The sequence below is a fragment of the Cyclopterus lumpus genome, chromosome 20 (assembly GCF_009769545.1).
Source record: "Cyclopterus lumpus isolate fCycLum1 chromosome 20, fCycLum1.pri, whole genome shotgun sequence".
Classification (NCBI taxonomy): domain Eukaryota; kingdom Metazoa; phylum Chordata; class Actinopteri; order Perciformes; family Cyclopteridae; genus Cyclopterus; species Cyclopterus lumpus.
The window spans coordinates 5,727,498-5,849,393 of NC_046985.1; the positions used below are offsets into that span (position 1 = coordinate 5,727,498).

Genomic DNA, 121,896 nt, shown 5'->3' on the forward strand with positions numbered 1-121,896 from the left:
AACAAATCCGCTAAAAAGACCAAAACGAACAAGGAATTGATCCAACTAACAAGTATAGTCTTATCCAAAGCCTTTTCCTCTGTGCCGTAGAACTCCATTTGTGTCCAACAACTACTACAAACACGCCACTGAGACACGCGGGGTCCCCGTTACCACGCGGGTCCTCGTTACCACGCGGGGTCCCAGTTACCACGCGGGTCCCCGTTACCACGCGGGGTCCCTGGTCCCACGTGGGTCCTCGTTACCACGCGGGTCCCCGTTACCACGCGGGTCCCCGTTACCACGCACCCCCCGTTACCACGTGGGTCCTCGTTACCACGCGGGGTCCCCGTTACCACGCGGGGTCCCCGTTACCATGCGGGGTCCCCGTTACCACGTGGGTCCTCGTTACCACGCGGGTCCCCGTTACCACGCGGGGTCCCCGTTACCACGTGGGTCCTCGTTACCACGCGGGGTCCCCGTTACCATGCGGGGTCCCCGTTACCACGCGGGGTCCTGTGGGCCTGACGGCTACAGAGAGGCTGGGGAAGTCGGGCCGTAATGAGAGACAGACTGACGCTTTGGTCTTGTACATGGAATTTGTAGACAGCAAGAAACATAAAGCTGTCCCTCTCCTTTAAAAAGGTCCTGCTGTGGTCCACTTACTTGGAAGGATGTCACAGCTAAGCTGCCGATGAAGTTTGTCATCCATCTTCAGAAACAAAGAGAGCTGGGGAGAGATCAAAAAGTCGAATTTAAAAAAATCGAGCTGGATTCAAGTTTAACCGCCGTAACCGACTGGACTTCTACAATAAATGTTGGTACAGAGATGGAAGATTGTTACCAACAAAAGAGTTTATGCTCAAATATACCTGTAATACTATGTGACTCACATGAGTTTTGGTCCCTTCTTCATTAGTCTCCAGGTTACAGTGCATCTGAACAACCTACGACAAAACAGAGAAAAAAGGGTCAGCACACCAAAAATATCACAAGTATTTTATTTTTTTTTGACGATAATAAATAGGCATACTAATAATATTGATAAACCCGTTACATATTTCATGTAACCAAAAGTGAGATCTTTTCACATGTAAACAACGTCAGTGGTACGTTCTCTCCCCAATGTTCTTTCTAATTCTTACATTTATTGCAGAAAGTGAACTGTAAACACATTACATACATATATATATATAAATCTTGGACATGTTTTCACTGGAAGCAGCCAGTATTTCAATGACGTCTGAAAGTCTAACCTTCCTCGATTCCGTCTCCTGGGGTTCAGGAGTCGGCGTCTTGACCGTCTCGACCTGCTCCTGAGACAAGGACAGGGCTCGGGGGACGGGGTGAGGCCGGGACGAGGCGAAGTTCATCAAGGGGTAGATCCCATTCCTGAAGAGGGGGACACAACAGCGTGTTGAGTTCACGTCACTGAAACACAACGACGAGTCCTACACTCGGGGTTACACTCACTTGACATCCTCCAGAAACTTGTCAAGCTCCAGAGGGGACACGTGGGAATACCTACAGGACACGAGGAAAATAGCACAGGGGAGCAGAGTGAGTGTTGTGCTTCACGACATCAGGATATTCAAGACGAGTAGCCAGAGATGTGAGGTGCTTGTGGGATTTTACTTGAGCTGAACTCCCTGTCGGTCATCATGTTTAATCTCCGCCATGACAGCGTTGGGGTCAAAGGACTTGGTTTTCTCCTCCACGCAATTTTCTGGGAGCAAGTCTGTAGATGCAAGACAAGTCTGGGCATTAGCGGATTTGATACAAATACTTTTTTTTTTTTTTTTTGTCTTTTACGAATCCTTTTTTTGTACACTAAAGATAGCAAATATACTGCATGATATGACCGCTGCAAAATGACACAGGATAAACAAACATGTCGTAATTGTAAATGAAGCAGAAAAAGACTCTACGCTTGGCAAACACTTAGAAATTGATCAGCTGCATGCAGGAACAAGTAAATATCGAGATGTGCGTTGAAAGAGGAGGCCGTCGTTCGGAGAGCTCGGCTTGTGGTGGTGAGAAACTCACACTGGTTGTTGATGAGGCAGTGGGCGGCGAGCAGTTTGAGGGAGTGGACCTCGAACAAGACTCGGTGGAACAGAAGGTCGTGAGCCGTAGGACGGAGCTTGGCTTCGTGACGCAAACAGGACTGGGTGAACTCCTGCAGAAAGCGAGCAGTCCGACACATAACTACAAGACGGCCCAGTATGACCCCCGTTTCCCGAGCATCAGTCACTCTAAAACTGAGCAAAGTCGCTGCATGTGGTAAGAAATAAAACCTAGAAGCAAGGCGGTAAGTGGGCGAGCGTTAACAGTGGAGCGTGGGACAGTTTGTCTCTATGTTTCCATGGTTGCACTGGTGTATATTTAGGACATGGAGTATTTTATTTTTTTTAAGTCTTACTCTCATGAGAGGGTCTTCCAGAGATTGACCTGCATTGACGACGGCCTCCTTGGACACCGCAGTATCTCCGTTGGCCTGGATCTCCAGTACTGCCATCTAGCGGGGCAGATAATCGGTTAACACAATCTCTCTCACACACACACACACACACACACACACACACACACACACACACACACACACACACACACACACACACACACACACACACACACACACACACACACACACACACACACACACACACACACACACACACACACACACACACACACACACACACACACACACACACACACACACACACACACACACACACACACACACTTCTCTCACCTCTAGAGCACAGATGCCGAAGGAAAAAATGTCGATGGCGTAATCATCTTCGCCAGCTAGGAACAGAAAACAGAAGCAAAGATGAAGGTGGTGAGTCGCAGAGATTAACTTTCAGGAAGAGCTGCCCCAAGATGAAAATGTAGTCAGATTGAGCCTTCTTGCAAACAAATAATGAACCATATCTATGTTTGTACAGCTCTTGAAGCAGCACAAAACATGTCTAAATGGGATCAAATTAATGTTTTGTGGCTTCAGCTCCAATAATCAGACACTCATTATCTCACCATCTATCTTTATATGCTAAACTTACAGTTATCACGTCACAGACTTCCCATAATTCTCTGAAGGTGGGAATGCACACTACACGTGCTAAATCGAGTGATTTTGGCAATATTACCAACTTCATCGGAGTTTAAAAGGTACATTAGGCGAAGGGATGACTGAATGTTTACTTTGGGGTGAATTATTCAGTTAAGAACGTATGAAGCCGCAGTAAGCTACACACAAACTCCGCCACACTTACATCCATATTCTGGAGCAAAGAAATGAAGATTCCTCTGCTCATCGCGATGCTGCCTCGCTTTACTGTGGACGCTGGCGTCTGGAAACACTGATTAGAGAAGACACAAACAGTATCGACACATTAGATGAAATAAAATGACGGGTGTGACAATTGAAAACAAAAGCTAGCGCAGAAATGATCGATATCTCACCATTAACAAACAGCCGGTGCCACACTGTGGAAAGAAGATTAGGCATAATTGAGATATTTATTCAGTTTAACAAAACTGCAGAGATGAATTTAGTTAAATACAACATGGGTTTTCCTATGCTGGGTGTAGTAACATAAAAAGCCCTGCAGGGAGCAGACCTGAGCCGATCTTGATGAGGCCGTTGTGCTGAATGAAGATGGTGTCGCAGGTCAGGTTGGCGTGGATTATTGGAGGCTCACAAGAGTGCAGATAACTACCAGTGAACAATAAAGCGTCCTGTTAATGCGATGACTGGGACAATAGAAATCTTTCATGTTAAAATCCTGGGGAAGAAATCAGTCAGTACCTGAGGGCAGAGAGAATCTGGGTGCACCATCTCTTCCAGGCCTAAAATATAGTGCAACAGAGCAACATGAGGACAAACAAACCCTCTCTAACTCTCAGGAACACAATGCGGAGAATACCAAACACGGCACTGTTACGACTTTTAAAAACAGCAGGCGTAGAAGAAGAGAGAGAAATAAGAGAAGCAGGTTTCAAAAATATATATTTGCCTGAGCAGATTGAGCCTCTAGGGTGTCCTGTTACATCACCTCTAATATCCTGCAGATCTGAATAGTGATTGAACTGCAGTACCGTGAGCCACCACCAGGGGACAGACGCATCAATGCCTTTTGTGACCAGAAAGAAACTGACCTTCACATTCATAGTCTTGTGGTTCTTCTTAGTTTTCTTCAGAAACTGCTTGAGGCTGCCCGACGACATGTATTCTGTGATGAATATAACCTGTGGGCCGCATATGGAGTTCAGTTAAATAGAGAGTGTGTGTGTTTGTTTGTTTGTGTTTGTGTTTGTGTTTGTGTTTGTGTGTGTGTGTGTGTAGAGAGAAAAAGGGACAACGGAGAAAGACCAGACAAGATTAGAAAAACCGTACCCTCGCCTGGCTCTCCTTCATGTCCAGCCAGTACTTGTGGAACTTGACGATGTTGGGGTGTTCGACCTGCATCAGGTTCTCAAACATCTCCTTGATCGTCTCCTAAAAAAAAAAAAAAAAAAAAACATACATCTTCACTTTCCATCATGGACCAAATACGGTCCTTAAATCCCCTGGTCTTTACCTATAAAGCTAAAACTATTAGTTAATTATGTGATCAGTAAATTCATTTGCAGATAATTAAGATTATAAAGATGAACCAATAATGAAAATAGTCAACTCTGCAAATAAATGTATACAATGGGGCGGATTCAGGGATGATACAAGTGTAGAAGGAAATGTGGTAAACAAGAAATTGAAAACAAGAGCCACACTACCTCCTGTGCTTTGAAGACCTTCTTGTCAGAGAAGAGCACCTCGTTCCACACCACCTCCACGCCCTCCTCTGTGTCCATGGCCAGAGAGGCACTCTCCACACCTGGGACATTACCTTGGCTCACCTGCAGGGGGCACACAGGAACAAAACAACACGATTTAGCATAATACTAACATTGCACCTGCAATATCTTGACTGCTCATTTATTGCGGTCCCAATTTGAAGACATTAAACCTGCATTACGGGGCTCCACACTAACATTTAAAACGGACTGCCAGGCCGGCAACCAGGCATCAGCTTTTGGTTGCCTGTTTTCAGTCACCACGGATGCCTGTACCCACGCAAGTAAAAGCAAAAACGCACCCGCAGCATTGTCTGGTTCCGGTTCTGACTTTTATATTTGCCATATTTAAATACCGCTAATGCAACAAACGTATGTGTTTTGGAGCGCACGTTTGCTGTCCATATTTTGTGGGTGTATTTATTATTGTAGAACACGGTTACCACTGATTACAATCAAAAGGCCATGGCTTGGTTGCCAATCAATAAATACGGAGCAACTACATCATTCGGAGATGTGTTTGTGTCCATCTGATGGACTAATTTTATTTAGCTCTGCATGTCCAACAACTCCCGAGGGAACAATCTGTCCCTTCAGCTGATAAATGTTCCAACAGCTAGTCTCGAACTCTGTCTACATCTGACGTTTTTGCAGCGAGAGCGCATGTGAGAGAACAAAAACAGAGAACACCAAAAAAGCAGGAGACATTGCGGTGCCTTTGCTGAAGAAATAAAAAAAGCACGTCTGAAATGATTTGACGTCACCCCTGGGGTAATAATATCTGCTAGAAGCTCCACATAATCCATTAACCAAAATCTGACAGCGGCAGCTCCATTAATAAAAGTTGTATTTGTTTATTTTTAAAAACAGCATGCAAGTTATATTTCCATACAGTAACGCATCAGTGTGGATAGATGAAGGATTAAATTCCCTCTACTGAGGTTATGTTAAATGTGGCCAGCCAGCTATAACATGATGAAGAGTAAAGAGGGCTGATGATTGCGTAACGAAGGAAGAGATGGATTAGCCAGCAGACGGAGAGGGAGAAGTGAGAGGATTGTTTGATGAGGGACTTAAGAGTGACTTAAGAGTGACAAGACACAGGCCCCAAGATGGAGGACGTGGCAAGAAGTACAAAAAGGGAGGTAAAAGCAGAAGGGACGAGGCAGCGGCCGGGTCAATAATCCAGCAGACGCAGACAGCCCCGGGGCTCCGTGAGTGTTTGTGCAACAACGGCAAACTAAAGACTGCTCACCACAGGATATTGCTGCCTCAGCTGGGCAGGCCTTTAATACGTCTATGCAGCAGAAGTGGTGGTGCAGTGAGTAAATCCATTAGTAATAACAATGATGCAATCTACTAATCCTCGGGAAATTGGTGGAGAACTGACTGTCAAGGGTTTTTCTGTTCCTACCCGTTAAAAAGGGGGAGTTTCTTTCCTGCCACTATGGCAGCGTTGCTTGCTGGGAAACGTTGGTTCTCTTTAAAATGATAATACGAAATGTTAATTAGTAAAGTACGATCTACACCTGCTCTGTACGAAAAGTGTCTCCGGATAACTAATGTGATTTGACGCTGTGCGAGCAAATTGTGCAACGAGAAATCTTTACTCCATGACCTCTGACCTTTTACAGATTTCCTCACGAGGATCAATTAGAAAATTAGCCCTCTGAGTTTTGGAGAACACGGACTCGTTGATCGTGGTATTGATGAACTGAAAACTATAAATCTGGGGTAGTGTCAAAGAAATGATACAATGCTGAGACTGTTACCCCCTCCCCCTCAGTTACTACTTATTCCTACTAAATGCTAACAATTGATATAGTCTACAGAGCCCCACTTGTACCCGGCTTCATGACATCATCATCATCATCTCGCACCCGGTGATGAATGGCTTCAAAAAACCGCCTCTTTGTATGCCGCTCAACGGGAGGTGGCGTGTTGAGGGAACCAAACAAGCAGAAGACAAAACGGCAATCACAGCGACCACAAAAGCTACTATCAATATTCAGATTGGCCATTCATGAAATAAAACCTCAAGAGAGAGAAAGCAAACGTCGGGTGCGTTTACTGCTCAACCTGCAGCGCAGTGCAGCTGTGAATCTGTCTTTACAGGGGAGGCATAACATATAATCTCCCTCTACAAGAGATGATAATCTGATTACTGGTGTTACACAACACTCTGGCTGGCAGAGGTGGGGATTCTTTTGTTTCAATGAGCTATCGGGAAGAAAATGTCCGTTTCCCTCTGGGCTCGGCTGTAGTTTATTTTCTCTAGATGTTGAGAAACACTCGGTCCCCCTGTCCCAGCATTTACATCCCAGGGGGATTTGCATGGTCGCCGTAGCGTGAGGCCCTTAAACAGCACACTGCTCGGCTGTGATTGGCTGCAGCAAGGGAGGTGGGTTTAGGGCGTAGAAGGGGATTTAAGGGATCGTGTGTTCATGTCAAAACCACTTCTAGTCTGATGTTTGTGAACTCCACATCCGAGCCGGGGGATACTGGATCGTGAAGGCTGACACACTCGACCTCTCATTACCTCACCGCACATTTCCCACTCACCCGATTCTCTTTATTTTTCGATTTGTGAAGGAAAGATAAGTGGTCGACGAGCCGAAACAAAGAAGTGGAGTGATACGCTGCTTACTTGCAGCGTATCACTCCGCCATCCCGGTTATCACAGCAGAATATAGTTCCCAAACTAAGGACAATTTATGCTATATAATCTACAACGAAAGCTAAATCAACCAATTGAAAGTCCTAAACATTACCCACAATCCAATTGTGGGTAATGTTTAAAAGAGTATTCTGAAAGATGTGTGTGTACAAACTATTTTCATATATTGTCACATGCTCTCAGTAGCCATGTTTCAGAGTGCTGCAGGAATGATGTACGTTTGGAGGCCAACCCCAAATTTCACGAGAGGAATATTTACTGACGTATTTTATGTCGAACAGCAAACTGTTGAAATCTCTTCAGCTTGTGTTCACCACAGACCTTGTTTCAGGTATCTAACCCCCCAAAAAAAAACATTTGTCTCGAGACGAGGGAACCGGAAGGGAAAATCATGCAAAATCATTTCTGGGTTTAAGGACTCTGCTGCAGCACTCTGCTAAGTAAACAAAAAAATAAAGTGATCCAGTCTCATATAGCTGCCGGGCAATGAATCCCGGTCTGTCTTCAATAGGGGTCTTGGCTGTGTGGAACATTTAAGAAGGATGTTGGATGTTTGTGGTGTATGTTGTACAGTGTTCATACTGTATGTCTCTGGAGGACACACCCGGCTAACTGTGCACAGATGGATTTACTTTAATTTCCCAGAATCAGAGTGGCGATCTATTTCAAAATGAGAAAAGGTATACGCGATAAGCGGGCGGAGGGAGGATTAGCAGGGGGCTAAACTTCAGGACGGCAGCTCTTCCAGCGGGAATCTCTCTGCAGAGGCATCTCATATGAAAGAGTGTCTTTGTCTCACACTGTGTGGGTCCAAGCTTTAGTGAAAAAGAGCTTTGTCTGCCATTCGTCAGCCGCTCGCCTCCTCCTACACTTCATAGGCCGACGACGAGCCGATACGCCGCACCGCGTTAATATTTAATGAGTAGATGTTGTACAGGCAACACTCAAATAATCTGCATCACCACGTGCTAGATACTTGCTAGGTGTCTGAATTGTATGTAAATGAGTGCAGACTTCTTTCTGTTCTGTTGCTTTGTGCTTCTCTCTCTCTCTCTCTCTCATAGACTTCACCGGCATCAAAGAGGAGCACGATCAAAGATTTGCACTGAAATGTTGTGAAAAATGAAAAAATCTGTTTCATCTTCGCACAATGTGGATGTGTGCGAATACGGGAATAGGGTGTGCCCCCAATTCTCTGCATAAATCCTCTTGATAATAAAAAAAAAATGATGACACTGCTATTCCCTAAAAAAAAGAAAAGATGTATTGTGAATTCACCCTTGTATGATATCTTATAAAGAGTTACTGCTCAGCAACGCGTGTCAATTTCCGCTCGTTACACGCATACAGCGTTACAAGATCGTCATTTGGGTTAAAATAACTACGGAAGTGCCGGAACTGAAGTACGCAAGTTACGTGACAAATTAAACGGAGAACAGATAGCGGTCGCACGGAGGAAAGATCATTATATATTACTGGGCTCTGTGAGACGGAGACGCTTGGACGATGATATATGATTTGTAATAATTTTTAAAAAATCGATCCAGATTGACGGGTCGCCACAACCCTAGTAAGTAGACGATTACATCTCTGAATCAACTTGAGGGAAGGTGAAACCGCAGTGAAATATGATCCACCCATAAACCCTGTTCCGTTACACAAACGTGCCAATGAGCCAAACACCAAAACAAACCAGACTTCGCAGCGAGCACACGGAGCCGCCATCGAAGGCCTCCCGCTGCTCGTGCGATGAGCCGTCTCACACTCCTTGTCCCTGTTCCGGCCGGCGCCGGGGGCCTTGAGCCACTGACCGCCTGCTGAACTTCGACAGCCAAAACCAACCGTTCTGCGGTCCGCCTCCACATCTCCGTTCTCTCCGCCGCCCCGGGATGTCACATGTGCGGCACACAATCAGGTCAGTGTCACCGGCTAATGTGTGTGTGTGTGTGTGTGTGTGTGTGTGTGTGTGTGTGTGTGTGTGTGTCCCCGCTGCGCTTGAAGAACAACGTGATGGCACCAGCTGTGACAAGTCAAGCAGGGGACAGGAAGTGGGCAACGCTGAAAGCGCACGTCTGCATGAGAGAGAGATTTAAAAATCATAAGACAACATCGTGTTTACATGTCTGGAGCATTTTCTCAGATTAATGCCCTTCGTTTCCCACATTGCCTAAATCAAAACTGTTAAATTGACTAAATCTCCACTTTGCAAAGGGTAAAAAGGTTCAAACTCTTTAAAAAAAGGACACCCAAGGTCACGCAAACTCATGAGCTGTTATTAGACAGATCAGCACTTCTTAATTTTCTCATGGAGCAGTTAAAGCTCCCCACGAAGAGGAATGTAGGACAGATGGATACAAAGGGGAGACAAAAACAAACAACAAAAACAGGACACGCTCTTCTAATGACGCTCTGCTCTGCTGAAAATCTAAAATGTTTTTATATCCTGTTGTGCTGCTAAAAATCAAATCAAATAAATCCTGCAAACAAAGAAAACCTCTTCAACAAAGTGAATCAGCCTTGACCAAACCCTTGTGTGGTTTCTGCAGGTGCGATACTTTCCAAAGCAGCATGTAGCTTTATAGTTCAGAGCATCGTCCGTGTTCCAGTCTCTACCAGCGCTGCCAAGCTGTCCTCGCTCCCATTGTCACTGGGACAAAGCTGCAGATTTATAAGGCCGGCGGGGGAAGACATGGCAAAAAAAAAAAAAAAAACAGCCGCATTCAAGAAGTCCGAATGACGTGCCGAGCGGCCTCGTTACATAAAAGCGTTAACCCGTTTGACAGAAACGGGCCTTCGAGCTCACGTCGACCTGCTCTACACACTGTGCACGTGTGGCGGCGCGTTGTTTTCACAACAATTTTACAACTCAGAGGCGTTAATTAGCGATCCTCGAGTCCAGGCGTTGAAGAGCGCGTCATTTAAAAAATGACATCCTAAAGAAGGCCTTATCGAATTTAGCTTTTTTCACTCGTCTCAGCAACAAAAGTCAAATACTGGTGCTTAAGTTTTGATACAGATACTAAAACAATAACGTTTTGAAAATATGCACGACCTTACGGATTAAAAGCGATTGCTAACTTTGAATCTTCCGTTTCTTTATTGCATAATTAACCTATCATTGCAGCACCAGTCAGCCTCCAGCCCTACTTGAGACGGAGCATCACTCTGCTGTGAACCCTGAACATAACTGCGTCCTTGTCAAACCCATCGACCCTCGTGTGAGCTGAAAAGCCCCACTGACCTTTAAACACACACACACACACACACACACACACACACACACGGCCATCTTTTCTAGCCAATCAAACAGGTTTCCAGCGGAAAGAAACGGCACAAGGTCGCTGGTTATCTGCATAACTGCAGTGTGTGTTTGCTCATTTTCCTGCTCAACCCCTTAAGACAAAGAAGATAAGAGTTGACATTTGTAACGGGGTGAAAGGGAGCACAGAGAGATTCATTTTCTACATTCAATAGCAGGGACAAGCCTGTGTGTTGTTCTTACGTTTTATTAATGGGTGCGATATCTCTGTCTGGTAATCTAGCCAAATATGGTTAGTCGGTTTTGTCTGATAAACAAATGAAGCAGCATCTTGGCTCAGAGAACATAGCACCCTGCCTTGCATCGCACGTCAGCCCCCACGCGGAGGGTAAACTGCATTATGTAGCAACATAATCCACTATCGGGCTCCGGTGAAACAACGGTATTCACTGTTCTGGCTTGAGCTGTTGCAACATTTCAGTCATTTATCACACATCTTATCATTCCTTGTTTCTCATGAGAGTACAAAAAAAAAAAAAGTGAGGAAGATTAAGAGTCCAACTCACAATGTCACAACTACGCACCTCAGCTTAATTAATAAAAAAAAAAAGTTCATTTGGGAAGTGTGTCAAATAGTTGTGCTTCGTTTCACATCAGTCTCCCAGATAATTCAGGCTCCATTTGATGAAACACTCCCTACACGTGTGAAAAAACATCCGGCAGCAGCAACGACATCTATAAGCATGACTCAGACATTTGTGAAAGTGCAGAGTCACAATTGTAGAAAAATCCGGATGAATCATCAACGGCTCTTCTCGCCGGGATTTGATTTATTGCCATCCTCACAATTCATGTCCTGTTAAACACCGGTTAAAAATTTTTTTTTTTAAAACGACCCGGTGACGTCTCCCGTCCAGCGCCGGTTAAAAAACAGGAAGACGCTCTTCAGACACTCGCCCAGTCCCAGTGTCCGGCCTTGCAGACTGTCTCAAGTCCAGGATGGCTAAGGGTTTGTCCCACGGTGAGAAAGGCTCTTTTTAAAATCGGACTTATTCAGCCCTTTATGCATACTGTCCAACCGCCTGTGGTCAGCGGTGGAATGCAACTCGATCACTAGAGTAGTGCACGGAAAAGTAATTCTGGAGTTCCGCTTCTTAGGCAAATACTGCACTTCTTCTTCCTCCATTTAATTCGACGGAATACAGAAACACTTATACGCATTAAATTTGAGCCTCACACTTTTCCCGGCCACAGAAATGTCTGCTATTTCGTAGCCGATTGATTATTTGGAGCCGTGGCAATCTCGTGCACTCGATGACGTCAACTGAAGTTTGTGAGGTTTCAGTGCTTCGGTCTGAGGTTGCACGTTATGACTGGGCTGCAGATTCAGAGCCCCCCCCCCCATTTGGATTACAACCCCTTAGTTTCACCAACAAACTCACTTACTCACACATGCAGTATTTTGGCACCAAACAAAGACTTTCAAAGAGAGGAGAAGGTTTACAAAACAAGGATGTAGTGTTTTGCAATTGGTCACCCCTCCCCCCTCCTACCGTCCAGTTCTTGGAATAGAACAAGGCTGCTAAAGAGACGTGTGTGTTTGCTTTGCCCCGAAACTGGCCGCTTTTCCCCGTTCACTTAAAAACATGTGCAATTGACTGTGTTCCTGGAGAAGCTTAACAGGGTCTGGCGGAGTCTGCGCCAGTCTTTAAGTTCTCCATAAAGCGGGGTAATTTCTGCCCACCGGATTACCCAACTCATGCTTGTAAATCCCCACACGCAGCTTGCTTCATTGCCACTAGAAACCCAGTGGAAGAGCGATATGTTACGTGAGCTTCAACCGACCCCCCACCCCCTCCTCTTCTCTTCTCTTCTGCGTCTCCTGCAGAGGTTACTGCAGTACAGCTTTCCAGCAAGCAAACGGGGTGACTCAGGGTAAAAGCTCAAAAGACTCGGCAAACAGTGCAAGGGCTTATTGAGTGTTTGCCCCAGTAGCCGGCCAGCAAACGCTAAAAGCGCAGCAGCGGCATGCCCGAGCATGTTGGGACTAACTTTTGCTCGCAGCACTCCCATTACTGGAGGCAGGAGAAAGAAAACAACACTGTGGAAGCTGTAGGAACCACTTAAGAGGGGTGTGCGTGGACGTTTCTCTGTCGCAGCCATTGTTGCGTTTACAGGCCTCAATATTCAAATGGCTAACACGCCCTGTTAAAGAAGCTTCATGTGGGGGAAGGAGAGGAGACGTGAATACGATGAGGGAGCAGAAAAGAGTTGTGTTTATCATGCGGCGTTTGTCTTCCAGGGGAGATTAAGCTAAGAGTTAGAGTCAACCTGAGATGGCTCTTCAGCACGTGTTCAAACAAAAGCCCGTTGGCAGATGGAGGCAGCAAGCCGCTTTTTTGTTTTTGTTTGTGCCCTTTGTTGTTATGTAACCTTACAGACAAAAGCTCAATTGCAGTGTCTGTGAAGGCACCGCGTGGGGGCGGGGTGGGAGGGGTTGGTGTATGCTTATCTAACCCTCAGCTACCTGTCCACAAGACATCAGGCGGGACAGTGTGTGTGTGTGTGTGTGTGTGTGTGTGTCGTCGTCACCGGCGCCGACAGACAGGCGGTAAAGTACCATCCCACGAGTTCAGTTTGAGGATCAGATCCAGCGGCTTTGCAGGTTTATTCGGAGCCCTTCATAATATATCACGTTTTTACAACTCGCGGGTGAAGTGGAAAAATTCAGGAGGACATGACCTCTGTGTCCTCAATGGCCGCTGAAGCCCTGATCATCCCTGTGCAGCCCAGCGGGGGCTTATATTCCCCGGCCCCATATTTAATTCATGAGCCATCTTACTGATTGACGGCTGCTGGGATGCACTTCTAATTCAACTCCGCGTGAGAGTAAACCTGCTTTACTTGAACAGCACGGGCGTATTCAAATTCTGAATGAAAAATAGGATTTTTGGGGGACGGCAGCAGATTTATGAGGGAGTGGAGCTCTGATTTCAGCTTGTGAGAAACGAGATGTTATTTCAGCCCGGGAGGAGAAGAGCTGTCGATCAACGCTGAGGCCTCGAGCAACAACGCTGGAGTAAACAATCATGCAGCTCGGGAATGGATTATTATTATTGTGTTTTTCCATTCCAGTTTATGTGCGCGCGACTGTGTTCCTGCTGCATGTTCACGTTGATCACATCAAAAGAGAAGTGATTTGCATTATTCGACCAAGTGCTACGAATAGAAGAGCAAAGATAGATACACAATACATCTAAATCTAGAATAAAGATAAATGACTTAAATAATAAGTTTCCGACACATTTAAATATGAATGAGTGCTATGTTGCGCCACAAGGTCCAATTCTTGTGTACACACACACAAACACACACACACAAAAGATAGGCGCTGTTGAAGTGCAGAGGAACGAATCAACACTTTGAAATCTGCACACGCAGAGTTTTCATATCAGCTGGTCAATAAAGAGAGGAAAGCTCCCTTTGAAGCCATAAAACTTGTGTTCCTAGAAAAAACATGTGTTATCCCTCCTTTATTGGTGGCTACGACACACACACACACACACACACACACACAAGCCGTTACAGAGGCAGATGTGTTATTAGAGGCTTTACGCAACCTGTTCTCACCTGCCTGCAGCGGTTGGAGCACTCACAAGGATTGCTGTAATGTTTGTTTATTGTTTGATATTCACACACACACACACACACGTGTCCTTTGATCACAGTCACATGTAACATCGGGGCAGATGTGAGGCGGTGGAGGACCTTGGCCTTAACAACCGGGCCGTAACGTCACCGTTAAAGTGTCTTTGCTCTGTGCAGCCTGAGCTTTATGAAAGGCTTCACGTTGTAACGCACGGCAGGAACTAGACTGAGCCTAAAACTATTATTAGAACGTAGTGTGTGTGCATCAGCATCACAAGACAGAGCTCTGCATGTGTACAGGGAAACTCCCTTGGGTGTCTTTCCACTGTGATATGTCAGAGGTTTGTATATATTTGTATGTACATTATTAAAAACGGACTGCTGCCTCACTTCCTTCTGAGATTTCCTTCCAAAATAAAGTTAATAAATGTGGTGCATATGTTGAAATCATAAACTGTGTTACGATATCTAACATTACATAAAGTTTTTGTTTGACAAGCTTGTTGCACATGTGAAAAACATGGTAAAATATCTATTACAGATACTAAGATCATACCTTCCTTGTAGAAGATTATAATATATATATATATATATATATATATATATATATATATATATATATATATATATGCCATTCATCAAAAGAGGTTCTCAAGTTTTCACATGTTTTATTTAGCCAAAAGAGGAACTTTGGCTAAATAAACTGGAACAATCGTTATTTAAAATCAGGAACCATCTGATCAAATAGGAAGCAAACTAGACTATGAACCTGAGCAGAAATCGTATGCCAGCGTTTGGTTCTTGGTATATAGATTTATATATTTTTATATTATATCGTTCAAGCTCTTTTCAGTGAAATGTATGCAAATGGTAATAAAGTAGTATATGTTGAAGTACATGGACCCGAGTGCATTTCCTGTAATTTCAAACTGGTAAATGGAGAGAGAATAATGATGATAAAGTTGGAATTATGCAAATTGTGCCGTGTTTCTGTGTGATAACTTGCCAGAATCCTCATTAATTCAGCGACTCAAGAAATATGAAAGCCGAGGTTTGTTTTGCAACATTTAAAACTTCACACGGCCACGTGAAAAGATGCCTCCAGGATGATCTCGCCGCTTGTGGAGAGCACGCTCGAGTAAGTGCGAGTGATGTGAGCCACTACGACGGCTCCGTGAAAGCCTGCAGACACGTCTGTGCCATTCCTGGAGGATTCCTTTTCATGCCAGCTCTCCCGTCCGACTGGCAGAGGATCCGGGTAGCTCCATTTCACACAGCTGGAGAGGAAAACGCTGACGGACACCTCTCCGTATATCCCAGCAGACCCGATGACCCCGCCAGAGGCTCCGCTGGGCCCAACCTGCTCACATTTCACAACCAGGCGACAGGATCCCTCAGGATCGCGCGACGCAACGGACTTCCTCGGTTTACGAATCGTATCGCGAAGACACTCTTGGGGGTCCAAAAAGCTCAGATGTGAAGTCTGTTCGCGGATCAGGTAATGGACTTTTGATGACCTAAGACTCACAATTGAGCACAAATATTTATATTATTCTCATAATAAAACAATGTAAAGTAACTCAGTGATTTTCTAGGTGTATTTCTGATAAAACATTCCATCAAATGTGCACAGTGGAGTTTTACAGTCACCGTTTCTCACCAAAAAGCTTCATGCAAAGCCCATTGTGCATTGTTTGTGCATTAGGAACTTAGAATATTTGTTCTGACCCTCCTGAAGCAATCATTAACCCTTTAAAACGATGAGATTAGTGCCTTGCATGCACCTTCCCTGTAAGTCTCTTTTGGTTTAGCTGCGAGGTTGCCAGCTGTGTGCACTGCAAGCCCGAGTGTGGAGTTAGTGAAAGTTCATTTGGTCGATTAATTATATGCTATTCTCATTTTAGTGACAAGCCGCTCCTCCGAGTTTGGTTCAGCTTTTTCTTTTTTTAACTTGTTGACTGGGTAAAAGGTTAATTATTGACATCCCTAGTCTTCTTCAGCTTGTTGACACTATTTATAATAATCAAAGTTGTGGGGAGAGAATTTCAACTACAACTGGTTGATGCAAATAGTTTATCCTACTTTGCTGTTCACATTTAAGGACAGTATAATATGACGTGGTGTAAAGGAACAAATTAGTAAAATCGAAGGAATGCAATAAGTTTGTGGCTCCCATTAGTTTGAGGCCTTGAACTAGTAATCCGGGGGAACAATGAATTTTCTCAACGTTGTGCAATGCAGATAGGAACTACATCGTTTTCTAATGGAATTATTCGCTAATACAAGACTGTGTGGAAACTTTTAGCTCGGCTGCATGAAGCCTTCCTCTCTCTCCTGTCAGATGCCAGCCGCGGCTACCACACGTACTCTCAAATGAACTCCTGGAATGCGCCCAATATTACGAGCTGATGAGATCAGTGTGTGTGTGTGTGTGTGTGTGTGTGTCTGAGGGTGGACTTGACCTTCAAGATGGTGGTTAGTAATAACATTCTTGTCTAGATGCTGACCAATGAGTTAAAGCAGCAGCAATGGGGAGTCGTCTTTAACCCATTGACGTACATATACGACGGAAGCGGACGTTGCAATTACTTCCTGGGGGCTTGTCTCAAGCAGGCTCACCTATGATGTCCTTGCTGCCATTGTTTATGGCTGTCAATAGTGTTATCAGCTGTTCTCATCGGCTAGTCCCGTCTATCCAATAGCACAGCGACCCTCTGCTCAGCGCACACGCCCTCCATTACAACTCTCCCTGTAGCAACTAAGAGCCTGAAGACTTTATTATCACATCTGTTCTCATAAACAATGGTCTTTTCCTCCTTCACTCGTCTCTCCCGATTGGACTGCAGCAAGCATGATGCGTCTGGTTCTGATGGGATGGCATTACTTTTGCAGGTGTAAACCAAAGAATTATGCTAATTAATGCAGACCCGATGACGGCACGCAGTGAGTCAGCGGATTTATCAACGTTATTACAGTACATCCTGTGGGGAACATCACAGTGTGGATACAATTTCATGGCAATCCATGTAATAGTTCATCAACCTCACGGTGGTGCAGGTGGTACAGAGAGGGGATCACAAAAGTCATTAGGATTCATCTCCTGGGGAGCATGAATGTTAAAACAAACTCCCGTCCATCAAGTAGTTATTCAGATATTTAGTGAGAACTTGCTTTAGAAACAGTTGGAGCAAAGTCATCAAGATGCATCCTCTGGGCACCATGAATATCTAGCAAATTCCATGGCAATCCATTCCATCGTCTTGAGATATTTTACTCAAAGCCAACAAGCTCACCCTCATGGTGGCACTAGATGAAAAGTCCAGGGAACACCAAAGTCCATAGGATTCATTCTCTGGAGACCATGAATGTCAATCCATCTAATAGTTGCTGGGCTATTTCTGTGGCGGACCGACCAACGGCCACATTACCGTACCCAGTGCTAGTGTGGCTAAAAACAACCAAAAACCCCAATGGACATCTGCAGGAATCATCATCATAGGTGTGAATGCGTTTCCTAGAAAAGACCCCCGCAACAGGCAGGACCGCGGGATGACAGAGAGAGCGCGTTAACAGGTGGATCAAAGCCGACTGTCCCCTGCTCCGTTTCCCCTCCAGGGAAATCTGAGTGGATGTCATTCCTCACGGAGCAGCTGTCAAGGCAGCAAACATGCCTGCACTGCTGGATCATTATGCAGCGCAAGTCATTAGGAGGATAACCCCTCAGGGAAGGCAGCGCTGACTGCAAGCCACAACTTGACACAGGCTTATGAGGGGGGCAAGGCTTCCGGGTCGAGGGCTTGTTTGTGCCGTTTAAAAGGCTCGTCGCCGCACGGCTGTGAGAAGGGGTCGATTTCTGTGCCGTCTTTCGTTTGACTAATACGATTATACCGACGCGTGTGGCCAGTTTCCACGGCATTACACGACATGAGGAAATTGTGAATTTCTACCTTTTTGTTCATGTCATTGCAAGCTGAATATATTTTGGTTTCGACGTGTTGGTCAGACACAACATCAACATGAAGGCAGTTAATTGGAATTAAGCTGTCGTTATTTTTTTACATTTAAACCTGTGTGCGTTTTCGACCGCCAATTGTCTAAATGTCTTCTGAGAAATATAACACCTGCGGTATTATTGTTGTCATATTGCTCACCCTTGGCTGCATGTACTACAGTTTGCCTCATTGCCTCGAGTTTCTCAATCGCGACGCATGCTTTGCGAGCGCTAACGCGTTCTTGCGAGCGCTAACGCGTGCGCGGGATTTCGCTTCACACGCGAGTGCAGAAAGCAGCACCTGCCCCCCAAATGCAACCTCACATATTCATACGCGCTCGTGAATTTTAACGACCACGACAAATTAATGAAGTCCTGTCTGACCCGGGCCCGCCTCGTTTTCAGCACTCTGTAAAGCAGATGGAGGTCCTGGAAATAGACGATGTAGCAATTACTGGCATGATTGCTGCTGGTGCACCCACAGTGTGGGTGGACTGCGTGTGGATTCACTTCAGGTGGTCTACCATGTTGCAACATGGAGCCAAGATAAGAAAGGGGGGGTGTAGGGGTTGGGGGGGGGTCGGCGATAATCTTCTGTTAAGGCCGACTATAATAAAAAGAGCCCAGTGCGGGTCAGTGTGAACTTTGTCTCTGGTGGACGTAACTCACACCGTCCCGCTACGAGAGACAGGAACTATATATGGAGACAGTTAGTTACAAACAAGTTGAGCCTCGTTTCTTTGCGGATTAAAATGAAGGAGGTTACTAGTTAACATCATCCGTAAAAGGTTCCATACCTTAAAAAGAGACAAGCCGCTGGGCTCTTTTCTTACAATTGGTTTTCATTTCTTTAAACCGTTTTAGTGATGGCATTAATCTGTCAATTAACATTTTAAACGGTTGATTATGAGCATCCCTCACGCGCATCATGTCTTTGTCCTCAGATTTGACTGATGTGTATCTCTGAAGGAGCACGAATTCTGACGCCGAGGGTTTAAAAGTGCTGCATCAGCATCCACAAGCTGCGTATTGCATCAACTGTTGACTCGTATATAAAAGTCAGCTGGCATGCATGACTCGATAGCAGCGCTGTGCGAGTCCCTGTCTAATGTGTCCACATTCTGGGAAGCCACAGCTGACTCAGAGGATACGTGACATCAGTCCCTAAATCCAGGTAAGAAAGAGAGCAGCTGGCTTCTGTGTCAACACCTTGTGCAACAACAACCAACACATTTTAGTTCACCAGTTCCTGGAACACAGAACTAAATGTAGATGTTAAACCACCAACAGTTTGACGAGCTTCTTGCTGCAACTACTGTTTCGTATCTTTTCACACAAACATCGGAGCCCCGGAAAAGATTTTAAAAGAATAAACCGCAGTGCAGAACACTTCCTAAACATTCGTTAAGCTTCAGCTCACATAGCAGCAACCGTTCAGTCACTCAGAAAAATCAATACTAATATATATATATATAGTCTTTGAAAGGCAACACATTCATCCACTTAAAAAAGAAAACAAAAGCTTAAACCATTCCCACCTGAGAAAACAGCACTGCGGCCTGTATTTATTGTATTTCCCGAGCTGTATAACAGTAATGGCAGCGTGTCTCCTGAACTTTCCCCCACTGACTTCTGTACTGAGTATTCGTGTGCGTCTCAAAGCCTGCTGGCAATGCGCAGGACCAACGCCGATGCATCAAAACAGGGCGAGTGATGGATTATTTCATATCGCTGTCATGCACACAACTCAAGGGCGACCTGGCGGCGAAGGCAGGTGTGGTTTTACCTGTTGTAGCTGCTTCAATAATGTGTTGGCAACAGTTTCTGGCTCAGCGTGCCCTCACAGAGATAATGAGATAATGTCACACGAGTTTATTTCTTTATTCTTGAAGCCTGAGGCAAATGTTGTGTGTCTTGTTTTGTACCATTATTTCAAAATAAAAGCTCAATCTAAAAAGGGTAGCTATGCAAGCAACAACAACATAAGCACAAGACTGCAGTTGTTAGTCAATTAATACAATTTGCACATTTCTTTACAAAACTACCACTTCTACGAACTGCACAGATTTTTAATTTAGATATATTAAACATATTTTGTACAATATATTTTCATATTGTATTGTACATCTTATGTTTTTTGATTGTTGCAATACTTGCCTATATTATTTCTAGTATGTAAAAACAAACTACTTGGTAATAGATCTGATGCTGACTGTGTCAATAAACAGAAGAGTAATGTACAGACATTTTGATAAATTATAAGTATCAGTTTTTTAAACTAATTTATCAAGCAAAAGGACTAAGCATGTGCTGGCACTATGTTCAATTTAGACCACCAAACTGACAATCATTATATCTCGATATGATTAATTTCATCGCTATATGATTCCACTGAAAGTTTGAATCAACTCTCCGCATTAAAGATTCTCAGCTAATTTTGGCATGTCTGTATAATGACATGTGTCCGTAATGTGATTCTGTCGGACCGAGTTCATCACATTGGACATGAATTGGGATACTTGATTGGTTACTTTCATTACTTTCATTACTTTTGCGGAGATCAGTCACGTGCAGATATTCTGATATGGATTTCCACTGGAGCAACCAGCCCTGATGCTCTCAGTGTGGGGTAAATGGACATATGACAGCTCAGATAGATAATCAATGGGTGGGAAAACATCAGGGTGGGGAAGGCTGTGTGTGTGTTTGATTGGCTACAGAAAGAGCAGAGAGGTCAGGTGGTCGCCGAGTGCGTCGGAGAGATAACCTTCAATTTAAAACTCTTTCCCTTATCGTTGAGCCGACGCCCGCCACTTCACAAAAAGGCATTTGAATGGCGGTTTCTTCGCTCTGATAATAACTGGACATTTTAATGCCTTGCAGTCGTCCCATGGTCGCATGTGCACGTGTTTCCCATAAACTGTGCTGCGTTTCATGTCCCAGATGTTGGATTTAAACAAAACACTGGATTATTTATGGGTGGGGAAGCTTGAAGCGAAGGTCACCGGGTTATTTTTCTTTCTTTCATGCTGCTCATGTATTGTCTGGAGTGGTGCTGAGCCTCCCGTGGAGAGTTGGCAGAGGCATGAATAAAGCTGGAGATCTGGGACAGACGGGGACAGTTATCTGTAATAATTTCTGCCAAAAACACACAGCAGCCTTCAGCCGCTCATCCTGCGAAAGCAGCCGCTTCGCAAGTTGATTTGAACCTGCTGTGAATGCTTTTAAGAAAAAAGCTGCAACAAAAATGATCTGCTATTTTTGATTTTTGTTTCCTTCCAGCGTTTAAAATAAATATAAGGCTTATTTGAGGCTTATTTCTATGCTACATAAATCAATAAGAGCTAAATAATCAGTTAGTGGATTGAAAGAAAATCGATACACCTATTTTGATAAATTAATTGTCTAAGAATAAACAACAGTCCTGGTTCCAGCTTCTAAATTATGAGGATTGTCTTGTCTTTGTCCAAAGGTGATAATAAACACAATCTTTTTGGAGTATTAGTTTGAAGAAGTCCCCTACAGCTCGCTGATAATTTCTCTGCATTTCTTTTTACCGATTTCTGAAATCGTATAGATGAAACTATGGAATAGTTGTTGTTTTTTTAAACAGGCATACTTAGCAATAATTTTAATAATTATTAGTTAGTTTCAGGGCAACTAACAAATGTTTTCATTGATTAATCATCATCATCGGTTTCTGCATCAAATGCATTCATTTCTATTAAATTAAACAAAAAGGTGACATCATCAAATTGCCTGTTTTATCCAACCAACCATCCAAAACCGTGATTATTTTTACAATGTCTATATGTTGAATTATGCAAAAACTTCTCCTGCTTCCTCTAATACTGCACACGTCATGCTTTTATGATACACCGTGTCGGGCTATAAAAAGGGAAGGGGTGAGACTTGTGTTTTTTTACAGCATGTTAGTGTAATTTACAAAACTTGAATTGCAGGTTCGATGCCGACATCCTGCACAGAAATCCTGCGGGTGAATAACTGACTGAAGAGTTGCATAACAGAGGACATCCAAGCATGATCAGAGGGGGCGACCTCATCATTTCCTGATCAACGAGCAATTGTATTTTTTAGGAAACACCCCCTCACACACACACACACACACAGACACACACACACGCATTGTACACACAGCCAATCCGACCAACCTGCTCCTTCCGTTTCTGCCAGCGGCCGCACGGGCTCTCCTCCAAGATCTCGCTCTCATCCTCGCTCTCCTCCTCCTTCCCCTCCGATCCTGATTTCCTCTCCGGGACGGACATCGTCATTTTACCACCGTGTATTTCCAGATTTTCCTAAACCCACCACCACCACCACCCCGACCCCCCCCCCCTCCTCCTCCTCCCCACCCCACAGAAGACCTTCTCCGGCTCCCTTCCCTGAGCTGTCCGCTGTGGAGCCAGACGAGGCGGTTAGCGCAGAGACGGTCCGCCGCTTGCCTGCGCAGTGAAGAACCACCCCCCGTCCCCCGTCCCCCCCTCGACTCTCCCCGACGACAGCCGCCGCTCTTCAGCACCCCTTTTTGCACTCAAAACATGTTGCAGAGAAAAGACCTCCCCCCCCCCCCACACACACACACACAAACACTCACACCTCCTTCAGATAACAACTAGCGGTGTAGGCTCCACATCGCGGGGTCGCGGGACTGAACAGAACAGTGTGGAGGGGAGACGTCTCCCAGACGGCGTGCGCTCTGCAGGCTGCACGCAAAAAAAAAAAAAAAAAAAAAAAAAGAGATTGCGAAATTTGATTTTCTGTCTGTTCCCACTGAAGCACCGCGGGAGTGGGAGCTCGGTCGGAGCAAAGCGAGATTATCCCCCCGGCGAGTCCACTGCGAGCACCGCTCGCCTCCACAGATATCGGCCGGTTTGTATAAATAAATGTTGGTTCTTTTTTTTTTTTTTGAGCGTTAATTCCTCCGTCTTCCACGCGCGTCATTCGGCGGTTTTGTCGGGATCTGAAAAAGCGCGAGCTGCTGCCAGACGAGCACGGTGGTGCGCAGAGAGAGAGAGAGCGAGAGAGAGAGAGAGAGAGAGAGAGAGAGAGAGAGCAATACCGTAAAGCCACCCGTATGTGCGCACAGTATATGTGAGCGACAAAACGAGGCTGGTCGCGAGGTCAGAACGGGAACGCCCACGGAACCAGAGCCGTTTACGGAGAGTCACGTCATCTCCGCTCAGCAATGGCGGCTCGTGGAGCCACCTCAAATCTTTTTCTTTCTTTCTTTCTTTCTTTTTTTTTACGTAGGGACAGACTGGAGCACATTTTTAAAGGAAAGATGTATGCAATTTATAATTTTTTAAATATTTTTTATTTTCTTTTTTTACTTGTTGGTTTGAATTCATGTCCTGTTTTTTTTTTTTCTTCTTTTCTTTTTTTGGTGAATATTTGGAAATAAGTAGTTTATTTCTAAAAGCATAAACACAAACCAACACAATCTGGTTTCAGAGCCAGAGTTCAACAATATTCACCTCAAAGCAGAACAGGGTAGAAAAAGAAAGCTTGCCTCAGACCCTTGGCTGCCCCCAAAGGCCCATGATTCAGTGCACCATAACGATTATATTGATTTATATTGATTATTTTGATTTTAAAGGAACATGGAGATGAGGCGATACAAATTACAAAATTCCCAGTACATGGAAATCCGTAGAGGGGCCCAAATGCAAATATTTTTCCATAAAGAAAACTATAATTTAAAAATATCTACACAACACAGCAACCATTTAAGTGGAATATTAAGTGTGTATAGGGACATCTCTGAGAGGTTATAAACAGAGAAGGTAAGATTTGACATCAATGGGAAAGTCTCCTGTCGTGTCACCTGCTGAGCTTTGTGTTATTTTAAATTATTTTACAAGCATTTTATGATGTAGTCTGTAGTTTTTTCTCCTTTACCCATCAGGCTACTATTAGATTAACTAGATGTTGACCACCAAAAGGGAAACATGGAGGAAAAGGTTTCCACATGCATCAGCATATTGAGGATAAATGACTCAATGAACAATAACTCTTGTGTTTTTGTCATAGCTGTTCTATGTAACCATAGACAGGTGAGTCATATATGTAGATACAGAGACTTCATTAGTGTGACATCTTGTGGTGCCTTGTTGCCATTGCAATAACTTCTTTTGTCACTTCCATTCGGTTCTTTCATTTCTTATCTTGTCAGTAATTCCTTCTTTAATTTGATACCAAATACATGATATCAGTTAGTTCACAAGCAGATTAATTCAACCCAATACCAATCAAATAGTAAACTAACTACACATTTTAAACATTGTAAAATTGCTTTATTATTTAATAATTTTAAAAAACGATCAACACACTTCCATTGATCACCTGCTGAGCTTCGTGTTATTTTACATTATTTTACAAGCATTTTATGATATCCCATAAAATAAACAGAAATAAAGTTACAGTTTGTAAATTGCACATATTTGAAAACAATTGACAAGCAAACAACAACAGTTAATCTTGTTTTAACTGGTTGCTGTAAATGGTTGTGCAGCTGGCTAGCAACAAGATATTTTTGTATGGTATAGCTTCACAAGTTTATTCGATAGATGTATAAAGGGATACATTAATGTCTGAAGCACAGATAACTTGGATCTGTTTTAAATATATTTCAGTCAATCATAATGCTTATAAAATCATATTGCATATTAAAGGGACACCCCAAAACCAAAGGTACACATTTTTCCTCTTTGGTGCTATTCATCAATTTAGAATGTTTTGATCTGTTTTGGAGATGTCGGCCGTAGAAACGTTTCCATGATCATTGGACTGCAATGTCTCAAAAGAAACCATGACCCGGTTACACAATATAATCCACAGACCTAAGGAAGACATTAAAGCACAGATAACATGTTCTAATACACTACACTTCATCTGAAAGGGGGTGAGTGCCTCATTGAGGCGCGACGCTGCAGGTGTTTTAGGTTCAGGGAGGACGGTGGTTGTCTTGAAGTAGATGGGAACACTCTCCTGTGACAGTGAGATGTTGAAGATGTCACTTGGTTGTTCTTCTTGCACAACGAAGGGATGTCATCACTACCAGCAGATTTTGCACATATTTACTCTCGTCCGAGTGGCCGGAAGTAATATTTGATTAATCAATGTATTATTTAAAGTTAATATTTAAACTCCTGAACAAACACGCCCCTCCCGATCGTTAGCTTGTGTCAGATGTACCCTTCTCAAGGTTCAAGGTTCAAGGTTCAAGGTTCAAGGTTCAAGGTTTTTTATTTGCCATCTGTGCCTAGACCAGCAGTCCAGACACATCGGACATTATTTTTGCAGGGTTCTCCGAGTCAACAGAGGTACAAAACAAACACACTATCATAATAATAATAGTAACCGTAATAATAATAGAAATATGAAAAATGAAAAATATATTTTTTTAAAAACACTGTACAAAAGACACACTGTACATAGTGTATGCAGTATTTACAGTATTAACAGTAAAGTGTATGCAGTATTTACAGTATTAACAGTATTAAGTACAGGAACAGGTTATCAAAAATAAACATAAGAAAGGAAAGGAGAGTGCAGAGATCTTCATACTTCACACCCTTGGCCTTTCCCCTTTTTGTTGTGTGGCTCGTTCAAGAGCCGCTCTGTTTGTTTGCAGAGCCAGAGCTGTGCGGGGAGGAGATATTGGTTTGTACATTTCTAATTCACACGACTCGACCCCTCTATTGTTTTTTTTATTTTTTATCAAGGCCCCTTCTTTGCCATTTTCCATACTTCCACCATCCACTGTTACAAGTTGCTGAGATGCAGAGACCGTCGCTCACGACAAAGAGAAGGAAGAAACTCATTGATGCTTTGTGAAAAAGGTCTTTTATTTGATCCCAGATTACACAGAAGGAAGGTTCACTGGTAACTCAAGTGGACAATTGAACATGACATTCACTGACAATGAATCACTTCCTGCCCTCGGATTCATCAGAGTTCCAAATCTTCTCACTTTCCTTGTCCACCAACAATTTTCCATCATTGGTGAGGGTAAGGCGGCACATGTTACAAGCACCTTTAGCAGAGTTTGAGTGCCACCTGGCCTCAGACTGTCCGTTGTACATGACCAGGTTGCAGTCAGCCTGCATGCACACGCGGACAGCGTCTGATCCGCACGTGTCTGAAGCCCACAGAGGACTCCAGCCATAAAGGACAAAGTTACCGTCCTCCTGCAGGCAGGAAAAAGAGATCTTTTACTTTTACACAGACCGGTGCTCGTGTATCACGCATCATCATAAGTATCTGTAGCGCCCAAATATTCAAAGTTACTCACCTGGAAGATTGCCTTGAAATTCCCGTTGTTGGACATCAGATAGTCTCCCTTGCGGAGCTCATCATTTTTGGACAAGTAGTTCTTACTCATGATTCTGTAACAAAAAGAACGTCTCTTATTTCCATCTAAAACACTGAACATACATTGTTAACATGTGTTCATGAGTTGGTTTGCCATCTCGTTTGTGCAACACCAGTGATTTCAAAAGAACAGATTTAACAGTAAAGTGCAGCGACTCCTTCATGCATTAAACTCAGAAATGTACGAATCCATCAATCAGTATAAACATATATAATACTTACAGGGTTGAAGGTCCAGTCACACTGCAAGCAGAGCAAAAGAAGTGAAGTGCAAGAAGTTGATTTCACTCCATTTTTATACACTAAGCTGCAGAGGAGGAGAGAGCTGGGGGCGCAGAGAGGGGAGTTTCACAAGAAGCTGTTTTACAGGTTATTGTGAGGAAGAATATAGCCTGATAAGTAAAGCTTTCCACTTCACTAATTCAATGAAGTTTAGAGGTCAGTAAATATTGGATTATTATTCACAAAGTGTCCAGAAACACAACTTCACATGAATGTTAATGCTGCTTCATCGCAGCTTGTGATTTATTTTAAAAAAACAGCTTGAAGATTTGAGAAGGTGTCCATTTAATTCAAACAAATTAAATATATATATATATAAACACTCATCTTCCTCCCATCTGGGTACAAAGTGACTCTCCCCTCCCAAGCAGAATGCAGTGTGGAGAGTATGATGTAAATTATAGTACGGAGAGTTTTGGTCTCACACAACATTTTCTATTGACTTGATTTTGTCAGTGAACTCTTAATCTTTCACGGTTCATCAATGCTGCAAACTTAGTGTGGAAACACACGGCATGAAGGCACATTCAAATATATTGCTGATTTACTCCTTATAGAGTATTTGTACCTTATGGTATTGCTACTTCATTCGTCCACCACTCAGACTCAGCACCAGTCTGATGCACTGAATGATAATGTGATCCACCATTAGATGAAACATTGAGTTTATCTCCATGTTGCTCCTCTGTGTTTTACTACCTGCATGCACATTTGCCAAAAAGGACTGACGGAGGTGACACATGTCTGTCAACACGTATCAGTGATTGACACCTCGACAAGATAACAATACTGGTAATGCACTCAAGAAAGTGCTCCAGGAGCTTCATCCAACTGTGAGAATCCGGAGAGTCACTTTTACAACTTTTACAACTCACGAGAAATGTCAACCATGCCCGAAGCTTAACGTTATGGTTGACATCATAATTAGAAACTATGCCAGGAAGTATGTAGCTGAGAGCATTCAGTCCCCCAGTTTACTAAAGCCAGTGAATTATGTCCCGTCTGCTACATGTTATTATCCCTTCATCACTGAACAGCCGGAGGTGCGAAAACGTTGATTTATATTATTTTTGCAAACAGGTTTCGCTCCCGTTCGCACGCTCTGTGCATTGAGTAATGTACAGTGTGCAAAGCACAACATATACCGTGTCAAGTGTGCACACGGCAGACCATGCATGGCAGCTTTATTTATTTATTTAGTGCTTAAGTCCCTGACAGATTTACAAGAAGCAAGGTACAAAATATGATCAACTAAATGTACTTAAAGTGACACAAATTAAAGTATTCAATATGCAGCAGAATGGCCACTATCATTGTCATGTCAATCAAGCAATATACTATTGTTGCTTAAAATTACGCCTAAAATAGAATCCATGGTACCTACAAACTATAACCCTGTGAGCCAGTAGTCAAATCTATTAATAGATGGAAATCTTTGCCAATTTCCATGATTGGGCGTATTAATATTCTGAAGATGAATTTTCTTCTTATTTTCCTGTACCTCTTCCAAACCATCCCACTTGCTCCTCCTTCGAACTTCTTTGCTAAAATGAAACATTGGAACAATAGACACTCAAGACCCTGTTATACTTCCCTTATGACCGAGGTGGGTTAAAACTCCCTTACCTCCAGGGATACTATTGGGCTGCCCAACTACGAGGAGCCTCATCTTGGTTTGAACACCAGTCAACACTCCACTGGATGAGGATGGAAGAAAGCACAACTTCCAAAATCCCCTTATATCTCTACCTTTATTCAGCAAGCTCAGCCACTTTGAAGAAACACACAAATACGGCATGGGGGTCGACTCAATCTGGTCTGCGGCGGTTTTGTAGCAAATTGCGCAGTCAATCAGTGGCTGTGAAGTCATTCAAAAACATTCAAAAAAAGCATCAAGATGTCGTACATAGATTTGAAATGAATCCTTTCCCCCTTTTTTTAATTTTTTTTTTTTTAAATGCACTCACTCTGTCATTCCTGAAGGGGCACGTCTGAGGGTCGGACGCCGTCGTTCCTTTGGCACACTTGGTGGGCTTCAGGTAAAAGTGGTGGTAGAAGTATTTCACCCCGAATCCAGACTTTAATATAATATATATTGTTTTTTATTGAGAAAAAAGTAGAAACTTCTTCTTTCTTGTCTCAATTTACAAGAATGCTTCAGCCTCAATTTGAGCAGCATCCAAAATAAATCCAATAAAGACCCAGATAGTTCATAATTGTCTTCAGTGCTCATAAAATAATTAAAATATTGCTGATTTGCAGTAATCTCATTTTCGAGGAGGCTTTTCCATGAAACCATTTAATGAGTAAATTCACACAGTGATATCAGGAGTGTGAAATTGATGGACGGTGGGAATGTGTATATGGTTCTCCTTAGTCTGGACACTGAGTCTAACGTCGAGGCAAAGACACGTCCAACAGTAAAATCAGGTATGAAAACAAGTGTGAACCAGAAATCCCTGAGGGCAGTGGGAGTGCCGACATCTCTGAAATAAGTGTCTTTGAGTATCACGAAAAACATTTTTTGTCCGCCCCCCCCAAAAAAAAAATCAGCATGACAGTGTTCAACAAACAGAGACACACATCGTAACCTTTAACGGTCAAGAACTGACAAAAACAACTAAACAGTTCAAACTCCCAGGTCTACCTCGATGTCTGACCCAACTACGAGGAGCCTCATCTTGGTTTGAACACCAGTCAACACTCCACTGGATGAGGATGGAAGAAACCACAACTTCCAAAATCCCCTTATATCTCTACCTTTATTCAGCAAGCTCAGCCACTTTGAAGAAACACACTGCAAACACCAAAATATTCTGACAGTATGGCATGAGGTGTTAAGCTATCTTGGGGAAAAGACTCCTCTATCCCAATACTCACCTACTTGGGGGAACAGAAACTTTACACCAGGTACTGACCCTGGTTTTAAGTTATGGGCAGACAGAGGTATCGGAAAGATTTCAGATTTGTATGATTATGATACTCAAACTCTTTTAAGTTTTAATGAGATCAAGCAATTGTTTAGCATCGCTACAAAACATGTTTTCAAACATCTCCAGATAAGAAGCTTCATATTAAAGACGCAGAACTCTGTAAATCTCCCCTCTCTAAATTCTTTAGAAAAGATAGCTCTAAACCAGCGTGGATCAGCTGGTCTGATCTCAAAGTTTTATCAGACAGGACATATGTCTACACATAACATTGCAATGGTTTGGACATCTGCTCACAGGCAGAGCAAACACAATTGGATAGAGGGGCTGCTACAGTGCGTATTATCTATCTATATCATCTCTGTGGTGTCGCTTGGATGAGAGGTGAAAGTGGGAGGCAGAAAGGCAATAATAGACAAGAATAAGATAGACGGTAATAAGATAAAATATGTTATCGTCCCTCTTCGCCGATGGGGCCAGGTCAAGATGACTCTAGAGAAACTTACATAGTTAAAGGGAAATATAACACAGCTCATTTATGGAGTTTTCTGGAGGGGGAAGATGTAGTTGTAACCCTATAGTCTACCGTTTGTCACATCAGGGACACGTGGGAGCTTTCTATTGGTGGGGTCTAATATGTATCTATCTGTGCGTGTACATATATGTCACCCTCTACTGTTATCTTTTATTTAGTCAGTAATGCCCAACAACAAATCATGCCACGGATGTCTCTATTTGAAATATCTCCAAGTGCCTCTGTGTACTTGTTGATGTGCCTTGTCCTGTCTTGTGTTTGTGCAATGTGAAAAAGGCAATGAAAAAAACATTTGTCAAAAAATGGGGATGACATCCCACATCATGTACAAAAGTTAAATGAATGTTTGTGTAGTGGAGCGTATGAAGAATGTGGATCTTTTAAAAAGCCTACAACACACGACAGGAGCACGACTTTGTTGTTCTTCTTTTTCTTTTATTACACAATGTTATAACTGTAAAACAGTGACTTTAAGAGCACAATGTAAGCAATGTGTCAGAGCGGAGAGGAGCTTAAAGTGAGAGTGAAAACGAACACTTTGCATGTGGAGATTTGCCGATTTTGTATTTTCATATGATACGGGAAGCGAATGATGAGAAATCTGCAGGAAATGAGGATGAGAATCGACATTTGGACTTCACCTCCCTGCAGTGAAATAAGCATGCAAACACATGAGGTGCAGATTGTTACGCAACATGTTATTTTGTGCCAGTAGACACAGCCAGCAGCGTGGGGGCGCCGCTGTTGTAATTCATTTTTTTGCAGTGCTCCGTCCTGGTTGTCCTCATTTCCTGAAACAAGAGAGTAAACGGAGAATATAAGAAACACATAGACTGCGATCATTTCAAGAACACACACGGAGCAAGATGCAGACCGGCGTGAGCTTTATGCAAAAGGGAAAAGCACGTTGCATATCATCTCTGTGGTGTCGCTTGGACGCGGCCCTGAGAGGTGAGAGTGGGAGACAGAAAGGCAAAAATAGACAAGAAGACGCCTAAACAGTAATAAGATAAAATATGTTATTGTCCCTCTTCGCTGGCGTCGTTGAGGCTAGGTCAAGATGAATATATACACCTCCAACTGAGTGATTTCATGTAACTCTGCTGGCGTCAATTATTCGTTAACATGTCCATGTGGAAAAGGATATGGTGGAAAAACATCAAGAGAAGTTGAAAATGAACCATGAAATATATAAAAACAACTCCAGGCACCACCGTAATGAAGTCAAGGTATAGCCACACACACTTAAAGCATAAAGAGTTGAAAAGTGTGTTTGAAAATGAGTCACAATTTGAAAGATTTCATAATCACATCGAAAAACTACTCGTAAGGGGCTTAAAGGCGTGTGTATAATAAAAAAAAAAGGTAAAAGCTGAAACCTTTCAGAGAGGAGATAAAAACACTTGAATAATACCTCTGTGAGTCTCGGCTTCTGCATGCAGTGAACGTACGGCATGGGGGTCGACTCAATCTGGTCTGCGGCGGTTTTGTAGCAAATTGCGCAGTCAATCAGTGGCTGTGAAGTCATTCAAAAACATTCAAAAAAAGCATCAAGATGTCGTACATAGATTTGAAATGAATCCTTTTATTTTTATTTTTTTTAAATGCACTCACTCTGTCATTCCTGAAGGGGCACGTCTGAGGGTCGGACGCCGTCGTTCCTTTGGCACACTTGGTGGGCTTCAGGTAAAAGTGGTGGTAGAAGTATTTCACCCCGAATCCAGACTGCAAAAGAGCAGAAGGTCAATTTAATATAATATATATTGTTTTTTTATTGAGAAAAAAGTAGAAACTTCTTCTTTCTTGTCTCAATTTACAAGAATTCTTCAGCCTCAATTTGAGTAGCATCCAAAATAAATCCAATAAAGACCCAGATAGTTCATAATTGTCTTCAGTGCTCATAAAATAAAAAAAATATTGCTGATTTGCAGCAATCTCATTTTCGAGGAGGCTTTTCCATGAAACCATTTAATGAGGAAATTCACACAGTGATATCAGGAGTGTGAAATTGATGGACGGTGGGAATGTGTATATGGTTCTCCTTAGTCTGGACACTGAGTCTAACGTCGAGGCAAAGACACGTCCAACAGTAAAATCAGGTATGAAAACAAGTGTGAACCAGAAATCCCTGAGGGCAGTGGGAGTGCCGACATCTCTGAAATAAGTGTCTTTGAGTATCACGAAAACATTTTTTTGTCCCGCCCCCCCCTCAAAAAAAAAATCAGCATGACAGTGTTCAACAAACAGAGACACACATCGTAACCTTTAACGGTCAAGAAGTGACAAAAACAACTAAACAGTTCAAACTCCCAGGTCTACCTCGATGTCTGACTTCGCCAGGCTTCTCAAGAAGCGGAAATGGTGAAGCACCCCGGGGTGCGCGTTGAGTTGCTCCAACGCCAGATCCACTCCCTTCTTGTAATCATCAGGCAGCCCACGATAAGAGTCCTGGGCCTGGGCCGAGTACAGAACAGCTCCGGCACAAACCAGCAACAGCAAGCCAGCGGCCATCTTCATCCCGAGTGTGAGGAAAGCTTCTCGGGCTCAGAGGGTGAACTCCCTCTCTCTCTCCCTTTTCCTCTCTCTCTCTCCCCGTGGGCCCCGTGGGATCGATGCTCACATGCAACAACAAGTCCTATTATGGCTGTGGAACCAAAAACACGCTGGCCATCAACCGTTTACTATTTCATCTGCAACTTCCCGTAAACACTCCGGAGGGGGAAATCTTGTCTTGACTAAACACATCCTCAGTGGGGAGTTTCCACAGAAGTTGCATAACTCTCATATCCTTTAATGTTTTTTTTAATTTTTTAATTTCTTTTTACAATGAAGACTTTGATAATCTTTAATCCTTGGAAAAACAAGCCCAGCGTGCCATGAAAAGCATTTGACCCCCAAAAACAAAAACATGAAGGTCAGCGGTGACCAGAGGGGTCAATGAACTCTTTCGGCTCCGCTTCATCGGCTGCATTGTTGTTGAAAATTAAGAGGGAAGTAGGTCACTTATAAGAAATGAGGGTTTTTGTCTTAGAAAGACGGGTTGATAATGAAACTCCTTTACGTCACACACACACACACACACACACACACACACGGTCATCGCATGGTGCTTTTTCTTTTTGTTTTAAACCGTTCTAGCCCGTCGAGGTGGAGCTCGTTTGACCTACTTTTGTAAACCATTCAGTAGTTTACCAGCGGTTCCCAAGGGGGGGTGGGGGGTCGGGCCACAGTATTAACGTGAGTGTGTTGCGACAACAAGTAATGGAAAACAAAATCTGTCGGACAAATCTGATTTGACTCTAAATTTGTGCTTTTTACCGAGTGCACCGAACGCTACGGGAGATACATTCTGTTAAATTAAAAGCAAATGTAAAAAATGGCCGACAATGTGGGTGAACGACTCATCCAGCTTCGATATTAGTTTTGTGACAACTGCATTTTTGTTTTGTATTATTTTAGTTGAATATCTTCCGTTTTTTGGCGTCTTTTCACGAGATGTTTTAAACTAAATGAAAAATATGGAAAATCACCAGCCTGATACTGACTGTAGTCATTCATAAAAAACATTTCACAAATTAAACTTTATTGACAGATTTGTGACACAAAGTGAGGCTAAATTCTAACATATTTCCAAGGAAGTAAACAATAAATTGTAAAAGAATAGAAAGAATAGTCATAAAAAAAAACAACAACAGAAAGAATACTTAAGAAGTGGTGAGCACATCAATGACATAAAAACATTACAAAAACCCACAAAAGTCACTTTGTTCCTGTGGATGCCAGAAGAGTTGGGGCTCCGCTGCTGTAACCCATTGTGTTGCAGTGATCCACTCGGCCCGCCTTCATGTCCTGCCGGTCACAACAAAAAGTGGAGAGAAAAGAAGAAAAAAATGTCAGAAACAATGTTTATGTTCAGTTTTTTTGCACGTGAGGTTTTGTCATAAAGAAAAAAACGGACCAACCTCGGTAAGAGCTGGTTTGTGGACGCAGTGAACGTACGGTTTGGGCTCCTGTTCCATTTCTCCTCCGAACGTTTTGTAACAGACAGCACAGTCTATCAGCGGCTGCATGAACACACACACACACACACACACACACACACACACACACAAGTCAGAGCAGGCATTCTCAACTGTAATTCCACACCTTTCTGGGTTCGGTAAATCAGATTTAACTCACTCTGTCGTTTCTGAAGTGGCACGAAGAGGAGTCGAGCGTTCCCTTTTGACACTTTGTGGCCTTGAGGTAGAAGTGGTGGTAGATGTAGGTCACATCAAAACCAGGCTGAAGAGGAAGAGGATTACGTCTGAGCAATTGTCGACCAGTTTCGATTGTTTTTTACTTTGAAATAATCCTCCCACTCAATCCTCACAAGAGCTTCTTGTGAGGATTTTGCTGACAATAAATCACTCAAAAGCCACTTTACAGCACGGGATAAACTGAAAAAAACAGACTTATGTACCTCGATGTCTGACTTCTCGAGGCTCCTGAGGAAGAGAAAATGGTGCTGGATCCCGGCGTGAGAGTGGAGCTTCTCCAGGGCCAGATCCACTCCTTTCCTGTAGGTTTCAGGGAGTTGATCGTAGGCCTGATGCGCGTTAGAGGAAAAGAACAGGGCTCCGACGCCGAGGAGCAGCAGCAACATCGCAGCCATCTTTCTCCCTGTGTCTGTAACAATGGCAGCGAGGGGATTACGCAACCGCCCACCCACTGTGTTGTTTTCCTGAACATCCAGTCCTCCTCTCCCCGGGAGAAAACAGGCTGGAAACCCAGAACATTACTTCTTTTCCTTGACAGTCTGTCTTTGATAAAGTTGTCTCACAGCGGATTTCAACATGAGCATTTTAGTTTGGTGGCTCAATGCACTGCAACTTAGAAAAAGTGTTTTTTAAAACTGTTAGGGAGCCCAGTACACTGTGAAGAATAAAAAAAAAACAGATAGATGGAACACAAATCCTTTTGTTTTGGTGACGTTATGGTGAGATAGATATATGTATATATATACATATACATATACACATACATATACACATATATACATATACATATACACATACATATACACATACATATATATATATATACACACGTGTGCGTTGTGATTCTTGGTGTTTTTTGTGTGTGCGTTGTGATTCTTGGTGTTTTTTGTGTGTGCGTTGTGATTCTTGGTGTTTTTTGTGTGTGCGTTGTGATTCTTGGTGTTTTTTGGATGTGCGTTGTGATTCTTGGTGTTTTTTGGATGTGCGTTGTGATTCTTGGTGTTTTTTGTGTGTGCGTTGTGATTCTTGGTGTTTTTTGTGTGTGCGTTGTGATTCTTGGTGTTTTTTGGATGTGCGTTGTGATTCTTTGTTTTTTTGGATGTGCGTTGTGATTCTTGGTGTTTTTTGTGTGTGCGTTGTGATTCTTGGTGTTTTTTTGGATGTGCGTTGTGATTCTTTGTGTTTTTTGTGTGTGCATTGTGATTCTTGGTGTTTTTTGTGTGTGCGTTGTGATTCTTGGTGTTTTTTGTGTGTGCGTTGTGATTCTTGGTGTTTTTTGGATGTGCGTTGTGATTCTTGGTGTTTTTTGTGTGTGCGTTGTGATTCTTGGTGTTTTTTGTGTGTGCGTTGTGATTCTTGGTGTTTTTTTGGATGTGCGTTGTGATTCTTGGTGTTTTTTGTGTGTGCGTTGTGATTCTTGGTGTTTTTTGTGTGTGCGTTGTGATTCTTGGTGTTTTTTTGGATGTGCGTTGTGATTCTTGGTGTTTTTTGTGTGTGCGTTGTGATTCTTGGTGTTTTTTGGATGTGCGTTGTGATTCTTGGTGTTTTTTTGGATGTGCGTTGTGATTCTTGGTGTTTTTTGGATGTGCGTTGTGATTCTTGGTGTTTTTTGGATGTGCGTTGTGATTCTTGGTGTTTTTTTGGATGTGCGTTGTGATTCTTGGTGTTTTTTGTGTGTGCGTTGTGATTCTTGGTGTTTTTTGGATGTGCGTTGTGATTCTTGGTGTTTTTTGTGTGTGCGTTGTGATTCTTGGTGTTTTTTTTGGATGTGCGTTGTGATTCTTGGTGTTTTTTGTGTGTGCGTTGTGATTCTTTGTGTTTTGTGTGTTTTTTGTGATTCTTTGTGTTTTTTGTGTGTGCGTTGTGATTCTTGGTGTTTTTTGGATGTGCGTTGTGATTCTTGGTGTTTTTTGTGTGTGCGTTGTGATTCTTGGTGTTTTTTGTGTGTGCGTTGTGATTCTTGGTGTTTTTTGTGTGTGCGTTGTGATTCTTGGTGTTTTTTGTGTGTGCGTTGTGATTCTTGGTGTTTTTTGGATGTGCGTTGTGATTCTTGGTGTTTTTTGGATGTGCGTTGTGATTCTTGGTGTTTTTTGGATGTGCGTTGTGACTCTTGGTGTTTTTTGGATGTGCGTTGTGATTCTTGGTGTTTTTTTTGTGTGCATTGTGATTCTTGGTGTTTTTTTGGATGTGCGTTGTGATTCTTGGTGTTTTTTGGATGTGTGTTGTGATTCTTGGTGTTTTTTGGATGTGCGTTGTGATTCTTGGTGTTTTTTTTGTGTGCATTGTGATTCTTGGTGTTTTTTTGGATGTGCGTTGTGATTCTTGGTGTTTTTTGGATGTGCGTTGTGATTCTTGGTGTTTTTTGGATGTGCGTTGTGATTCTTGGTGTTTTTTGTGTGTGCATTGTGATTCTTTTCTATTGCATCTTTGTGGCACGTTTTTCTACATTCTGATGGCAGATATTTTCTCTCCCTGAAAGTATTTTCTTCGATACACAAAAAAAAAAATACATGACAGAACAACAGCCAGGATAAATATAAAATAACTTTTATGTGTCATCAATATTTCAATCTTTAATGTACAAGGAAACATCAGCAATAGCCTTTCAGAACGTCTATCGCTTTTAAAAAAGGAACATCATATTGTTATCAGCATGTTGCTACTTTGACAGATACTTTGGCGTACACAGACCAACTCCACTCCATCCACAGGCACACGAAGCAAACATAAAAACACCGACAACGTCCCCTTCGTTGTCCACGGACACGACGCAGCCAAGTGTGCGTGTACATTTTAATTTAAAAAAAAAATCGACGTAAGCAGCAATAATGCCTCATATTGCAAAGGATAAATAATGGAGAGCCGTTTGATTTTTGAGCGTCTTCAAAAGTGCAAACTATTGTCGGATGCGTGTCGTCCAGAAACACAAACACTAGCTTCGTGGTCCCAGAGGCACTGAGGTTTTGTGCGAACAGAGGAACAGGACTGAACATTTCAGTTATTTGACACAGTCAACGCTTTAAGCAATCCATGTCACACTGATACAACATGACATAAAACAAAACAAACATACATATATGTATGTATATACACACACACACACATACATTGTTTTTAAAGCCTTGCCTCTTGGTAATGCATGAATATTGAGATTGTCTACATAGCTTGTGTGTACATTTGGTCGACCAAGTTCACGTGTGCGAATGAAATGTTTGAATTTGTCGATGCCCAAAAAAAAAAAGAGAAGATATATAGAAAAGTTAATAAAAAAAAAAGTTAACACAAAAAGGAATGTTGTACTTAGAAATGTTGTTAATTTAGGCTCCTTCGAGAAACTTTGTTACAGTAGGAGATGTGAGATGGCTGAACTGCAGCTTATTGTTCTGATCACAAAACTATTTACACGAGACATTTGGCACTTGGACAAAGAAACCAATAAATCAGTGATTCCCAAAACCACACCAAGTGAAACAAACTCTACATTGATACATTAGTGCCCTAAACATGTGCGTGGAGACATTTAGAATATATACATATATATATATATATGTATATATTTATTTTTTAAGCTACTGTGTGAATATTCTGTTATGATCAGAAATATGTTTTCACGTCAATAGATCTCCCAAGAAATCCCGACTGTCCCCTGAACTGCAACAGTTGAGTAAAATATTCTACATTGTGAAAGAAGGACAGGCTTAAAAATAGATCACAGATAGTCGCATAAGAAACAAGCTAAAGCAAACGTTGATATTCAAGGGATCAAAGAGGATGCGAAGAGGATAAAAATGATCACATAAAAATACAGTCATTGTTCAGATTTGGTGTCATTTAAAAAAAAAAATTTAAAAAAAATGCCACGAGCTTAGGGAGGCTGGGTAAAGTGATCAGCTATCTGAAATAAGACAGAACGAGGGGGATAGAAAACACCAAAGTATACCTTTTTTCATTCCTTCATAAGGCGCTTGGTGAGCTTAAAACATGAACAAAAAGCAACAAACTTTAATAGACAAGTGTGTTAATATAAAAGCCTATCTCCCATATTTCCTCCACATATTCAATGTGAATCAGAGCAACCTTTCAGGGCTAAAAACTCATCGGTCTTGCAAATCTATCTACTGTAATCGCATTTAAATTTCGAGCTCGATCTCACATAATTTGATTTGGAAACTCTTGTCCCCTGAAATATATATCTTTTAAAAAGCACATTATGAGTGAACGCACGCTGCCGACTGATTGAATCTGACAAAAAGCTACTTGAATAGTTGGAGCCGAGCAGACCGCCGGTCATAGTGTTCACGTTCCCGTGGTAACAAAGAGGGCGCACAGTGATGAGGCATCAAACTGTGGGTGTTTCAAGTTTGAAGGATCTCATTGGTTGGTCAAAATGAATTTTTGGTGTTCACTTCGAGGAGTTGTGTGGTGATGTGAGCGGGTCGTTTGCGGGTTACACGGGCATGTGCATCTCCGAGTACTCATCGTGACACTCGCGCTCGTCAAACTTCGGCTCCGCGTCGTCTGCATCCAGCTGGAGGAGGAAGAAGAAGAAGAAGAAGACACGTCGGGATTCAGGACTGGTAACATTTTATATAAAACATTTTCTAAAAAAAGAAAAATAGGTGACACTCAGTATGGAGGCGTCATGAATAGATGTTGTTCCATGATGTAACCCGTGTAGTTGCTCATCAATTTATGAATGAGATGTCCTACATTTCCCAGAATGCCTTAGAAGTAAGCTCAACAATCAGACGTCACATCTTGAACAGAGGAAAAGGGGAATATCATATAAAGATGACCTAAAACCAAACTGCAGCAAAACAAATTAACATACAAATAAATAGGTGAACAAATAACATTGATTAATAATGAACAACTTTGTGTGAGGTTCGGCAGAGCGATTTCCAACTAGTTCCTGCTTTCAAAGGCTCTTTGTAATGACTAAAAACAAAAAACAGGTATGTATGAAAAGTGTGAAACTAATATCAACGTCAGCGCCAATCAAACAGTTTTAACTTCGACTCTGCCGGTGAATAAGGTGGCGGTGCCGGTGCATAAAGCAGCCTATTGCGCCCTCCTGTGGCCAACTTACACATGCAATCTCTCTGGGCGTGAAGATGCGGCTCAGCAGGAACATCTTGACGGGGATGGTGAGGATGAGGACGAAGGGGAACGCCAGCGAGGCCTGTGTCGACATAACGGCCCACAGAGCCGCCAAGCACACCACCTGGATGCAGGTGAACAGGTGCATGCGCAGCGTGCGGACCTGAAGGACACAGACATTATTCATAAAAACCCACCAGCACAAGAGTGAGAGCAGATAAAAGTGACGTTTTAGTGAGAAACAATTGTTCGAAGTAATACAGTAAAACAAATAGATAATTAAATCAACACATAAGATTATCAGTTGCAGTCCTAATACTTTCATACATTACAGTCCTGAATGTCAACATGTTGGATATGATGCTCCAGTCAATAAGATATTCTGGTGTGCAAGAACTTTATCATTTTATAAATTTGAATTGATGTAATTCCTTAGAGATTATTAAAAAAATATAGTTTTTTGCATGAAGAGCATCCGCTCCCTTTTTAGATTTTATAACTTAAACTACGATGAGAAGAAATATCTAAAAAGCTAGATGTGCTGGATCAAATCATTATTTGTTAAACACTTGTCTTACCTTGCGTACGTAGGTGTGGTCAGGGTGATACTTTGGTGGCATGAGCAGCAGCATCATCCGCTCCGTTAGCTGGATACCGTTCAGGGACATCACACCCATGTAGAGGAAGATACCAAAGAGCACCGCCAGGGGGATCTGACGCAGCAGGTCTCCGATCACAATGGACATACCTGTGGGGGAGGAAGGAAATTAGCCGCTGATTACCCTTTCCCCCGCCCCCCAACAGATATTGGCTTCAACAAGTGGAAAGAGCAGTGATGAGATTTCAATGTCCGACACTCACCAACCATGATGGCCACCAGGAGCCCGGTGACCCTCTGCTCCTTCACCTCCTGGATGCGAGGCTTGTCTCCGGGGGCGACAGCCTTGCTCATGACAGTGAGTGCGTTGACGTGGGTCACCGAGCGAACGGTGGCGGCGGCCATCCACGGCAGGCCGAACAGAGCCGAGCAGCCGCCCAGCACCACGATCAGCAGCAGGTCCAGATGGAAACCGGAGCCCTTCATCAGCATCCGCTCCTTCTTACTGACTATCAGGCTGCAGGGAGTCAGGAGGAGCACGGACGTAAACCGGCTGAGCAGCTGCCTTTACATCAACGCCTTCTTTAACACCCCTCAGGATACAGAATCACTAAGTACTGTCGTCCAAAATATATATAATTAAATATAAACTGACCATAACATCTAGTAATATATATATATAGTATGTTAAATAAAATATTTTAGAGTCGTTTTTAAATTATCACAGTTTTTTAACATAGTTGAAGATGTTAACAAATAATTACTATTATTCTATTTAAATTATTATCCTGATTTATAATATATAATAAAAAAATATATACATACACATAATAATTTCAAAAAAATAAAATAAAAAGTATATATATATATATATATATATATATATATTATAAGATTATTTTATTTATTTTTTAAGATAAATTAAACTCAATCCAAACAAACAGACTTTAAAATGTCCCGTTATTGAGTAATTCTGATGATAATCCTTCGTTGCGAGAGTCGTAACTCACGTGGTGATCTGCGTCTCCATGAAGATCAGGATGAAAACCAGCAGAGCCGGCAAACAGCAGGCAAACATCATCCAAACGGGGAATTCTCCGTTGGTGCCCAGAGGACTGATGATCCAGCCGCGCTTCGAAGGACTCGTCACAGAGAAACCGTGAGGAACGCTCAGTTTCTGCTCGACGACAGAAAAGAAGAAGAAGAAGAAGAAGAAGAAGAAGAAGAAGAAGAAGAAGAAGAAGAAGATGACGATGACGACTGTCCACGTTGTTGTGAATCTCAAGCGGCAAAAGGTCGAACATTTTAAGAACAGTAGTATTCGAGCATTACCTGTGTGTAAGTGTCGTTCATACTGTAATCCACCAGCACCATGATGAGGATGGCAATCGGGACGCCAAAATCTCCAATCATCCTGCGCAACTTAACACACAAGATGTGATAGTTTGAGTCCAACTGTCAGCTTCACGTACTTCATCGAAGAATAAACACATTCTTGTGATTTTCTTATTGTATAACATCAACCGATTTTAGCGTTTTAAGTTTTTTAAACTTGAAACAGAAGTTGATAAAGCAATTCAACGCTGTATATTTAGTCTTTGCGACAAGGGGTTAACGCCGGAGAACTGCTGTTTTTGAAGTGAATGTGGTTCCTCACCCTCCCAGGGAAGAACGCACTGTTCTTGAACTTGCGCAGGTAGAAAGCGATGAAAAAGGTTCCGGCCATGAGAACCAGAGAGAGCAGCGCGGTGTTGGGCTGTCCTCGGACCTCCTCCTTCACCGGCAGGGTGCCGTTGCTCAGCGCCAGTGTGACGTTTTCTGTCCAGGCGTCCCCTTCGGTGCCGTTGAGGGAGCAACTCGTCAGCGGGTGCTCCTTGAAAATCTGCCAGGCGACAACAGAAGGTTCAAGTCATTGCACGAATATTTCACATCACAAATAAAAGTACTCGCATGTACACCGGCTGGATTATCATTCGTCACTCTTCGGTACCGCAACCACACTTTCTGGAAAATGAGATTATCCCCGAAGCCAAAACGCCTTTTAAGTCTGTGCCATGAAACTCTAAGAATAGCAAACCTTCCAAAAGCGTAAGCCTGGATAATAGTTTAACTTTTAATCCGTTTAACTTTCAAGGCCAATCAATCACAAAATATTTCAAATGCACTCGTTAGAAAAACACTCATTTCGACCCCGAGATTTGAATACGGTCCAAAGATTAGTCCGTTCAGTTTAGTGTCGGGGGCGTGAACCCTCAGCGTGGCAACAGAAACTTTTTCGTAATCAGGAGTTGTTATTTCAAGTCTCAGCTGTACCCTGCCGAGCTTGATGAAGGTCTCGCAGATGAAGATGAGGGAGATGAGGAAGGAGAAGATCTCCTGGGTGAAGCGGGACACGAAGCGGACCAGGAAGCTCCCCTCGAAGGCCACCATGACGATCACGATGACGACGAGCCAAAAGCCGATCCAGACGCGTCCGGTCAGGTACTCCATGGAGTTGGCTTTGCAGAACTGTGAGGACGCAGAGCCAAGAAACTCATCAAGTGGAAAATGTTCACAGCAGCCGCGACAACTCGGCTCCTGAAAGCCTGTTTTCTCAAACAGCCTCAGACTTTGAGTGATGGGGTCCTCGGCCTACTGGCTTGAGCTCAGTTGGAAAAAGGGTGACTTCACATACTTTGTGGACCGATCAGCAGTGAGACAACATTTTAAACATATTCTAGAGAACTGTAACAGTTGTTAAGTTGTTTGCTTTAGTTGCAGTTTGAGTGTTTAAATGAAAAGGTTCAACATGTTTCTGCAACACGCTTATATTTGGTATTCACTGTACAACAATAGGTGGGAAAGCAGTAGCCTGGCTCTGTCCAAAGGTAACGAATTACACCTTCAAGTAAAAACACATAACCCCTGTAACACTTTCAACAGGGGTTATGTGTCGGACCATTTCTTGGCTGACCTGAGTCACTTCCTGGATTCTCCATGACCTCACTATGACAACAAGACTGATGAGGTTACTCATTCGGCCAAGAAATGGCGCAGAACTAGAACTTGTCGTATTTATACTACAGTTTTTGTACCGATTAAAACAAACATGATGACAGATGTTGGTGCTGGTTGTCACATTGTGTTCGCTTTGGACAGAGGCTAGCTGGTTCCCTGTTTTGTGCTAAGCTAAACAGCTGTTGCTTCATATTTAGAGTACAGATGGAGATCTTCTCATCCAACTATCGACATATGAGACATGTGAATACGCTCTTTTTGTAGGCTGTTGTCATTGTCCAGAACATTGTTGATCAACTCACACTGTAGAAAGCTTCTTCAAAGACCAGCAGGGGTCCGGAGAAGCCCACAACGAGTAGCGGCTGCGCTCCGAGCAAGCAGAAGATCACACCCTGCACCGACGTCGACACGATCAGCTCAGAAACACCAATCAGGCCGTCTGTCTTCTCACCTAGCAACAGACAAAACAACTAATTAAAACGGTAATGAACACCAACCAGGTGTAATGGTTCGTTAACACAAACCATCAAGACAAAAAAAAAGGGGGTTTTCGACATACGAGACGATAAACTGTGAATCCACAGTAACTCGACTCCCGTGTCTCACCCAGTAGGCCTCCGAATGTTATGGCTGGAGAGAGGGCAGCAAAGTAGATGAAGATAACGGCAGCCATGCACTGACTGTTGAGCGCATCCTTGAAGTCACTGAGGTACTTTGGGTAACGGCGCCGCACGTCTCGTACAAGGCCCCCAAAGGGGCGCCGGGTGCGCTCTAAGGGGTCGTCTGACTTTTTCAAGGGTGTCAGGAGAGCCTCTGTGTGACGGGAAAGAGACGGTTGTTATTGACATTAACAGGAAGTCATAGGACAACAGCCAATACTTCCTTGGATACGGCCACAAATTCTGCGACGCGTTACCTTTTTCTTCATGGCTTTTAGGCTCCTTGGCCAGTTTGCCCCCCTGCTCCTCCCGCTTGCGCAGCATCTCCCTCTGAAAGCGTGCGACCGAGCGCAGCAGCTCGTCGCCTCCCATCTCCGAAGGCGGCAGCACGATGCTGCAGTCCAGGAAGCTGTTGATGGCGTTCAGCAGGTCCTGCCTGTCGTCTGCCAGGTAACCTGCCTCGTGGAATTGCTGGATGGAAATTCAGATATAAAAACAGATGTAACTACACTATTTCCCTTCTAAACTCCTTTCTAAAAAAGGGCAAACTTTATTGCTTGTTCCTCAAATTTGATGGGATTTTGGTTTTGTGTATAAATATCCCTCAATACCTACTCACCTTGTCAGACATGAGTGTGGAGATGGAGCGTCCTATCTGGTGATAGTCCATGCTGGTGGTTGGGGGTCCCAGCAGAACGAAGAGAAACCTGACCGGTACGGGGACCTCAAGGACGGACTCCAGCTCCACGGCCTCCTGCAGTCGCACAAACGCCATGGTGGGCTGCTCCAGGAAGTCCACGCTGCCTGGAAGATGGGCGGGACGTAACAGTCAAAAATACAGACAGTACTTCACAGAGTACAAGAGAGTTTAAATTGATAAGATATTTTAAGTTACGCGTGTGTGGTTTTCAAGACTCACCCACAAGGACAACGGTGGCCTCAGCATTTTCAGGAATCTTCTCCAGCAGCTTGAGCTCGTGTTTGGATTTGGACCGATGCATGCCGGACACCGACACCGTCTCCTTCTGCAAATCCAAAGCAACACGAGAAGCACAATCAGGATAGCGAAGGACACTTGTAACCAGGGCTTTTTCCTTCTCCTTCAAGCATCAGCACTAGACTCACCTGTACCTCGTTCTTCTCCATGTCGACGCGTGTCTCAGAGTCCCCCGCGGTGTGGACGCTGCCCATGAGCGGGTCGTTCACCGACGGCTCAGGCTGATGGGTGTGATTGGCACTGTGGTGGTGCGTCATCATGCTGCCCAGGCTGGCCGCTGAGATGTTCCTGGGGAAAGGGCTACTGTGCTCCTTCTCGTCGCTCGGGTGACTAGGGGAGGTGGGGAGAGGAAGCGAGAGGGTGAACCGCAGGAAGAGAAACAGTGACAAGGCATGAAGCCACCTAGTAGCAGGAAGTGTGCAGCAGGCACAAAAAAATCAGTTAAATTCTCGTTTATCCTCATAATTATCAGTGTGGAATAGTTTTAGCTTCAGAAGACAAAGTGTAGGCTTGTGTCAACATGAACGCTGTAATGATGAAAAGCATTACCAAGAGAAAAACCATATAAACGGATATGGTCCGTATGCAGCCGAGGACAACTGTTGCATGTCATCCCCACATCTCCTGTGTCTCAACTGATAATGAATTAAAAGCAAAAATATCCCCAAATAATAATTTTAAGGATAAGTAAGGTTTTTACTACACAATAGTTAACCATGACATCCTGTTTGGCAGTTTACAAAATGTGTGATATTTATTTATTTATGATAAAAAGATGTTTTCTTCTCGCATAGTTCCAACGTTGAGGGATTTTGAGACACCTAAAAAAAGTCTTTTTGCAAATTTCTGCAACATAATAATAATAATCTTGCAATGGTAGATTTTTTTTGGGAGTAATAGGCTGCAAACCAGTGTGCTCCAGTCCCTTCTTCCTCTTTCTCATCCTCATCAGCTGCACATTACCGGAAGCTACACGAAGAACTCTTTTCACCTGATCTCGCCGTCTGCCTGACTTACCGTTGGAGTTGTCCATAAATACCAAGATATCCGCCATTTCAAAATAACTTTCCAGCCTATAACAAGCATTTTATTTCACAAATCCCTGCTTTCAAAACAAAAAGAGCTAATAACAATGTAGTGTGGTAAAGCTTTGCCTCAAACTTACTTCTGACTCTTGGATGAAAGAAACCAATCTATCAGTGAATCTGAATTCCATCAGTAGGTTAATTAATATACTCTTAAGAGGGAAACGTCTGGTGCTGCAGGTCACCTGTGTTTCAGCAGCAGGGCCCTCAGGACATTGGCTCGGTCCTCAGCTTTGATCTGGTCAGATATGATCATCTGTTCCACCACCTGGTGGGCGATGCCCGGCAGGGTCTTCTGGTCCAGGTCCAGCAGCACTGCACCTGTGGACGGCGACATACTGAGCTCAGCGGTCTGTGAACTGCATCGTCGACTTCTAGGCTTAAAAATTAACTCCGCTTCAATTCCTTACCGTGCGAGATGGTCTTTCGGAGCTCCAGCAAACTGCGGAAAGACAGCGAGGCCACGTGAGGTTTCCCCCAGCGGTCGGTCTCCTCCTCAACGTCCTCCTCAAACTTGATCCACCGAGCCGTCTCCTTCCACTGCATCTCCTGGTTCTTGTCCATAATCAGCTCATTCAGCTCCACAAACACCTGGAGACAACATCACACAGGAACACGTGCCGGTGAGACGGAGCACATCCACACCGTGCACACAAAACAACATGCACGTTCAGCACGTGCCGAATATTCAACTCAATAGCCAAAGCACTTTGTATTTAGTCAGTTGATTCAGTGGAGCATTTTGCACGTCATCAGAAAAACAGACTCCATGCTTACCGGTTTACCAGGTGATTTATTTAAATTCACTCCACACACACACACACACACGATACATCTCGTCATGTCATCGCCCCTGCATGAAAACAGCCAACGATATTCTTAAAAGCGTAATCGTCACAGGAGAGACCAAAGTCTTCAGCTTTTCCAGCATCAAATATCTGTTAACGAGTTATTAATTGATCACCATGCTGGTCAGTCGCGATCCCCTGCGAGATGAAGGCCAAAATAACTCTGGGAAAGCTCTCCCTCAACACAGTACATCGCCTGCATGCCTGTGAAATCACGCTCACACGGATCAAACCTGCCTGTGGCCGGTCACCCAGCCTCACCTTCTGGTGCCGAGCCATCACGAGGTCCTCGTCCAGCAGGACGCCTTCGAGACGCGAGGCAGAGCGGTACAGAACCACCGGTACCGACTGGAGGAGCGAGACGGTGCAGGAGAGGACTCAAACACTGATACCACGGACAGCGGCACAAAAGGGCGGGACCCTCACTTTTACACACATACCCACAGGTAACTCTTCCTCATCACACACACACACACACCTGGCAGGGACCTGTTGTTTACGCGGGCTGCTGGGGGCTCAGAGCTGTGTATGAGAATGTGTGTGTGTTAATAAAACATGGCTCTCTCGGGAGCTCTCAGTGTCTGGTTACCAACGCTTCTCTCTGCCCTCTTTTTCTTTTCCGTGTGTGAAAGAGAAAGATCTCATTCATTCATTTTTAATTGTCTCCTTCCCCTCCCGCCCCATCCACACAAGAGAGACAGGACAATGCTAACTTTGAGCGAGAGAAAGACGAGAAAACATTTCCAAGGATCTGCAACGATTCGTAGTTACGTTTTTAAACGTCTGAAGTAGAATATAAAGATTAATACATGGCACCTGAAAAAAACATTCCCTCAAAACTTCCTTGATTTGCTGCTGAATTTAAAAAGCATTTTTTTGGTCATTTTTCAGACCAAATATATAACGGATGTCTTATTTATATAAACACATATAACATTTGCCAAACTTCTAGACTTGTTAGTCAACACATTACAAGTCAATTTGAATAAAAAGTTTTAATGCAGCCGAATTAGTGCAGTTTCATATAATTTAATATTTCTGGGCTTGGAGCCGTTGGTTGAACAAAACAAGCAATTTTATGAGACATCTAAAGAATTAACTGCAGCCCAAATTATTGTATGTTTTATTCCTCAGGGATTTTTTAAAATCATAAAATATCTAAATACGCTTCAATATTTCTTAAACCTGTAACTTGCATTCATTATTTATCCATTTACTGATATTTTGTAATTCAAACAATTGATTGCAATAAATAAATTGAAAAAAAAAAATAGAATAACTGAATAATTGAGTAAGAAAATGATAAGCGGTCGCCCTCGTTTTGATTTCTGATGAGTTGACTCTCAGAAATGTAACCGACACTAAATGATTCTACCCTTTCTAGTCCTTTATTGTAATAAAAAAAAGGTACACACTTCCCAAAATAAATGTCGTCACCGATGAGGCTGAAAAACGGGACAAACGTCATTTCCCTTGGCGGGTCGTTAGTTCACGCCTCACCTCGTGTGGGGTGCGGTCCTGCTTGCGGCTGCGAGTGGTCGGCTCCTTGTGGTCCTTGCCGGTGTGCACCACTTGTCCCTTGGTGCTCTTTCTGACCAGGTGTCTGCGCACGCCGGGAACATCTTCAAAACGATGACCTGGAAGAGAAAAGAAGAGGCAGTGTGAGACGTGTTGAAGAATACAGAGGAGGCGGATGGGCAATAAACGTCAGGCACCCTCACACAAATAAAATAACTGGCACAGCACATACGCTGAACAGTGTTTCAGCCTCATTTTGTGCTTCCTCAGCATGCACACGTTGACCTTACACCCCAAGTTCAAATCTCACAACGGGCCGGGTCACTTTGCTTTTGTCTCTGTGGTCCCTCTGCAGGGGAGTAGAGTTACTCAGGCACTGAAAAGAGATGTGGAGAGACACCGGATGGCACAGACGCAACGCTGCGAGTTGGAATTGTCCCATCAGGTGTTAAAATATAAAAAGAAAACTGTAACGAGCAACTGAACTTCTCTTCCCAAAACCACCAATTATAACTTATAGGTACAGTAATAAGTGAGATTCCCTCCGAGAATCCCTATTTCCTTACCTTTGTCAGAGCTTGTACGTCCTATGAAACAAACAGTGATGCTTTGAGGGGTCTTCATCAATGCTTCAAGTCATTATAAAGTTCAGTGAAAATAATGTGTCCAAACCTATAAAGATTTTCAGCTTCACTTCATATTTTACTAAAAGGGTCTCTTTTCAGGTCGCATCATGAAGTCTGTGGCTTGGGGGCAGACCCTGGAGTAAAATGAGGCTCTTGAAGGAAGAGGCGGGTTTGTGGTGGGCGTGCGGTGACCGCTGGCGCCGCCGTCCCGACTACGTGACGCCCTCAAACCGGAGCGTGCAACCGTATTTTTAACGAATCGGAAAAGAAAGTTGCTGTTTTGTTTTTTTTGACCGCCGCCTGACCCCGCTGGAACCATCACACTGCATCAGTGAGCAGAGGTGGTAATTTGTTCAGGTCGCACAAAAGGGGAAGCAGTGATCTAATAATTCCTATTGTTGAGCAGCAGCCAGAGACGGAGACACTTTCCCAGGATGATTTACGGTGGCGGGATTCAGATAAAAGATGACAGAGAGAATACTTGGTGATGAACCTTTTGGGAGGCTCGACTCTGTGTCACTAATCCCTATAAAGACCAAAAAGCCAGAGCATAATAAGCCCATACCTCCATCCACAGCTTCTTTATTTTGCCTTCGAGTCTACTTAACTCTCGCCCTCGTTTCATTCCACTAATGAATGAAGGTTGTTAACTGAGATCCAGGTTTCACAATTAGCCGCCATGTTGGCTTGGGCCGGAGTCCAAGGGAACTCAGCTGACAGCGGGAACGGATAATTTAATAACGTGGGCCTGTCGGCCACACTCTTTTGTGATCTCTCCTCAGGGGCCGGCTCCCTTACGTAAATCTCCCGGCCCTGAACACAACCCCACGCTGGGTCCAGTGGCTGGGAACGTCACAGGGCAGCGGGGAGCCGACCGCAATGTAGAAGGCACTGGAGGAGGCCCCCGCCCCGGCCCCAATGTTTCTGGAGGAGGCCCCCACCCCAATGTTTCTGGAGGAGCCCCCACCCCAATGTTTCTGGAGGAGGCCCCCGCCTCAATGTTTCTGGAGGAGGCCCCCGCCCTGGCCCCAATGTTTCTGGAGGAGGCCCCCGCCCTGGCCCCAATGTTTCTGGAGGTGGCCCCCGCCCCCAATGTTTCTGGAGGAGGCCCCCGCCCTGGCCCCCGCCCCGGCCCCACTGTTTCTGGAGGAGGCCCCCGCCCCGGCCCCACTGTTTCTGGAGGAGGCCCCCGCCCTGGCCCCAATGTTTCTGGAGGAGGCCCCCGCCCCGGCCCCACTGTTTCTGGAGGAGGCCCCCGCCCTGGCCCCAATGTTTCTGGAGGAGGCCCCTGCCCCAATGTTTCTGGAGGAGGCCCCCGCCCCAATGTTTCTGGAGGAGGCCCCTGCCCCAATGTTTCTGGAGGAGGCCCCCGCCCTGGCCCCAATGTTTCTGGAGGAGGCCCCTGCCACAGCCCCAATGTTTCTGGAGGAGGCCCCCGCCCTGGCCCCAATGTTTCTGGAGGACGCCCCCACCCCAATGTTTCTGGAGGAGGCCCCCGCCCTGGCCCCAATGTTTCTGGAGGTGGCCCCCACCCCAATGTTTCTGGAGGAGCCCCCACCCCAATGTTTCTGGAGGAGGCCCCCGCCCCAATGTTTCTGGAGGAGGCCCCCGCCCTGGCCCCAATGTTTCTGGAGGTGGCCCCCACCCCAATGTTTCTGGAGGAGGCCCCCGCCCCAATGTTTCTGGAGGAGGCCCCCGCCTCCCCGCCTGGAGGAATCTGAGCATCAACGAATCCAAGACTTGCCGTCAAATCACAACAACAATAACTCATATGCAACATTTTTTCTTTTTTTCAAACTGGGAGGTTGAAAATGCAGTTTACATCCCCGTCTGTCCAACATCACTTCCTACTAATCTTTTTTTGTTGTTAAATTGCCACAGTTAGATTAATGTTTTTTTTGGTGAGGTCACAGTGACCCTTGACCTCCACAAGCTAATCAGTTCGTCCTTGAGCCCAGACGGTCGTTGAAGCCAAATTTTATTGAATTGATTTTACTGCAGAATTTAGTGACAATACTTCTTTCCGACAAGCGACTGCAATTGTTCTAATGGGTGAAGGAATCATCTACTTTCAAGCTTTTTAAAATATTTTTTTTTTTAAAAAGGCACACATTCTTAATTAAAATAATCAACGTGTGTCCTTATTGCCCACCTGGTGAACTAAAGTCCTCCAAGCAACTTCTGAGAACATAAAATTCATCTGTACTCACTCTTGATGCCGTCCAGGTCAGCGGAGGCCAGCGTCTGAGCCTCGCTCTCGTCAGTGGGGACGCGTTGGTACTTGGCCTGCTCGGCACCCGTCATGTTGCCGGTGCGTCTGCGGTCTTGCAGGTCGTAGCCGCGGCTGGCGGAGGAGACCCGGGCCAGTGGTACGTGTTCGGGTGGCCCCGACTGGGGAGAGGTGCTGGCAGCGTCGGATGAGGCCGGCTTACTGGATGAAAGCAGAAGAGCATAAAGTTTGCTGAGAAAATGACAAGTGGTTGTTTTGTTATTTTCGTCAGTTGAGCAAACATTTTCCGCAAAAAAGTTTTACATGTGAAGTTGGAAACTTCCTGCCACTGAACCATCAACATTTATCTTCCACTGGGCTCCTTTTATAGTCAATTTATTTTCTTTTTTTCCCCTGATGCTTGGTGATTTGGTTGTTACAGCAATAATATTCCCACGCTTTATACACCATCTTTTGATTGATGTATTAGAACCCGCTAAAGCTGCTCTCTATAAAAAACAGGCTTGCATCTCACAGCTCAAAACACTCACAATTTAAACACTATGAAAAAGTTAATTTAAGTGGTGAGAAAACAAAATGCTCGGTCAAAACGAATCCTTCAAAGCACTTGAAATAAACATAATTAACTCACCGTCCTTTAAACATCAGTTGCTCACAGCATTTCAAAAGAAACCTTTCTTTAAAATTATTTCCCCCTTTTATCAGGATGTTTTATAATTAGTTATTAGGCTGCTCTCCAATGGACTAAACAAGCAAAAGGTGTATGGACGCCGTTTTACCCCAGCCGAGACCCTCATGAAGTGGAACAGTAAATGTCATAGATGGAGCCTCGGGCTGCTGAGGTGTGTTGCGTCGTCAATAGCGACAGGTGATATATGGGTCTCCAAAGAGGGGATTACTCTGGGCCGTCAGATCGTGCCCAGCAGGCCCACTGGATGCCTGAGACGTGGTAACGTACAGTGTGTACCTCACCGACCGATCAGAAATGCGCCTGAGCCGTTTCGCCCAATCAGAACGTCCGTGAGAACTTTCAGCAACACGGCAAAAACATGCGATCGTCACAGACTATGAAGTCTCTCAAGACGCCTTTCTTTCAGTCCGAGAACTCGACTTAACTCACTCTGAGGAACTCTCTTCTTCGGTATTTACTCCCACCGCAGACTGCGGCACGATGTCAAGCTCACGGGCCTGGTGCTCTTTGCCCCGTTTGTCCACATAGTCTTCATCTGAAACAAAGAACTGTGGAGGAGATGCAGAGCAACGCACTGGTTACTGAAGAAACAACCAAACCAAAACCTTTACCAAGAACTTCAGGTTATAAACAGCAGGGAAACCGAACCGCCCTGTGCACATTAGTCCAGGGGCGATACTTGAAGAGTTGTAATGAATTAAAGGAATTGGATCTTGAAAATCTATTTATTTAGATATTTCCTCTTGAAATCAGGGACAATTTAAAAAAAAAAAATAGATGAGAAAACTGGGAAATCTAAAGACGATATGGACATAAAGTCAACAGAATAAGAATTGTCTAACCTGCTTTTTTTTTTTTTTTATCATTTATAATATATATTAAAAAAATACAAAGTGACAAAATGACCAGGCCGAAAACGAACACAAAACTAAAAGTTCAATTAAAGCAAAACAACTCATCTCAAGTCATCTATTACAAATCATGCAGCAGTGCACAGTTAAATCTAGTCTCATTTCGTGAAGCATAATAACGAACCACACATGAAACCCACTGATGAATGATTAAGACGATACTGAAATATTCATAGAGGAACATAATAATGTGGGTGAGCAGGTTGTGTGTCAGAGCACATTCCTGAACGCTTATTCCTGAACATCTCGATGGCATATCGGACATTAAAGGATCGCTGTGACCCCCAATTACACATTCATGTTAGCGTTTTAATTGGACAGTACGATATGTAAAACCAAGGTACAGAAGGAAGCAAGTCTACAGCCCGACCAACATATCAAATGATGATTATTATGGTGTGTTGAATAAATAGAAGTACAGCACATAATGCAGTTAAGATATTGAGTTAATTGTTGACCAGTACTCTCTATAATTAAATAGATGGTGGTGAAGTTTACATAATATATTGAAACAGTTAAATACTTTGCCTCCTTTCCTCTTCATGTTTGTCATATCGCAGGAAACTATTTTGATTAATTGTCTTTTCTTTTTTCAGTCAAAATGCCAAATGCTGATTGTTTCAGCTTCTCAAAGAGGATTTGCAGCCATTTCCTTTTTTTTAATGATACAGTAAACTGGATATTTTGGGGGTTTTGGTTGAACCAATGAAAAATGTAAGTCAATTTGACCTATTCTGTAGGCAAAACGATAGGATACTCGGCAGATATATTGCTAATCAAAATAATTGTTACTTGCAGCCCTAGTTTTTGTATAAACCTAAAAAGAATACGGTCCGATACATTTTTATTAGAATATCTTTACGCCAAATACACCGTCAAAAGATAAAACACGTATTGTGTTAATGTGAGGTTAGTCGCTGTCAATGCTTTTCCACTCACTTATAAGTTAACTTAAACATAAAAGGCGACTGGTTACCTCCACGTCTTTCACTCTCTCCGACTCAGATGGAACGGACGTCTCCGTCCCCTCATCCTCCTCTTCCTCTTCATCCTCTCCCTCCTCGATGGGGCCGCTGCTGGGAACTTGGCTGCTCTTGTGATCTTTGTCCTTCCTCCTTTTCTTGTTGCTCTTCTTCCTGCGTCCCTCTGAGGGCAGTTTGGACAGAGGTCGGTGGATGTGGTGAGAGGAGTGACGGTTGTCTGGGGGAGAAGATAAAAGCACAGACACACAAACATGAGCTACTTCCATGTCAAAAGTTATGTATTTATATTTCCCTGGCTGGCTGGCCACCACGTGCTTACATTCAATGTCCTCCTCATGGTAGTTATGGTGCTGTTCATCAGGTACGACTGCAGCGGGGCTGAGGATCTGCTGGAAGCGCTGGACCCCCAGGGCTTTGTTCAAGTCCCCTTCATCCTCTTCTTCAGGGTGCGGAGTCCCGTGTAGTGCTGAGGCAGCAGGAGCCTCTGGCTGCAACGCAACAAATACATTAAAGAAATTAAACCAAAAAGAAGAAACAAAATCAACCAATTGATTTCAGAGATCCAGAGTTTAATAAATATGTAATAAATTAGGAAATAATGATATAAATAGATGCAGACAAATGCATAATAAAACTATTATTTTGTAAAATAATCCACTAGAGTAGAATTGATTGCAAATATTATTTTTTTAAGTATTTCATCCTGCTGCCTTTCACCAAGACCAACACCAGAGGGAGTTCTGGTTCTCCAAATTCTCCACCGTCAGGACATCATATGCCGAGTCCTTTCATGTGCCCTTCTGAACATTTGCCTGAAATTGGACACAACGGCCACGTGCGTTGATCCGTTGCTCTTCTCCACGCTGCGGTGTGACAGGGATCATGTGGGCGATAAGAGATCTGTTTTCTAGCAGCAGGATGCCGTGCCCTGCTGCGCCCTGCTCTGCCGGAGGGATGTTGTGATAAGGCTCGGCTGCTGCGACACGGCCAGCGGATCCACGCCGGCTAACGGGGGGGGGGGGGGGGGGGGATCGTGCTGTAGCCACCTCGCGGCAGAGTGATTGTTGCCATGACTACTGCGCAGGGGCCTCGGATCCCGCGGAGAACCCTTCCCGAGGCAAAACTCAGGTTCTCAGGACACCCAACATGTCAATCGTGTATTAGGTTTTCATCGGTGCTGCAGGGAGTCAGAGCATGCGGTGACTCTTCCACCTGCGGCTCCTGCTTACATTTGTGTCAGACTCTCTCTATTATGCCCAGCAGGCTGCTAAAAGAACACACATAAGATATACAAAAGATTACAGTGGCAGAAATCTGGTTGTAATATAATATTAAATCCACTACATTTCCATCTACGTAAATCATCACATACAGAACAAGAGCTGGTAGCAACATATACGCATGATGTGAAGCAGCGTTGCTAAATAGTTTATTCCACTTTTAAAATCACATTAAGCGACACAAACCCGAGAAAAGAAAATGTGAACAGGACACTCAAGAGTTGGTCCTGAATCTTTCACTTACAGCTCGACAGATGGTCGTGAATCAACGGCATGTGCATAGAAAGTGTGAAGAACTGATTCCCACGGCCCACATTAACGTGCAGATTTTTTACTGACCTTTTTATTCATGCCACACACAGGTGACAGAAGCATAAAGCCCTGCACGGAACTGTGGACAGGCTGAGACTTATGGGTTAAAAAAAAAAAAAAGGAAAGAAAGACAGGTCAGCCTTTTTAAGCACACATTCAATATTGACCCAAGTCTCAATTCCTCTTATAGCCTTTTTTTAACCTGACAGATCAACAAAAAAACAAACTATACGTTCACCTCAGCGACCTCCAGAACAAACTGCCAAAGAGATATATATATATATATATATATATATATATATATATATATATAAATAATGTATAGGAGTAGCTTTATAAAGTTCAGAAACAGTTATCAGAAATTGTAAATAAATGAAAACCTCCTAATTTCTGTAGCTAGGCATCAGCCCACGTCACTCTCTCAACCCTTTCGATATTCAATTAGATGACCGTTCAGAATCCAGATGTGCGCCGCTACACTATCCAGCATTTTATTTTTACAGAGCTCTCATTCATATCACGGTGGGATTCTCACAGAGGTGAGAGAATGTTCCACAACCGAAAACCATGTGCAAACCAAGCCGAGGGGAGTAGAGGAAAAAAAAAAAAAAAAAACTGACCAGACATTGAAGAAAAATTGTTGACGGAGAGTTTAAGGGACTTACCTCGCTCATGGCAACGTGAGCTTAATTACAATCAGCGTGTTGGTGGCAACAAGTGTCACTGCCCTCCAACGTGACACAACTGGAGCACTGACCCTCGAGACCTCTATTAAGACCTGCAGACATCCCTCTCCCCCCCCCCCCGCCCCAGCTTATCAAAGCCTCGTGATGCCCTAATCAGAGCCCTATCGGCCAACCTGCCACCTTCACCAGTCTGACCATTGTACTGGGCAGAATAAACAAGACTCTCGTTCTGGCCTTGAGGACAAACGCCCGCCTGAAAGGACACGCCGTGTTTGAACAGCCGGGAACAAAACCTGGCGTTGACATTCATCTCCACATCTTAACTTTGACACGTGAAGCCTAAATATTGACCAAGCTGCTCTCAGTCAGCGGGCCTCAAAAGGATGATGTAAATGCATAGGAACTAAACATCTATCTATATTGTTTTAATAGGATGCATTTTTGATGGCCAATATTGACAGAAGACATGTTAAGCAAATGAAATGAGACTAAAATGTTGCATGCGCCAGAAAACAACATGTGAAACCACAAATGACTGAAAAAAACATTTGACCGGTGAACAAAAATACCAAACTTAGCAATTCATTAACCCAATATATATATATTGTTATATATTGTTATATATTGTTATATAAATAAATTCCTACATCTTGAGTCATTAAAAAATTACTTAAAGCTGAAAAAAGTGCAGGCATGTTGGTACCTTTTATTTTCATAAATCTTGTTTTAGCAACAGGATAAAAATATATATAATGCATGTTTATTGATGGGAATTAGCAGGCCGAGAGTTTCTCATTTTCATATACCCAAAAAAAGCAAATATTGTAAATCCAATTTTCCACCACGTTTTTGAAATATTTGACCTGCACAACGCAGGAGAAACAAAATAAATAGATAAAACGATAATGTTCTTGTCTTTTAGCTTTAATCCATCTAAGCCAAGTGGTGACAGTAAGTTTAAAAATTGAAGAGTGAATCTTGTAAAGCAAGTGGCGTGCATGTGCAGTGGCGGTGTTGCATAGTGAGGTGGACACTCCACCGCGTGTGGAGGCCGCAGAGGAGATTATCGGTGTCTTGGAGGAGGCTTAAATCCCACACAGTCAGCGTTTGCAGGGTGAAGGGGGAGAGAGAGGCAGAGGATGTCGGTGCGATGTGGCTGATGAGTCACTGCATATCTAAAAAAAATGAGCCTGCAAGGAGATCCGGGTGCACGTGTGCTTCGAGTAGCCGATTATTCTATTGATGCGTACGAGTTGTAACCCAGTTTTGTCCTCGGCCAACTGTGAATTTTCTATTATGCAACCCCAGATTTACACAACTTCCCTATTACATCACGAATGAATAAGCCATGTTTGCACCGCTTAAAAATCAAATGTTTACGTCATAACCTCAGTCAATTTAATCAAGAGATCCTCCAATCAAAAAGAAGTCTCCAATGTGGGTTTTTTTGCTTCCTATTTGGAAGCGACAGACTAGGTTTGCATTGAAAATGTGGGTTATCTGCGTTATTATTTCATATTATGCAACAGAGTTTCCAGTAGCTAAACACATAAAGATTATTCTCCTGAGATTGTGTTCTCCCACCTCAGCTTTATCTCGGTTGAAGATGTCGAAGCTACATGCACGTCACAGGAGGTCCACGTGGTAATAAAACATGATAGGAAGGAGGGGGGGTGTGTACACCACTGATCCTTCTGATGGCAAAGCTCACGATTATTTATAGCATGAAGATATGTTGTCAAGACTAGTTGGGGGTTAGGAGTCCACACGGGGGGTCACAAGGAAACTAGAAGAGGTCACAACATGATTAACCAAAAAGGGGAAACTAAATCTGCCCACCGGCCCCTCGAAAGCTCACTAATGAACAGTGTATATCCCGTTTGTTTAAACCGGGCCATCGATGCTAAGCTAACCGGCTGCAGCTTTAAATGGGAGACACATGATAGTGATATAAAACTTCTCATCCAACTCCCAACAAGAAAAAGAATAGGCATATTTCTGAGACTCAAGGACCGCTCGCCAAAAAGACACACAGCACATAACCGCAGCAAAAGTGCAACCTGGCGTTTTTACACTTGAGTTTTTGCCCATCAAAAAAAAAAAAAGTAGATATAACATCTGTTATATAAGCTTTAGAGGTGCTGGTAGGAGGATTATTTGCCTCTGAACAGAGCCCGGTTAGCCCTTTTCTGGTTTCTAGTGTTTATGCTAAGCTAACCAAAACGTTTGGTAATTATGAAGCTGGGATCCAAAAAGACAGACAGAAGTTAGGTATTGATCTTCTAATCTAGCGCTCAGGAAGAAAGGAAATAGGCGCATTTCTGATAATGTGAAACTATTCCTTTAAGGTGACACAAGCCAAAAAAGGTAGAAAGCCAAAAACCTAGACAGTGTTTGCAGTGATGAAATGCCCCGGAGTAAGACACCGAATCCCTACCAGCTTCAGTGGCTCTGCAAAGCAAACAGAAACAAACCTTTGCAAAGCTTTTTAAAAAGGGAACCAGCAGCACAGCAGGTTTCTTAATATTACCAGTTTTTTATTAAAGGAAACCAGTTGAAACGCTTACAAGAAACAATTCATAATCCACCTGAATAACATATTGTAACTAGTGACGCATTAAGACGACATTAGGCTGCAACTATTACCTCGGATTTCTAAATTCCTGAGAAAAGTCAATGAGCTGTTGAACGAAGTAAAGGTGCATCTGAAACTCCCCAAAAACCAGACTGAACATTAACCAGCTGCATAGTTCGTTTCGAGGTTAACTTTATCTTAAGAAGCAAAGTCAGAAGAAACAACTCAGGCGTAGAAAATCTCTATTTGCCAAATGTAGGATAATGTGTAATGACTGACTGGGAATGATAAGAAAAAGACTGAAACATCACAAACGGAAAGAAGCCACGTTACGTTGAGTCCTCTATTAACAAACCTCTGACAAAACAAACTCACCTTTAACGAATACAGATAGTCCATCAAATTAAACACATGTGTGTTGCTGCAGCCTAAAGTTAAAAACAAGATAGCTATATTTGCTTTTACAATGTCAAAAGCAAAAGGTAGATGTGTCCGCCGCTTTTATGGAAGGCAACCCGCTTCCCATTTCAGTTAGCCCTCGTCACGTGACCACGGAAGACATTACCAATGTTCCCGTTTAGCTTTTAAATATCCAAACAGGATTGTCTGAACTATCCCTGAACACACACACACACACACACACACACACATTGTTGAGGAGATAATTATTAACTTGGTAGAGTTGAAGCCAGTAAAACCACCAATAAAAACGGTGTCATACAGCAAACCTTTTTTTATCTTTAGGGAGCTTCTTGGTCATCGGGCGTACTGTCGTCCGCAGGCCATTCATTCATTAAGAATTACTTAAAGGAGGTCAATCAACACCTTCTGAAGACAATGTTTTATGTGATGCATACAGTTAAAAAGGAAGATCATCTCGGAAACCGCACATAGATGATACAAAGACAAACGTGTCCAACTTTCTGAATAAAGAATAGTACATGTTAGATTATAAAGCACTTCAAACGTTGTATTTATTATATTTTTCAGTTACTTTGCATGCGGTGTGGGGAAACGCATCTACAGCGAAAGTAAATGCATAGTATAAACTAAAGAAAAGGGCACTACAAATTATAAATAAGGTGGATTCACGGGTAAAAAAACCCAGCAGGATTTAGTTGAATTTAAAATGTCGTTAGTTATGTTTAAAGCCAAGAAAAGACTGTTTGTGATAAGACCAGCTGATGATCACAGATGGGAACTTCCTTGTTGATCATCTTTTATTCAATTTAAAAAAAGAAATGCATAGAGGCCAGATAATGGGGTCATGTTAAATTAATGGGTTTTAAGGCGTGTGGCTGGGCCTGAAGAGGTTGTTGAAAGTGTTGACAGACATTCTACAGTAGATCATTTACTGTATGTTAGTATTATGAAGGGAGAGCAGCCTCTCTCTCCTCTGTCCTCATCCTTCTAGACCTTTCCGCTGCCTTTGACACAGTGAACCACCAGATCCTCTTGTCCTCCCTCCAGGACCTGGGTATCTCAGGCACCGCGCTCTCACTCTTCTCATCCTATCTCACCGACCGCTCTTACCGGGTAACCTGGAGAGGATCTGTGTCTGAGCCTTGTCCTCTGACTACCGGGGTCTCTCAAGGTTCAGTCCTTGGTCCTCTTCTCCTCTCTCTGTACACCAACTCTCTTGGCTCTGTCATTCGCTCGCATGGCTTCACCTACCACAGCTATGCTGACGACACCCAACTGATCCTCTAGTTTCCCCAATCTGAAGCACGGGTAGCAGCACGAATCTCTGCCTGTCTGACCGACATCTCTCAGTGGATGTCCGCACACCACCTGAAAATGAACCCGGACAAGACTGAACTTCTCCTCCTTCCAGGAAAAGGCTCTCCCACCCACGACCTATCTATTAACTTCAACAACTCAGTGCTGGTTCCGACTCCGACTGCCAGGAACCTCGGAGTGACGCTCGACAGTCAACTCTCCCTGACTGCCAACATTGCCGCAATAACACGCTCCTGTAGGTACATGCTGTACAACATCAGGAGAATACGACCTCTTCTCACTCAGAAGGCGGCACAGGTTCTGGTCCAGGCTCTGGTCATCTCACGGCTGGACTATTGCAACTCCCTCTTGGCAGGTCTACCTGCTAATGCCATTCGACCTCTACAGCTCATCCAGAATGCAGCTGCTCGACTGGTCTTCAACCGACCGAAATTTACCCACACTACTCCGCTCCTCCGCGACCTTCACTGGTTACCGGTGGCCGCCCGCATCCGCTTCAAAACATTGGTACTTGCGTACCGTGCTGCGAACAGATCGGGTCCAGTCTACATCCAGGACATGGTCAAACCGTACACCCCAGCCCGTTCACTTCGCTCGGCTTCTGCCAATCTGCTTGTAGCTCCTTCACTTCGAGCTAAATCACGACTGTTTGCTGTGCTGGCTCCTCATTGGTGGAACGAGCTCCCCATTGACATCAGGACAGCAGAAAGTCTCTACATCTTCCGGCGCAAACTAAAAACACATCTCTTTCGACTATACCTTGAATAGGTAGCACTTAAATGCCGTAGTAGCACTTAAATGTCCCTTACCGATAGCACTTCAGTAGCACTTAAATGGCACTTACGGATAGTACTTTGTAGTTTGACTTTATTGAAGAAATTGTACTTGCTTGATTCTTGTTGTTCTGAGTTTGGACTCACGGTTTAATGCACTTATTGTAAGTCGCTTTGGATAAAAGCGTCAGCTAAATGACATGTAATGTAATGTAATGAGATCATTTTAGATTTCTCTTATTTCTGCTCCTTTTCAATCATAGAATATGCATTATGTTACATATTGTAGCTTATGTGGTATTTTGTGAGGAAAGTGTACACTGAGGGGGTGTTTTTTATCTCTAAAAAAAAGGGTACTGAATAAGTTAAATGCGTTTGTTGATTTAGATATAAAAACTTGGTTAATAATTTGTTCCTGACAGTTTTAATAATCTGAAAATCTGGGGAAATAAATGTAATAAATTAAATCATCCAACATGATAAGTAGTTAAACGTAAGGCCCCTCAGTCTCTCTGCACCCCTTTCATGGATCAGTAGTTAGGTGTCATATATCCAACCTCTATGACTGGAGTTGGCTTTCAAACGTATGTTACAGCGCTTATTTTGTGCACGTCCTGCAGGTAGATGCAGTGGTTGTCATGGTGATCCCACAGTTGTGCAACACTGGAAAGGGAAGCCGCTGACAGCACACTGACAAAATATGCAAAGCAAGCATTTCCTACATTCGTAATGCAACGCAGAACAAAGCAGCCGTGGTGCGGCCAAAGGACCACCACGAGCACCTCTACAGGAAGGTTTGACCAAGACTCTGTATTCTTCAGTTGGAAATGATCCCTCTGCAGCACAATAAAAGCTAAACCTCATCAGAAGTCAGACAGAAAGAGCCCAAAAGAGATCTTCTTTTGCTTCAACTGCACTATGAAACATCACTATTCCCACTCAACTACACATTCAACCCACAGTATACTAAACTCTCTTCAATTTGGGATGTTGAGGGGCGTTCAGTGAAGCGTAGAAATCCTCAACTTAATAAAAAGAACATGAGAAAAGTTGGTAATAAAATGCAATCTTGGTAATTCCTTGAATATCTAACACTATAAGGCTTTTCTTGGTGGGGGCTGGTTTGGTTAAGCTTGTGATATTTTATACTGCAGCGTCTAAATCATCCTAAAATGAATTTGTTGAACCTCTCAAGCTGAGGAATGCAGTTTTCTTTGGCTGCTGACCAGCTGCCCTCCAGGCAGCAATTCTATCACATCAATCCCACCAGCAGCCATGCAATTATGTTTTTCATTATAAGCCAATATTATTTTAGTTTCCAACACTGGCAACCCATCGACTTTAAGAAAAGAGCAAGGAAACTGTTTCATTCTCCAGAGCTCCGATGAAAAGGGAAACTCAACTGGAGCAGCTCTCTTTGTGCAGAAGTGTTTTTGATCTATTCTTAACGGTTTTATTTTTTGCAGACAGAAGTACTGAAGCTTTCCAGGGAATTGGCTCTAGGATGCGACTACATGTGTACACACACACATATAGCTCTGGAGGGAACAGCACTGTCCAAAATACACACTGATGCCAGAGAGGACCGAGGGAGTTGAATGCAGCATAAACAGTACATACAGGGGGAAAATGAAACCAAGTGGAGGAGAATTAAAGCTAAATAGCTACAGACTCATGCATGAAAAGATAATGAACTGCTAATTGTGAGCTTAATCTCCTCCTGAGGAGCGTTTGATGTGGTGTGACACCAGGGGTGGAAACTCTGCCTCGTGTATAGGTGTTGTCAGGCTGCATTTATCTCGTCATACGCAGATGATACCGTTTACACAAACAAACAAACAAACAAACAAACAAACGGTAATCCATTAATTCATCCCCATCATGTGAAACCTGTTCTGACCGGGCGGATTGAGGCTCGTCCGTGTGCGGTCGTGTGGACTTACACTGTGAATAACCGATGCCACGGCATCTGTAATCTGGTTGGGAGAGCTGGGATTGCTCATGGCTCCACAGTGGAGTCGCTGCTGGAGAGGCTCTGGAAAGCTGGTTTGGATCGGTGCGGCTTTAGCCCTTCTCTTTCTCACTGGGACTCAGACAGCTTTTGGGCAGCATAACCTGGAGACAGATACAGATCCGGGGTTAGTCCACGTTAAGCTGGAGATTCATAACATGGAGGCAAAGCTGTGGGCCAGGAACCCCCCCGAAAAATGAAGTGCAGCCAGAAAGTAGAATGACAGCAGAGCGTTATTAATCCTTTTGGCTCTTCACTCCAGAACATTAAGAGTTGAAATTAAAATCAATGAACATTAAGTTGTAGTGCTGATTGTACATTCATATTAGATGAGCAGGACTTGAACCCCATTGTCCTCCAATTTTAGGACATTGCAGCAAGAATATGATCATAAAAATAAAATAAAAAGACATAACTTATTTTGCCAGGGCAAAACCGGGGACCTAACCTACAGGGATATCCAATGGAGGATGTGTTTGATGTCTAGGGGTCACAGACATCAGTACTTAAACATTTGCAACCAAAATATGCAGACGTTTTGAGATTATGTTACTTTCTCTCCTAAAACTAAGAGTTTTCAGCCACGCTGGCAGCTCTGTGAGGCTTTACTTAGCCCCAGCATTGCTTTGAGCATGCCAGCATACTCACAACTTGCACTTTAACCTCATAAAGTGCCGACTCTTTTTTGCATGTGCTGAAATTCATTGCCAGCAAAATTAAGAAATTTAAAAAAAAAAAAAATCACAAAACAAGCTTTTACTGCAGGACCACAATAAGGAGTAATGAACAGTTTCAGGATTTCCTGGAAGACACTCGAGTACCGTCGAGTCCCCCGGACCCACGGCGTAAACACAGATGGTCTTAACTGAATGTCGTTTTTAAACAAACAAAACGACATTATACATGAAGACGTTAGAGGAAGTACGCACCAACACGCTACGTCTTCATTCATTCATACGATTTCAAACCTTGTAGTAATTCCTCGTCGCCATTCAAGGTTATTAACCATTAGAGGCAGATAAGAGCCAGATAGCACACTGCTACTGTGCAGAGGACCCTTTGATAAGCGGCGGCACGTGCCTCAGCTAACCTCCACCCTCGCCACTCTGGAGACGCCGTTGCACGACATACAACCACAGGAATCCAAACGCAATCGGATTTCAGTCGGCCCGAGGAGGAGTTCCGTTATCGGAGATGCGCTGCAAGACGACAATAAAGTATGGAAGCAATGTGTTGCAATGTAGCATTTAATGGGGGGAGCAATATAGATCTTGATAATGCATATTTTCAAAATCTTTTTTTTTTTTTCATTTGTAAAAAGACAAAGATTAAGTGGTTCTGTCTCATCAAATGTGAATATATGCTGGTTTTCTTTGTTCTCCATGACTATAAACTAAATATTTTGGCTTTCAGAATGTCGGTCAAACAAAACGAGATATTTGAAGATTGGGTTTTAGGGAAACTCTATTTTATAGGCCAAACAAGAAATGGATCAATCGAGAAAAGTGTTACTTGCAGCCCTAGTTCTTGATATAATAAAGCTTTATTGTTTGATCAAAAGATCTGATTTGGTTGCAGAGATCATCAGATATAGTGTATGAACTCAAATGACACAGAGGATGCATCGCTAAACATTTACAGAAATCTCCTCACCAGCGGCATCGCCAACGGTCTCCCTTCTGTCTAAAAAGCACGAGAGGGCCCTCTTTTGGGTCACTTCACAGTGTCACAGTAAGAAAATCATGTTCTGGCTCTCTGACGGCAGCTATCAAAGAAACGATAAGCCTCTCTGCTGCCCGACTGCAATCATATCAATGACCTTGCTGACGGGGAGGGATATCTGAGAGGAATATTCCACTAAAAAACACAAATCAACAAGACATTAAATGCAGTGCAGACAAAAGACATCATCTGGCAAAGAGGCCTGAAACTGAGCAGCAGGCGGTTTTGGCCACGCTCGGCCAAGAAGGGTAATCACCGCTCCAAATGTTGATTACAAACCAGCAGCTCTTCTATTCAGAACAACAACTTGAACTTGTTTGAGACAATCTAGTAGAGGCAATAAAAAGGAGTTAGTGTGGGTGTGTTTGAAGATCACTTTCTCAGTAAACCTAGACCCCCACCCCTGTGGAAGAGGCAGGACGGGCTCCACAGGGATAAAGTTACAGAACCCTGGGATACGGAGTAAAAAGCATGGGAACCAGCTTATCTACCTCAGGGCACGGCTGTAATAATACACAATACAATAATGATCGAGGCGAAAACAATAATGCCAATTGTCTTGGTGAGCGAGCTGATTTCAGAGCAAAAAAAAAAAAAAAAGAAAAAGAAAAAAGCATTGTCTTCAATGATCTAAACATTCTTGTCTGCAACCGGGCACCATCAGTCGGAGGACTGAATAAAAAGGAACTTGTTGTCCCTTATGCAATAACCGAAATGACACACACAAAAAAAGGACATGGATGAATGCTGACAGTGTAAGAGGAAGTGGGGACAAGAAGCTCTGTGTTTCCCCCTGGAAGAACTTCATCATCTTCTTAAAGTGATCCAGAAGCCCAGTGCCTCACAAACTTTTCCTAAAACAAGACGACCGCCACACCCCCACACCCACACACACACACACACACACACACACACACACACACACACACACACACACACACACTTTTCCATTTAAGATTTAGTCACAGCCTCAAATGTGTGCATGCAGGGCTTTGGGAAAACTATCCTACTGGGAGGAAGTAAATATGAAAACAGGAAGAAGGTGAGGAGGAGCTGTACACTTATTACAAAAGTAGAAACGGGGAACTTTGGAATTCTTTTCGAGCATACATAATGTTAGACTTTAGAAACAGTCAGCTGTAAAACCACATGCATCCTTGAACCAGACCTATATTCCAAAGAGAATAACGATTCAAACAAAATGTCTCAATGTCAACCCTGTGACATCACAGGTTAACAGGTTGTCATTGTCCCTCCCGCAGAGAGCAGAGTTTATAGTCAGGTCGTGTGTGAAGACGCTATCTTTGACCAAGAGAAACGGTCATCTACAGAAAGTGAAAACCGACTGCACTGTAGTTTCCGTTTAAACCACAGCTGGATCAGGCCTATGAGCTTTAGACGTCACACATTTTAGATATCAGGGAGGAAAAAGTAGCAGCCAAACACTCTCCTTTAAAGGATGCCCTTAAGAGACGTATAAAGCCTTTAAAAGCCCCGCTGTATTCAAGTCTAAATGCATCCCATTTCCATCTGGAGTGACTTGACAGCCAATAGTGAGTAACCGGCTATTTATGATTCAGAGGAAATAATGTTTCCTTTAAACCTTTCAACATTTGCGTCACATTGTTAGAAGGTGAGACCACAAGTTTGTTTGTTTGTTATCAGCATTACGATCTATGACATGGTGACTCATCTTTCCTGCAGAGTGCAAATATACCTGACAAAGTCTCCTTGGTATGTTGTAAATTTAATTCCCCTCCTTTTATTTGGAATATACAGCCCACTACAGAAACCTTTTATGGAACGGGAGATTAAAAAAAAGGGAGGAACAAGTCAGACATTGGCGTGAACACAATATCTTTCTTTCACATTTAAGAGGTTAGATAGATTTTTTGGATACTCTGTGCTGTTTTTCTTATGGCCATAACTATACCATAATAGTCAGAGAGGGGAGCATTGGAGCCGAGAGAAGTAACGACTCACAATATCGACCGCGTCAAAAATGGCCGAGATTTGTTTATCAGAAATGTCAATTTTCTTCTTCAGCATATGGGACTGAAATGTGACCTTTAAGCTTAAGAAAAGATAGACAAAACACTTAAAAAGTGCTTTGCGCCCACATAATGACATTAAAAGGGAAAAGAGCGAGACAGTCAGATGACGGGACAGAGGTCATGAGCCAGACTCAAACTCACAACACAAGGCCACACGAGTGTTAAGGCAGCGATACGCCCGGCCGGGCCCGGCTTCAATCACGCCTCCCCCACAGACTCCATGATCATCTACACATTTGATCAAAGAGGGCGTAATTAAAGAACACTTCAATAAAATACACACTGCAAATATAAAAAAAAAAGTCCAGAAATAGCTGCTTGATCCCAATGTCCAAAGCTCAACCAACACATGGGCCTGTACTTAGAAAAGTAGGACAATGACAGGGAGGAGAGGAGTAGTGAAAGGTTTCATTAGAGAAACCCAGACAGTGTCTGGTTCATTTGTTACATTTTAGGCCGACCAATGCATGTTTATAAAACTTTTTTTTTTTTTTTAAATGCATCTTCTTCCCGATGGCTCCAATGACGTCAAGATAAAGCGCGGCCTTCGTGTTTTATCCAAACACAATAACACGCTGTAAGATTCTGCCGTGAATTCACAGAAGCAACGGCATCTGATGTGGAAAGACGTGTGCATGATAAACAGCAATAAGTCAAACAGAGAGTGGGTTTAACAAAACAAGCGTCAATTGTGAGTCAAGCACAGCATTTAGAGGGCCATCACTTCTCCAAAAACATGGCCTTTAAAGGCTCTAATTTAGGATTCATAAAAAGAGTGTAAGAGCATCTGGGCCGCTAAAACTCGAGTGGGTTAAAGTGGCTTGTTTATGGCTTTTTTCCCCCCCCTGCTGTGGAACCGGTGGAGCAAACACTAACAGGTAGAAATCTTGTAAAGTTTACTCTGGTCACCTAATTGAAAACTAACCCACACCAACAAGTATTTAAAAACAGACAAATCAAAAACAGAAGAAAGTGACATTCTGGCAAATAAGACAATATAAAAAAACACGACTGGTCAAGAAATACAACAAAAATAAATAAATACATATCCGTAATTCCACCATACCTTTTTGTGCTCACAGCAGAGAGGCCACCGCAGACATTGGAGTGCAATTCTGCCGTGAAGCGGGGCTGGTCAGAGTGCAGGGCGAAAACAAACAGAGGGAGAAGGGAAGAGATAGGGAGACAAAAGAAACGAGAGTTAGAGTTGTCGAGCCGATCACTTGCGGTCAAGCCTCTCGACGAGCTGAGAGCTCTCTCGGACCAACATGCGGGGACTGATAGCAGCCGCAGCCTTCCTCCTCGGGATTATGTTTCCTCCTCCAGCCTGCTGACAAGTAGCCATGTGACTCCAGCACCCATTCAAAGCTGAGTCAGAGCACACACACACACACACAAATTGATCTGTCTGTCACACACATATGACCTCAACCTTAAGGTGGAAATTGAACCCCAATGATCAATATCTGTTTGCATGTTTTAGACCAGAGGTTCCCCACCGGTTTTGTCTTGTGAACTCAGTGACAACTTGCAACTCCTCGTTACCGGTTGCAAATATCTACCAGTTGTGGAGAAGTAATTAATGATAAATAAAAAAAGGATGAGAGGCAAGTTTGAAAAACAATAAGCATAATACTGTGGAGCAGAAACGTTTTTTTTTTTCTTCTGCTTTCCACTTCTGTGAATCATCTCGGTGACATTTAACGTGCAACCCTTTTTGGGAGTCTCCACCCAGAGGTTGAGAACCACTTATTTAGCCCTTTCAGTGCAATAGTCTACACGCTATGGCCAACCTGCTAAAATAAGATGTGAACATGGCCAACCACGATCATCATCATCTTAGTTTAGCTTACTAACATTTAGGTAGCACAAAAGCACACTCACAGGCTGATGGGGAATTATAAAATCAAAATGTTATTGAAATTGCATTGTGAACCAAAAGCACTGATGTTTCAACCTCACAGGGACGCTAGAAGAAAGGTCAGCGGATCTCTAAAGTCATTAGGATACATGGTCTGGGAAACATGAATGTATGCATGACATTCCATGCCAATGCATCTGACAGTTATATTTCATTGTGGCTAAAAACAAATTGAAATATATACTTTTTTTTTAAAGTGCATCAATAGTAACAATAGGTGAAAACATACAGCACGTCCTTGAAGCACATGATGATTACATTCAGTGTTTCCCCATGTGGAAATACTGTATCTATTCTCACAAGGTCCATTACAATCTTTTCCAGTCGGCAAGAGAGTGAATCAAACTCGTGTTGCGACACACAAGACAAAAGGTTTGACCGGCTGTCAATGAAAAGGCTTTTGAAATAAAGAATTTAAAAAAAAAGGGTGACATGAAAAGGAGTGCCACAAAAGCCTGATTTACCGCCACATTCACTGACCTCTCTCTATTCAAATAATGAAGACTGGAAGACCAAATACTGAGTGTGAGTCATTGTGTGCTGGCTTTCTTAAGAACATTGGGCAACTTGACTTCTCATGACGGGCATTGCAACTTCTCCAGAAAGCTTTTTAAAACATCTCTAAATGCGATGAATAAGTAATCAATTTTCTGAAATGAGCAATGCAAAAAAGGCATCGTGAACATATCAAGTTCGAAAATGAGAGTAGAGCACATCTATTTTAAAATGTTTACACATTTGCACAGGATGTTTATTCATTCGTTAATACGAGTGCCTAAAATCAGTGGGAAAGCAATGAGTCTTTTATTAACTGGTAATGACTTTTGATATCATTGTGGTTGCTGACATTTTAAATGTGTCCATCGGTTGTGTTGTTCCCCTGGACTACGCGCTTGTATTTGCAGAGTTTTTAAATATACCCTGGCATGCTACAGGTTCTTATTGTATTTGGCAATGGAAAAAAACAAATTAAAATGAAAGAAAAACAAACTTGTCATGTAGGAATCAACACTATTACACAATTAATCCCACCTAAAGTCATAAAAGCCGCCAGATTAATTGTGTTTTGCAGCGAACAAAGAAAAGTCCTGTGATCTAAACAAGTTGCTTTCCACGTTCGCCAAATAAATCGAGCGCTGCATTCCACATCGGCTTATATGAGCCATGGGGCTGAAGAAATACCCAACCTCAGGAGGGAGTGTGTGTGTGTGTGTGTGAGTGTGTGCGTGTGTGTGTGAAATATATAATTGTTTGTCCCCAGGGATGAGGAATCACTGTGGAGTCACATGCATGTCTTGCGGGAGGAACAACAGGCAAAGCCACAAACAGTTAAAATTCAAACCGCAGTCATAACAGCATTATCCACTGTGGTCCACCATATTGAGAGCTGTGACTTCATGCGTGCAAGGTCGATTGCACTTTTTTCTTAACCATGACAACATGCTAATTACACGACACGACTGCGGAATAGAAATAGTGTTCCTTTTTCATGCTGCGACATTTCATATAATTAGTTGAGCCTCTTTTTAAATTGTTCCAGGTTCATTTATTGTCACCCAACATTTTTTGGGGTGCCAAATGTGGTGAAATAAAAGGAATGTTGCTCCAGCCAAGACGTAAAACACATTTTCTCTTCCGAAGAGACAAAAATCACATTTAACAAGTTATTTTACTCAATGGATCGCTTTTATAAAGTGTAACCACCACTTGGATATTCTCCCTCCAGCTTCCTGTTATTATTCTCTCCCTTCAAGTTCGAAACAAGTCTGCCAGGCTTTAGTCCTAGACGTTAAAAGGAATCACACTCAAGTGGTCAACCCAGGACAAACCGTTTACTTTATCCAACAGGGTATCGTGTCAACAGGTGACCACTAACCCCAAAAACTGTGCAGCCCGATTTCAAACTTGCAAAACGTGAAACTGAAACTCACCAGAACACCGCTCGGTGCTCTCGAACCACTCGAGGCTCCTGCGCAGCTCGGTAATGTCAAGACTGACCTCGACGTAGCTGTACGCCGCCGATGGCTGCTATGTTTGTGGGTCTCTGGGGGGATTTGGCTGCGGTGTAGGTTGATGGCTGTGCCTCTGTTGCTTCCCCGAGTGTTTCAGCCCGAAATAGCTCAGCGGTTTAGAAGTCACCCATCCACCTCCTCTTTCAGCATGCGGACATCTCTACCTCCCCGCTCTGTTCGACACAGCCGAGCGGCCACACAGACTTCACTCTGGGTTTGGCAGGGTCCGGCACTTTAGCACGACTGTGCTAAGTTATGTGCACACAGTCACTGGAACACGTCCAGTCTCACGGACCGAGCCAACAGCTGCACTCAAGTCCACGAAGGTCCGTGTGCATCTCGCTCGGTGTCCCGGCTGTGCTTACAGCTAAGACAGCACCTGTCTTCGGGGCGAAGGGGGATTGAAGAGGCAACTCATTTCTGGCAGCTTACATAACGCCCGTGCATTGTCCTCTGCTCTAGGAAAAGAATCAGCCATCACCACTCAGGTATTTTTATACCTTGAGGAGTGGAGGAGGCCAACAATACATTTTGAAATGGAAACAAAAAGGTCATGTGGAAACATTGCTTCTGCCTGCAGCCTAGAAATGTCCTGAAGCTCATAGTAACGAGCTATATTGGCGAGTTAGAATACAAAAGGCTTGGATGTTAAAGATTATATACTTAAGCGTCAGCCCCTCTAAATAAATAGAGCCTGGCCAGACGTTAAATTTTAATTTTCGTGTCTGCAAAAGACTAATAGTAATTAGTAAATCCAGACTTGTCAGCAGACTTAACGATGTAGTTATCAGTGTATTCTTGAGATGCAAAAGTAGATTACATGTATTTTTGTTATAACCGTTTTTTAAAAATACATTTGTCTCTTTTGAATGATGATGAAGTTGTTCCACTGCAAAAAATCAATATAGAATGCAAAAATAATGACGCAAAAATATCTCGTCTCATTACATCGCCCTGTCTTTATACCATTTCAAGGATCAGGGGCAAAAATGTTTACTTACAATAAGTGTTTGTTGACAACAAATATAAGTAGGTGTATATTTACTAGATCCGCAGGTAGTGTACAGTGAGTTTATGAGAGCTTTTTGCTGGAAACGGCTGCGGCTGAAACGTATGAAAGTGGTGAGGCTGAACCAAAACAGAACAGGCCGTAGGCCATAAAACCAAAGCAGTGAGATGCTAACAAGGCTCTGCAGGGCTGCAGAGTTGTCTGTGCTGATGCTCATGAAGGACATGTCAATCAAATCCAAACTATAAATATGCTTCTCTTGCTCTGGAGTTCAGTGTCAACATGGAGACATCCAGAAGTGTTAGGGTGTGGTTTGTTCTCGTCATAAGCTCAGAGAGGTCTGCTCAGGTTGCACCGGCTACACAAAAGATGAAGATGAATTCTCACAGAAACACGGTAATTGTGGAGCTTTGACCCGGTGCACTTGTAATAACTGTATTTACTCTCATGAGACTCAGACTGGGACGGGAGTAAAATATCTCCCGGCCTCCCAGAGTCAAAAAAAAGAAGAAAAAAAAGGCCTAAAAACATCGTACAAAAGGTCAAATACAAAATCAGCCGTTATCCATTTTCTGGGAAACAACGGGATGTGATTATGTTTGTGTGGCAAACAACACAACCATACAAACTGACTGAGAAAAGGCACAGGAACTCAAAACTCACACCCACATGGGAAAAGATGACAGCGAGGATGCCTGACTGTCTTATGCAGTCGAGTATAATTAGATGCTCCAAAGAGAACACAAACTCCAGGCAGCTTACTGGAGTTTAAAGTGGGAGGCCGATGGGCCACACTCTGCACGCTCCAAGGTGCACTGCCAAAGCGCTTAATAGTAATCAAATGCAACTTACTGGGCTCCAGCAGAGCAACAGCCAAGCAAGCAAACTGAACTAAATATGATTTCTAATAGTAAACACACCTAAAATAACAGTGTTTAGGTTAGGTTGAGACGGATTGTTACAGCATGGTGTGTTTAACAGAACTCTGGGTCTGTTTATCTCCAGAGGGGAAGGTAAAATAAACATGAAGACCCAAGAGGCCATGACAAAAAAAAGAAAAGAAAAAAGCTTATCATCGGCCTCTTTTCCTTCCTAGTCTTCTGCGTGACCAAGCACTTCCCAAACAAGAATGCGGAGACACTCCACATTCACTTTTTTTTCTCCTTTCTTTCCTCCAGGCAAACAAACCATTGTTGTCACCAATCAGTTCACAATAAGTCCGTTCGACGCATTGCACTGAGGCGAAGGACAACAAACAAGAGCCGAGAGTGTGATCTCGCAGATAAAACCGATCTGACGTGTCGAAAGCACGGCGCAGGATTACGCGACTAAAAAGAAGCCGAACCACTCTGGAATTTGAGTGCGAATCGAACAAGGTCAGATTTACCCAGACAAACAGTTCAGACTGTACGAGTCCTTGAAGAGTTCAAGTTTTGGAAGACAAAAACATTGCAGTGGTTAGATTTACTTTTGGTTTCTCTGGAGAAAGATAATGGTTTCATCCCGCGCGTCTCAACTTTACATCAAAGTCAAATATTCACCTCAAATGACCTGCCATGCACATGGTGATGATAGTGGTGAGTCAGCAGAAGAGACACATCCTTCCTTCCTCTATGCTGCCAGAGGGCATGTCCTGAGATCTAATAGCCATGTGACAGACAGTTATGAGACTATGGTTCCCAAACTAGGCTGCAGGGACCCTGAAGAGGGTTTCACATGGGTCCATGGCACACAAATCTACAGGGATTGTGTCCAGTATACAATTCGTTATCGTAATAAAAAAGGAGCCATATTGATTTTTCTCCGTTTCTATAGTACAAATGAAACTTTCCAAACTGCTTTACGCACCATAAAACACACATCTCGATGTTAACACTGACCTCAAGAGCAAGATGCACTCATATGTTAGATTTGACAGGCATGTCCTTCATGTTCCTGCCCGTACATTACATGTCATATGGCTGCCTCAATAATCCTGTTTACCTGAATTTTGAGCAATCTCAGCGTCAGAGCACTCGTGTCTCCAGATTCAGACTCTAGTTTTTTGGCTCGTCACAAAAGGAAAAGCACAGGTGGAACTAATAACACGAAGCATGACTCAGTTCCTGCCCTCGATGGACTGGCGGCCTGTCCAGGGTGTCCCCTGCCTTCGCCCTATGTCAGCTGGGATAGGCTCCAGCGCCCCCGCGACCCTAATGAGGATAAGCGGTATTGAAAATGGATGGATGGATGGATGACTCAGTTCCAGTCATCATTTGGATGCGGCAAATTAATTATATTAGTTTCACCTGTTTGACAAGTCAAAAATGCCTGCTGTCACAAAAGAAACATGGCAGAAAAATACTGAATAATTGCTGGTTACAGTTTTACAAATTAGATGAGTCCGTTTTATATCATTTTAAAAACTGAACACTTCTAAACTAAGAGCTTTAATGTAATCTTCTTTGGGCCTCTGGTAATTGTTTTAGCCATTTGTATGTGGACATTTGTGTTGCATAATGCTCCTTTATGCTGCCTCATTAGTGTGCTCCACTTTCATCTCCAACATCCATGGTACAATGGGACCAAACAAAAACCTGGAATGAAGGTCAATGGGATGGAACAGAGAATCCACGTTGATTTCAACTCGTGCTACAACAATTGACATGTTTGATGATTGGCGTGTCTGCTGTGGGTCTTTAGTTATTTAATAACTATAATAACGAACATAAACGTAGACAAGTCGACTCCTCCACGTGACCCATCACATAGCTTACAGGAGGAGAGACCGCTAGCTCGCTAGGATGAGAGACGCCTCCAAACATGGTCGTGTACCACCCAGCAGTCTGCGAGGGAGCTTAAACCACGACAAAAAGTTAAGGTCCAGCACATTTACGGGACTTTCTCCCCCCTGACAACCGGTTAACAACCCGAGGAACAAAAGCGAAGTCATCCAGAAAGCAGCAGCGGACACTTTCGTGTGTGTGTGTGTGTGTGTGTGTGCGTGTGTCTGGCAGTTGGTGGCTGTCAATGCCGCCTCTCTTCACGGGAAGACAAGTCGACAGTTGAAGCCAGTTCATCAAAGCGTTCAACATAACAATAGCTCAAAGTAAAACACGCGTTTATTTGAGTTGTTGTTTTTTTTTTAAACAAATCCTTCTTGAGGCTTACAGGCACGCACACATTCTGGCATATGTACTCACCTCAAACTCTCACTGAGTGACTCGATCAACCGGCGTCAAGTCGCGAAAGAATATGAACGCTTTCACTTCCGGTAGAACATTCAAATTAAACCCCGACGTGAGAAAGGTTCGCGAGGGCGTGCAATTACCACGACAAAAAAACACATTATATTAAATAGTGAGCTCGTAATAATTGAAGGATATACACAATATTACATTACGGCATGATACAGACGTTGGTTTATTTTAGAAATGCAATGTCATACTTTTATTTTGAAGGCAACACTAATCGAATTCCGGTTGCACTTTTGTAATTTCTGTAATTTGTCGCCGTTTTCTCCGGAGAAGTTGTTGCGCCTGCGTGAATAATGATTCATTCTGATGAAAGCCTGAGGGCGTCTTCTACCGTTATGATGCCCGACATATACCGGAACACAGGAAATATGAATTATAAATTAAAGCTGCAAGCAGCCATGTACCTCTCGCCTTTGTGCACGCCGGGGCTACTGGCGAGATGCCGGTGTTACACCCCAACTGGTTTTCAAACCTTCTGGTTTCCCTACGCGTGCGTGCGCTGTGTTCACTTAACAGCTGCAGCGGTGGTCTGTCTCGGTCACCAGATTCGTCACACATTCACCAACATATTGCTGGAGACCTTCGAGCCACATCTCATATCCATCGCGGCGATTACAATCGTATAAGTGAGCGTGACATCACAACCACGTATGAAAAAAAAAATACATTTAAGAAAATGTATTTATGGGAAGATCGCAACAACCTGGATTCGATCTCTGGAGAGCGAAATGATAATGAAAACAAAAGACATCCACGTCACGTGCTATGCCACTTGTTGATTGTTTAAACACAATTAGTTTATTGATTCACGCATTAAGTCACATCTCTTCTATGTCCAGGGAACGTTTTGGTCGAGAGTCAAAATACAAGTCTCTGTAAGACCAGGCCGCCAAAGACCTGGACCATAAACACCAGCGCTTCAACACTCTGAGTACCAGAAGAAGGTTTTCCAGGTGGATACACAGATCCTGGATCTCAGCAGAAGAAATGGCAAACTCTCTGAGACAAACACGATCCTGGATGAGAACATGAAGAAGAGGAGCGCGGCCCATGACGCACCTGCGCGGAAGAACCAATGGAGACGGATGACGTAAGCGCCACTGTCTTGCCCCTCCCTTCTTCACCGAGGAGCTAAAGAATCATCATCAGCTTGAATATTCTCCCTGTGTCCGCGTGGCTTTAATCATGTTGGGTTTTTCTCCTGGTGCTCAGGTTTTCCACAAAAAGAAAACATTTATTACTAATTGGAGATGATAATTTGTTGTCCATTTAGCCTAATCATGTTGGGTTTTACTCCTGGTGCACAAGTTTTCCAATAATAAAAAAAAGTAATATATGTTCCTCTGATTACATTTATACGGTATTAATACAATTGTATGTCATGATGGTGATAATAAGTGATGGTATCTGTTTAAGTTGTAATTTTAATAAACTGAAGCTGATCCATAAAATGATCAATGTTATACAATACTTTTTTTAGGTTAATGACAGGAGCTGGATCTGTAATAAAGGCCTGAAGACCAAACGCACCGACTATGAGGCGTGAACGATTATTAAGGTCAGAGGTCAGCTCTGCAGCCGAGCTATCGGTGTGCATCAGAAATCTACATCAGCAATGTACGGGCCCTCACAGCACGTCGGGGGTACTGGCGGGGTGCGGGTTCACGCGGCCGAGAATGTCTGCAACCGTTGGACAACGTGCCCTATGTTATATAGAGCAACATAATGCATGCGTCAACCTGCGCAAAGGCAGCAATATAAATAGAGTACGAGTGACCCCTACTGGTGGTTTGCTGCTACTGAATCTATGGTTTCACCTGCAAAATATAATAATTATAATGCAGATCCTTTCTTTAGATCATCATTTATTTATATTTGGTTCATTTATATCACGTTTAATACATCATACTGTTAACTTTCCTTATTACATCAACCCAGTCTATTTGTTCTGCAGCCGAAAAGCCATATGACAGATAGCCATTGATGATTACATTTGTGTGAGGGCGGTGGTTGGTGGTTGGGTCTGTCAATCACTGAGAAGTTGGCTTGATTTGTGCACAAGTGTCTCAGTGGAAGAAACCCCGCCCCCTCGGCTCTCCGCAGCGTTGATAGGCTGCTTTATTGTTGATGTTCTGTCACTTTACGTGTCAAAGGGCTCGCGAGCAGTGTTGCTAGTATAGCGAGCGTCGCTGCGCACCCTAAACCAGGAAGTCAACAAAGTTGGATTTTAACACCAGCGTGACTTTAACGCCCACAAACGGTGAACTGACGAGATGAGTTCTGCTGCCCCTCCGGTGAGCTGCACGTTACCGACCTGCGTTTGACGTGACGCTGCACACAGACACCAGCTAGCTAGCTTCGTCAGCTAGCTAGCTGCTAGCCGCCGTCGTTTGTTGACACACAGACATAACAACTAAACTGGCGTGAGCTGCGCGTGAGCTGTTCATCTGTTAGTTTGTTTAAAACCTCCGACTTTACTGTAGACTCATGCATTTGCCCTGACAGGGCTAACTAATGGGTAAACACTTTGCTGACAGATGTTCATTCAGAATGGGAGAGTTTTTGTAGCTCAGATTAAATGAAGGACAAATACAAATAAATAAATATGTTGGAGTTTGTCCACGTATAAACACAGTGAATGGTATTGGTAGATAGGGTGCACATGAGTTGAAGGTTAAAGACAACTATTAAGCCTTCTCCCCTGTGCCTATTAACATCCCTCTTAAAGTCATTGTATTATATATTCATTTTATTATTTCTTTAATAACAGCTGTAAATGCAAATTATAGATAAATGATGCTGTACTTTATTCATCCTGCACCTGAGGCAAAACCCAAGGAATTAAAAGTAGGAACTAAAATAGAAAGCTTGTCTAGACTATAATCATCTTTAACTCTATATGCAAAGTTATATTATAGTGCACCATACATAAGTACTGGAAACTTAATGTTGCATGGTGTAAAGTAGGGTTCATGATTGCACATGGTTATAACAAAATTAATATAATTAACTGGCTAATTAATTGCTTGCTTTGCAGACGATTGGGGAGTTATTCCTCATCCTCAGTGAGATGGGCTTCACAGAGGAACAGATCCAGGCAGCTGTACAGGCAGGGCATTTTTCTGTGTCGGATGCAGCCGAGTGGTGAGTTTTCCCAGTTATTTTTCGTATATCTTAAACACTTAACATTCATTAAAACGCTCACATTTTTTCCATTCAGTGTCTAAAAGATGACACTGTTCAGTAGATTCATTATATATCCCTCTCTCATTTGTGGACAGGCTCTTGCAGGGTCAGTATCCACGGCACAAGTTGGTCAAGCAGTCATCACAGCCGGCTGAGACAGCAATTTCTGCTTTCAACCTACCCAAAGAGGCTGCAAGCACTTCAGAGCATACATCACCCTCTGACAGCAGAGGTATCGTACAAAGCAGTTTGCTTTTAAGGATCAAGAGTCATATAGGAGTTTAATTAACCATTGTAATGTCTTTCTCTGTAATCCTGTCATTGCCGTTTTTAATAAGACTTAAAGAAATTAATGGTTTAGGGTGCAACATTTTCTTTTTTCATCTTAAATAGCATCCCCTTCATTGATGCTGAGACCATCACAGTCGGGCAACCTGTCCCCAGACCCACTACCAGTCGAGTCCCGCATCAAACAGGACAAGAGTGACTTTGAAGAGCAGCAGAGACATCGCGTTGCACAGGAGGCCAGAACAGAGAGAAGACAAAAGAAACAGGTCAGCAGTGGCGAAAAGAACAAGTTCTCGTGCCGTACGGTGCCCATTCAGCCGGACTGGCAACTTTTACAGAATGAAATGTTTTAAGTGTGCGAATTTGTGAATCTGAGAACTGACATTTTGCTGTGTGTGCGTGTGTTGTGTCTGTGTGTGTTGTGTCTGCCAGGAGCGTGAGTCCGTGTTGAAGCGGATCGCTGAGGATCGGAGGAGTTTGCAGCAGAAGAGCCAGACGAGCGCTGCCACAGAGACGTCTCCTCCCAGTGGTCAAGGGCAGATGCTTGAAGAAAAGATTGCGACTAATGTGGATAACAACTGCATCCTAATGGTGAGGATATGACTATTTTAATGATGTAGATGCAGTCAAATTACAGAATTGCAGTTGTTAAAACCGTGTGTTTAAAAAAAATGTTTATACAGATTCGGCTTCCATCCGGCGAGTCCATGCGTGAACGCTTCCCAGCCGATGCTCCTCTCCGCAGCGTCGTGGAGCACATCGCCAGGCGTCACCCCTCCCTACCCGCCTTTTCTCTCCTCCAGGGTTTCCCACGGAAACGCTTTGGAGAGGCAGAGCTTGCTTGTTCGCTGCAGTCTCTCGGCCTCACTCCCAACGCTGCTCTGTGCATTCAGACCACTCCTCCTGGGGCCCCTCAGGATCCACCGAGTCCTGCCGATCCGCCATCGGTGGAACACAATGAGCCCTCTCCTTGTGATGTGTGTCCTCAGCCACAGATCCCGGTCCTGGAGGGGGCGGGAGGACCGGACCTTGTTCTCCCTCCTCCGCTACCCAACCAGCTGTGGGAAGAGGCAGTGAATTATGCAGGGCTTCCTGGAGTTGGTCCTTCTCTGACTGGGCCGTCTCACTTCTGGGGTATGTATTAAAAACTGTGTAAAAAGTTAATTTCTCACATTACATTTTTATGTACACAGGCTTGTACCTTTTTTTTTTTATCAATGTTCACATGTTTCTATGGAGTGTCATTCCAAGCCATAAAAATGCTCCCAACTGTGAATCACAGAGTGTTAAATATTGTTAAAACTGTTATTTAAATCGCTGTTCGGTCATTATATGACATTCCTGGTGCTGTTCCACAGGCCGAGGCAACAAGATGGTTACTGGGAATGCTGAGGAGGCAGTGGGCATAGAAATTGATGAGGAGCAAGGAGAAGAGGAAGAGCCACCTTACATGCTTAACGGTACTGCTCCGTGTCTGGGGTTGTTGCAGACACCTCATCCCTCTTTTTGACCTACATTTTGCCCCCGTCTCCTCCTTCCTCCTTCCCTCTTCTCCTTCCCTTTTCCCTCCTCTCTCCTCCACGTGTCTCCAATTATTCGTCCACGTAGAACTTTATTTTCCTCCGTGCCAGAACCGGATGACCCTGTCCTCTCACTTGCAGCTGTTGGAGTAACTTTCATTCAGTTTAATACTTTATGTTGCTTAAGTTCCTCAGTGTACATGACATTTGTCTGACGTCCCCAGCAATGTGCGTCTCATGTTAGAAGGCTTACTAGTACACAGGATCAGACCTGCTGAGCCCCACCAGTGAGAACTGAGCCAATCATATGCAGTCTTTCAGAGCAGGTGGCCGTGATATAGTATTCTCAAAATGTGCCAGACCAGAGAGTGAGAGGAGCTCAATCCCAGTGGAAGCTTGTAAAGAATCAAAGATCTAAAACAAAAGATGCTGAGGTGTGTGAGATGGAAATGTAACTTGTTTTCATTGTAAAGACAGCAGGTCTAGACTTGTATTAATATACCTGTGACTTGTACTGTATTTGCATCCGCTGGTTTGGATGTTAGGGACTACTTTTTTGTGATACCTTTTAGGGACTACAACCGTTACTGTTGTTTGTTTCTCACAGGAATGCCGAGGCTGCCTTTCTTTCCAGATAATAGGATTCGTGTAGAATTTGGTCCCCGGCACCACTGGCCAGAGCAAGGCAATCGACTAAGGTGTGTGTGTGTGTGTGTGTGTGTGTGTGTGTGTGTGTGTGTGTGTGTGTGTGTGTGTGTGTGTGTGTGTGTGTGTGTGTGTGTGTGTGTGTGTGTGTGTGTGTGTGTGTGTGTGTGTGTGTGTGTGTGTGTGTGTGTGTGTGTGTGTGTGTGTGTGTGTGTGTGTGTGTGTGTGTGTGTGTGTGTGTGTGTGTGTGTGTGTGTGTGTGTGTGTGTGTGTGTGTGTGTGTGTGTGTGTGTGTGTGTGTGTGTGTGTGTGTGTGTGTGTGTGTGTGTGTGTGTGTGTGTGTGTGTGTGTGTGTGTGTGTGTGTGTGTGTGTGTGTGTGTGTGTGTGTGTGTGTGTGTGTGTGTGTGTGTGTGTGTGTGTGTGTGTGTGTGTGTGTGTGTGTGTGTGTGTGTGTGTGTGTGTGTGTGTGTGTGTGTGTGTGTGTGTGTGTGTGTGTGTGTGTGTGTGTGTGTGTGTGTGTGTGTGTGTGTGTGTGTGTGTGTGTGTGTGTGTGTGTGTGTGTGTGTGTGTGTGTGTGTGTGTGTGTGTGTGTGTGTGTGTGTGTGTGTGTGTGTGTGTGTGTGTGTGTGTGTGTGTGTGTGTGTGTGTGTGTGTGTGTGTGTGTGTGTGTGTGTGTGTGTGTGTGTGTGTGTGTGTGTGTGTGTGTGTGTGTGTGTGTGTGTGTGTGTGTGTGTTAAACTGAAGTACTACCGTAATACTGATGTGTTATAGATGTTTTTTTGTGTTGTGTCTTTTGCAGCTGGTTATAATGAATCATTCTGAAGATGCCTCTGTTTTCATTACAGTTTATTGTTCGGCTCTGTTGTTCTATAATTGGAGCCAAAATCTATTAATTGGTTGACAGAAAATGAATCTGCAACTTTTTGGATAATTCAATAATTGTTAGTCATTTTGTAAGTAAAAATGCAAAACATTTGCTTGTTCTAGCTTCTCAAATGTGAGGATTTGCTGCTTTTGTTTGATTTCTCATTTTAAATTGAGTATCTTTTGGATTGTTGGTTGGACAACATTATATCATTGCATGTTGAATATTGTGACATCACCCTGGGCTCTGGGAAACTGCGATGGCCATTTGTGTTAACTAATCGAGAAAGCAGCAGATAAAAAGGGAACATTAGTTGCAGCACTACCTTGTAAACAGGGTAGATTGGCCGAGCTGAAGTGCTCCCACAGCTATGGCCTGTCAGATGGAGAAAGAACATTTCCTGTGGCTACATAGACCAAAATGTTGCTGGCATGTTAGATTGAATAGTGGATGTTTATTAAAAAGCATTGGTTTAAAAGACAGTTGTTTGTGTGTTTCAGGGAGGCTGCACAGGAGGACCCAGCAGAGCCAGAGGACGCTGGAGCTCGGGAGGCTCCCGGAGCTGCAGGTCTGGCTGCAGTGGAGCGTCTTCAAGCTGCACAGCAAGAAGACCCCCGTGCCTCCCAGGGGCAACCATCACCCCCTAAAAAACCCTACAGGGCAACCAGCGTGCCGTCCCTTTGTGCCTTGGCAACCCGCGCAACTGTTCACCTCATGACTGGTGAGACAGTCATGAGATTTCACGGATTTTATTTTCTCCAGGAAATCGCGTCTCATTGCTTTGTTCACTCACCGTCGTCGCTCTTGGCCCCGTGTCTCTACACCCTCAGCTCCCAGCATGCAGTACAGCAGCAGTCTGGCATGCCTCACCCCGGAGCTAGCGGAGCTCCTGCTCAACCACATGTCCCGTGAGAGGCTCCTGCGTCCGCGCACCCTGGAGCTCTTCTTCGGCTGCCCATTGCAGAAGTTTGTCCTAAACTGCTACCCTTACTCCACCAATGAGCTCCTGCGGCAGTTACGGGCCTTCACAGCCCTGAAGCACCTGAGTCTGGTCAACTCACCTCTCATCACTGGTATGGACGTTAATTTCAGGATGGAGTTTTGGGGCTTTTCAGTTATACATGTTACCATGTTAACTTCTGCAATACTCTTTAGTCAATGTGCTGTTTTTTTTCTTCTTTAATCTCCTGAACGTGTTTTGTCCAGACTCCGGGCTGTCAATCGTTTCCAGTCTGGTCAAACTCCAGCACCTCAACCTGGCCTCCTGTAGCAAACTGACCGATTCCTGTCTGCAGCACATCAAAGGTGAGGCTTTCTATAAACTCTCTCACTTTACAGGCAATTACAACTACGTGCAAGAACGCCAAATCCCAACATAAGCTTAATGGGTTTTGCTTTGATGATTATTGACAAATATCAACACATTTTCCTTCTCTCTGTGTCTACAAGGTTTAAAGAGCCTGTGTTTCCTGTCCCTGGACCACACCAAAGTGACGGACACTGGGATGGTATTATATCTCCAGTCAGCTCCGTCCTGTCTCTCTCAGCTCAGCCTGAACCAAACGGCTGTGTCTGAAGCCACACTGGTAGTCCTGCCCGCCTGTGTGCCACAACTGAGGCTCCTCAGCATCAAGCAGACGAAGGTACATCTGGCGTGTGTGAATCGTACCGTCAGGACCTCAGTTTATCATTTTACGTTCTTCTCATGACGTTTCTTTTGTCTTGGTGGGTCTTGTTCTGCCAGGTCAGTGACGTATCAGCATTGGCAGGGCTGTCCAGCCTGCAGACTCTCAACCTGGATGGGACAGGCGTGACCGAAGGCTCTCTGGAGCACCTCGCCACACACCCGGCCCTGATGTCCCTCAGTTTGGCTGGAATCCCCGTAGCGGATGGCGATCATGCCCTGCAGATAATCTCAGGTACTTAATGGCAAGAAACACGAGACAGATGGGGTCTGTGGTTAATCAAACTCTTTAAAAAAAGGGTTTGTACTTTCCTTACAGGTTTAAAGTTGACTCAGCTGACCCTCCCTGGACGCCACTCGGTGACAGACAGCGGGTTGTCATTCCTCTCTAGACTGTCCGTGCTCTTAGAGCTGGACCTGACTGACTACACACAAGTCACGGACCAGGGAGTCAGCCAGCTCTCCACCATGAACAGGTTATTCCCACACGTTGCCTTACTTGCTGTCATCGCAACAGTTGTTTTCGGGGGGATGTCAACAGGGGTACTGACGGGAGTGTTGCGTGTGCGTTGTGTAGGTTGAAGAAGCTGTCACTTAGCAACACACAGGTGACAGACGCAGGGCTTCCCTCGCTGCGTGGCCTGCAGGAGCTGCAGGAGCTCTGTTTGGACCGAACGGCGGTCAGCAGCCGAGGAGTGGCCGAACTCATCACCTGTCTGCCGCACCTCCAGGTGATTGCACTGCCGCTATGTCTGTCAACTGCCGAGCACGAGCGTAGTTCTTGTCATTAGGAACCTAGGTTAACTGATGTCACATTCAAACAATGGATTAATGTTTTCCTCGCTCTGCAGATCAAACCCTGCTACCACACAACGCTCAATAATTTAGGGTTCCCTTAGCCTAAAATTGTGATTAGCCAGACTTCAATGTTGGGCTCAGAAAAGTGTCACGTTGGGTGAAGAGTCATTATTTGTCATGCAATATGTTGTTTTGTTATTTATAAAGCTTACTTTTCATTCCCAGTATTTGCTAATTTGCAGACAAGTTTATTAGTATTTGGTCTCAATCTGAATATTGTCTAACAAGGTAAAATGTCTCTTTTTAATATGCATGATGTTTTGCTGTGTTGTTTATTAGGTATTGGGGTTAGCCAGCACTCAGGTGGGAGACACAGTCGTGAGGAGAGGCCTGATCCGCTGCAATCAACTTGTGAAGCTTAATCTCAGCCGCACACGGATCACCGACCACGGTAAGGTCTAACTCTAAAATCACCCGTTCTTCATCGGATTCCATCACACAAATGCCCATCTTTTCTCACCCGGCTGAACAATCTCTCTGAACATCTTTCTACGTTTTTTTTTTTTTTTTCTTTCCTCAGGTCTAAAGTTCTTAAAAAACATGCATCTGGCTCAGGTGAACCTGGACGGCACCGGAGTGAGTCTGATGGGTATCGCGAGCCTGCTCTCTTTCACCAACATCAGCAGCATCCGGGCCAGCAACACTCGCAGCGTTCCCACCGATGAGGTGTCGGATGAGGAGTGGGAAGCCCAGTGAGCATCGACGCCTTCGGCTGGTCCATGCGTACCGGACCACGTCTGCTGCGGACCCCCTTTTATTCCCGGAAACATGCGGCCATCTGGATAACTGAAACACTCACCATTTGTTTCAACCACAGCTAGTGCCACTAACACGCGCTACCGAGTCGAAACCTTAAACGAGAGCCTGGTGTTCATAAACTCGGCCATTAATAACATTTGCATATAGAGAATCAATCTGCATTTACTTGCATACACTGCAGCCCTTTTTGTTTATTGTTTTCTTTTGTTTCTGAAAAGTTTTTTAAAAACTAACATTTAATCTTTAGCTGTATTCACGTGATGTCAGATTTATTAGAATACATTTCAAAATGGGATGTTGAATAGAATTAGGTCTCATTTTATTTTTTTGGGTGCGTGAATTGTACAGTACATGCAGAAAACACTGCACACCAATTGTGAAAGCTGATTTAAAAAGTAGTATTGTAGAGTGTTATTGCCACTATGAGGAAAATATTTGCTCAGTTTCTCATTTTAATGTTTTATTTCATCATGACAGTGAAAACTTTAACCACCCTGCTCGATGCGTAGGTCAATGTTACATACACTTGATCAAAGTAGGCATTGGTTCTGGTTATTACAAATGTTTCATAAGGTGGTACGTTAAACCATGTTTAAAGAGAAGTTGATCGGCGATATGTTTTAAGAGGGTTTCTTGTTGAAACTGAAGTATGTGGCAATGTAAAACGAGAACATGAAACGGTTAATTAAAATGTCATGAGAAACTGGACATTCGTCCTGGTAGCATCAGCTTGGCCATACTTCTGTTTCTTTGACACTTTTCCTGTCTGACAAATGCAGCTTTACTGTAAGAGCTCGTAATGAAGAGCTCGTAACTTGTGATGCCTCCTGTATGGATGTTAGTTTCACGCAAACCACAAGTCACTTAAGACTTCTTTTTTTAAGTGCATTGGGTTCAGTTGATATTTTATAAATGGCTGTTTCATTACCATTTAGCATTATGCCAAGAAATGCCACTTTCAACAGCCAGTTTCAGTTTGATGGAAGACTGAGTGAGCAGCAGCGTCCAGTAGAGACTGGAAGATGAAGTAGGATCTATGCAGCCATGGGGCTCACAAGCCAGAATCCAAAGCAACTTCTTTTACTCACGTCAAGTTTTGTCCTTGTTTAGAGATGTAAAATAGTTTATTTTCCATAAAGGCTTTTGATTTTTGGATACGAGCACTGTATTCGTTAAGTGTAAGATGAATAATAAAGACTTTGGAAATCTAAAAACATGCCGTTTTTATGTTCTGTTTATTCAGACAAACCTTTATTGCATTACATTGTTAAATAAGGAACCGTTTAAGAACTGCTCTTTTACACAGAAACAAAAAGTCAACTTTTAAATATCATAATATGACCTAAAAGCTGCTGCATACGTGTTGGGATAAAACGGAACATTCGGAAAAATAAAACTTTACTGTGTAGACAGCACAATGGAATGCGTCAAATACACTTGAGATGCTTTAGGTGGATCAGCCAATCAGAGTGAGGGAGGGGCAGGGGGGGAATTGGATCGAGTGTGGCACTGTCAAATTGAGATGGAAATACAGTACAACATGTACAAACTGTCAATAAGATGCGTAAGAGATGGTTTCAGTTCTAGTAATGACATTTCCTGCAATGTAAACCCGGCTCATCGCCTCAGGAGCTTGAAGGTCAAATTCATGATACAAGATAAAGGAGTGGCTCAGAGTGTGGTCGTTTATTTAGATGTCATGCGCCTTCTGCTTCTCGAGCTTGGCCTTCAAGTGCTCCTTGTATGCCAGGATGTCACGATTCCACTTTGTGATGGTTTGATTCTCACACACCCAGATCTCCTGAGCCACCTAGAGAGAGAGAAGAACGACATTGAAGACCTGCGCCATTCAGGAAGCAAAATGTTGCAGCAATTCATCAAGTAATAACCATTTACCTGTTGAATTAGCCTGAAGTCGTGGCTAACTAGCATCGTGCCGCCTTCAAACTCATTGATGGCGTCTCCCAGCGCGTCAATAGTCTCGATATCCAAGTGATTAGTCGGCTCGTCGAGGAACAACAAGTGAGGGTTCTGCCATGCCAGCCAGGCAAAACATACCCGGCACTTTTGACCATCGGACAAGTTCCTGATTGGACTGGTCTGAAAAAAAAAAAAAAAAAAAAAAGTGTAAATTTAAAGCCTGACGCAGACCAAAAAAACAACAAATTTCATCTGGAAGAGTATCCCAATCCTACCTGCTGCTTTCCCGTCAGCCCGTAGCGACCGATGATCTTCCTCATATCCTCTTTTTCTTTGATATTAGGGTAACACTTCATCATGTACTCCAAAGGAGACAGGTCCAGTTCCAGCTGCTCCGTCAGATGCTGTAACATGAGCAGATACAGAAGACATTTAGTTTTACAGTAAATATACTTCGCCTGACAGATTGCCTTTAAAGTTCACTGCAATGTTTTCTGGTTGTTAGTCCAGCTAAAACAAAACAAGAAAAAAAAATGCATTTAAAATCCTATATCAAAAACAATTTTTTTTTTTTTTTAAATATCAAAATCCAATTCTCTTTTCTTCCTAAAAAACAAAATGTTAAGTGATTTTAGGTAAGCTAGTAGCAACCAAAAAGACATTCATCCAACAAGCTAACTGCAATTTTAGTGAAACAGGAGTCTCCATGAGCCACAGTCCTGTCGCTCCTTATAGAGCTACATGCTAAACCTGCCGACAGAGATTAGATTTAAATCCCTTCTGCAACTCAAATAATGCATTTCACTGGGAATAATGTCGCAGTACAGAAGCAGAGGACGGTCCAACTTCTGTTTCACTGGGAGTTTAAAAAGAGATGACGCTCATACTACTTTTTTAAAACCCGCAAGGGTTTTGAGGCGCCTTCAATAGCCGCCGTGTTTTACCTGGTGATATCTGCCAATCTTGACGTGAGAATGTTTGCGGATCATGCCGTCAGTGGGTAGCAGCTACGAAGAGAAAAGAAGAATGAACTTTAATACGATGCCAACAGCAGGTTGGTTGTAGGAGTGTGGGGGAACAACTGTGCCTACCTCTCCCATCAGCAGCTTCAGCAGTGTGGACTTTCCTGCTCCATTGGGCCCCACCAGAGCCACTCGCGTATCCAAGTCAATACCAAACTCCAGGTTTTTATATATGTGCGGCTGTAGGAAAAATTAACAGAGTGAGCATGAGAAATGTCTCCGTACTCCAGTGAACAAAGCTCCGTCCGTGCCGTAATACCAACTGAACTCACTGTGTCGTCGCTGTACTTGAAGCTCACGTTCTGAACCATGATAACAGGAGGAGGAATCTTCCCACAGGGATGAAAAGAAAACGATAGAGTCTGTGGCAGAGAAAGGCAGGCATTAGTACCATAATATACACGTTCTCGCAAAAAGATGTCACTTGGACAGAACTCGGCCTACCACCAAGAGCTTCAAAACCACACCGACCACATCTGTAACCCACATATTTACATTACCTTGTCACTCTCAACTTTTTCAGTCAAGCCGGAGGCCACCATCTTCTGCAGCGTCTTCTCTTTGCTCTGTGCCTGTCGTGCGAGCTTTGCAGAGCCGTGACCAAACCTGGCAATGTAATTCTAGGGAGGGGGTGTAAAAAGAACAATGAGCACAAGTGTTGATGTGGCTGACTAAACCAATAATGAGTGTCTGTAAGACGTAAACAAATGCAACTGCAGTAAAATGAAATAAAATGCCTACAGTACTAGAACATGTTTCTCTATTCAAACTTCACAGCATCAGTTAAAGCCTTTTTGTGACAGAATCCCTAACTCTATACAGCAAGAATTTAAGATCTTATCTAAATATGACCAGAGGCGAGTTTGCTTAGTGAAAACGTGTCAAGAAGGGTTCACAGTATGGATTTGGACTCGTTTCAGAAGAGTCTGCTCTGAACTAACCAGTGAAAATATTCCACCTCACGACGCCTCTCATTTACCTTCATGTGTGTGATCTGGTCCTGTTCCCAGTTGAAACGCTTCATTTGGTTCTCCTCCAGCTCCTCTCTGGTCTTCACATACTGGTCATAGTTACCCTTAAAGAAAAACATAGATTTGTATAGTCATTAAAAAAGGGTGGCACAAAGACACATAATTAGTACATCATGTTTCCCTTTTTGTTTTAGTGTGACGAGTTATTTTTAAGACATCAAGGGATGCTGAGGCTGTTGTTTTTCTTGACAGCACTGTGCGTCTTGAAGGAAAAGTTTATGCGACCTGAGATTTGCAGACAGCCAGTAAAATAATGAGTTATAATGTAAATGAATGTCAGCCAGATCGATTGTACAAACATGTTGTGACTTGTCACTTTATGATTAAATGACCGGCAAAGAAGTCAACTTGACCTGGACAACAACGACTTGCTAAAATCTGATGGAAAAGTGAATTATGGGGAGTTATATAATTCAGAAGCCTCCATTTTACTTAAAGGCATCTTCAGTGGTTTCAGTCAAGTGTGCTTACCGTGTAGTTTTTCAGTTTTTTCGAATGCAGGTGGATGATGTTGGTGCACACACCATTCAGGAAGTCTTGAGAATGTGAAATGAGCACAAGGATTCGCTTGAACCTGACAAGAAGAGAAGCAGGATGAGCACCACATATCAACCGTTACTGACTAAATTGAGGAAGTAGGGGGGTGAACATACTGACTGAGCTCCTCCTCCAGCCACACACAAGCATCCAGATCCAAGTGGTTAGTGGGCTCATCCAGCAACAGCATGAAGGGCTTGATGAACAGGGCTCTGAACAAATAAAAAGGACATCAATTACAATTTAATCTACAGGAAACTTTATTGTAAAACTTTTTTTAATGTATACGTTAAACTCTTAGATTCACTCTTATTATCCTTGTTTTTCTGGATTACAAAAAGTTAGTCATGATTGGCATGGGTTTGTAAATTTAAGTTTTAGATAGCAGGCAAGCCTATGTTACATCATTGGCTTTATTCAGGACAATCTACAACCGCAAAAAAAAAAAAAAAGATGCAGTTCTACTCAAGAACGCTTCACCCAAGGACACAGGAGGATACATCACATGCCTCTGAATGGTGTAACACAAAGCACTGTATTTGTACCTGGCCAGAGCAACGCGCATCCTCCATCCTCCACTGAAGTCCTTGAGTTTCTTCCGCTGCATAGCAGCGGTAAAACCCAAACCGTGGAGAATCCGAGAAGCTCGCACCTCTGCCTTGTCGGCATCCAGCTCCTCCAGACGCTCATACAGTTCCATCAGCTTCTCGCACTCAGCTATGCCGGTGTGAAAGAAAGGAATTTAGTCTCAATTTCAAATCAATGTAGCTACAATACATTTAAAAAGAAATACTACATATTCAGTTATTGCTGAGTACATCAGATTGAACTCACAGTCCTCATGGGCAAGTCTCTCTGCTTCCTTCTCCAGCATAATCCTCTGTTCATCCACCTCCATGACACAATGCAGAGCAGTCTTTTCGCTGGGAGACATCTCACGGGTCAAGTGGTAAATATCTATGTGCTCTGGAATGGGAATCTCACGATGCCCAATGGCTGACAACAGCATGGATTTTCCTGGACGATAAAGATAAAGAAAATTAATTTTGCTCAACATAGTATGTAACAGTAGGCGACATTTAACCCACCACTACTTGGGGGAACTGCTGTATGTATGCAAATGTACAAGTGTATTGAAAGAGTGTAGGTTTTAGAAAGCCCAAGTTCCCAAACAGCAAAAAAAGGAAAAATATCAGGTAGTGGAAAATGATACTAGTAACATCATGTGCCAGGGATTTTCTTTTACCTGTGCCGTTAAGGCCAATGAGACCGTAGCGTCTGCCCGAGTTGAGCTCCAGGCTTGTGTCTGCAAGCAGCTCTTGGCCATGGAAGGTAAGCGACAGGCTGCTTACATGGACATCTGTGCTGTTGGGGTGGGAGGACAGAACACCCGTCACTGCCCGTGCCTCCGTCTTCGCCAGTTCAAATTCATCCAGCTCCTTTGTCAAATGGACAATACCTATTAAAAAAAAATAATAAATTTTTTTTTTTTTAAAAATCCTGGTCACCATTTTGCTTACATTTAAAGTTAGACATGGACTTAATGAAAGAATGGCAAGTAGCATATTAACGGGAACATTTTAAGTCAAGATATCTCAGGAATGATACAAGTCGGAGTAAATCTCAACTAATCTCAAATCTCTCACCATTGCTCTCTGCTCCATTAACTTGTGTCTCTGGCTGGTCACCCTCCTCATCCTCATCAGTTTTCTTTGTACGCTGGCGATTTTTGGCAGCCTCCTTCTTCTTTGCTGCCTTCTTCTTGGCTAAGTCGGATGGCATGGTTGCGAAAGGCTATTAAAAAAAATGGGGGGGGAGGACAAATAGATTAACACTTATTTACTAATAATATTATGTAATGTATGTATATCATATCCAGAGGTTTTTTTAAATTGTTGGCGTAGGGGGGGTAATACTTCCATAATAACCGAAAAGTTTAATGGAGTATATAGCTACACATTTGGGTGAAAGTGGCTAACGGTAATAGCTTATAGCAGTTAGGAGAAACCGGCCTCATAAAATGTGCCGGTAACTGAACTCAGGGTGTAACGTTAACTTCAACCACAGCTGACTTAAGGAAGGACGACGTTAACACGGTTGCCGGTAACATTACAGCCTCAGACATGGTGATGATGGGGACAATGCGAACGACCGACGGGCATTTTGATTCCTTCCAGTCCCACCTGCACGTTGTGTCCCTCACGTTACATGAGGGTATGCCCGATAGCCAAACTGTTAGAAGCTAGCTAGCGGTAGCGGATGCCGCTAAACATTAACGGTAGATTAGTCACTTCGGAGTGGATTAATATTCGACTACAGCACACACACAGTTGCCTTCGCTTGATACAACTAGATGTCATATCACGTTATAGGGGAACGCTCTTAACAAATGTGATCAACTAGCCGCCGACTGCGTTAACATTAGCTCTCTAGCTAACAACGGTAGCTAGCTAACCACAGCTGATGGGCCTGTGCGGCTAACGTGACGCAAGGCCCCAAACTAGCCACGACAACCTCTGAAAGCGGCTAACACGGCGGTTAACGTTAGTTTTTCAAGCCGGTTCTGTATTTTTAACAAAGACCTGTTTATATAAGCCGTTTGACCCGTAGATGTCAGACCCGGTAAATATATCTTACCTAGATACTGTATTACTGGTCTCCGGGAGCACACCGATGTCTCGTGTCCAATTTTGCCGGGTGGATGTAGTTGCATGCCAAACGCCAGACGAACCATATATGGTCGAAAGGGGGCGGTAACAATTAATATACACGCCCCCTTCTCGTGAGACTGCAGTAAAATGTCCTTTTTACTACTTAAATTAATCGCAGATTCAATTTATAAATCAGTGATAATGAAATGATCGGCTGGGACTAACTAGACAGATGCTTAATTGTTATCTGTAACGTTTTATAATACACCTGACAATAAAACTGTGACGTAACCATAGTGATAACGTTTCTGACATCACACATATCGACACGTATAACAAGTTCATACACATCGCGGTTATATGACAGGTTCTTCCTGTATTCAGTTTGAAGCCGTCCGTATCGCTTAAACACACACGGCCCCTGATAGGTGATGCTGCAGCAGCAATAGGCTGAGTCCAGTGATGATGATGATGAGGGTAAAACCGCCCTGAGAGGAACATTATTCCCCTGCGTGTGTGTGTGTGGCACTCTTTTTTTTGAGGAAGTCAAGGAACTGAAGAAAATGGACGACATATGGCTGTGCGTGACGGATTTTTACCCGCATCAACGGTGAAGAAATGGGACGTATTCCTTCGAGGAGCGAGGAGACGAACCGAGGAGACACATATCTGCACTAAAACAACGATGCTAGCTCGCTAGCTCTGCTCTTTGATGTTTGGTCCTCCCGACTCATAACGTAGCCCAAAATTCAGGCACGGAGATCAAAACTTTTGAGTGCTCTTGTTTCGTATTATTGTTTTTATTAGACTAATACGAGCAAGGTGAACTAAAACGGTCAACTTTAGGTGACGTTCAGCGTCTTGCTACATTAGTTAGCTGACGTTAAAGCTAGCGACCCCCCCCACCCACAAAAAAAAATAGTTCGGCAATTTAACGTAACGCTCGCTTAACGGTCAATTAAAACCCACAGTTATGTGACAATGACGTCACCCGTGTGTGAAGCTATTTGCAATTATTTTTGTTCCGTTTTTCAATTTGGGCATCTTCAAATATGAGGTCAAAGATAAAACAAAGTGTCTTACGTTTGCACAATTTTACAAGGTAACGTCCCCCCCCCCAAAAAAAAAAGAATAGGTTTAATAGGTTGATTATACACTTTATAACAACTATGGCTGGGACTAAAGACAGGGACACGATGTGACTTTTGAGGCAGTTTTCTCTTCGTGTCAACAGACCGGTTTCCCCAAACATTCGGTTCTCTTCTGGCTAACATGTGTTGAGCTGAGGTGGTAAATCCTTTCCAGAGCGGCTCATCAAAGTGTGGCTCATAACTACCAGAATGCGTCTTTCCTCTTTTTTGGCCGTGTTCAGGCCTGCTTTGCCCCTTATCCTCGGGCTGTCTCTGGGCTGTAGTCTGAGCCTTTTGATGGTGTCCTGGACACAAGGGGACGCCGATGACTCCTGTGGAGATGAGCTGGGCAATGGGAGGCTTTTCACGGGCCGAGGCGATGCCCAGAAGGACTCGAGGGATGGAGCCGGAGATGAAGACTTCCAGCCTCGCATCGTGCCCTATCACAAGGACCCAAACAAGCCACACAAGAAAGTCCTCAGGTGAGTGGGGAATTTCCAGAGGCTGAATGAAGTCAAAACACCACAACAATGTGCAATGTTCCTCATCATCAAAGGTTGATTGTTTACACAATGCTGTGAATAGTTTGTGTCAGTGTTATAGAAGGGCTTTTTTGCAAAAACATGCAATAACATAGCTACATGCAGCCTTTTTTTTAACAAATTGCAAGACCGCTTTGTTAGCACCAGAGGATTTACATTTGTTTGTTCTGGTCAAATCTGCCCTGCAATAATTTACATGCACTGAATGTGATACACAGTTTAGTAGGCAGATAGATTTGAGATTACATCAGTCAAATCTCCCTTTTCATATCTTATTTTAAATCTGACAGGTGATTGTTGGATTTATATTTGATCCTAGTCTGATGAAATCTATATTTCAGTTGACTGTTATGAGAAACGATCACCTTTTTATTCCGTTTGGGCTTTGACGTCCTCTATTTATGTGCTCTTTCCATTTGTCTTCGCCCCACTTCTCCAGAACTCGTTATATTCACACTGAGCTGGGCATCAGAGAGCGACTGCTGGTGGGCGTCCTGACCTCCCGGGCCACCCTCAACACGCTGGCCGTGGCGGTCAATCGCACAGTCGCCCACCGCTTCCATCGCACCTTCTTCTTCACGGGCCTGCGCAGCCCGAAGGTCCCTCACGGCATGACTGTGGTCGCCCACGGCGACGACCGTCCCGTGTGGCTGATGTACGAGACAGTTCGCCACCTCCATCAGCACTATGGCTCCGACTACGACTGGTTCCTCTTAGCCCAGGATGACACTTACATGCAAGCAGATCGCCTGTCGGAGCTGGTGGGCCACCTCACTGCAGGTCAGGACCTTTACATGGGCAGGGCAGAGGAGTTTATTGGTGGAGAAGAGAAGGCACGCTACTGCCACGGGGGCTACGGCTACCTGCTGTCCCGCAGTCTGCTGGCCCGTCTGCAGCCCCACCTTGACACCTGTCGTAATGACATCCTCAGTGTGAGACCTGACGAGTGGCTGGGCCGCTGCATTATTGACTACCTGGGTCTCAGCTGTGTGGAGGTGCACCAGGTAAAGAAAGACACAGACTAATTCATGGACAGCAACAGAAACATGCGTGGGATTCATAAAAGAGAAGAGCAGTTTATCGGTTTAATGACACAGCTTTATTGGTGGGATATTAATGCTAACATTTATTTGTGGCTCACAGGAGATGACCTATCGGTACTTCGAGCTCGGGAAAAACGCAGATCCAGAGCGTGAAGACGGCGTCCAGTTTAAAAATGCCTTCACAGTCCATCCGATATCAGAGCCAAATCTCATGTACCGCCTGCACAAACGCTTCAGCCAGATTGAGCTGGAATGGACTTACCTACAGATACAACAGCTGCAGGTTCGTAATATTAAACGCCGCTTTCTCTCTTTTAAAACTCTCTGTCTGATGGGACTGTACCAGTGATGAGTTCTGTGTTGTTTGCTCTCCTCTCCACCACACCCAGATCTTGAGCCAAGGCAGACATTCCTGAGTAATACAATATTTAAACATGTCAGAATGCCAAGACGAGGGATTGGGTGTTTTTGGTGGTACAGATGATGTGAAGTGGTACATTCCAGTGTCATCGTCCTGTGAATACGCATGTCTGAGACCCCTTATCGTGTAATTAAAGTAGCAGCTAATGATGGTTCATTAGCATCGTGTTGACATAACTTTAAATGTGCTTTACACCACAAAGCAATCACGTAAGGTAAATGTTTACACACAAGACAGTGACTTCCTTTTTAGTTTTGATTGCATGTGACAGATTTTGGCGTGTTACCCTCTCTCCCCCCCAGGTGCAGATCAACAACCTGAGTGAGCTGACACCAGAGGGTAAAGCTGGAGTCACGTGGCCCATCGGAATCAACCCTCCCTTCAAACCAAAAACCCGATTTGAGGTTATCAACTGGGAGTACTTCACAGAGGAGCACATATACTCGTGCATCGACAGCTCCCCCAAGTGTGAGATGAGGGGGGCCGACCGCGCGGACGTAAACGCAGTGCTGGAGATAGCGGTGGAGCGGCTAAACGAGCGCTACCAGCCGCAGCTGCGTTTCCGCAAGCGCCGTCTGCTGAACGGTTACAGGCGCTTTGATCCCACACGTGGCATGGAGTATGTGCTGGACCTCGCGCTGGAGGCCTACACCCAGAAAGGCCACAGCCAAGTCATCGCCAAGCGGGTCAACTTGTTGCGACCTCTCAGTGCGGTCGAAATTATCCCCATGCCCTACGTGACGGAGGCAACGCGGGTGCAGGTCATCCTGCCCGTCACTGCCCACGATCAGGACTACGTCGGCAACTTCCTCGACATGTACGTGATGAACACTTTGGACACCCACGACAACGTTTTGCTCACGTTCCTGTTCATCTACGATCCCTTCGATGCGCAGCGGGTCAGCCAGACTGACGTGTTCGCCGGCATCAAGGCCATGATCGGGGAGGTGGAGAAGCGCTACGGAGACGTGAAGATCCCCTGGATCAGCGTGAAGACGGAGGTGCCCTCCCAGGTCAAGCTGATGGACATCATCTCTAAGAAGCACCCGGTGGACACGCTGTTTTTCCTGGCCGGCGTGTGGACGGAGGTCAACGCCGACTTCCTGAATCGCTGCAGAATGAACGCCATCAGCAACTGGCAGGTGTTCTTCCCCATCCACTTCCAAGAGTACAGCCCTGCCGTCATGTACCGCGACCAGCAGCCCTCTGCGGCCTCCTCCTCTTTCGCGTCGGAGTCGCTGCGAGACGGACACTTTGACCGCCACGTCTTCGACGAGGCCTGCTTTTACAACGCGGACTACATGACCGCACGGACCAAGATGGCCGCTGACATCTTGGACAACGAGGAGCTGCTGGAAAGCATGGACGTGTACGACATATTCGTCCGTTACTCTGGCCTACACGTGTTCAGAGCTGTGGAGCCGGCGCTGATCCAGAAATACGTGCGGCGAGCGTGCAACCCGCGATTCAGCGAGGACATCTACCACCGCTGTGTCCTCAGCAACCTGGAGGGTCTGGGGTCCCGCTCTCATCTAGCCATGGCTATTTTTGAACAAGAGCAGGCCAACAGCACCTGAAAGCCCGCCGGTGCCTCACAAACACCGCCTGCACTTACTCGCACAGAATAATGTGAATCGTACCGTGGTACTTTTTGCGATCCCTACACTGAAAGTCACACCCTTCATTTGTCATGGACACTTTGAACGAGAACATTTCTTCTCTTGCAGCAGAACATCATCGCTCGGTATATACGAGGACTCCACCTCGAGCTGACTCATGAGTAGAACTCGTCTCATCTTGTCTAGACTCACGATGAGTCACGGAGGTGTCTGAATGGGACTACTGTTACTTGCTTTCCTGCCATTCGGCTTACGGGACCAGAGAAACAATATTTATACTTCCATTTTTTTTTTTTTTGTTAAATATAGGAGGTTGTGTCTTAACATAGAAACTTGAGCCACAAAAACCTTCTGAGTGAAGATGTTTGAAATAATACTGGAAACAAACCGAAGCTTTTGGCTGCCTTTTATTCTATTTTCTAAGAGGTATTAAAGAGTGATATTTCTGTTCAGAGTTGTTTCTTCATTCATACTTTCCATCAAGACGAGAAGATAAATATCGATAGGAGCTGAAGAAAAAGTCCAATACGGAGGAAACATCTCGTGTTTAGCGGCGATGGCGTGCTCGTGCCGTATTCAGATTAATATAATGTCGTGTTTCCGGCTTGCCGAACAGCTCTTTACTGCAGCGCCTGGAGGGCGGTGAACAGTTTGTTCCACAGCAAGCGGCCCCGCCTCGTCTCCCCACATTGAGTCAGTAAATCCCCACCCCGGCCCGGGCCTCCTTGGGTTTTGGCTGAGTCCTCTGTACACACATGTCTTTGGGGGAGAGAAGTGAACCCGGTGCCCAGAGGGAGGGTCTCGTCTACCGAGCCGGGGGCCCCAAAGCCGCGGTGGTGCGGGTAGTTAACCTTCACGGCGAGATGGTTGAACAAGCTGAATGGCTCACTTCACACCGCCTTAACCATCCCCCCCCCCCTCCCCAACCCCCCTACCTACAAAACGTCTCCATGTGAGGGTTCTCGGGAGAGCGGCAGGGTGAAAGGGGCTCTTTCTGAGGTGGGAGCGGGGCTGCAGTCAGCGTTACTGGGCCTCCACCTGCTCCCTTGAGGAGAGGCCGGCGGACAATAAAAAGCCTGTCCGCCGCCTTCTGAGGAACGGAAGAATGTACCCCGCCAACGAGCGTGAGAGTGTTCCTTTAATGAAGGGGGTAGTTTAGAAGGGCCGCACACTTATTTGCATAATTGGGTCCTGCTTCTCCACGACCAACAGTTAACAGCATGGAAAAGGAATGCGTGTGTGTTGCTTTTTATGAAGTGGAGTGCTTTTGTGGTGGAAAATAATAAAGATGTGGATGTCAAAGGGTGCATTCGAGTAATTTTGCATGTTTGAGAGTTCTCACATTTACCCGTAATGAAAGAGGTTACCCTCCCTGTGACCTCAGATACCTGTTCATGCAGACAGGTCGTCAGGGAGCTTTAACGGTAGGGGTAAAAGTGTCTGCAGAAATACAAGTATTCATAATAAAATTACGACTTGCAGTATACGATATGTGTATGAAGTTCAAGCGAACATTTATGTTCTTTTTAATTGAACAAAAGTGCATTAAAGCTGCTCCACCACAACAAAACACGTTGCATCAAATGTAGATTTAAGATCAGCGCACAGTTTTATTTCTGAACTCATAATACGTATAAATGAAATGGCTAAAAGAGAAGTCTGCACCCTTTTTCAGTTTTGTCTCATGACCCAGTTCACTTTTGTGTTTTATGACCTTTAGACGTACTGCTTAAGGTCTTTCCTTAATGACATTCATTATATGGGTATTTATACTATTGACTCTTGGCTATTGTTTCTACAAAATGCTGCATCATCACTTCAATATAGCATTAATAAACAAGATATAAACCTAAGCAAATCTTAACTCCATCATGTTTTAAGGATCAGTTCTCCGGAAATATAAAAATAAAAAAAACAAACATTTAATTGAAATGTAATTTTTTCTTTCAGCATATTTGCACCATGTAAAACATTTAGAAGTAATGCAGCTTTAAGAGTATTAGTTTAACACATTCATGTGTACATTTGTGTAGCGAAGCACCAAAATAAATATCCTCATTTCCTTTCAGAGGGAAACTGGTCTTGTGAAGTTTTGAAGTTCCTCCACATCGACATTTCGTGAGCATAATAAAAAAGGTGGAAAAAAGACACTAGATATGCTGGCATTTACAAACTTTGGCAAGCGCTTCTTTATTTACATCCAGGCTGTCTCGCAATGTCACAGCTGTTTTCCCTTTTATTTTTTTCTTCTTTTTTTTTTTATAGAACCACCAAACAAGTTTGCTGTTAACAGATATACAGTGTTAGGTATACTATTATCTCCCTGTTGGTGACGCTCGGACAACAGTGTAAACAGAGAGAAAGAGCGGCTCCCACTCTTCACAAATACATGCAGGGAGTGGGACAGAACATGTCGACAGTATGCCAGGGTTTTAGTGACAGGAGACACAGTAGTCGCGTTAACATCTTTGTCAGATGTTCCGGATGCTGTGGTGCTCGAAGCCGAGGTCACCCAGGAGTTGCAGCTTCGAGTTTCCTCCACTAGAGGGTGCAAGTGAATCAGTGACTGTATGACAACAACGTGAATGCCCCCGGGCCATACAAAGACAAATCAGGAATAAGATACTACCAATGACTACGCGTTCTCCTCTAATGAGTGCAGTTATTATAACTTAGTCATAGTAACAAAAACATACTTCAGAAAAAAAAAAATCACACCTACAGTTAGTTGCTGGTAGGGCATATCATTTTTGGCAAAAAAGTTTCCAGAAGGCATTTCAACAAAAGTCTTTTTGCTCGTCACACAGACTGCTTATGCCAGCTTTTTATATTTACACGCACACACACACACACACACACACACACACACACACACAAACCCACGCAAACACACACACACACACAATCTCATCAGATGTATTGATTAATGTCCATGGAGCATGCATAGGTCAGCGTGAAATCGTCCGATCACTTTGTGTATGCTGGGATCATAAAGAGGGTCTCGCCCCCGACAAAAGAACGACAGCACAGTGCAAAGAGACCCAGAAGAGGTTCCAGATAGAAACTGACTGCGGAGAAGACAAAACAAATTAAATCCTCTCTCTGACGTTACAACATATACATACAAGTCAAGTGTCTTTAAAAAAAAAAAAAGTGTAAAAAGGAGATCGGTGCAGATTATATCATGTGTTACAGCTACTGAGATCGAAAGCAACGGTCTTTCTCTGTTGCAGCTTCCAGCTCCCACGATAGCAACGGGATAGACCTAAAATAAATCACCCCAACCCAAGATAGTACACAGAGGAACAACTAACATTCCTGCCCTACTAATTCAAAACTCATGGAGCTCCCATAATGCACCACGTAACTCAGCTCCCCCCCTCCCCTCTCCCCAAATCCCCCCCAAAACCAACACACAAATAGTCTGTCATATACTGTACAGTTGGCCCTCTTAAGGGAAAACAAACATATGTACATTCACATCTCTAGAATAAAAAACAAAACCAAAAAAACAGTTTTCTTCTTCAGGTAACCTAAAAAAAAAGTGTAGAACTGGACAAAATCCTCCAGACTGGGGTTTAGTGCTCATTGCAATAACAGTTTTAGAGTTTGTTTACAAAAACCTGAGGCCTAATTGGCTACGAAAAGGCAAACAAAAAAAAAAACTACCCAGATTGTTCAGATTTTGTGTGACCACCTTACAAGGAAATGTTTTGCAATTTTGCGGTAAACCCCAGGTGCGGATTGTTGCCCACTTCTATTTCAGTGATCATGTTCTCTTCTTCTCGTTGCAACCTTTGGTAACACCTTCAGGACATAAACGCACAAAATACTACACAAGTAAGAGGCAGTGAGCGACTTTGACAGAACAAATCAGTCCACAAGTCCCAACATGTATCTAGGCATATTTGTCATTTTGCTATGATTAAAAGGGAAGAAAAAAAAGCTATTATTATGATGATCAATACTTGTTTCTCCTTCATTAAAACACTATTCTTGTCGTGATAATAATGTGATAATACTGCAGTTAACTCGTCTAACACTGCGTACTGGTGGTTAACACTAGAATGAGACACAGCGGAGGTTTGAACTGATTCACAGAAAATCTGAAAATTAATGAAATCCACACCTCCGGGTTATAGATAGAACTGATTCCTGTGTCACACCGTAATCTCGACTTTGCTGGTGTAATTAAATCAATCTTTAAAAAAAAAAAAACACTCTTCTGATGAGAAAAGAAAGAAACAAAAAAAAAAAAAAACACAGTCACACTTACAATCTAACAATAAATCAGTTTCAGAGTTGTAAAACATGACATGTGAAGTGTGACGTTTCACACAGAAGAACTCTTTCGAGATGAGAACCCATCCCAAAAAAAAATAAAAAGCTGCACCGTGTGAGCAGCCGGTTCGGAGTTTGTCTTGACGTGTTTGTGACGATATTTACAAAGAGCAGAGAGTCGCGATGAAGAGGAGGTTTTGAGAGTGTGAGGACGCTCGTGGTCCCGGGGTCTTGACCTCGGAGGGTGCAGCCGAACACATGCGGTTAATGATGACGTCCCGACGGTCCTGCGCGAGTGCGTGGGGGGATCGGGGGCTTCAGTCGTGAAGAAAATCCTCTTCCTCTAATTTCACATTTTTGCATTTTCTCTCGTCAAGAATCTTTTCTTTTTTCCTTTTTTTTTTTTTAATACGGTCAACGCCATTTTTTTTTAGAGGCATAAGGCTTCACCAGACTACAGCGATGGTCTCGCATACGTCCAAACACTTCGGGGAGGGCCTCTGTTTATTTAGGTGTTGCGCACCGCTAAGGCCTGTTCCAGCTCCTGTCTCCTCTGCTGGATCTGTCGAGGAAAGAGGAGAGGGAGAAATGCGTCACCTGGGCATCCGGAGGCGGAGCTAGAAAGTCGGCGTGACGTGAGCCTAACAGACGATTCCTCACCTTGCAGTAGAAATAGCGGCTGACGGCCTCCTGGGACCAGGGCTCGTTGTAGAACGCCGCCCTCCTCTCCTCTTCGGGGTTCCCGACCACGTCTGTCATTAACTACAGCCAACGGGAAGGAAAACCATTGATGACGGGACTAAATAATAACAACATTTAAATGACATGTTACAGGAAGTCTTTCACTTGTTAGTCCACGACAAAATCTGATTTATTCAAAGTATCAAGAGTTAAAGTTCTCATTAGGTGGCATGATGACTTATATTATGTATGTTATGGTGAAAATTCATATAATTCTAACCAATATATTATACTGTTGATTAGTTGAATGTACAATTCATATATATTGAATCTATAATGCATAATTTTCTATTTCTATTCAAAGTGACTTCCTGCATTTTATTATCCCCCGAACGTCCAGAACATATGTCCAAATAAAGGCAGCGAGTTGTTTCAGTGGAACTTTAAATTACAAAAGAAAAAGCACGAGTGTGTGTGTGTGTGTGTGTGCGTGTATATAAATATCAAACCTTAAGATCTCGGCTCTGGGATTTGAGCCAGTCCTGGATGTAGCCCTTGGGATCTCTGGAGAAACTGAGCATGAAGTCCCTCTGGATCTTCAGCTGGTTGATGGACTCGATGGTCTCATGGATCTGAAAGAGGAAACGTTACAGTACACGTAGAACATGTGCCATATATCTATTTAACTGTAAATAAACAACCATTACATCTGAATGATCTATTCATCCTGATAACAAAAAATATACTAAATCTAGTCAAACTGATTCTGTATTAAGTCCACAAACATTTGAAAATAGGAAACACACAGTTACTCAGAGCACAATAATGTGTATAGATGTAAACATAAGGAGCAACAGAAGAACAGGCGCCGGCCCACAATAACAGATCACTTCTACACAATACGTGTCCAAAGGATGGAGATCTTCTCAAAAGAATAGATGAATGAGATAAAGCAATGTATCATGTAGAAAGAGCTTTTCTCCACGCCGCCGTATCAGGGACATTGCAGGTCAAACGTATAATTCAATTAATTAATTACCGAGCCAGGAGAGGGCGGTAATATTTGAAGGATGGCCTGATATACCGTTGTTCTCTTTGCCACCACGCTGATGTAAAATGGTAGTGAAAGTAGCAAAACGTTTATCCACCACAAAGCAGGAGAGCAAAAATTCTGTGCCAATAGATTTAATTAAAGCAGTGATGACCTCGTTCCTTCCTGCTCACTCACAGCAAAAAATGTCAGTTTAAAAGTCACAATGTTATAGGTTTTAACGTAAATCAGTCAAACATGGAGGTCAACCACATTTAAAACAGAAGGGGCGTGAAATCCTCCACGCAAAGTACCATCGAATGAAAAAATCTCCGGTTAAAAATCAAATGCAGTAAAATTGGTTGGCAGCTCACTTTTCTTTTTTAAAAAAAAAAAAACATTTACAATGTCCAGTATTTAAAAAGGCGAATCGATCCAAAGTGTCTCTCACCTTGTTGTCCAGGGAGGCGATCTCCTGCTGGTTGGCGGTGGAGAGGAGGAAGCTGCTCATCTGGCCCTTCAGGGGGTCCTCCACCTCCACGTCGATGTCGTAGCAGGCCGTCTTCTTCTGGTCGTTGGGGTCCACGCTGGCGGAGAGAGTTCAACACATCCTCAAAAGCGTGTCATGGTGCCTCAAAGATGAGTCCATGTTCGCTCATTATGTCTTTTCATTTTTTTATTTTTATAATGAATAATAACCATTCTTAGTAAAAGTGTGTTTGTGTTACAAACCGTCAAAAAAAATTAATTAAAAAGTCGACGGTCACCGCATATTGTTTGTGACGTCAAGTCATACAAAAGATAAATACACCCTCATGTTGTCTTATGACACCTTCGAGGTTAAATAATAGTTCATCTGCAGGGAAATCTACCTGATGACGTGGTTGATGACGATGGGGTCGGGGGGTAAGAGGAGGTTGGTGAGGCGCTGAGGGATCTCAGAGAACTTCAGCCGAGGGCAGTCAAAGATCTGCAGAGGAGGAAGAACATCTGTGTTAGTCATACACACAACGCCCAAACACATTTATCATGGGGTGTATTAAAAAGTAAGGTTAAAAGATTTGTCTAAAACAAACGTGGAAGCTTGTGGATACAACGTTTTCCTTAAGAGTTTTCCTCTGAAGTGTGTCTATCATGTGTCATTTGGAAATGACAGAGGCCAGTGATGCAAGATATCGTTACTCACATTGTCCCAGTAATATCAGATTGTATTTCAGCCACGCTGATATGAATATTTATGCAACAACAGCGTGATTTATCGCACACGGAGAGTCCCGTACCTGCTGGAAGTACTTGTCACAGTTGATGTACTCCTTGTCATGGGAGTCCTGCAGCTTGTTGGTCTTGACGTACTGCCAGAGGGCCTGGATGATGCAGGAGCGAGTCTGGGTGTGAATGCCAAGCAGGCGAGCCAAGCGAGGGTCCAGTTTAAACTGGGGAGGCTGCGGAGAGAGACGATACGATCGCATGACAACACTTTCTGTACAACCGCCCACCTCGGAGCCTCCGCATCGTCGCACCTGGCGTCCCCGTCGCGTTTCACCGGCTCGGAGACGGGTGTCTAGGTTAAAAATGAAGTCTTTAATGCGCTCTCGGGGACTGGTGGTTATCAGCGATGCGCAGGTTGTCACGATAAAAAAGGGCTCGATTTATACGCCGCGTGGCGCCCCTCACCTGGTAGTCCAGCATCAGCAGCAGAGTGCAGCGCACGCTCACGTCGCCCGGCCTCTTCACCTGGAAGCCGTCCGTCTCCTGAGTGGTGGGCGTGCGGTGCCACTGAAAGAGCAAACCGCCACAGAGTGACTACACACCCCAAACTGAGGTGGTTTATTCAGACTGAATGGTCTTTTTATTTTATTATTCTAGTATCACACTTCATCTAAAAGCGTGAAACAATACATCCACATGCCCACACGTTATAAAATGACATATTTACAGTTTAAAATACACACCGCGCTTTCACACGTGCATATCATCCATCATAGCACGATATAAATCCTGCACGCTGTCTTGACTGTGTATGGACAATGTATACAAGCATATACTGTACATAATCCTGCTCTTTGTGTATATAAAGCACATTTGAATCTGATCAATGTGTCGAGTGCTCATCGTTGTCATTGTGAGCTTTAGCGTTAGCCTCATTATGTGTAAAACTCTTGAATAATAACACTTAAAGATGATTATCCCTGAATTATATCTTCGATTGTTGCTTTATATTTAATGTTGCAGGGAAATACTTCAAAGGAAGCCGCAGGAGATTTATCACAATGATCAAAAGCAGAAGGAAGTCATTGAGTGCATATATATGTCTGTGGTTCGGTGAGAGGTGAAATATCTATCCATGCACAGAGCTGAGAGTCTGAGTCTTTGTGTTTACGTATATATCAGAACCTTCTCTGGGTCTAACCGCGGATGAAATTATTTTTTGCGTCTCCATTTTTATCTTGAAACTGAAAAGAAAGCGCTTCGCTTTAAGCATACATTCAGTACAGTGGATTGCAGTGACTTGGCATGCAATACAGAGTAATGTGTTCCTCCAACCGATGGCTGATGAAGAACAGATTGAGTACTGATTTTTAACTCAAGGTAAAGAAAGAATTCTTTTGATGGAAAATCATTCAAAGCGATGCACCCGAGTTGCCAAAATACCCTCCTAAAAGGAGGAACCTTGAGAAGTCATAATTCTCAATTTGGAGCTCCAAAACCTCCCCCCCCCCCCCCAAAGTCAATACATGTTGTGAGGATACAAAGTGAAGGGCAGCTAATGAATGTTTTTAATTTGTAAGCACTTGTTTTCTCCAACGCCGGCATGTAAAAATCAACCTTGCACAGATAAGAAGGAGAGAGGGTAAAAGTCTGTCCTTTCTGTTGTTATAGAGAATCAAATTATTTTGTATAAATTCAAAAGGAGCAGGTTAGTTGGGGTGATTGTAACCTAAAATTAAAAAATAAAATAAGAACAATTTTCAGCGAACCCCTCTCCCCCTGCATGAGGAAGAAGCCGCGTACAAAAGCTCCAATACGAATGGATGTGATCTCAAAGGAAAGCGCTGGACTACGGAGGGACAAGCAAGCAGGGAGGCGAGCCGCTTGCATTATAAACTGTGCTTCAGGAGAACTCAGGTGTAATCAGGGAACTTATTACAAACACCTGTGTGGGTGGACGACAGCTGTGGCATGCAACTGAGCCCTCGTTAATGAAATTAGCTTCACCTGTGATATCACTCCACCTACCGGCACCTGTAAAGCTCACCGATAAAGATGTTGTATTTCGTTTTATGAAGAAAAAAAATTAATTAATTTAAAAATAATTTATAAAGAAATCCTGCCGTCGCTTAATTTATTTTACAGATATGACTCGTGGGTCAGAATTGAAGCCCACCTCTCTAACTCCTTCGTCCCAGTCAAAAAAAAACATGAATCGCCAAAATATTACAACATCAGAGAGATAAAAGACTTTAAAAAAAAAGCCTGGAAAAAAAAAGAAAGATTTTTCACTAAGTTTAAAATAAAGTTTTAATGGGATTTAAAAGTTAAATAATACCCAGAATGTATAAAAGATACGTAACATACTTTTCTGAAAGTTTAAAATGAGTAGCTAAGAGTTAAAAATGCATTAAAACTTTTGAGAATGTTCCAATTTAAATATTTCTGAAAGTATGAAAGGCATGAATGATAAAAGTAACAGACGAACGTGTTCCATGTTTGAATGAAAAAAATAGGGTCGGAGTCATGTGACGAAAGTAAGAATAATTAAAGAGCGAGAAGAATCCAAATAGAAAAGAAATGACGACATTCATTCATCTCAAAACCAATAATCACCACAAACACGAGAAAAATCTGCAGTCATTTCGTCAGAGGGGGTAAAAGGTCGTCAAGGCGGCTCTAAAACGAGCCTCTTCCTCTGTGGTCAGGATGAACTAACCTCAACCAGGTGGTTGTCGGGACCGTAGAGTTCTTTGTCCAGCTCAATCACCAGGCTCTTAAAAAACGAGGAGAACTTCTTCTTCTGCTTCCCCGGCTGTGAAAATAGACGGAGTCGGGGTGGTTAATTAATGTTCTAAAATCAGACACACAAACACATCAGTCGCCGCCGTCTTTGTTTATAGCAGCGTTACTCATCAAAAACCCACAGGAGGCTGAGTGAGATCAGCAGGAGAGAGAAGAATTTTTTTTTTTAAAAAGCGAGTCGCTAGACATTCTCAGGGTTCGCTTCCTCCGAGCTCGCGACCAGAAATATTTGAGGTTTTGCGAAACCTAAATGCTTCCTACCGCTGCGAGATGACGTCCTCGCTGCTCGGCCTGCTAAGAACATCAGAGCTAAAAAAAAAATTTTTGAGACACATCTACAGTCTCTGTAAAACGACCCTGTTAAATACCACAGGTGGGAAACAGTTAGTTTAGATGAACGAAACTCACGTCGTCGAGCAACTTCCCCTCCACTCGCAGTTCCCACGATGCAATGCTGCCGTCGGAGTCGTCGGCGTCGGGTCTCGCCGGGTTGAAGGTGTTGGATATGTAAAGCCTCAGTTTACGCTTCTGCTGCTGACACAAGGGCACAGGACAACACCACAAATGAAACGGACGTTTCCCTAAACGGCAGGAGGAAATGTCATGAAGCAGGTGGCCCATCTGGTGACTCATTAGCTCGATGGATATATAACGAAGGATTAAAAACGTGTTGTCAAGCAATCTAATCAATAAGTGTTAGCCATATAGCACCTTTCAAACAAATCAAAACGCACTTCAAGGTGCTTTGTAAAAGGAGAGAAGACAAAGAGACTAATGCACAAGTTAGGAATACATTAATGAATTCAAAAGAATGAAATAAATGAACTCCGAATGAGTCTTTAGTTTAAAAAATGTATGTTTTTTTAAAATTTAAGTGTTTTTGTATTTAAGTCTCTTTCAGTGTTAATATGATTTTAATGTACACGTTTGTCCTTTCATAAATGGCGTTTCAGACGGACCCCTGAAGGACAGCAGGTCTCACTGGCTCCTTGATTCTTCCCCTTACCTTCATCGGTCTCTTCAGGGCTTCCTGGATGTCCACGCGTTTGCGCATGATGGTCTGGTCGAGTTTGCGCTCAAACGCCAGCAGATCCATGTAGGCCTGAGACTCCGGGACCAGCTCGCGGATCTGCTCGAGAGGGGCAGACGTTCCAAGTCTTTAGATCTCACACACACACACACACACATCAGATGAAGGAGACAGATTTTCTGAATATCACTAAAAGGCTCAAACCTCTAATTTCTTCTTTAATCTCTCCAGTGTTCTACTACCAAAAAAATAATAAATACTGTCATGCACCGGTGACACAAAACAAGCTTCAAATCAAGCTTTTAGTTGTCGTCCCAAATTCAAAATCAAGTACACTGTGTGCAATATTTTCTCTATGTACTAGACTTAATTTACTCAGAAGCTGCTGCATAGCCATTCATACGGTGGTCCACACCATCCTGGGGACACTGGGGGATAGAAATGAGATGCAGAGTGTGCAGCCAACCAGCCAGGACTCAGACATTACCATACCGATGAAAGTCCTCGGAGCATCAAGGGGCTGCTGCTGCTTACTTACCAAACACACACACTCTCTCTCTCTCTCTCTCTCCTTCTTCTCCCTCCCTCTTCTTCTCTCTTTCATGTTTCTCTCTAAATGGCTGCCTCCATTGTTCCCATCCCATTCCTTCTTTATCTCCATCTCACCGTCTTTCACCGGGCCCGAGGTGCCGAGCAGACGGAGGAGCGTGGCGGGCATTCCCGGTCCCTGACTCATTATTGTGGAGTGGCGCCCCGGCCATGCCTACTGCTATCTCTCCGTCTGGGTTATGTTAGAGGATAAGACCCGGAGCCAAGACGCTCACTAGGCTCCAGACGTCCGTAGTTCCAGCGCTGGCCTGGGACGCGGTGAGGTGAGAACTGAGACCACGGGATGGAGACCACCACCTCTGCCGGGTAAGACTCACCTGCGGCAATTCTCTCCAGGGTCTACTTGCGGTCGCGTCTTTTGCCGTATCCCGCCGACTACTCAGATTCAAAATCAACTCGCCACCAATAACAGAAGAAACTAAATCCCTAAAAGCTCCCGATCGCTCCCCTCGTCCTCTCGCTCCTCATTTGGACATAACACATAATCTTCTGGCCCTCTGCGCCTTCCAAGAACCCCTGACATCAAAAAACAACCATGATTTCTTTTTCTTTTTTTGCACACAAAAGATTTGAAAAAAAAACACACACACACACACACACACACACACACATAAAAAAAACACAGCTACAAAAGGTAAAAAAAAGAAAAAAAGATGCAGCCTCACCCTTTGCGGAAGAATCTTGTCTGCCATTTTCCTTCTCTTAGCACTAGAGAGAGGGAGAGAAAGACAGAGGGAAAGAGGAAAAAGAGCGCATGTTACTATGGTGACTGATAGCGTAGCACCCAGGCCATCTGCTAAAATGCTGGGCCATATCCAGCACCCCAGCATCCCAGCTGTGTTGTGTGTGTGTGTGTGTGTGTGTGTGTGAGTATGTTGAAGTGATTGTGTGGTATCTGGAATGCAGCAGTCCACCTGGAGGAGAGCCTCTTACAGCCAAAAAAGTGTCACATCACTCACCTCTTGACACACACACACACACACACACACACACACACACACACACACACACACACACACACACACACACACACACACACACACACACACACACACACACACACACACACACACACACACACACACACACACACACACACACACACACACACACACACACACACACACACACACACACACACACGGTGACAGGATGTGTGTTCAAGAGCTTTTCGGAATGATTTTTCTTTGTGTGTGTGTGTGTGTTTTCATTCGTGAATGTTTCCGCTGTGTGAGAACAACATTTCAAATGATCTCTTTGTTTATTATCTCATACTTACCATGGAGGGACTAAGAACAATAAGACAATCCGTGCCAACGTTGTGCCTTTTGTCAGAACTTTCTTACTCTGGTTGCAAAAATAACACTTCAGCTTCCGCCGCTTTTGAAAGTGCCCCTAAATATTCCATCTGTGATACGTGGAGCACCTTTGTGAATGCATGTGTTCTGTTGTTAGTGGACTGCAGAAGTGCAGTGCCTATGAAACACCTTGATGGCACTACGCTGCAAAAAGAACAATTAAACAAAAAGTCAGAATCATTTATTTAGATTTATCAGAGATTAATAATCTTGCCGTGAGGGGCTTTATATCGAAAGGCGTAAAGAAGCAAAATAATTTGTGTTTATTTCAAAGGGGTCAGATTCTTCTCTGTCGTCCTGTTTTAGGACATTATCTACTTTCAAGCGCTTTTAATGTGATTTTTCCACGCTGCACTGCCTCTACCAAGAATTATAGTTAGATGAGGAGATTGATACCCTTTTTGTACAGATGTAAAATAAGATATCTTCAGAGCTGCCGGTCGGTGGACCTTGATCCCTTCACACAGAGCATGGCTCGCTGTTTCTGTCCGTTTCCAGTCTCTGCGCTCAGGTTTGTATTATATGGTATTATTGTTCATAATATATTGTATTAATATAGAGGGCAAGGCTGCATAGTTATAATACAGACACAGACGTGTATGTCCTCATCTGGCTCTCTGCAACAAAGGGAATAAGCACACTTTCCAAAATTGTTGAGCGAGGGTGGATGGACCTTCGTAGTGGTCTGGTTTTTATGCTAGTGCAAAATGTATTAGTCCTTTTATATTAGATCATGAATCGTTATTGGGATTACATTTAAACTAATGTAAATATCTGTTTTTGGCTCATCCACAATACCTGAAAAATCAAGGTGCATGTTGGTTAACAACAACGACCTAACAGCTGCTGCAGGGGCAGATACAACATTATGAATAAGACAGAGAAATCCTGGTATATATATTGGTGTATATGGTATACATCATCATATCGCTCAACCCTAGCTGATGGTGGAAATGTTCTTTAGATACAGTAATATGTGTTCTTGTTTGTAGGAGGGGATTTCTTTTGCAGTGTAGAGAGATTTCCACTGCACCGGCCTGTGAGGCAGTGTGTTACATCAGCATGCCAAAGACTGAAACAAGCCTGCTGCAAGGACGATTGAAAGATTCGGGGATGCATTGCAAAGGAAAACACACATCTGCATCACAACAATCCGCCATTTTAAACTATTTAAAAAAAAAAAAAAAAAAAAAGGGGGGGGGGGGGGGTTTTAGATTGGATTCTATTTTATGTTTCCGTCCTGGCTGAAACAAACGGTTCCCATCATGCCATGCTCCAGTCCAAAGCATGCACCACTACATGTTAGGGACTCGACTTCCAGGCCTGAACGTACGGTCGGCCAAAAGAACTCATTCAGGGAGTGCTGGGTATCGGGCGAAAGGCTAGGAGTCATCAAACGGAAGAAAATGGACATGCAGCAGAACAAACTCCTACTTTGATCCGAGCGTGGGATCTGATTGGGGCTCTCTCATGTCCATCTGCCTCGCCGGCATCTCATTGGCTCCGGGGAATCCGACTGGCTTCCTAAGAATTGGTGAGGATTCGAAGGTTGTCCGATTAGAGTTGTGGCGAGACACACACTCAAGTACGATGTCAGAGGAGGGAGGAGGGAGGTGGGGAGAGGAGGGGAGGGGAGGAGGGGGGGGTGTACACACCTGGTGGTTCTGGCTGTTTGAGTGTCTGTATGTGTTGGATGTGTGTTAAGTTCAAGGGTCTGTTAGTGGGAGCAAACTCTAAAACTCAGACAAGGGCAGGCACTGGGATGGGCGTGTGAGTGCAGCAGAGGAGGTGCTGGGAGGCGTCCTGCTCATCCGAGGGACACGCTCATTCAACAAAGTCTCTCTGTGAACCAAAACAATCATGCTTCACACACGCAGACAGACAACACACAGACAGACGGACACACCGGGAATGCGTGTGTCACAGGAAGAGGAGAAAAACAGGCGAGTCTTCGGCTCTATCGTTCGTCTCTGAATCGCACACACGTGTGTGTGCGGATGTGCGGATGACGACAACGTGCACGCACGCCGCTCACACCTTTTTTTTCCATGCTCGTTTCCCCCCAAAGAAAACCTTCTTTTTTTCTCGAAAAAGCAGTTCGCCCTTGCTCGGCGCCTTAAAATACCTGGCCTAGCAACAAGAAAACCTGTTTCATTATCGAAATGAGACCGGCGAAGTTTCTAAGCAACCCAAAGAGTCCAATATCAAACATCACGAGCAGCGAGGAACGTGTTCACATTTAAAAAAAAACAAAAAAAAAAAACAAGGTTCAGAGGTTCATCTAAGAAAATAAGGGCTCATAAATAATGGGGTCCTCATTGGAAATACAAGATCAAATTGAAAAAATCCGTAACATGTGAACAAACCTATGGGAGGAAATGGGGGGGTTCTCAAGAACAAAAGACCAAACTGTTCCAGAGTAACTGAACACCGGATAAAAACCACTCGGGTGGTTACATCTCGTGTGTGAGTGCACTTTGACATCACTGTTGGGTTTGGTTACACACGTTGTATGTAAAGAACCTTCTCGTCCAGAGAAGGAAACTGAAACGACAGTCTTCATCTCGGTGTTTTGAGGTAACTCTCAGATTCGGTAGCAATCAGTCGACAGAAAGAATCCACCGTTTTTTAACTCATTTCATGCATCTAAAAGATGTGTTTTACCCTCAGCCTCTGCGATGCAAAGACGCTCCACGATGAAAACGACAATAACAAGAAACCGATTTGCAATGAAAACAATCAAAAAAATATGATGAGAAAAAGCTACTCTATGCCATCAACTTTGCAAACGAGTATTATCCGAGGCAACTGAAACGTTACACCAGGACACACAGATGTCTTTGCTTTAACACGCATTTTAAGACCAGCTGTCCCGAGCACTTCCTGCTACGAGACACACTTACCGCAGACATAAAAGCCTCTCCATTGAAATCTACACTTTTACCTCACAGAGTGCCGTGTGATGCAAACGTTCCCCAACCCCTCTCTCTCTTAGAAGTTGCTACTTTCCATTAACTTAACGAGAAAAAAACGCGGTTAATGTATTTTCCAAGTGGCTGAAGCGCACGTGGGACCGTTGTCACAGTCCTGGGCACTTCCTACGGGCCACAAAGTTTTTTTGTATTTGGGGAAACAAATTAGTACTATATAAACGTAATTCCTCTGACACGAGGTCGAGTATTCATAGGATTTGATGCAAAGCAAGCATGGAATTAAATCCTATTTATAGCAGCGGCTCTGCGCAGGACAGCGTTTGTTCTGCAGAGCGAAAGTCGCCGGGGCCACGAGGTCTCAATGACACCGCGAACACAGGTGGCCCGGCCTCCAGCTGGCAGCGTCGTGGTGTCTGAGCTGGACGGAGTCGAGCGGGCGGGGCGCTCGAGCATCAACTTGTTTGCCAGAGGACACTTTCTCTCTCTCTCTCTCTCTCTCTTTCTCTCTCACAAAGCAACTGGACGGGTCACCCTGGCCCATCGATCAGACCCTCCGCAGCCAGCCGGGCCCCTCTGGGGGTCGAGGCCCCGACGCAGGACAACATTTCCCCCGACCTGTTCGACAAGCCTGCTTAATTGTAAGTGGATCAATCGCACTGCAGATACTGAGAGAATGAAAGCGAGAGAGACACAGAGGTCCACTGAGTGTGCATATTGATCTCCTTTCTAATGACCAAACCTACCACACACTCGTCTCCTAACAGACATCCATCCACTGCCTGTGTGTGTGTGTGTGTGTGTGTGGATACTGAGGATCAGATCCTTTGTCAAACAGCAGACAATAGATGGTACCGATAGAAGAACCAGAGTCTGAACGCCTGCAGGCAGCAGCATGGACCCCACATAGAGGAGACCACGGGTCAAACTAGACTACGAAGAGACACAAAGAGTGGAGGAGGAGAAACACTCAGTCACAGTTGTGGTTGGGACGGTGAGGAGAGGATGCAGAGAGCAAGGCAACGAGGAGCAGAGTCAAGGAACTCAATTGAAATGAAAGCTGAACAGAGACACACAAGAGGTCATGGTTTCACTTCTCAGCAAGGATGATTTCTGAGATCGATTTCTCGGAGATCGCGGGACCGGCGGGCTGCAAGTTTCCGATCAATTTCATCATCTCTCGTCTTATTAATCCACGATCGTGTCATGAATGTATATTTAAAAGATATGGGGAAAAGACTCATCATTGGTTTTGTCTGATCGATATAGTCTAAAAAAACAAACAAATTTACAATGATAGAAAACAGAGAAAAGCAGGAAGTCTATTTCTCTTCTTTTTTTTACGAGCCAAACTAATAACGTGGTGAAATGATGTACAGACAATGATTATGAATTGTAATTGTAATTAACGTGTCATCTAGCTGCATCATCAGCACACCATTTTGCCTATTAAGTGAATTACAATCAGCCTCAGCTGTACTTTGCTGCTAATTACCAAACATTACACTTACACTAAACTAACACGGTGAGCGTTATAATGCTGACAACAGCATTTAGGCTGTAGACTCTGGTTACTTTATACATTACTTTTATGACTGATGAGCCATTAACTATACAAAAAACAGTTGTTTGATTAACCTACTGATATTGTAAAACAACCAATAGGTTTCTCTAATACTGTTGCCAGTACAATACCTACTTTTCTGGAATAAGTACTAAGTACTTTTGATTGATTTGAGTGCATTCGGTTTAATGACATCTCAGCACAAGCAGCCGTGTGCACATTTGCCTAAATCACATAAAGTCTAAATTATGAGAATCAATGTGGAATTGTTGGATCAGAAAATTAATAAAAACCCACAAAGAATCTGATATAAAAATGTTCATACCAGCGTTTAGTTTTGGCTTAGTTTTTGATTTATGTTAAAAGGTATTGTGGTTCGATGCCCAGATGGTGATGACTCATGACCATCTCCACGTTTGGTTTTGAAGATCTAAGCCTGACTCGTGAAGTTCAAAGCGACCGCAGCCTCCTCACGATCTCAATCATTCCACACAAAGCAGACAAACCAGGAGCTCTTCAAACAAGCCGTGCAGGGTTCAGAAGGTCGGCGTCGGAGGTCGAACAGACTCACTTTCTGGACCGGCTCTGGACCCCCTGCTGCTGCTGCTGCTGCTGCTGGCCCTGCTGCGAGGGGGCGGGCCTCTTGCGGCTGGGCTCCATCACGGTGGAGGGCAGGCCGGGCCGCACCGCGGGGCTCCCGCCGTACGGTGGGCCGGGGGGGCCCATGGGCGCTCCCTGGTGGGGCATCCTCGCTCCAGACGGCATGCCGGGACGCTGAAGGGGAGAGGAAGCAGGAGAGAGGACGGGTCACATAAAGACGCAGACAGCATCCTCCTTCTGATCTACTGTAATTGTAAATTAGCGCTTCTAATAATATAACAAAGAAAACACATTAGATCAACGGTAAATGTTATGCATTTTATTCGGATGGATCGCGGTGGACTGAGGAGAAGCTTCTTGTAAACAAACTCATCTTATCTGACAACCAAGAGTTTCACGTCCTGAAGTTGAACCTCTTTCCTCCTGTTTAACATGAAATGCTGCTGCCTGCTCTGCTTATATCGACACTGCAGTCTCCCGACTTGCGTAACATTTGATAACGTTACTCTAATCAAACAACAGCTGAGTTGGTAAACACGAGCACACGCTAAGCAAATGTGTGACGTCCATTCACGAGAAATCTGTGTTTTTTAATCTTTTCCATGTGGGGCAGCGAACCGGAAATATAAGGCGCGTAGTAAAAACAAATTCTAAAAAGACCTGCGATCCAATACGGGATTTGTTTGCATGGACTTCTGGCAACTGTTGAGCCCTAAAAGTGACGGCCAGTGGTCAAGTTATTACAACGTGCACAAAAAGGTTATTTTCGGTCAGAAAGTGGCGTAAATGGTAGCTGGTTTTGCAATAAAATACACACGCGATCGATTTATAGAACATTTAAAAAGGTATTAAAGTAACAGTAAAGCTTCAATTAGAGCTTTTACTCTCCACACACACACACACAACTTATACAATGCACACAGTGTCAGAGCCAACAGTCTCACTCCCGACTTGACGCCTGGGAACAACTGGGGAAGTCTCACCTGTGCTTGTCACTCCCATGACGACAGCTGCCTCAGTTTATTGTCTCAGACCAGATTGGGGTTCGCCTGACAGAAAGAAATCCTTTGACTCCTTTGAACAAGCGCACAGACCTACTGTGTGTGTGTGTGTGTGTGTGTGTGTTTGTGTGAGAAGAGTAAAAGTAAAATCATTGAAAGTCGTCACATTACCGAAGCTAAAGACGCTCTAATTGAAGCTTTACTGTTACTTTAATACCTTTAAATGTACTATAAATCGGTCGCGTGTGTATTTTATTGCATGGACTCCAGCTATCATTTACGCCACTTTTCTGACTGAAAATAAACTTTTTGTGCACGTTGTAATAACTCGTTTTTCAAGATGTCGCCATTTTTATAATAGTTTTCATATATTTCCCAGCTCCAGTTGACGTTATGCTAACATGCTGCCTGTTTTTGCATAATTTAGAATTTAATGAGATTATAAGTAAAATCAGGGGTACCCAGGGGACACGGGGAGGGTGGGGGGTCTCATTAGGGGCCTATGGTTTACCGTTGCCCTGGAGCCGCCTCGCAGGTTAATCCGGCCCGGGCTGTTGCGCGGTTTGATCGTATTTCATAGACTCATTGCGGGGTTTGTATATAAAATCTTAATCTGCAAGGTAAAATGCACCGCTCGCGTAGATCTACTCCCCCACTGAAATGTATTATGAGCACAAATTGATCCAAAAATATGACAATCATTGACAGTCCCTCAGTTAATATCAAACTATAAATACAACAAAGGATCCTACAAACAGACAGTTTGGCACATTAGACATTTTAAACCATGAAAGATGCCGAGTCTGTTCTCCTTCTTCTACCAACCCCTCTATTGTTTAAAAAAAACCCATCTAAACCTTGTTTTTTAGCAGAGCCGTGACTTAACAGACCCAAATGTTTAACCACCAACAATGTGCTCTTTGAAAATCGGCACAGAAACCGCCGGCTACATTTTGTAACAGAGCGAGTAAAATGTTGGACAGCCGAAGGATACAAGTCCGGAGTTTCATAACCTCACGTTAGCCCAACATTTCGCACTGTTTGTCACCTCCTCGCTGCATGCAGAGCACATATCGGATTAGATCTGTAGACAAACACACAGCAAAACAAACAAACAAACAAACAAAGAAGGCAATAAACTGCACGTATTCACAGCGAGGTTTAATAACTCAGAAACAGACCACGACAGATAAGACTGACGTATTGTGCGCTCTTTGAAATGGTGACCGAGCAGAGATCGTGTTATAAGAAGCCCGAGCAGGCGTCGCTGTCACTCCGGCTGGGGGAGTTTGGCCGGCGAGGGTGGGGGTGGGGGGGGGGATGGGGGTCAAAGCAACTGAGAAGGGTCTCCAAAACGGGAGGGGATAAGACGACATATGGTCGAGGGCCTCCTGCTCCGACGCTGCCGCCCCGCGGGGCTTTGACAGAGCCCGTATTTTGTCGTTCTGCTTCCGACCTAAGCTGGACCACAACACCACCAAACAGGCCAGACCGGGGCTTCTGTCTGCAGGACCTGAGCCGTTCAGATAGCGGATACAGAAACACGTAGCTGGATAGTGTGTAGGATGAGTTTCCCCTAAATCCTCACTCACTCTCTCACACACACACACACACACACACAATGTGGGACTTTATAATCTGACCTGCTGAACTGACTCCAACACTCTGCCCGGAGCTCTGCCAGCCAGCCAGCCAGCCAGCCAACCAGCAAGTGGATCTGCCATGTGGATGGATATCTGAGAAGTGTGTTGGCATCTCTGGAGGGATTTGAAGAGGCCAAACGTAACCCACACTGTACTAAACATACAAGTCTGTGGGTTGTAGCGCGGCTGGTCCCTTTTAAAAAGGCTTTGATTGGAATCAAATCTATTCAAGACTGAGGTTACTCGAGTGGGACGAGAGTCGCGTTTTAATGTTCAAAGTTATAGTCAATGAAGTGTCAGAAAATAGTGGAAAAAACACAGCTTTTAATGAAAGAAATACTTGTTTTGTCATATATTCATGGAATAATTCATTTTATTGTGTTATTACGTTGTTTTAGGTGCAACAACTAACTATGTAACTCATGTATATATCTCATTAAAGAAAGAAATCCCAGATTTTACTCTGGTTCCTAATGAAATAATACTTTCATATCCCTGTATTCATGGACGTAATACTTTATATCAATGTGAGGGCTCGGCAATCATTCAATCTCAGTGTTTATTGAATTCCAGTGGCGATACCGTGATGATTTGAAAATGACATTTTAAGATACCCGTCTCTGTAATATCTGTCTCATCCTCATCGCAATAAAAAAGATAAATGTAACTTAATTTGTGATGAAAAGCACATTTAAAAAGAGATTCGACGGTGACCTCTCTCTCCAAAAACAGCGTGTCCCCGTTGAGTCCACAGAACAAACTCGATACAGTTTTCATGGTGATTATTTCTTTTGGTGGAAAGCCATTTCAATGATCATGGCAAGGTCTGTGAATGTTTCCCCAGAGTAACCGAGACATTGTGTACGAGTCTTTTTTAAATTTCACCTTTCAGTGCGGTGAGGGCATTGCTTTCATTCCCTTTGTGTCTGGGTGGAGGGAAGAAGAAGAAAAAAAAACGATGACACGTTTGTGTCATTTTTTTGTGTGTCAGTTGTAACGATCCAGATCCGAGAGGAAAAGGTGCAGTCGATGTCTACAAGGTGTCTCGGAGACGTGCTCGTTCTACACGCGACGACGCCACAACGTGTTGTGTTTCGGCTTATCGGGGTTTCCCACGCAGAGCGCTGGAAGCCTTTTTTCTCATCGCCGCGGCCCTCGCTGACCTCCATGCGCACACGTACGAGCCACAGAAGTAACACGGTGGGTGGGGGGGTGTGTGTGGGGGGGGGGGGGTTTAAGGCCGATAATGAGAGAGAAAGAAGCAGAGACTTCAGTCGGGCCGCCAGCCCACCCATCAGTCCTCAAAGCAGACCTCGGCCAAACACTCTCCCCCACAACTCACACACTGCTGCTGGGAGGCAGGAACACTACGACCTTCGGTAACCACAACAATGTGTGCATGTATTTAAATATACGTGTGTGTGTGTGTGTGTGTGTAAATGCATCTCCACGTGTGTGTTTCTGTGAGTTTAAAAGCTTCATGAAAGTCGTCCCTTCGCCCACAAGCCAGCAAAACTGCGCCGAATCGTCCCAATTTTCCCGTCGTCTAAATATTTCTCCAGTCGGCAGTATATACACACAACGAGGAAGGAACCTGCCGCAACTATTATAACAAGAGTTTTCCATCTTGGAACGTGGAGGGGGACGGGGACGAGAGGAGGGGAGGCCGAGCTAAAAGGAGAGAGAGAGAGAGAGAGAGAGAAGATGAAGAAGGAAGCAGAGGGAAATATTTGGCTTGGAGCAGCCAGAACCTCATCAAGGTTAATTGGTCTGCTGAGAGGACGCGCTCATCTGGCTCATCAATCACCGGGTCCATTGTTTCCTAAAGTCTGTCTGCAAAGCCCCTGTAATGACCGCTCCTGTCAAAGAGACAATGCTTCATCTTGTTTCAGTGTATAAATCTACCTGGTGTCAGTACGACACACGTCGGCGCTGATTAAAGCGCCTGCAATCAGACCGGGTAGTCGAGCGGAGTCTTTTTCGACCTTCTCCGCGCACTCGAGGATTAGGAAGCGAATTCCCAAGTTTCAGGATCTCTGCGAAGGTGGAATTCTGTTTGGCGGAAAGTTTTTGTTTTTTTTGTTTAAAGGGTTGCAATGGATTCATTGTTGGGCCAGAAAAATAGTCGGAAACATTCAAGCCGCGACTCCACAAAATCCAAATGCAGTGTTTTGTTCAATCAACAGCCCGAAAGAAAAACAAAAACAAAAAGATATTCAGTTTACCGTCGTATAAAACAACGAGGAGCCAAAAACCAGCCCAAGAAAAAGAAATTGCAGATGAAAGTGATGATCGACGAATCGTTTGAGCTGCAGGAACTTTCACAACCTCGGGGTCGGATGAAACATGTTCAGGCCAAAAAGAAGAAGAAGAAGAAGAAAGGTCATTCATCGTTGAGTCGGACAAAACGAAACGTTAGAAGAACGTCACCTTGAGCCTCGGTTGAGTTGACCACATTTTCCTTTTCTTTGAGTAAAAAAAAAAAAAGAAAAAAAGAAGACATTAAATCAATTGAACTCACAGACTACATGAAACCTGCAACACCGTTACGTTTACACACTTGAGTCAATGTCACAACCACATCTGCTCAAACTTGTCACTGACATCCTCCCTCGACCCTCTCATTCATTCACCAAAACAACGTGCTGCCCCCCCCCCCCATCGCCCCACGTTCTGCTGTGAACTCTGGCAATAAGTTGCCCGACCTCTAACCGTGAGCAACACTCCACATCTCACGCTCGCGTCACATGAATGGACCGATTGTTTTGCACGGTCTCCAGGATTTGGCCGCCTGCCTCGGCTCCGTCTGCACACTACTACGTCCGTTTGTCCCGTGACCTTAAAAAAGGTTCAAATCCCTCCACCATCCCAACAGCACGCTGCCTGCGAGGCTACTCTCGCTGTGTTGTTGTGAGTGGACTCGTCATCCCCCCCACCCCCCACCTCTCTCGATCCCCCCCCACCCCTCTCGACCCCCCCATCCCTTCTTTCTGTGACTCTCTGGGAAGCAGTGTGTGCTCCTCCGTCAGCCAAATGGGGGGAGCTGGCTGCTTTCTGCATGCTGCTTAGCTTCTATTCCTACATGTATCCATGTGTGTGTGTGTGTGTGTGTGTGTGTGTGTGTGTTAGAAATCCTCTGCTCCCCATCCTTCTCCTGTTCAGCTCCATCCATCCATGCTGCTCCACTTCTTGTTCTCTCAAGCCATCATCTCCTAACCGGCTGGGATCAAGGAGAGGGAGAGGGAGAGGGAGAGGGAGAGGGAGAGAGAGAGAGAGAGAGAGAGAGAGAGAGAGAGAGAGAGAGAGAGAGAAAGAAAGAAAGAGAGGAGGGGTGCTGGAAATAACCTTCACATGGCCAGCTTTACCCAGCTATCTCTCACACACAGACCGCTGCTGCCGCTGCGACTCGTGCACACACACACACACACACACACACACACACACACACACGCATGCCAGCTCCCTTCATGGGAATGACGGACAGCGCCACTCACCACTCCATGGACCAGGAACTCAAACAGTTTGCTCTTGGTGGCTTTCCTGGCTCCCCCCGCCGTCTCCTCCGTAGCCATTTGCTCGGTCCCCTCCGTTCACCCTGCGATGTCTCCTCTCTCCTTCTTTTGTCTTTCCCTCTCCCTTCTCCCAGCCTCCTGTTCCCCTCCCCTGCTCCACTTTCCTTCTCTTTGTGCTCTCCTTCACAGCACTGCCTGTCCCTGACTCTCTCTCTCTCTCTCTCTCTCTCTCTCCTCTCTCCCTTCTCTCTTCCCTCCCTCTGACTCTATTTTGAATGTGCAGCCCTGCCGAGGTCTCTCACTGTGTGCCTCGCTCACTTTTTAGTTGAGCTGCCTTTCAGGAGCCCGGCACGTCGCTTGGAGGTGGAGGAGGGGGGGCGGGGAGGGGGGTTTGGGGAGGCTGCGCGCGCGCGGGGGTCTGGCAGGGGGGTTTCAGCCAGCCCACCCTGCCGCTCCCCCGCACAGCTGTTGCATTCCATTGGTAGATAAGGGCACGCGGCGCGGCGAGGCTGCCGTTTGGTGCTAAACGGGGGCCGGGGAGGTTTGAATCA

General features: G+C 44.0%; 7 protein-coding genes across 11 annotated transcripts in view; 2 read left to right on the forward strand and 5 right to left on the reverse strand.

Moving 5' to 3' along the window:
- LOC117749403 (nuclear receptor-binding protein 2-like) overlaps positions 1-23,468 on the reverse strand; it is a 25,910-nt gene extending 2,442 nt beyond the window's left edge. Inside the window, exons 1-16 of the mRNA XM_034559922.1 lie at positions 22,569-23,468; positions 4,762-4,884; positions 4,385-4,486; positions 4,147-4,236; positions 3,797-3,837; positions 3,609-3,703; positions 3,451-3,474; positions 3,261-3,347; positions 2,738-2,793; positions 2,402-2,497; positions 2,026-2,158; positions 1,615-1,717; positions 1,453-1,503; positions 1,236-1,371; positions 873-926; positions 646-709 (exon numbers count right to left, since the gene is read on the reverse strand). Of these exons, the coding sequence (XP_034415813.1) occupies positions 646-709; positions 873-926; positions 1,236-1,371; positions 1,453-1,503; positions 1,615-1,717; positions 2,026-2,158; positions 2,402-2,497; positions 2,738-2,793; positions 3,261-3,347; positions 3,451-3,474; positions 3,609-3,703; positions 3,797-3,837; positions 4,147-4,236; positions 4,385-4,486; positions 4,762-4,884; positions 22,569-22,688 (1,375 nt within the window). The 5' untranslated portion in view covers positions 22,689-23,468. The remainder of the gene's footprint in view (positions 1-645; positions 710-872; positions 927-1,235; positions 1,372-1,452; positions 1,504-1,614; positions 1,718-2,025; positions 2,159-2,401; positions 2,498-2,737; positions 2,794-3,260; positions 3,348-3,450; positions 3,475-3,608; positions 3,704-3,796; positions 3,838-4,146; positions 4,237-4,384; positions 4,487-4,761; positions 4,885-22,568) is intronic.
- Positions 23,469-26,345: 2,877 nt separating this feature from the next.
- Positions 26,346-27,072, reverse strand: LOC117749690 (lectin-like). Its single transcript, XM_034560390.1, has 3 exons — positions 27,013-27,072; positions 26,711-26,804; positions 26,346-26,606 (listed from the first exon to the last, which is right to left on the reverse strand). Exons 2-3 carry the CDS (start codon positions 26,798-26,800, stop codon positions 26,346-26,348), a joined length of 351 nt encoding a protein of 116 aa, XP_034416281.1. The 5' UTR covers positions 26,801-26,804; positions 27,013-27,072.
- Positions 27,073-37,327: 10,255 nt separating this feature from the next.
- On the reverse strand, positions 37,328-75,369 carry slc4a2b (solute carrier family 4 member 2b). 4 transcript variants are annotated; one of them, XM_034559762.1, is made up of 24 exons: positions 75,317-75,369; positions 68,259-68,323; positions 63,349-63,520; positions 54,359-54,527; positions 54,033-54,256; positions 52,575-52,693; positions 51,435-51,655; positions 48,581-48,717; positions 46,643-46,823; positions 46,418-46,553; positions 45,276-45,477; positions 45,070-45,175; positions 44,770-44,954; positions 44,408-44,621; positions 44,098-44,304; positions 43,794-43,942; positions 42,808-43,002; positions 42,152-42,376; positions 41,827-41,916; positions 41,505-41,671; positions 40,758-41,011; positions 40,475-40,644; positions 39,886-40,059; positions 37,328-39,324 (listed from the first exon to the last, which is right to left on the reverse strand). In XM_034559762.1, exons 3-24 carry the CDS (start codon positions 63,406-63,408, stop codon positions 39,244-39,246), a joined length of 3,666 nt encoding a protein of 1,221 aa, XP_034415653.1. In that variant the 5' UTR covers positions 63,409-63,520; positions 68,259-68,323; positions 75,317-75,369; the 3' UTR covers positions 37,328-39,243. The 4 variants fall into 4 exon arrangements, with proteins under 4 accessions (XP_034415653.1, XP_034415654.1, XP_034415655.1 ...); XM_034559763.1 differs by lacking the exon at positions 75,317-75,369 and adding an exon at positions 71,045-71,063; XM_034559764.1 differs by lacking the exon at positions 75,317-75,369 and having other exon boundaries at positions 45,282-45,477; positions 68,259-68,663.
- A 2,138-nt stretch (positions 75,370-77,507) lies between these two features.
- On the forward strand, positions 77,508-85,904 carry si:ch73-173p19.1. The gene is made up of 17 exons (XM_034559645.1): positions 77,508-77,664; positions 78,408-78,514; positions 78,652-78,788; positions 78,950-79,110; positions 79,277-79,435; positions 79,528-79,978; positions 80,203-80,304; positions 80,972-81,062; positions 82,376-82,596; positions 82,706-82,948; positions 83,082-83,180; positions 83,325-83,518; positions 83,620-83,794; positions 83,879-84,035; positions 84,137-84,290; positions 84,697-84,808; positions 84,938-85,904. The coding sequence occupies exons 1-17, from the start codon at positions 77,644-77,646 to the stop codon at positions 85,111-85,113; spliced, it is 2,760 nt and encodes a 919-aa protein (XP_034415536.1). The 5' UTR covers positions 77,508-77,643; the 3' UTR covers positions 85,114-85,904.
- A 488-nt stretch (positions 85,905-86,392) lies between these two features.
- abcf2b (ATP-binding cassette, sub-family F (GCN20), member 2b) lies at positions 86,393-92,605 on the reverse strand. Its single transcript, XM_034559647.1, has 15 exons — positions 92,324-92,605; positions 91,333-91,480; positions 90,933-91,145; positions 90,521-90,703; positions 90,232-90,403; positions 89,803-89,898; positions 89,621-89,723; positions 89,098-89,193; positions 88,619-88,738; positions 88,391-88,480; positions 88,188-88,298; positions 88,041-88,103; positions 87,372-87,500; positions 87,073-87,276; positions 86,393-86,986 (listed from the first exon to the last, which is right to left on the reverse strand). Exons 2-15 carry the CDS (start codon positions 91,466-91,468, stop codon positions 86,867-86,869), a joined length of 1,836 nt encoding a protein of 611 aa, XP_034415538.1. The 5' UTR covers positions 91,469-91,480; positions 92,324-92,605; the 3' UTR covers positions 86,393-86,866.
- Positions 92,606-92,637: 32 nt separating this feature from the next.
- Positions 92,638-98,886, forward strand: chpf2 (chondroitin polymerizing factor 2). Its single transcript, XM_034559646.1, has 4 exons — positions 92,638-93,949; positions 94,449-95,013; positions 95,153-95,335; positions 95,776-98,886. Exons 1-4 carry the CDS (start codon positions 93,678-93,680, stop codon positions 97,048-97,050), a joined length of 2,295 nt encoding a protein of 764 aa, XP_034415537.1. The 5' UTR covers positions 92,638-93,677; the 3' UTR covers positions 97,051-98,886.
- A 1,626-nt stretch (positions 98,887-100,512) lies between these two features.
- Positions 100,513-121,680, reverse strand: smarcd3b (SWI/SNF related, matrix associated, actin dependent regulator of chromatin, subfamily d, member 3b). 2 transcript variants are annotated; one of them, XM_034560024.1, is made up of 14 exons: positions 121,328-121,680; positions 115,161-115,363; positions 111,530-111,619; positions 109,403-109,445; positions 108,105-108,227; positions 107,507-107,632; positions 107,013-107,108; positions 104,759-104,860; positions 104,365-104,526; positions 103,957-104,054; positions 103,536-103,671; positions 102,564-102,686; positions 102,034-102,135; positions 100,513-101,935 (listed from the first exon to the last, which is right to left on the reverse strand). In XM_034560024.1, exons 1-14 carry the CDS (start codon positions 121,403-121,405, stop codon positions 101,882-101,884), a joined length of 1,536 nt encoding a protein of 511 aa, XP_034415915.1. In that variant the 5' UTR covers positions 121,406-121,680; the 3' UTR covers positions 100,513-101,881. The 2 variants fall into 2 exon arrangements, with proteins under 2 accessions (XP_034415915.1, XP_034415916.1); XM_034560025.1 differs by lacking the exon at positions 111,530-111,619.
- Between the last annotated feature and the right edge of the window lie 216 nt (positions 121,681-121,896).

Excerpts from the sequence above, each read along its gene's own strand:
- LOC117749690 (XM_034560390.1), bottom strand. The coding sequence starts at position 26,800 with ATGAGTAAGAACTACTTGTCCAAAAATGATGAGCTCCGCAAGGGAGAC. Across the intron at positions 26,607-26,710 it reads ATTTCAAGGCAATCTTCCAG|GAGGACGGTAACTTTGTCCT; the intron begins GTGAGTAACTTT and ends TCCTGCCTGCAG.
- slc4a2b (XM_034559762.1), bottom strand. The coding sequence starts at position 63,408 with ATGAGCAATCCCAGCTCTCCCAACCAGATTACAGATGCCGTGGCATCG. Across the intron at positions 43,943-44,097 it reads AACATTCGGAGGCCTACTGG|GTGAGAAGACAGACGGCCTG; the intron begins GTGAGACACGGG and ends GTCTGTTGCTAG. Across the intron at positions 39,325-39,885 it reads CGCCCAGAGAGATTGCATGT|CTGGATGCAGACGACGCGGA; the intron begins GTAAGTTGGCCA and ends TTCCTCCTCCAG.
- si:ch73-173p19.1 (XM_034559645.1), top strand. The coding sequence starts at position 77,644 with ATGAGTTCTGCTGCCCCTCCG. Across the intron at positions 80,305-80,971 it reads GCCACCTTACATGCTTAACG|GAATGCCGAGGCTGCCTTTC; the intron begins GTACTGCTCCGT and ends TGTTTCTCACAG. Across the intron at positions 82,949-83,081 it reads CAACTCACCTCTCATCACTG|ACTCCGGGCTGTCAATCGTT; the intron begins GTATGGACGTTA and ends TGTTTTGTCCAG.
- abcf2b (XM_034559647.1), bottom strand. The coding sequence starts at position 91,468 with ATGCCATCCGACTTAGCCAAGAAGAAGGCAGCAAAGAAGAAGGAGGCT. Across the intron at positions 89,899-90,231 it reads ATGCGCGTTGCTCTGGCCAG|AGCCCTGTTCATCAAGCCCT; the intron begins GTACAAATACAG and ends TTATTTGTTCAG. Across the intron at positions 87,277-87,371 it reads GGCTGACGGGAAAGCAGCAG|ACCAGTCCAATCAGGAACTT; the intron begins GTAGGATTGGGA and ends TTTTTTTTTCAG.
- chpf2 (XM_034559646.1), top strand. The coding sequence starts at position 93,678 with ATGCGTCTTTCCTCTTTTTTGGCCGTGTTCAGGCCTGCTTTGCCCCTT. Across the intron at positions 95,014-95,152 it reads GCTGTGTGGAGGTGCACCAG|GAGATGACCTATCGGTACTT; the intron begins GTAAAGAAAGAC and ends TGTGGCTCACAG. Across the intron at positions 95,336-95,775 it reads TACAGATACAACAGCTGCAG|GTGCAGATCAACAACCTGAG; the intron begins GTTCGTAATATT and ends TCTCCCCCCCAG.
- smarcd3b (XM_034560024.1), bottom strand. The coding sequence starts at position 121,405 with ATGGCTACGGAGGAGACGGCGGGGGGAGCCAGGAAAGCCACCAAGAGC. Across the intron at positions 107,633-108,104 it reads CCCTGAAGAGACCGATGAAG|CAGCAGAAGCGTAAACTGAG; the intron begins GTAAGGGGAAGA and ends CCCTTGTGTCAG. Across the intron at positions 104,527-104,758 it reads TGCTGATGCTGGACTACCAG|CCTCCCCAGTTTAAACTGGA; the intron begins GTGAGGGGCGCC and ends CTCTCTCCGCAG.